The sequence below is a fragment of the Rhipicephalus sanguineus genome, chromosome 1, assembly GCF_013339695.2.
Source record: "Rhipicephalus sanguineus isolate Rsan-2018 chromosome 1, BIME_Rsan_1.4, whole genome shotgun sequence".
In the NCBI taxonomy this organism is placed as follows: Eukaryota; Metazoa; Arthropoda; class Arachnida; order Ixodida; family Ixodidae; genus Rhipicephalus; species Rhipicephalus sanguineus.
The window spans coordinates 8,014,484-8,158,662 of NC_051176.1; the positions used below are offsets into that span (position 1 = coordinate 8,014,484).

Here is a 144,179-nt window from a genome sequence, read left to right on the forward strand (position 1 = left end):
TAAGATTTAAGCACCTGTTTTAATAAGTTTGGAGACGCAACAAGGGCTTTAGAATTTAGATCATGGCTGCGTGGACACACATGTGCAGCACAGAGAGTGCATAAAGTGAGGACGCTTGAGGTTAATTCACCTTCAAGAGTGGGGCGCGACAGTGTAATCGCGGGGCCCCGAGTGCATCATCATCTCAAGTGCTAGCCTAGCTTCAGTTCTCGGTGGATACCTCAACCGTGCCGCAAGGAAACGAACGTCTGTGCGCGTAACATGGGCCATTTCAAACTATCCTAGAATGTCTTACTGCAAGTACAGTTGTGTAATACCGACTACGTTGTAGCTCGTCCTTTTGGAAAGATTGAATTTTCAAACAATCAACATTGTACACTTTCTATCTTTTTACTTTGTGCCCCTAATTTTTTGTTTAGCTTGGTCACTTTTTGCAGTCCTTATTTTTCAATATTGTTAAGTGGATAATGCCAAAAAAGAGAAAGATATCCGGTGTGCAAGCACACAGTGCCACACACATATTCTAATATAATGTTTTCTGTGGTATTTTGAAGTTTCAGCACTCAACACGCTAACAGAAATAGCAGCTACATCAATGTAAATGAAAAAAGAGAAAAAAAAGGCATTAACTGACTAGGACTGGAACCCACGTAAACAAGTCGTGATCTCTACGCACGAGCCTGCTACTCCAGCCTGCTACGCCGCCCGCACACTGGTCGTGACTTTTCCCTAATGTAATAGATGAAAGTGCTTACGCGCTATCTGAGAGTGCGTAGTAGGTACAATATGAGTTCATACTTATTATTGCGCGCATATATTTTGGGACCTTATCTACGCCTCACACCTTTCTCGTATCTTTTTACTATAGGTTGCCGATCGCTCGCGTATGAAAACACGGATGCTTACACACAAGCAATGTAATGTACACAAGCAGTTGAAGCTTGTTTCCCGAGGCTCTCTTGCGATTAATAGTCGGCCATAGCGCGAAGCTGGAGTGATACGCCGTTAACCCTTGCGTCTAGTTCCACTCCGTGGCTGTCTCGCTCAATCACGAATTCAGCGCGGGAAATGAAGCACACGGCAGTGCCGCGCGTAGCGGCGACATCAGCTGATCACGCCGGCTTGTTTCCCTTTGCTTCAACGCAACGAAACATCAGGCCTTGCAAGATGACGTACTGCATTACGTAAAAGTGTTACTGCTTTGTAGTCATCCTGCGATTCACTGAGGACGTACACACAACTATTGTAGAGTTTTGCTTCGGCGGCAAGCATCGACCGTAAAGCCGCACTATGTCCGTGGTAGAGCAGTAGAAACCTGTCGTCTGCTAGAACAAAAAGAAAAAAAGATCTACTGAAAAAGCATTTAACTTGTCTCGTATAAATTTTTCTTTAAGATAAGTCGTTATTGTTAAACTATTTCGCCCAATAGCATGCATTCTCTAACAATTTCAAACGGCGACATTTTCTTTTTTTTTTCACGAACATCAATTCAAGCTAGATCCATTCATAGCCGAAGCCAGATGTTATTTGCCTTTGTTTGCGAGCGTCTCGCGTGTGTTGTCGTCCACAAGAAGATTCAGGGTAAAAGCATTAAATTTACGTAAGGAAGCTTCGTTGCTCGTTTGTGCGGTGTGCAAAGATTGCGCGCAATTCCCGCTGTTCTCGGAGTGCCGATGAAGTACGAGTCGTTCAAGGAATCAACGAAATGTGCGGGCGCTCGAATGACTCCATGGCTGACCGCCCGTGGCCACCTTCTACATGCCAGTGCGAAAGAAACTAAAGGTAAGTGGGACAGCTTATTATGTAAAGTATTCAACTCAGCGCAAGGCTCTGTTACCGCACTCGGACGTGGCGTCGTAAAGAGGCAGCCTTACGCACCTTTGCGAGCGACGGACACTGTGCGCGTTACCGATTCGCTTTGACTACGCTGATCTGAGCGGAGCCATGGCGCATCGGCACGGCCTTACGGGAGCGAATTCGCGACAGCTGCGAGAATATGCATGTGTGTGATGATCGATTTTTTCTTACGTGCATTGCAGTCTGCAGGACGCAAGTGGCGCTTGCTTCGTTCGATGTTGATAAATCAAAGCCTGCAGCGCCATTTGCTGCTGGGCAGCATTTTGCTCACGTTCTTGGGCTATATAATTTGTAACGTGGCTCAATTCACCTAGCCAACCACTTAAATGGGGATAATGAGCCTACATTCACGGTGAAGTGTTTATTATGCGCTTGAACGCTGGCTTGAGCTAGTTAAACGTAATCGTTTGTTTCCCTTGTGTAGGGAGAGGTGTCAAAACACTCTGTGTGTGTGTATGCACGTCGCCTTCACGTGTCAGTAATATTGCACCAGCCAGCATCCACGTTGGACATCTGACGGTTATGAAAACTTGCATGCACAATGTGAGACTTCATATTCTGTCAGAGTTTCGCTTTTTATACATTAATGTGCTGCCAGCATGTAGTAGAATACATTACGCTGCTGTGTGGCAGTGGTGTGATTATCATAGTGCTGTGAGGTTGCTGATGCAAGGATTTATAGGTACGATGCAGGAGAATTTCTTATCTGACTAGCTCATCAGGCATGTGCGTGTTTTAGCGCAAACAAGACAAGGACAGAAGGTTGACATGTAACGACAGGACCAGCACACAGTTATGTGTTACCCTTCTGTCCGCATCTTGTTTGCACTAGAACACCTATGTTTGCATACTTTTAGCAACAGATCTGTTATGCTTTTCTTGCCCAATTTGTGCAACAGTATAGTCGTCAGCAATACGAGTGTAAGCTCTGAAATTAGCATTTAAAGGTCAGTGACTAAATGCATAGTAATGAACAGCATAAAGTAAGAACGAGAGACATAAGTAAGAACAATGCGGGACAAGCACAGACTGTCAAATGAAAAATTTATTGTACGAGACCTTGCCTAAACAGCACTGGCCGCACACCTCGTGCACGTGAGGGTCCGATTAGAAAAAACAAGTTACAAAATCAACAGCTTCAGTGATTTCGTAACTTGTTTTTTCTAACCGGACCCTTATTTGCACGACGTGTGCAGCTAATGTTACTTAGGCAAGGTTGTGCGCAATAAAATTTTCAGTTGACAGTCTGTGCTCGTCCTGCATTGTTCTTCCTTCTGTCTCTCGTTCATACCTTGTGCTGCTCATTACTATGCATGCATACCAACTGGCTTACTTTATGACAATTTTGGACTATATGCAGTTGGCAAGTGCAATAGTGTTCATAACAATTGCTCAAGCGAAAGGTATCTCTTGCTATTCAGCAAGTCACATTTGTATTGGTAATCATTGATTAAACATGTATTCGGTGTTCTCTCTCGTAGTGCTCACAAGCGTACATATCAAAATAGATGAAGCATATATAAGCGTGCTTTTTAGCAAAACAAACTATGCTATTACATTGAACACCTCACAAAAGACCGCTGCATGTTTACTTTCCACTCATTCAGGTATGCTTCAAATACATTTCAATTCCTCAGCGCACTGGCAATAATTAACACTTCACACTGGGGGCAACATTAACCATTGTTTGAGTTTTATCTTTAAAAAATGTTGGCGTGCCTATAGGGAGCTTACACGTGGGGGGGGGGGGATATAGGTGGCTATTTTGTTGTCATAGCCAGTCGAGGTGGTAGTCGGGAAAGTGCGCGCGGCAGCAGCTCTCGCTTCAAAGGTTCTGCCGCGATGATGCACTCTGTGGTATATCTTCCCCTTGTAGTGTAGCGAGCATATATAGCTACTTCACTGTAGAAGTTGCACCCAAAGTAAGGCAAAGAAGTTGCAGTTGGAGAAAGATGGTTGCTGCGTCTACAACACACCGAAGGGCACACGGTAAACCCTATAAATACCATGCATTTTTGACCATGTCGAGCAACAGATATTCTCAAAACCTAATAGAGTTATCCGCATAATACAATAATAATTTTCTTCAAAATTTGGCACTCTTTCAGCTGTACCAGATTCATTAACATCTGATTATTATTACTTTTTTCAGTGAACTTTTTACCACTAGGATCTAAATTTTGGGTTAATTTGCATCTTTCAAAATTTATAACGCAAAAACAGTGAAGTGCCCAATTTCAATTCTGGTACAGTATTTGTATGCACTTACGCTGAATACAAAGAAAAATAATGAACTGGTTATCTTGAAATACATGGAAAATAATGGTAGCTAAGTAATAAAAAACATAGTTTTAGGTCAATCAAGGTTAAAGTAAGAAAACAGCTGAAAGAGGATCTCTTGCCACAAACAACGTTAAACTATTTAGTACCTACAAGCTTGGTAATCATTGCCAAAGTCATTTTTCTTCCCTTTGGAGCCTGTAGTCTTGCTTGCCTTGCTTCTTATGTGACATTAGGAAAATTAAATTTACCGCAAAATGGCACACGGTCCAAAAGGGAGGACACAACACGTGCGCTAACTTTCAACAATATGGTTTATTTCAACCGAAGCACGACTATATACAGTGGTGATGCTCAAACGCTACAGCCAGATGTCATGCGCAGAGAAGAACCTTTTTGTCATTTTGATTTTAACAGCAGACGTGCAGAGAAATGATATTTTCTTATCATAACCTTTTAACAACATATGCGCACCAACCACAAAACTAATGCAGTTCAAAAAATACAATTCTTTTTCTGACAGGGACAGGGACGGCGTGCTTACACAATCGCTACCCAACTGCGATTTTGGCGGCTTCTACTATTAGTCTCGTTACTTCATCACGGTTGGTCAATAACACCTTGGTGTTCTCAAAACCTGGGGCGCACCCACAAGCTCTGCAATGCATCGCGAGCCAGGCATCGTTACCCTTCTTCACAAGGCTGAAGTGCTCTCGTAACCTGTCATTTAGAAAGCGCCCCGTCTGTCCGACGCACTGCTTTCCGCAAGAGAGGGGAATCTGATACGCCACCGCCTCTTTACAGTCCACGAACTGAGTCCTACGTCTTATCTTGCAAGCAGAGACGTTTTGCGGTGCTGGACTACTCAGTCTGCAAATAGAATTAAGCTTAATTCGACTAATTCCATCTGTAGACTGAGTAGTCCAGCACTGCAAAATGCCTCTGCTTGCAAGATAAGACGCAGGACTCAGTTTGTGGACTGTAAAGAGGCGGTGGTGTATCAGATTCCCCTCTCTTGCGGAAAGCAGTATGTCGGACAGACGGGGTGCTTTCTAAATGACACGTTACGAGAGCACTTCAACCTTGTGGAGAAGGGTAACGATGGCTGGCTCGCGATGCATTGCAGAGCTTGTGGGTGCGCCCCAGGTTTTGAGAACACCAAGGTGTTAATGAACAACCGTGATGAACGAACGAGACTGAATAGTAGAAGCCGCCAAAATCGCAAAGTTGGGTAGCGATTGTGTAAGCACGCCGTCCCTGTCAGAAAAAGAATTGTATTTTTTGAGCACGCATTAGTTTTGTGGTTGGTGCGCTTAGCTTGTATAAAAGGTTATGATAAAAAATATCACTTCTCTGCACGTCTGCTGTTAAAATCAGAATGACAAAAAAGTTCTTCTCTGCGCATGACATCTGGCTGTAGCGTTTGAGCATCACCACTGTATATATTTGTGCTTTAGTTGGAATAAACCATTTTGTTGAAAGTTAGCGCACGTGTTGTGTCCTCCCTTCTCGTCCTTGTGTCATTTTGCGCTAAATTTAATTTTTCCTAATGTCTTACCAACAAGGCCGAATTTCTCCCCTTGTGCAGTTCTTATGTGAGCTGTCATGCAGCTCTATTCACAATGTATCGTCGATTGTGGTCAACTTCTTCTTTCAGCAAATTTACTGTGCTTTGGCCAGGCTTCAGTCCTAATGATTTCAGAATTTCGGCACGTGCGATACTGCCATCATTAGATGAAAAACAAGCATCCATCGTCGCAATCTTAAGACTCCGAAGTCTAAACAAACAGCAAGGACCTTGTGACACAATTTTGATTTGCTCAACACTTACACCACACAGTTTGCATGCGCAGTACTAACTGCATCACAAATAATATTGATGCCCATTAGAGCGTACCCGTTGTCACCCGTGTGCGAGTTGCCTTGAAGGACGCTGAAAAGGCTCGGATTCAATGACGAAGAGTGTGATGGTTCAGTGTTCGGCACATCAGTACGTCGCTAGCATTTATTCGCATTTACAAGACAACTGAATCAGTTGCCACAAAATATACTGTCGCTGAAGGCTTTCTGTACCCTCAGCATCTCAACTTATCGATTGGCACGACAGACACAAGGTGTAATGAAGCTAGGAGCTAAAATTGTTTGAATAGAGGCGCTCTGAACCACGAATGTGAATAAAGACGCACGCAGCATCTTCGGATTGTCTTAGCTGAAAAATCAGGCATGCAGAAAGTTAGCCGACAATTTCAGAAAATGGACCCTCAGCACGGTGTGCATACAGGGGCTTGTCTTGGGTGCGTGTTCACTCACTGCTTGCTTTCAAAAAATGAGGTTCTCAGCTACAAAGAAAACTTTCAAAGAAAAGCACGAATATGCAAAATATGGAGAAAAAGATACGCTTCCCAAATTGCAAACAACAAAAAAGTGATTTTTTTTTATTTTGGCTTACCCTGTGCCCTTAAAGGAGTACTGACACGAATTTTAAAAATTTTCGTATCGTTGCTCTAAATAAAAATACTGGTGTCGAGAAACCTAAAACGAGTATTGTGGTTCCTGCGAATGCATCGTATATATTTTAAATACCGCTACCTTAAAAAGACACATTCGGTTTCAATGTCGAGGGGGCGGCTTCTCAGTGACGTTTTACAGCAGTTTGACATCACGGGGATACAGAAACTCGCGACGTACTAGCGGCAAATCCGTCATCTGCTCGTGGTGCACATAAGCAACGATGAGTAAATTGTCCTCCAGTAACCCTGACGGTGATATCTATGATTTAGGCTGCATGCAGGACGCAGAACTCGCTATCTCGGGGGAACTGTCTTGACTTGTCGGGATAATGTCCATTGCAGTGGCGCTGGCTTGCAGATGCTCAGCGACGAAAACTTGAAAGTCATATTAAAATATTTTATACGTATTCTCCAACTCTGGTGTGTGGACAGCGTTGGTGCTGCATACCGATGAAGCGAAAAATGTCCCTTTTTCGATGTCTCAAAATCGTGTCAGTACTCCTTTAACGAGCACGACAAGACGAAGAAGCTATTTTGAGCAGTGTCGTGGTAAATGGCTCACACACAAGGACAGTCCCAACAAGCATCATGTCTGTCCTCAGCACTTTCTCTCTGGTAGGTAAACCATGCTTGGCTTTCAGAGTTTCTCTGTTTCATGCGTGAGTGGACTAAACAGAGCTACCGAAACGTTTCGGTCTCTTTAGGGACTTTGCAAAGCTTTTCTGGGAGCGCGTGCGGTAGCTTCATGGAAAGAAGCGCAAGTACAGTACGTACTGGTGGGATCTCCTTGACGACACTGAGATTGCAATCTTTGACAGTAGTTCCGAGCAGGGAGCACGAGGTCAGCAAATATGTACTCAGCACACTCTTCTGGAAGGATCCTTACAATACAACTAAAAAAGCCCTCTATGCTCACCCGTTCGCACTTGTACGTAAACTTGTGGCCACGCGTCGACGCCTCGGACATTTGCGAATTACTTGTCTTATGTTTTGTCGAGCTTTGTCATGCAGCAGCAGTGAAGTCATAAACGGCTCTAGGCCACAGCATTGTGAGAAGTGGCTAGTTACACGAGCCTACGAGAAAAGTTGGGGCTGATAGCGTCGTGGTCATGACATGAGCAAGTTGTAAGGACGCTCTAACTCCGGGTAAATATTAATTTTATCATTATTTTATTTCCTCTCTACAGTGACCCAGTTGCAGAAAAAGTGAAGGCCTCGTTAAAAAGGGACATTACACATGAAGCCACAACGGTCCTGCGTCGTCGCAGCAGAACCTGATACGTTTCGTGTGTAAGTGGACAAAACAGAGCTAACGAAAGCCAAGCATGATTTGCCTACCTAAAAGGAAGCAATGAGGACATACGTGATGCTTGTCAGGGTTGCCTATGCGCTAGAGCCATCCACGCTGGCACTGTTTTGATAGCTCCTTCGTCTTGTTCTCGCTGAGGCGCACCTTCGGCATCTTGAAGACGTTGCAACCATCTTTCTGTGACTGTAACTTTGCCGTACTTCGCATGCAACTACTCCAACCCACAATTGCACGCGCTTCCCCGATTGCCAGCTCAGCTGGCTGTGACAATGAAATGGGTGCTACCTCATTACCACCATTGGTGCAAGCTCCCTATAGAATGCTTCTGTGTTTTGCATGTATATCTGTGACTGAAAAACATTATGTAAACTATGCTCATCTCACAAATTGGTTGCAGCACTGTGTAGGCTGCAGGGCGGCTTTGCCAGTAGGAAGGGTCGAAATTCCTGAAGATGTGTTCGTCCATGCTGCATCGGCTGCTTGGTGTTTTCATAGTCTCTCTGCACACGTCTTGGGTGAGTAAAGTAAGCTGGTAGCAGAACAGGGAAAACGAAAACATGGCAGCACCACTTGAATCGCGTGCCTTCCAACTTGAATTTATCAAGTTGTCATCGTGCACTGTATGGCCTATAATTTTTAAAATGGCATTTCTATTTGCTGTATACTTGCATCCTCATGCTTCGACAGCAATGTACTTGTGACTGTTTTACATTGTTTCCACAATGTACTCTCAAGTTCTTGGTGACAAGGCTTAACAAGTGGGACTAAACAAACAACTGATCTCAATAATGACAAAACACACCTGATGCTTTGTTCTCAGCGTAACGTGGTTCATAGCTATAACTGACAACCATTTATTTGTGGCTGATGGTTGTGAACACATAACCGTGAGAATTTTTTGAAACTGTGCTGTAATAGTGGAGTTACACGAGTTTGATGACACAAAAGAGGCCCTCTCTGGTCTAGCTTTTTCCTTCTCTATGCTTCGTTCGTCAGCTCGTCTCTCTTCCTGGCCGAGTGCTCCTCTTCACCATGCCAGGAGGAAGAGCGGCGAGCGGACAAACAGGCATTGTGGGTGCTGAGCAGATGAAAATGTTGACATCGCAGTAACACTGAGGAGCTGAACACTGCCGAAAGGCCCGGAGAGGAGAAGAGATGGTTTCTAGGAACTTGTAAGGCGCCCGCGGCTCATAGTGCTGCCACATTTGACATTGTTGATCGTGATGACATTCGGAACTCGATGCATGCATTTACTTGAAATGTTAAAAAATATCAGAGGGGATTTAGAAGTCTAATGCAACTACCTATGGAGTTATGTTTTGCTGCGAAAACACATGGCTTGCTTACACCTCATAGCTTCCACCCTGCTGCAACCAGTTTGTAGGATGGACTCAACAATAAAAAAAAGATGAAAAATAACTCGGTATCACTAGTCCAATTCCAGCGATCCCAAACCTGTAAGTAATAACTGAACTGCTACTACTGCTATAACGAAACCCGTTCACAATGAATCAATGATAATGAAAGTGTCATATTAGGAAAAGTTTCGCAGGAAAGCTTGCTCCTTGAATGCAAAGCAGATACCCTGCTACTGAGACGTGGATAGATATCTAGTGGTCGCATTACAAGCAGGATAAAATATTCCGTTAAGGTGCTTTGCTTGCATGCTATAATGAGAGGGGTTTTTGAACAAATAAACCGTTGTCACTTTGCTCTGTATTACTAAAAATTGCTTTGATATGCCTTTTCCTTGTAGGCAAATGGTTTACCTACCCGGCAGATGTATGTTTTTTTGGATAACATTATAAATGCTCTTAAAACTTTGTTGACTGTACAGCTAACCTATTTTTAAAATATGTCGTGGTAGGCATGAATGCAGTAGGCAATGTGCTTGGTTAATGCGTAATGTGACAAAAATAATAGTACTTCATATTACAGGCCGCATTCTTTTACATGTCTCGCAATGTATGTGATATATTGAAAGCATGGTAAAAGTATGTGTACAAGTTTTTGTTTCACTCGAACAAAACATCCGGGCCATACTCACTATGTGGGAACAAACAGCTTCTGCCCTTTTAACTCATCTCATCTCTTAGTGGTCAAAAAAAGCATCGATATCACATATCTTTCCTTTGTCAGGCTACCTATCTGAAACACTGAATCCCGTTCATCTTAACTGTGTGCGAGTTGGTCCCTTTTTAATAAGTTTCTGTGTGGGTGTGTGCATGTGGACGGAGCGGGGGGGGCACACCACCTGTCACCCCGTGTGACTTGTAGATTTTCGGTTGTTTGTTCCACAGATACCTCGTAATCTGAAGAAACCAGCATAATGCATCAGTGTCAGAGTTGGCTCTTGTAGCGCATGCAAGTAAAATACGGTTTGCAGAATCAGTCATTCTGCCTTTTGCACGAGAAAGGGCTACAAGAAGCAGTGCTGAACGCACTTGGTTAGCTTTGAATTGAGCAATCTTGAATTTCATTTTCGTACAGCATTACATAAGCTAGACATTACAGGTCTTATAGCGTTACGAAAAATATGCAACGAGCAAGGCTGGAAATACAAAAATTGCACAAGGAGATTCAACACAAAACTTGGTTCACTTGAAATATTTGGCGTGAGCTCTGCGTGTTTTCTAGCATAGCTCCCCCATTTCACAATTCAGCTCATGCAGACCAGATTGTTTTAAGCAGGACACTCATTTTAACATATCAACATGGCTCAAAGCATGAAACAATTAAAGGGACTGACAACCAATTCTTGTGGTACTTGTTTTCTTTAGTTCACTGGAAAGCTAACTAGTCACTGTGTTAATCATGGAATAGTAACGCTGAAAGTGCTGTGAAAGATCCTCAGAATTTTTGGATCTGTGGCTACTATGAAGTTGTCTACACACAACACAGGCGGCAAACAGTGGGAGGTCAACACGACAGCGGTACGAGTTTATGCACTGCAGTTTGGTGCACGTGCGTGCATTCCGCATGCGTGTGTAACGGCTCGATATGTCCCACTTGTCGCCACGAAGCCAACGCTGCTTCTCAGCCTCACCTCCTTTGCCTAGTAAGCAGCAGAGAATAGGACGGGGACAGGTAATAATATAATACAGTGTAATTTTGAGCACTATTCATGGTGCACTATAAAGCATCATACTATGTACAGCAAACAGAACGACTCGATAACACATCATCAGGCATCTTCTGCTAGGATGCATGGTATACTGTTTTTTTAACTTTAAACGCAATTTAAAAATGTAATCTTACTCAAATTGCGAAAAGCATGCCCTGCAATTCACGGTCTTCTTATTTCCGCCAGGATCTAATCCCACGTTCTGGCCAGTTGTCGGTCCCTTTAATGATTAATAAATCTATGCATATTTTTCAGTGTAGTACCACCATCAGTGTCAACGTAAGCCATTTCATTAAAGAAGCCGTGCAGAGCATCCAGCTAACGTTGCTTGCCTGTCCAGTAGGGTTATGGTTGTGCTGTATGAGCTTTTTTTACATACAGTGCATAGTGAACTAACAACTTCAAAGTCAAGTGCAGCTTCAAAAAAAAAGAACTAAAATAGAGGTTGCAAATGCAGGGCCTTAACTTTAAGAACGGATGCCTCAATGTGCCTTCTGGAAAATGGAGTGTTTTCTTTTGCTGTAGAAATTCGGATATTATAATTTACAATTCTAAAGACCTCATATACGACCTTGTGCAGGTTGATCTTAACCAGAAAACCAGATGCGGCGATGGTCTCCAGAAGAGACCAAGGACCCCAAGCTCTCTGGGACACAAACAGGAAGGGCACTGTGGTGCATTGAAAACCTGCGCCAGTAGTGCATTACCAGTGTACTATGCTGTTGTTTCATCAAGGAGAAAGAAGGCGACCACCCACAGAGGAACTTCATGCTCTACAGTGTGAGTGCCTGGATGGTTTTGTTTTTGTCCTGTCACACGTGCTGAATGGTGGGTGAGATTCAGCCGGGGTGGCTAGAAGAAATGGGGTTGACAAGTATGGTAATTTCTCTAGCGAGGTAATGTTGACTTTTGCACCAGTGCTCTTAGTGGCCCCAAGTGGTGCAGCTGTTCAGAAGTTTCAAAATGGTTGTGGCTGCCGCCACGGAATACTGTAGCTTTGTCACCTCTGTAAATGTTCAGATGCATCAGGAAAAATTCGCTGTGTTACTTTCTTCTAGTGCTGCCAACATTTTGCATTATACTTGAGTTTTGTTCCGGGCGTGAGAGCACAAATGAGCCTAGCACAGATTAAATGCTGAAATTTTACTCACGGGAGGCCCTGCATGTATGCTTGGCCTTGTTATCACAAGCACCTTGGTTGGGTCAGCACGTATAGTGAAAAATTGGGTATTCGTTGCATCATGGATGCTACATAATCCATTGATCACATCCAGTGAATCAGATGCAGTGGCATACTGGTCAACCGGTCTCGTCACAGATACATGATGCGTAAATGGGCATTATTTGTAAAAAAACCATATCAGCACATTCATTGAATAAACCAGGTACAGCATGGACCGCTTACAACAAGTTGCCAGAGTCGCAAATTTCTGCACTATAAGCGGTACTGCCCTGTAAACAAAACGACATTTGTGAAAGGCTGTACACCTGAAAAACATGACCAACAGGCACCCGCATGATTCCGACTATCTAGACATGCAACTTGGGCGTAAATTTGGCAATGTTGAAAGGTTAACGTCTGCGGACCTGCAGAGTCGACACAGTGAACGCGGAAACAAGAAAACAAAAAGAAAGAGTGCCGTAGCGGAAAGCCGCTGACTGACTTTTCAGACCTCCTCATTTATGCGGACTTCGCTGTGGTACCACACTGGCCAGAAATTATACGTCGAAAGGCTATTGAAATTCCGGGGGCGATGTCCAAAAAACAGTGGCAACCATGAACCACCAATCTAGTGTTGCACATGCACTCACTAGTTTTCGGTGAAGATTTAAGTCACTCCTGAATGCAACAACTGCAAAACGTTTCATTGACTCAGCACCAAACCGCAACCTTGATTGTCCGCAGACACTAACGACTAGGTAGCTAGTGCTCATTAGGCCTAGCGTGGGTGAGTTTGCCCCAGAAAACACGGATATCGGGCGTAGAAGATGTTGCACTCCTGACCTAAACAGTGGGCAGCAGGTGTGAAACGAAGTTCCGGTCCGCGATCAGGAAAGTCACGCCAACTCTCCTGAAAGAGTCTTCCAAGCTTGTAAGTCCACCTGCTGGTGGCAAAGGCAAAAGCTCTGTCGTGTCTCAAAACATTATCACTTGCTGGGAAATAGAGGTCGCACGCACAATACCTCGCCCTACGATGAGACTGTTTTCCCGACAGAAAACCGAAGAGCCAAACAGCAGTTACGTGCACTTCATGCAGACACGGGTGGCCCTTCAGAGCGCAGCACACACACAACAAGCAGCCAGAGCAAAGGGAGCAAAGGCTTTTCTGTTGCCTAGGCAATCACTCCCCCTCCTCACACCATGATTCCCCCTTGTTTTTCTTTTTTTCTTCCACTGTTTCCCGTTCATTCGCTCTGCATCTCATCCTCCACAACGCTGTGGTTCTTCTCTCCCAGGCTGATCCGAAGCACACTCGCTCCGTGTCTCTGAGAATTTTGCGGCAGCCGCCTTATAGCCGGTGTTTCATGTGGGGGGACTGCACAGTAAGCGACATGCGTGTATACGTGGTGCTTTATGGGAGGGTATGCTGGATTCAGAAATACTGCATTATAACCGGTCCTGCACTGTAAACGATTGCGTTATAAATGGTGCGAACTGTAGGAAATTTTTATACACCTTAGACTGGGGCACATGTTTACATTGAAAAGTTGGAGATACTGGCAAAAAGGAAATATAACTAAGCATATGTTTTTATTGTAGCCATTTGAAATGTTTCTTCTCGTTCCACAGACTGTCGTTACTGCATTTCGTGGCCTTGGATCACGGGATTCAGTGTTATAATTTTTCTTCCTATGCTGGTTAGGGTTAACCAGATGTTGCACTTACTTGCATTATGACTGCAGCACTAATTCTGTCAACCAAATTTTATTATCGTTCTTCCCATGCAATGCGTACTCTGAACTTCCCGTCCTGCGATGGCAGTTAGGTTGCCAGATGTCCGTTGCTTAGCTTTGCCTCGTGCTTTGTTTTTTCTGCGTAACTGAGTTTGAAAATTAGTCTCTCATTGTGCTCGAGCGGGGTGCTATTCCATGTCGTTTCTCTAACAATGACATTACACTGCTGTGTCATAAGCGCGGATTAGGTATTTTCTAGGGGTGTGTTAGAAATTTGTGGATAGGTGGTTAAATATTTCTCTAGTCGATCTTTTTATTGGATATATCATCAGTGTTCATAAACGCAAGTACTTTTTAGTTTTGCAAGTCTCCAACAGTGTGATAATTTTGATTTCTAATTGCCAGAGTTCACATAATAAATTTGATTTTGTGTAGGGAAAATCACCTATGCTACCATACTCTTCCAGCTCAATTGCAATTCTTTCTATATGTCTTGAGTATGCCAATAAATTACCTTTGTTTATAATGGTGCTATTATGCTTTTTATAGAGAATGCTCCACATTGTGCAGTTGTATTCAATTGTGTACAGTTGTATTCAATTTTTTATAACACGAATTGTTTAATTATAAAGCTTGCCGTTCGCTTATGCGTATTTCTGTTTGGTGGGCTGTTTTGGTCTGGCTGGCACAGACCTGCCTACTTGTGTGCTGCTTTTTCAGCTTCATAACTCGCAGAATTTCATGGTACAAAGCTGTTCAAGATGGTATTATTGCAGACAAACTAAAGTTTAGGGGAAGTAAATGCACATGTACACATCACTAAATGCTCATTTAGGGCTTTTACTGGCAATACGTAAAGTTTTAGTTGGTATAGAGGAGACATTTAATTCAAGGTTTTACTTAATGAGATTTCACCAGATTTACTACACATAAATATGTTCAAAATAGTAAGAAGCACCTACTTATTTTCCATGCAATAAGCATGCCATTACATTTTTTGCATGCGGTGGAGCTCACTCGTGCACTTTCCTTTGCTATTCACACAAATACATAAAAAAGCAGTATGTGCATTTCTTTTTCAGCATCATTCTATGTGTTATTTCTTCTGAATGCGAACTAAGCTACTTACATGTGCGTCTGACATCATGTGTTTGACACATGATGTCTGACATCATGTATGCATGCAGATGCCTACGGAGAACACCTCAAGGCGCATCCAAGCAACGTCCTGGAGGCACAGCGGCACCGGAATCTCAATCGCCGTTTGGCGGACCTGCTTAAAGCCTTAAGAAATGATTCCAGTGTGAGGCTTTCAAAACGGCATGAATATTAATTTATTCATTAAAGTTTTCATTTTTAAATTCCTGTTGTTGCACATTGTTTTGCACCATCTTTCCATGGGTGAGATACAACTCGTGAAGTGATGGTGTAAGGTCACCTCATTTGAACAGTCAATTGAGGTATGTAAATTGACACAGCTAGAACGTGCTATATAAAACAAGTATTAGTCCTTGCAGCCGGGCTGGTTTTGAACAGCATGTAAATTCTTTCCTCATGCAAAGACTAATTTTATCGAATTTTACCATAGGCTAAATTTTATGCCGTCCTAAGCAGTGAGAGCTTTAGCTGGTGTTTTTTCTATTACATAAAACCCTGCATTATTTCGTTGCAGTATGACTGCAGCTTATGATGGATGACTGCAAGTTGGGCGTTTTGGTATAGGTTCATCATGAAACAAGCGCGAGAAGTACGAAGGCTCAGAAAGGACACAGGACGGAGCGCTTACTAGCACCTGAAAATTTTATTTTGGAAAGAACAATCTTATATATGCATAACATGCATCCCCGTCACCACACACCACCCTTGTTATCACAGAGTGAATCAACAAAACACCACTACGATAACCCATCGCATACATCAAGTAAACACGTGTAAAGCCCTCCCCCCCCCCACCCTCAAAACAAGAACAAAATGCACTGGTTCATGTTATATCTAGAAAAGCAAACTCAGAATCGGTTAGCATAACAGACGCCTGGCTAACACACTTCTCACCTCCTTTCTTAATTCGAAATGCTTCGATTATCTCTCTTGTCGTTCTCTTTCTGTGCATATCGATTATCTGTGTGTCACAAAATTTTGGCTGGCAGGTGCACTCTTTACAGTGCATCGCTAAGTGCGAGTACGGGGCCCCCTTTAGTGAACTCTCATGTTCGCGAAGGCGTACATTCAGGCAACGTCCTGTTTGACCCACGTATTCCTTTCCACATGTGAAAGGAATATCGTACACTACATCTTTTTTGCACTCAACAAACCTCCTGCCATGTTTTATTTGACATCCATCTGTTTTTTCCCTGCTTTTCTTTGTGGCCAACCTTTCCACTGCCGGGCAAATCTTTGACAATCTGTTTTTGGCTGAAAAAACAACCCGCACCCCATACCTTGATGCAACTTTTTTCAACCGATGTGAGACGAAACTAAAAACGGGTCTAAAAAGCGGAGCGAATCCAAATGCTTTTGTAAGTAACCAGACACTAGGTGTAGCCAAGTACCCCTTTCTGATACAATGGTACGGAACGGAAGGTCTGGCTTGTGTGTTTTTACCGTAAAAAATGCTTCTAGCAACAGACCCTTTTCATTTTTCACGGCTGAAGATAACCTGCTCAGGTTCAAGTCCGCTAGCTTCCTAACGGCCCGACGTTTTACAAGACTGGCCTTCTCTTCAACTCTCCGGAAATTCTTATCTATAGCAACTTGGGCCTTTTCCAAATAAACCTTCCCCGGCAAAATCACAAAGAAGCCCTCCTTATCCGAAACAGCGATACGACTACCGCTATTGGACAGAAACTTAATCACCGGTCCAAGTTTCTTTCCTATGTTTGATTTTTTGAGCAAACTTGACACAGCTATGGAGAAAGAGCTAGAGGGCATGGGTCTGGAGCTATTCAGATTCGTGGACGACTACCTTGTTTTGGTAAAGGACAATCCGCGCACGAGTACGCTAGTGAATGTGTTGAAATCTTTCAAGAAAATTGGGTGCGGCTTACAGTATACATTTGAAGTGCCAAAACAACGAAGTATTCAGTTTCTAGACCTTGAAATTAAGTTTAGTTCCTTTCACACGTGTTGGATGTATCGGCCCAGATCAGTAAAACCTTTGCTCAGCTATCATTCAGCTCATTCAAAGATAGTTAAGAACGGGATCGCCACTTCATGCATAAAATCCACCCTCACAAAATCATGTGTACATTTGATAAATGAAAGTGTTTCCGAGCAGATTAAGCGCTTAAGGGGAGCTGGGTATCCAGACCAGTGTCTCCTCTTGGCTTGTGAAAAGAATCGCTGAGAAGTTAAGAAGACAATAAGCAGCGCTAGTGAAGAAGACAAACAAGTCGAGGGCGGCAAAGAGCGAATAGTGGTCATCCCGTATCTGCATAACGTCTCACATCGGTTGAAAAAAGTTGCATCAAGGTATGGGGGGCGGGTTGTTTTTTCAGCCAAAAACAGATTGTCAAAGATTTGCCCGGCAGTGGAAAGGTCGGCCACAAAGAAAAGCAGGGAAAAAACAGATGGCTGTCAAATAAAACATGGCAGGAGGTTTGTTGAGTGCAAAAAAGATGTAGTGTACGATATTCCTTTCACATGTGGAAAGGAATACGTGGGTCAAACAGGACGTTGCCTGAATGTACGCCTTCGCGAACATGAGAGTTCACTAAAGGGGGCCCCGTACTCGCACTTAGCGATGCACTGTAAAGAGTGCACCTGCCAGCCAAAATTTTGTGACACACAGATAATCGATATGCACAGAAAGAGAAAGACAAGAGAGATAATCGAAGCATTTCGAATTAAGAAAGGAGGTGAGAAGTGTGTTAGCCAGGCGTCTGTTATGCTAACCGATTCTGAGTTTGCTTTTCTAGATATAACATGAACCAGTGCATTTTGTTCTTGTTTTGAGGGTGGGGGGGGAGGGCTTTACACGTGTTTACTTGATGTATGCGATGGGTTATCGTAGTGGTGTTTTGTTGATTCACTCTGTGATAACAAGGGTGGTGTGTGGTGACGGGGATGCATGTTATGCATATATAAGATTGTTCTTTCCAAAATAAAATTTTCAGGTGCTAGTAAGCGCTACGTCCTGTGCCCTTTCTGAGTCTTCGTACTTCTCGCGCTTGTTTCATCATGAGCTTATGATGTCTAGCATATTAATTCAGTGGCTTCTTAACACATTTGTTTCTTCGAAAAGCCTTTGTTTGCTCATCAAGGCTGTGTCTAGATAATCATACTTCACCTTCATGCAACATTAAGAAAGAAATATTTACACGATTTCTACACAGTACAGCTTTACAAACAACGTGAATGGCCAATTGCCTCTTATGTTGCTTTCCACGAGATCTAGGACGTTCATCTGATTTTCGCATAATGCGATAGCTGCATGATTTCCGCATTATGCGGTTTTCTGTAAGCCGCTGTTGTCCGCATATTTCCGCACGATATGGCACTTTCCATAAGCTGGGGATGTCCGCATATTTCCGCACGATACGGCTTGCCGTAGGATGCGGATTCCGCATCATGCGGCTTTCCGTAGTCCGATAATTCCGTATGTACGGATCGTTTCAGTAAGGGTGTTCAACTTAAGTGACTACCGCGTACGTGCTGGAAGCATCGTACTATATCTGCGCCTCAAACTATCCTCTTTAAGCCAACCTAAATCATTACATATGGTGCGTTTAAGTGTTCTGTACACAGGCTTTTTTTTCTCACGTTCCCACGCGCAGAAGCACGCTGCACACTCAATGTCGATGGAAATGTTATTATGAAGCAGATTAACGCGCATTTCAAAACGACATCTTGCAATTTCAGCAATGCAGACACAGTGTGCGATGAGCAGACAGTGAACTTTGATAATTGTTTCTATCGCTCACTTTATGGGACCTTCATTGCACAGCGACCCGCATAACGGTATCAACTCGTTAAGTTACAGTTTTAGTTGAGCATCCGCAATAGCCCCGCGGACGCAGGCTGCTGTTTGAAATGCCTGGGAGCCTACTTCCGCGGAGCTCCTGCAGACGCCCAGCTAAAGCTGTATTAATAGTACCTACGAAAGCAGTACACTCACCATTAACAGGCGCACGTTGTCCGTGTCCACAGCTCCGTGAATATTCCGCCCTCAATACGTCACTTCGAGCACGGAGCCTGGCGTCCCCGCCACCGAAGATGCGCATGTTCGCCCGAACACCAAACTACAAGACACGCAAAGCGCGCAACTAATGCAACGCATTTGAAAAGACCGAGGACACTGAGAGCGGAGGCGGAGGCGACGCGCCAGCCTGGCTGCGTCGGCGAGCTAGCCACGGTCCATGGCGCCACAACGACGCCGAACGGCAAACGCGCGATATGTACGGCGTATACGGCGGCGCCTTCATCACGGAAGGCAATTGAAACGCGCTTCATTACAGTGTAGCGACTCCTACAGAGATGCTCTCTTTTTCTGCTTCTACCTTCCAAAAGGCGCCAAATGGTTACCCGTAAAGAGTCACCGTGCCGTGACCCTCTTCCGACTCTATTTTAAAGGCCAACTCCGGCGATTTTTTGGCCATGTCAAAGTAATGGTGCTTTTATGTTCCTGAGACGCTCCTGTTACGGGCCCGATAGCAGAAATACTCGGTAAATTGGAGAATAATTTTAAATAAGCAAAAAACCGCAACACCGAAACCGAAACCCAACCGAGTGTGCTGTCTACGTATGACGTAGATGTTGTTACGAACGAACCGGAAGTCGTGCAAGGCATGCCGGTCACGCTGGCGCCGAGTACGAAAACTGTGACAGCCGGGACGACCAGCGAAGCGCCGGCCAAACCAACGCTGTCTGTCGCCTTGTGCACAGCAGACGCTCGCTGTAGCGGCCGAAGCGCCGAAGTTAGCGGTGCCCTCGGCTGCGTCACTTCCGCCGCCTTTCCAATACTGACGTCAAAGACGCAATGTTGCCAATAATTGTGGGAAGCCAGGAGGGCGTTTGCAGACAATCTTTAAAATTCATTTGCAAACAGTCTGCGCATGTCTCAAGCCTCTAATTTGGCATAAACGACGGTAACGTGCAAATGAACGTACCCAGCGAATTTCATTGAGATCCATCGACCTCGAAAAATCGCCGGAGTTGGCCTTTAAAAGACGGTAGTCTTTCTTGGGATACTTGAACGCAGAAATTTTGGTCTGTTTGTCTTTTTGTCTGTCTGCCTGTCACGCAATTCAGCCACGTGGCCAAATTTTAAGCACTTGCTGAACGCCCAGCCATCTTGAACTGGTAGCTGCGTTCATACTTGTGAACATCGTCCATCAAAAATCAAATATTACGCATATCTGAGGCGAAGCATCAATACGTAAGAATTAGGTGGTCTGTTCCTTTACTAGACAATACATAGATACATTATTTTAAAGACCCTACTGTTTCTTAGGCTGCGCTGAAATTGCGACGTTATGCACGAAAAAGCCCTGTGCCGATGATATGGCGCTGCCACCTGGCAGTGGCCCTGGGAACAGCATCACCGGTGGCTGCGAATAAGACCATGACTCATGTAGCACAGCCGGCAGAAGACTATAGTCTTTTGACATTTCCAGCTAAGCATGCAGATACATACTTATTGTAACTGCGCAAAAAACGGACGGAAACACGAAGGGCAAGAAAAGAAAAAACTGCGCTTGTTTGTTCTTTTCTTGCCCTTCGTGTTTCCGTCCGTTTTTTGTGCAGTTACAATAAGTATGGATCATTACCAACTCGCCCAACTTACCACTCTTCTGAACATGCAGATACGCCGCCAATTGTTTCTTAGAGTGTGCTCAGATCTCAATAAATGCCAGGGAAGCATTTGTGCATTTGAGAATCCAACGTGCTAAACACTGGGCCCCTTTTCACTCCTTGGTCTCGAACAGCAGTTCTGGGGTATTAGCTAGGCTTGAAAGAGCGTATGCTTGGGTATGTTGGTAATTCATGTTTCACTTTTTTGAGTGCACAAATGAACAAGGACGAAAAGCGACGCGGACACTAGGCTGTATGGTTTGCCGATCCACAGACTCTGATAGCAGCGCGTATGCTCGGGGGCTATGTAGAGAGAAGTACTGAAGTGGACAAAAATTTCCCTTACGAGTATAAGCATCGCATAAAAACTGCAATTGACAAGATGTTTTTTTTATGCGCTGTTTCTTTCTTGACAACTGTTGAAACCAGTGGCGGCTGCACAACGATAGGTGTGCATGACAATAATGACCTCAAAAGTGGCGTGTACGCGCAGTAGAGGGTACAGTACTCAGGGATTGAAACGGGACAAATTGGGGCTAAGTAAGGTACATACTTCCGTTTCCACCGTTTCCCGTTTGGGTGATAGCGACGTAATCTCGACTTGAACGCGTATATCAAGGCCAACATTATCTTTAGACACCAGGTTCGTCGTGACATGACATGGCTGTTTCAAGCAATTGCGCGTACCAGTCCTTATACTGATAAATATCGATGTCGCGTTTGAATCCATCTGCACGGTACGTCGAGAATAAAGTCGGGGGGAAGGCAACCTGTAAAGCACCAGTACCGGTCCGTCAGTGCCAACAGCCATAGGCATGCACACGGGGGGTCCTAATCATGGACCGGGAGGCGCCAATTCTGTCCCATACCTTACTCGGTTGGACCTTTGACGTCCTTTTTCAATGCGTAGGGCTACGCATCTTTCTTCACGGTAATGGCAACCAAGTTGGTGGTGAAAACCATTTATTTACAAAGAGGGGTGTAGGACCTCTTTAGCTGTCACTACAGGCTAGGGCGAGTCTCTATTCCGGGACCCCATTGGATGAAGTCGCCGCCCTGGCTCTCTGTACCAATGCCTGTTGGGCCCGAAGGTCTGAGCAGCCGAGCAGTGCCGCCTCCCAGTCATCTCGTGTAGGGTTTGGGTGAGAAGTAAGGGCTGTGTTGTTTTGACAGGCGCACACCATGTGGTAGGTGTCCCCCCCTCCACAGCGCTGGCACTGTCCTGTGACCGTAGGGTCAAATTCTTTTATGATTGCAGGACATAACATCGTCTTGGTCTGGAGTCTTAATAGGATGCGCTCGTCTGTGTTCTTTAACCCCTTCGCGGAAGGAGGGTAGCGGCGATGACGAGGGTAACCCTTCCCGACTGTCTCCATTTGGATTGACGAAGGAAGCCCGGAAATGAGCGCTCGGGCAGCCGCATCAACATTCTCATTTCCCCGCAATCCTTGATGGCCCGGTGTCCAAATAATAGGTTTCGGGTGACGGTCCGCGTCCCTTATGCAGTTGCGCAGTATGTTATAGGCTAACGGTGAGATTTACTCTGCTACGTAGTTGGGACACGCAACCCGCGAATCCGTAATGATGGATCTGGAATGACTATGACAGGCCGCAAGGACAATGGCGACTTCTGCAGCCTGTGTTTCAGTATACGCCCTAAACGTTAGCCCATCCACCGGTGTTCCTTCGTGAATAGCAGCGGCCATGCACTACGCCTCGGGGTTTGCGCCAGCAACGTCCACGTAGTAGACACCTGTCTTCTGTCCATATTGTAGCTCCAGCGCACGAGCGTGCGCTTCACGTCGTGCGGAGTGTTCATCTCTGTCCATTTCAGTGGGTATAGGTCGGACCAGAAGGGCTGTGCGCCACAGTTCTGGACACCACAAACGCCGACTAACAACTGAATAGATGCACAACGGCGGAAAAGAAAGAAGGCACGAAAACTTAACAGTTATCGTTCGCGCAGGCCCCCACGCGTGCCGGATTGATAGGCTCGCCTATTGCATGGGCATGCGCAGATTAGTTTTCGTGCCTTCTTTCTTTTCCGCCGTTGGGCATACATTCAGTTGTTAGTCGGCGATTGTGCTGTCCTGACTTTTTTTGTGCCCGTTTTTGCACGCCCTGTCTTTTTAGAATCAATACTTACCAACTAGCTCAGCTCTCTGTTATTCTAAGCGTCACAGTTCTGGCACCTTGACCCGCTCGTGTTGGTGGAAGTCATGTTATATATGCAATCACGCTAGCAGACTTTGGCCGGAGTTTGTTTGGGCCAACCGTGTGCACTGGATGACGTTTCCCTGAGCTCCTGATATTGCCACGTGCGTTTCTTATTATCACTTTTGCTGTATTCGGTTTTCGCCCACAAAGACTCTCAGCAACGATCAGCGCAAACCGCGCCTCATTGCTCGAGAAGCTTCTCGATTATTGTAGATCGTTTTGTTAAGAGTGCGCGCAAGACGCGAACACACGAGCTTATTCTAGAGCTTTCGCGACAATCAGCGATAATGATGGCATATTCGACGGCACATGTATAAATGCCGACGCGCTTCGCCGCTTGTCAGTTAATCGACGGTCGACGCTCTGTTCGCCGCTATCAGTGTATTGCTGTAGTTTGACTTTGAGTTTCCCGGCCACAAGCTCGGCCAAATAAAGAGTTTCATCATTGACGTGCTGACTGCTGCCTTCAACGACGTCACGACGACGTGACATCTGGTGGAGGTGCTGCTTCCTTGATGTTCCGGACACCTACGAAGAGCCGGGAAAAAAGCCCAAAGCGTGAAAAAGACGTGAGAGACCTCGTGCAACGGCGAGCTAGCCGCAGGCTACAAGGCTTGCAGCCAGAATATGGTCTCCTACCGGACAAGCCAAGAGCCACGGCGACGAAGACAACGGGCATGATGACAGCCGAAGCGTCCGCTGCTGCTGTCATGATGCAGCCGCCCAGTGAGCCGCCGACCTTCCATGGATCACCGAGCGATGACCCGGAAACCTGGCTCGAGACGTTCGAAAGGGTCTCAGCATTCAACAACTGGGAATCTGGGGACAAGCTGCGCCACGTCTACTTTTACCTTGAAAGCGCAGAAAGGACCTAGTTCGAGAATCGGGAGTCCACTCTTCGAACCTAGGAAGTCTTTCGCAGCGCTTTTCTGGAGGCGTTCGCAAGCGTCGTCCGAAAGGAAAGGGCCGCAGCCTTGCTGGAGACACGGGTCCAACTTCCATATGAAAGCATGGCCCTCTTAGCAGAGGAAATGACCCGGCTGTTTCGCCACGCTGACCCTACTATGCCCGAGGACAAGAAAGTTTGATTCCTCATGCGAGAGGTAGAGCAAGAGCTCTTCGCTGGTCTGATGCGGAACCCACCTTCGACAGTCCAAGAATTCGTCTCAGAAGCGACGACGATTGAGAAGGCGCCGGAAATGCGAACCCGCCAGTACAATCGCCGTTAGATTGAAGGCAGCCCAGTTAGTGATGCCCTCGCCTCCTACGACCTGCGCGAAACGATCCGAGCGATCGTTCGGGAGGAACTGCGCAAGCTGTTACCCTCACCACAGCCTCAAGTGGACTCGATCGCAGAGGTCGTTCGATCAGAAATCCAACAGTCGCTGGGCAACCTTGAACCGCCACTGCCTCAGCTGCAAGCCATGAGCTACGCTGCTGCAGCCCGACGCAACGCCCCCCTCCTCGCCCACGTCAAGACGCCGCCCCCGCAACCACCACAGACGCCCTACCGTCGTCCTATGCACGGAGATTCACAACAATACAAGCAGCGTAGGACTCGGCGCCGTCCTTGTGGAGCCGACGAACGGACTGGAAAGGGTTATCAGTTATGCTAGCCGGTCGCTGTCTAAGGCAGAGGCCAACTATTCCACAACAGAAAAGGAGTGCCTCGCCATCATCTGGGCTACGTCAAAGTTTCGCCCCTACCTCTACGGCACGCCCTTCAAAGTTGTGACCGACATCACGCCTTGTGTTGGCTAGCTAACTCGAAGGACCGTTCAGGTCGACTCGCACGGTGGAGCCTAAGACTTCAAGAATTTGATATTACCGCCGTGTACAAGTCCAGAAGGAAACACTCCGACGCCGACTGCTTGTCTAGTGCCCCCCCCCCCCCCCGTCAGCCCACCACCGCCCGACGACCAGATGATGACAGCTTCTTGGGAGCCATAAGTGCGGACGACTTCGCCGAATGACAGCGAGCCGACCCGGAACTGAAGGGTCCAGTAGAATACCTGAAGGGCAGGACCATCGTTGTCCTAAAAGTATTCAGGCGAGGATTAGCATCATTTTCCTTGAAAAACAACGTCCTCGTAAAGAAGAACTTCTCTCCGGCCCGAGCCAGCTACCTTGTCGTTGTACCTTCGGGACTGCGACCAGAAATTCTGCATGCCCTACACGACGACCCGACGGCTGGACACCTCGGACTTTTCCGCACGCTCGCACGAGTACAGTAAAAGTACTACTGCTGCCGACGTCACTCGCTACGTAAGGACGTGCCGAGACTGTCAGCGACGGAAGACACCGCCCACAAGACCAGCAAGCTTCCTTCAGCCGATCGAGCCTCCTCGGCGACCATTCCAGCAGATCGGGATGGATCTCGTGGGGCCGTTGCCAACGTCGACTTGCGGAAATAAACGGATCGTCGTGGCTACCGACTACCTCACCCGCTGCGCCGAAACAAAAGCCCTCTCCAAAGGCAATGCCGCTGAGGTAGCCAAGTTCTTCGTTGAGAGCATCGTCCTTCGACACGGCGCCCCAAAGGTTCTCATCACCGACAAAGGTACGGTGTGTACGGCTGACCTAACTCAGGTGATCTTGGAATACACCCACACAAGCCACCGCCGGACGACCGCGTACCAACCACAGACCAACGGCCTCACCAAGCGTCTAAATAAAACCATCGCCGTCATGCTGGCCCTGTACGTCGACGTCGAACACAAGACGTGCGACGCCATCCTTCCGTACGGGACCTTCGCGTACAACACGGCCGTACAGGAAACGACGCAATGACGCCATACAAGTTGGTCTACGGACGGAGCTCGGCAACGATGCTCGACGCCATGTTACCAGACGTGACCGACGAGGAAAACATCGACGTGACCACCTACCCACAGCTAGCCGGAGAAACACGACAGCTCGCCCGTTTGGATTAAGAACAAACAGACGAATGACAGCCGCCGCTACAACCTTCGACGACACCACATGCAATACCAACCCGGTGACCGTGTATGGCAGGGTTGCCACTGACTTTCGAGTAAATGTCGCCAAACGACGACCAAAAAGTCGCCAAAAGTCGCCATTTTTTTACAAATTTCGCCAAAAAAGTCGCCATTCTAGATATGTGCGGCATACCTAGTAACAAAAATTTCCACTCACGTATAGCCCCGTAGATTACAGTACCATCCAAGACCCTCAAATTATATTGACGTTTCTCAATGCCAGTCGTACTGCCCGCTTCACCATGGGAGTACACGGTGCTGCTTCTCCGACTAGCCGCAAGATGCGCGGGGTGACGCAAGGGTGAATGAACGAAACGCTCATGATATCCTTCCGTCCCTGTTCGCTCGTTTCAAAGGTAAAAGTGTGCTAAAGCTTGGGCGAAAACCGTGAAAGCGTTGTTTGTAGGCAGCCTTACATACCCTTATATGAATTAAAAGACTAAAAGGTTTATTGAAGGTAACACGACAGACTTCTTACAGCAACCGATCATTAGTGAGTCTTACACCTTTTCAGTGGGAACTAATATGACACCGCACGCCACCGCGACCCTTTCTTACAGTCACTTATATCTACACGCATCAATCCGATGCGTTATTAGTGAACAGGTAGACAATGTAAAATGTTATATAGCAATTGTTTTCATTGCACACGCTCACCGCGGGCAGTGGAAAATGCCTCAATAAATTTTTTTTTTATTTCACAAATAGCCGCGCATCCGCCCCTCTTCGCTGTTCCAAAACAGTGTTTACGAGCTGAATTTGGGGTACTGCAACAGTGAATAAGTCGCCAAGCTATTCAGAACAGTTGGTGCTTTGGCGGAACAAATGGTCGGAGCACGCGGCCAACCCGTCGTCTAGCCATTTCAGAAGCGAAACTTTAGAGAAGCTTAAAGCACCGAAAGCCATAAACTTATAAACACTGCCCCCTCGCGGTTTGCAAGGCAGTCCGCTGACTTACATTTTGCTAGGACGTCGCTGTGGGACGTTCTAGTACCTCCTGCATCTAGATGCATTGATGAGATACACACGAGTTACAGGACGGACATACCGAACGACGCGTAATGTGCACATTCTACTCGTGGCTCTAAAACCAAGAAAAAATACAGAGAATGTTGCCTCTCATTCGTTTGGAATACACTGAGCTTAGGATGCATAACTCCGTGGAGACCTAAGCCGAAAATCGCCAAAAATTCGCCATGTCGCCATTCATAATTTTAGGTAGCCACGGGCATCTCAAATTCGCCAATTTGGCGAAAAGTAGCCACCATTGGCAACCCTGGTGTATGGGTATGGACGCCAATACGCCGACGGGGACTTATTGAGAAGCTTCTTCGACGTTACTTCTGACCGTGCAGGGTACTTCGACGCCTCGGCGCACTAGACTACGCGGTTGTCCCTGACGGCATTACGAACTCTCAGCGGTGCCGTTCGTGACCTGAAGTCGTCCATATCGTGCGCCTCAAGCCATATGACGCTCGTTAGTGAACCTGAGGACTGTACTTTTACTTTATAATTGTACTTTCTTGCTTGTGCTTGTTTATTGTACTTTCTTGCTTTATTGTTGTTATTTATTGTTGCATACATTGCCCCCCCCCCCCCCCCGTGTTGTGTTTTAAGCATCGGGACGATGCTTTTTTCAGAGGGGTGCATTGCCACTTGCGTTTCTTATGATCACTTTTGCTGTATTCAGTTTTTGCCCACAAAGACTGTCAGCAACGCTCAGCGCAAACCGCGCCTCATTGTTCGAGAAGCTTCTCGATTATTGTAGATCGTTTTGTTAAGATTCCGCGCAAGACGCGCACACTCGAGCTTATTCTAGAATTTGCACGACAGCCAGCGATAACACTGGAATATTCGACGGCACATGTTTAAATGCCGACGCGCTTCACCGCTTGTCAGTTGATCGACGGTCGACGCTCTGTTCGCCGCTATCAGTGTATTGCTGCAGTTTGACTTTTAGTTTCCCGGCCACAAGTTCGGCCAAATAAAGACTTCCATCTCTGACGTGCTGACTGCTGCCTTCGTCGACGTCACGACCACGTGACAATATGAGTTCATCACACTCAAAGCCTTCAGAGTGGCAACCAAGGGGCCTTGATGTTGCATTTACTGCTTACTTCCCACCGTTACCCTTCAAAGCCGGGGACCAATGGCAGGCATTTGTGACACGCACGTCATTTTCATTTTGGCATCCACTGCTAAGCTAGTTTTTTTTCAGACACGTTTCAGCGAGAACGCTACGCAGTTTCCGCTGTGACAAACATGGACCCGTATGCAGTGAACGTAAAAAACTCCACAGTGCAGAGGCAGAGACAGCTTCGCTCTGAGAATAAAGCTGCGCCATGCGACGAATTGGCAATGATATAAACACACGTCATTGCCTCTGCGCTGCTCGTTTTAAAAAGCCCTACATTCGAGTTTCCTCCTATAATGTTAAGTTTATCTTTGCACTACTTATTCGCAATCTTGAGTTGCATAGTATTTGTATGTTATTTTAGTGCTTTATGTTTCCTTTCACTTCGTTTGCGTTCATAATTGCTTGTTCGTGTTGTTTTGCATTGTCGCCATTGTCACGCGCTTTCATATGCTTCTTATCGCTGAAATTTTTATGATTGGACCCGCTACAGTCCTGACAATATGAGTTCCTAGTTCGCCAAAAGATTTTTGCACACGTAATACCGTTGTACGCTTATGTAAATAATAATGAACTCCTGAAGCCACTGAAGCCCACCTCCCGTTCAGCTGGCAAGTTCAGGTTGCCGGTTTCAGTTTCGAGCGATACCACGCTGCGCGAACGTCTGCGTCATAGGCGACATGAGTAGCTCTTTCTGGCTAAGTACAAACGAAGGGCATGATCTCCGAGATTCTAAGGCACACGGAATGGGGTCGCTTTCTCTGACCACCCCAAAATAAGAAGGGTGGCTAGGCATGCGGCGCGCAGATCGCGGCACATAGGAGGGAAGAAATTTCCAATAGCTGCCATTTCTTGCTCACGTGGTTTGCGGCGTTCCTCAAGCGCCCTGGTTCAGTTTTCTAACGTAAAAGAAGGACGCTTCCCATAACTGCAGGGCTCTAGAAAAGGACCGTTTGCCGCACTTAGAAATTGGCATGAGTTTACGGTGTCAGTGCATGCGTACAAACTTTACATCGCCAGCAGCTTCTTAACTGCGCTAATTGAGTAGATTATTTTGTATAGCTCATTTTTGAGAAAACAACAAAACATGAACTAGGCCCTTATGTATACCATTCCATATTACGTGGCTTCTGTTGAAATCGCATTTTCATCTGGACCGCTCTATTGCCACTACTTTCATGAATGTTCACCGGTCTTTAGAACACTGGGTATCATACTTCAATTAGGAGACCATTGGACTTGGAAATGGGATATATAATTGTGCGCTTTTCCACAAGTGCACAAGAGCATTTCCACAAGTGTCAGATCATTCGGATAACACAATTATCAGACGGCCCTGTAAAGTAAACAGGAGCTTCCATGAAATCGTTGAGCAGTTTAATTTCCCTGATTGAAAACCAACGCTTGCGATACATCAGGGAAGCGATATCGGTTTTTATATTAAGGGTGCGTAGGGACCATTTGGCCCATAATACAGGTGTATAGTGCATAAGATATGTGGAACAGTTATGTCGTTTCATTGTGACATAATTTAACGCGTATGAATGGTAGCGTTGAGGCCGTGGCAAATTAACAAAAAACAAATAAGAACAAACTTGCACCAACGAACAATGGTGTGCTTCAATGCCGTTATTCTACAACGATAATAATAAGGAGTTCTAAACACACAGTTTTCTATCAGAAACGTTTTATTGCACGCGAGTTGGGTGTGTGTCTTCACTGCTGCACGTATCAGTTCATGTCCCTGTTAAGTGTGTAAAATCTGCTACGGTAGCACTAAGTCAAACCACACAGGACAGATAATTATTGCCAAATGGCGTCAAGACTCGGGTGTAAATATGTTCACATTTTCAGTCCACCAGTGATTTCAAGCGCGGCTCCCGTTATGTAAGAGCTGGCCGTGGGTGAACATAGGAACTTGATGGCCTCAGCAATCTCGCGAGGATGGGCGGCTCTCTTGAGCGCTGACATGGCGCAGACAGCGGCCTTTTGTTCATCGGGCAGAGGCGCTGCCATAGGTGTATCAGTCCATCCAGGAAGCACAGCGTTGCAGCGGATACCATGCGCGGCTAGTTCCTGCGCCGACGACTTGGTGAGCCCAATAACGCCGGCCTTGGAAGCGGCATGAGCCGAGGCCTCACTCCAGCCGCCCTTGGCTGCAATGCTGGATACATTGACGATCGATGCACCTCCCTCGGGTAACTCCTTTCCTGTGCGAATCATCTCGCGGCCGGCACCCCTGGTCACCAGAAATGCACCCTGCAAAAACGGTGGATAATGCTGTACTTTGTTCGGCATGTTCCACTGCAGCGATGTTAAAAGGCTCCTACTATGGTGATGCAGTGTGACGTCGCGAAGACTGCCGCCCCGTAGTGAAACGCGCGATTTTTGACACACTTCAAGCTCGTCCCCCTTGAAGGAACAAATTATTCTGACGAGGTTCTTGTGCCAGCCAGCACATTTTCAATATTTTTTTTTGAAAAATTGTCACACTAAAACGGAAATATTTGATTCATTTTGAAAGGCGAGAAACAAAGCCGAAATGATTTTAGGATAACATCGCTCATAGCTTTCGTTAGAGCTATAGCACTGCGTCGTAATTGATATCAACGCACGAAGCAGAATGAAGCTTTTCAATGATAAAAATCGGATGCTTCCAATAATCCATATTTTTCTCCCCCCCTCACCTCTCTCTCTCTCTCCCTAGATTATCATTGATTCATAATTGAAAGAAATTTTAAGTACGCCAATACACTATCAAAGAGGCGAGCTGGGCTAGTTCGTTCGAGTTGACTTCAGGCTTCGCTAATTAGAGCAAAAAGAACAGCAAAAGAACAGGATGATGGACAAGGCGAAGAAAACAGACAGGACGCGGCAAAGATAAGCGCCGCGTCCTGTCTGTTTTCTTCCCCTTGTCCTTTCTCTTATTTTGGCGCAAATTTTTTATGTCTAACGCAAATACAGCTTTATTTAGTGTGCCTGTATACCACCTTGCAACGAATTTCATAGTCCATGAAGTCCGACCTCTATCGGTGTATAGAAAGCATGAAATGAAGCTTTGTATTAGATACTTCTGTTTTTCCTAATTTTTCCAGTCATACGACATGAACCATATCATCGTTTTTGCCTTTTTTTTTACATGCATAAAAGTATCTCCAAAATGGGGCAGTCGTAGTATACTTCCAACCAAACCAGGTTGTAAAAGTCTGTTGTTAGTGTCTACGTACAGTCGCGGTACAGGCTCGACAAAACGGAAAAGAAAATAAAATACATTTTTAAAGGGGTGGTGCCACCAAATTTGTGGCTTGCGCGTGCTTTGCTGTAAGCGTTTCCTATATCTCCAGGAAGCGTGATGCGCACACCAAGATTAATGTATTCTCGCTAAATAATTTAATATTGCCTTTTGATGGGAACAACTTTCGGTTTCGGTTTCTGGGAGCCGACGTTGGGCAGTGACGTAGAAGTGTAGGGGGCTTGATCACGTGACCACACATGGCTGTGACGCACTTAGCCAGAAAGCGATCGAAACTCGGCGAGTATGTTGCAACCGATGCTTTGCCGGTACTATAGTGAACTAGAATATATTCTAGTTCACTACAGCCGGTACGTACGTTGCGCAGGAGGCGGAAGTCCGGAGGAAACTCACGTCACTACAGCAGGTCTTGTGTGACGTCACTACAACTTCAGTTGTCCGTCCTACAGATTTACGTCAGTGTTGGCGCGCTAGCGATGGGTTTTGATCGGGAGAACGGGAGAACGGGGAAGTGAATTTATTCTAAACGTTTGCTGTGTCCGACCCTTCGTGTGGAGTGTCCTTGCATACAGAGGAAACCCACAACAGGCTTGTTACAGCCTCGAAATTTGATGGCACTACCCCTTTATGATGACTGCCAGTTGGGCGTGTTGGTATAGGTTCATGGTGAAACAAGCGCGATGAGTTCGAAGACTCAGAAAGGACAGAGGACGGAGGGCTTTATGTTGACTGCCACCCTTTATGTTCGCCTAATGCCATGTCTGCTTCGATTAATTTGATTTTAGCACAGAAAAAAAACAAATTCACAGCTCAGGTATCTGCCTTTAACGGCAGAATGATCTTATTTTTCCAACATATATTGTCATTTCTCTCTACTTTTCTGCCACCAATACTCTAACTGTATCTCACTTATTTCTATCGCGGACGTGCTCAGCTTTCCATTACTGTCCTTAAAACCTAAGGCTTCATGCAGTCTCGTGCCCAAACGTACACCTGTGTGAATACCTCCACATTCAATCAGAACATGATCTGTCATTTCGTTAGCTTCGCTACAACATGTATGTGCAATTTTCTTTTCTGAATCTCGCTTTATAACTTCGCGTTCTAAGGCAACCCGACCTCGCTTCAAAAAGTAAAGTGCTTCCCGCTGAATTATGATAAAAGGCATCCCTACTTTTACAGCGAAAGCTGTTATGAGATCATTTCTCCGGCCGTTTTTGGCGCCGTAGTTGTCCGCCGCCGCCGCCGCCGCCGCCGCTGCCGCCGCCGCCGCCGGTGTCCGTAACCAGTATCGCTCGAAATAAGAAAAAAAACTAAATAAGAAAAAATTCCAGGATGGAACGAGGTTCGAACCTGGGCCCTCGGCGTGGGAGCCCAGTATTCAACCTCTGAGCCATGCCGGTGCTTGAAACTGCCTTGCAAAAAGGTCCTATACAGGCTTCATGTCGGGAAGGAACCACATTAGCATATGCAATATAGCGTGGTAGAAATTAAAATAAGCACCAAGCGTCGTACAACGCGAATTCTGTAACCAGGCGTCAAACAATTGCGAATTGCGCAACGAGTAGGTTGTTGAATGCTTCCAACCCATTACAAAAGGGCTCTGCCATAATTCTTCATCGTCATTAGGCGCGGAATCAACAAAGTGCGCATAATCCCTTACATGCGTTTAGCAGGTACCAACGCTCTCTGCAGAATGACGAAAAATGGCACAGTGCCTGCTGCCCTATTTCTAAAAAATTACAATTATTTATAGTGTAGTGGGTTCCTCGCAAGTGCACTTGCATTGGTTGCCAGGGAAGCCCATAAGCGCATGATCCACTTACTCGGGGTCTCAGTAAATTACAATGATTTATAGCGTAGTGGGTTCCTCGCAAGTGCACTTGTATTGGTTGCCAAGGAAGCCCATAAGCGCATGATCCATTACCTCGGGGTCTCAATAAAGTTCTTCGCCCCCCCCCCCCCGTCTCTCTTCCACGTCAACGTATACAGCATGACGGGAGAGGGAAATAGCGACTGGGCGTCACCCAATGGAAATTACATAACTGGTGGGCCGTTTAAAGATTCCAACCCATTACAAAGGGCTGAGCCATAATTCTTCATCGTCATCAGTCGTCACGTCAACAAAGTGCACATAATGCCTTACAGACGTGTAGCTGGTGCCTCGCTTCTCCATAGAATGACGAATAATGGCTTAGTGGGTGCTTCCGAACTTCAGAAAAATTTTGATTTGTGGCGTAGTGGGTACCTTTCTAGTGTACTTGTATTGTAGCCCCAAGAGAGCTTAACGGGCTCTAGAAACGCCGCTCTTCCAGCTTTCGCTGTGTCTGTGCTGCGGTTTCAGCGCAGGCCTGGCGTTTTTTTCATTCTTGCGCTTTCGGCGGGTACTCAGAGCCGTACTTTTTTTCATCGCTGCTATCCAATAAATCCTCTCTACCTTTCTGATTTTTCACTTAACGCCCTTTGTTGCCATAGAGTGTAGACTGCCACCGGTATAGTTGCTGGTGCGTCTCCTAGCTGTTTTTCTCGACTGTGAGTCGAAGGGAGAAATTCGGGCTTGATTGTAAGACACTAGGAAAAAAATTACCGGAAAATGACACAAGCACGAGAAGAGAGGACACAACGCGTGCGCTACGCTCTTCCTATACAAGTATTCACCTATTCTGATCATCATAATCTTTAGCCTCCTTGAGAACCTCGTTTTGCTCTGAGCTTCTGTCACCTCAAAACTTGTGTATCCCACATCGCTATTTGCAGCCTCATTTGTCGTCTTCCCATGAGCGCCCCACGCGAGGCGTACCACACTCCTTTGATTCACATCCAGTCCTGATTGCACCTCTGACTTCATGGATATCACTGAGTTCCCGAATGTAAGCCCCGGAGCCATTGCACCTTTCCACAGACCTCAAAGCGCCTCGTACCTGTTGTATCCACATAACGCTCTGTGCTTCATTAATGCAGCATTCGTCTTTCCCTTTGCTGCCGAGGCTTGTTCCTGGACCTTTCTGTATCTATCACCCTCATTTATCCATACTCCAAGGTACTTCTATTCGCTTACCTTTGGTATTTCTTGGCCCTGCATTGACACCGCCTGATCACTGGGATCATTGAATACAATCCATGCCCATGCTGTTACACTAAACCCTAGTCCTAGAGCTTCACCTTTCCTTCCGCATGTATCCGACAGCCGCTGTATATCACCTCGACTCTCCACAAATAAGATAAAAATCACAGCATATCCACGGAGTGAATGATGATGAGTGGGCGAAGCTGCGGAGGTTCATCGGTAAACCGTGAATCTTCTGTGAATTCTGCCCAGTACATCGTCACCGACGTGAGATCGGGCGCGTTTATACTAAAGGTTCGATGAGTTATGACGACTTGCAGCTCACTTTAATTTTACATGTACGCTGTGAATTTTCATTGTTTAGAAAACCATTGCTTTAGAAAACACCTTGCGTCTTTCGTTAAGCAGCTGGCGTCTTTTTCGTTTTGCTTTAGAAACATCTGGCGTTCTTTCGTTTTGTTTTTACAAAACATCTGGCGTCTTTCGTTGGTTTATTTCATCAATCAACGGCGTTTTGAACAAAATTTTTATTGTTTAATCACGCACAGGAGAAATCTCACCAGGCACTACCTTGGAGGTAAACAATGGCTGCTAATGGGAATGAGAGACAGAAGAAGTCGGCTTTTAGCTAACACTTACACTTCTACAGAGACAGAAGAATTCGGCTTTTAGTTAACGCGCACGCTGCGAATTTTTTATTGTTCAACAACGCACAGGAGAAATCTCCCACCGGCACCACCTTGGAGGTCAAAGGGTAAGACTTGTTACTCACTACTACGAGCACGACGAGGGACGAACGGGTGCCGCCTTAAGGAGCTTCGCCCTAATATCGTCAGCATAAAATAAACGGGGAAGCTCTTTCTCAATCAGCACACCGCCCTGTTTGTGTGAGATTAAAACCAATGTTGCTACCTCCTAGCGCTTTTTCCATTCTCACCACGTACAGCGAGAATAACAGCGTTGAATAATAGCATGAATAAGAGCTGTATACAGTCGCCGACTATGCCCACTTTCTACAATATATCCCACAGAATTCCCTGATTAACGTTGTTATACGACCCAGTGATGCCTAGAAAATCTACATGCAAGGGTATGTTTCCCATTTTCGATATTTATATACACTGAGTAAGAACAAATAGGTTATCGTCTAATCGCCTGCCGATCCGAAATCCATTCTGGAGCTCTCCCAAAGTATTGTTATGTTCTCCCTACGTTTCTATTTTTATTTTTACTGCCTGAATCGCAAACCTGTATAGTACCGATGTAATGGTTAGCAGTCTATACGAGCGAATGTTATCCTTTTCTGCCTTGCCTTTATAGATTAAAATCATTCTACTATTTTGCCAGCCATCCCGTATTTACCTGTCCTGTAAGCATGTTTCTAGGGCTTTCGACAGTTTTTCCTCATTGTTTTGTCCTAGTTCGTAATGAGGCCGACGGGAACTCCATCTAAACCCGGGCCAGCCTTCGACCTTTTTCCAGATGAAATTCTCAAGTACCAACTCTTCCTCGCCTACGCTCTCCTTCATAGTTTTACTCACGGGGTAAATCTCTTGGACGACCTTTTTAAAAGAGTCGGTTGTTACCTTTCCGATGTAACATTGTGCTTCATACCTTCCAATTGATTTCCTCCTTCATGTACAATATGTTGTTGCATTCTGACAGCCTTCCTACCTAGCGGTTTTATGTGGCTCCAAAATACCCTAGACGCGGTGTTTTTTCTTTTGTGAATTTCTCTCACCCAGCAACCACTTTCACCTTTAATTTCTGCTTCTACCAGTATTTGTACATTGGATTTTTTCTCTAAATATATTTCCCATACTTTGTTGACTTCGTCCAGCGGCCGCTTCTTTGTTGCCAGTTGATGGCCTCGTGATGATTCACGTCGCTTCTCGATCGTTTCCAGGGTTTCTTTATTTCCACCAACTTTTTTACTTTTTCGTTCCAGCAAATAGCTTTCTTCGCTTTGCTTATTTCTTTCGTCATTAGCTGTAACAGCTTATTACAGCCCCTGTCCTTGCCTGGTATTTTGCCTGCTTCATCCTCGACTCTTGCGGCTATATATGGTACTATTTGGTCATTTAAATACGAGCTGTAAAACTTTGATTATATGCTCCTATTTCCCGTTTTACATCTAATTTGTAATGTTATGAGTTTATGATCACTACCCAAGCAGATAATCCATTTCTCGTGCATTATCATTTCTCTCAGTTTCGCGTAAATTCCTTCAATCATGAGGTGATAATCAATGTTGTATTGCCTGCTTCCGACTTCCCACTTAATCTGCCCATCACACTTAGGCTCCGTGTTAACTATCTCAAAACTACACTGCTCGCAGGGATCTAGCAATAACTTCCCATTGGTGTCTGAATATCCCTCAAGGTCATGTATGTGGGCATTCATGTCCCCTAGCAGGATGACTTCGGCCCCATTACCAAATTCCTTAATACCCGTGCTTATGCAATTCACTGTCCCCTGATTCTTTTCTCTGCAGTTATTCGCCGTCCTGAAGTGAGCTGTCCCAAGCGACCATTTCTTTCCGCCTACTGTGCCCGAAACACAGAGCTGCTCTCTACACGTTTGCTTCACTCTATCCCATTTGGCTCCGCGATGAAGTAGCATTCCAAGGCCCCGCTCCTTTCCTTTCTGACATTATCCTCAAGGAGCGTGTGTTGGGGGGCTAGTTGGTAAGACATTATTATGTGAACTTAAACTGCGCTTGGGACGAGACAGCACAGTATAAGTTGACAGAACGAGCGCAGACTAAGAGCTGATTTATTCAAATGACAGAAACTCCCCTCCTGCATGACAGTTCACGACCACGTGACCTCCAGTTCATTACCACGTGACGAAAGTGCACTGCCCCACGAAGTACACTGCCCCATTTGTATGTCTCCAAGAAAGATCTTGATTTCCTTGCGTAGATAGGGGTCTTGTGGGGCACTAATTCCATCCCCCGGTCATGAACTGCTATCGCGCACGCGCATTGTTCCAGGAGGCAACTGTGTGTGATTTCAATAAATCAATTGTTAATCTGCGCTCGTCCTGCCTACTTCTGTTGCGGAACGCCGGTCTTCTATATGTAGCTCCGCCAGAAAGACGGAGCCGCGAGACGCCCAATAAATTCAGGGAAAATCGAACGCACAAAAGTAGATGATGATGATAGTGGTGCTTAGCGCTAGCTGTGGAGACACTTCCTCGTCGTCTGCTGACCTTCGGCATGCTCCTTGCCTCAAATATGGTGACATCTAGCTCTAAACAACGTAGCATCTGTATTAGCCTCTTGAAGCTCACCATAATTGGAGCAAACATGAGCACACGGCTTCCTGGGTACACCTCTTGGGCCCGAGCTAGTGGCTACAATAACTTGGGCATGTTAGGAATTTCGCGGACTTTTAAATTTCTTGAGTGATCCGTGGGTGAGCGATGAGCAGATGGTAGTTGGAGCAGATATTCATGTGTCCATCGCTTCCAGAAGTCATTCATAATTTTTTCCGATGATGAAAACGCCGCTGGTAGTCGTTGGCACCGTGGCTTGTTACTTGGCTTGTCAGTGTCTGCCTTCCGGTAACATCGTCAGTTGCTGACCGACTAGGAAATGCGCTGGCATGAGGGCTGCTGGCAGTACGTTAGTGGCCGTAAATTGAGCCCCGCTTCGATTTGTCAAGATAGTTGACAGTTCTTCGCACAAACAGCTACGGCCTAAAACTTTTCGGAGTGCCGTTTTCACAGTACCAGCCTTCCCACCATCATGTCGCTTCGACTATGAACTTTCACTGAATTGTTGGGACTGCGATATAAGTCTGGAAGTCGTGCTGTCGAAGTACCTTCCATATTTTTTGGAGCTTCCGAGATGTTCTCTTGAAGGTAAGGACATTGTCGGCATAAATCGTACTTTGCAGTACGCTTCTTCAATAAAGCGCCGGAATGCCAAGAATAAAGCAGGTGAACACATATCCGAGACGTGCTCTAAGTGCAATGCTCTTGTTACAGCGGACGTGAATAGTGTGATGTACATTTTTCTATCAGAGCTCTCGGTTGACTTCGCGTCCGGCGAAATCAAGTCCTGTAGTGTCGAAAGGTCTCGTCTTTTCGATGTGGCAAGCTGGAAGCGGCGGGTACGGTGCCACAATGGGTCTCGAGCGAAGACGGACGCATAGCAGGCATGGGTTGATTGTTTTCGTTGCCTCTTCTTGTCGACCTCTTGGAAACCACGTGGTGCACTCTCTCCGTTACTCCTACGTGCATGAGTCGACGATGAGCATCGGTAAATACCAGCTGAAACGGTGCCTGCTTCGAGGTATGATTGGATATTTCACGTCGCGGCTGTCTTTGATGTTTTACAGCCTTCTGCGGACACGTAGAAGCCCGTTCTCATCGATAAATGGGTGTTTTTCTGCTAACCGGCGAGCCTTGTCTTTCTAATAGCCAGCTTCTTTCGTCGCGAAACGATTCTGTTTGAACTTGCTGGATCATGTATCTCTCCGCTGTCAATATTTCTTCTGCAGAGATGGCTCCATCTTTTTTAACCTTACACTTAACGTTGTCGACAAAACCCTGCACTCATGCTGTGATATGGAGCAGCTTGTCCAGTGAGCTGAAACTCGTGGCATCCAGCAGTGGGGCTAACTGCATTGCGCTCCCTGAAGTGTACAGCGTCGTTGGCATCGTCACTGTTACGCCTAGAACGTCGTTTATCTTGGCATTATAAAGGTAGCGCAAAAAAAACGGACACAGTAAACGAGCAAAATACACAGCGCTGCTATCCACTGAAATTTATTGAAACACATTCACGCATATATACACAACAAACTAGACACGTATGAAAAAGGTGTTTTAGTGACTAGCACTGAGGTAGCACTTTAGTGATAAAAAAGGTGTTTTAGTGAAAAAGGTGTTTTAGTGAAAGAGGCGTTTTAGTGACTAACACCCAGCTATTTAGATTGGGTGCAACACTATAGATGGCCTCGCGACACATGCATCACCACCTCTGTGGTGATACAGAACGCTTCCTCAATTTCTCGCTCCGTTTTTCCGTTAAATTTTGCTAGCACACTTGCTTCCATCAATGAAGGCGCGTAGCCGCAGTCCCTGCAATGCAGCGAAGCGTTCGAACATGGTCGTCCATTCAAAGAGGCTTTGTGGTCAAATAATCTATTACTTAAGCAGCACTCTGTCTGCCCGACATAGCTTTTCCCGCGGGACAAAGGTATGTTGTAGACCACTCTCTTACCACAGTCAACTAACTTTTCTCGATGCATGATGTCACACCTGTGGTTCTACCCACCTTTCCTCTGTAACTCCTTATGCACCGTCGGACAAAGCTGGCCAAGGTTTATTCCGCCTGAAAAAACCACACTACATCCATGTCTGGCCCGTGCCTTTTTCAAACGATGAGACACCCGGTGAAGGTACGGAATATAAACAAAAGGACCGCTGTCGGTTGCACCCTATCGAAATAGATTACCTCAGTGCTAGTCACTAAAACACATTTTCGGTTCTCTCATCACGTGTCTACTTCCTTATCTATATATGTGTGAATGTTCTTCAATAAATTTCATTCGATAGTCAGCGCCGTGTATCTTGCTCCTTTACTGTGTCCGTGTTTTTTGCGCTACGTTCATAATGGCATATTACCAACTCGCCCAGCAAGACGTCCTTCTGCAGTTTATTTCGGGAGGTTACTGCTTCACAATGGCCATTTGCTAAGCCAAGCTGGTCCTTGCCACCAGACTACGTCGGTAGCCAGTGCGTCTAAGGATACACCTCGGGTCATTATATCCGCAGGATTTCTTTCTCCTGAGCAACGACGCCAGGTGCATTCCGACGTATTATCCAGAATTTCCTTGACTCGGTTCTTCACGAATACGTCTAAATTCCAAGGCTCTCGCTGTAACCACCCAAGCACCATGGTTGCGTCAGTATAAAGAAAATATCGCGGTCTTGGCATGAGATCACCGCATGTTTCCACTATATATTAGAACAGTCTGCTTCCTGTTGACGCACCCATTGTCTCTTGTCGCGGCAATGATATAGCTTTCAGTGGCGCTATTCTTGATTTGGCGCCAATTGGAGCGCTAGTCGCATTCCCACTCACATCTACACGAACATATGCACAAGCTCTGTACGATTTTGTGCTTGTGTCGACGAATACCTGTATCTGAGTGTCACGTGGTGCTGTAGCTCCGCTCATGAGGTGACGGGCAACGTTGACTTTTCGCAGATGAATCAGTTGGTGCCATATTGCCGCAACGTGATGAGAAAGATCATCATCCCAGTCGACTTTTCAATGCCATAACTGCTTAAACAGTAGCTTTAGTATCATCGTTACCGGCAGCAGTAGTTTTGTTCAGCCCCATAAGAACAGATCTCCAGTTCATTACATACAGGTAGAAATAGAGAATTCGTACAAGAGGAAGCTATGCATCTTTCAACGCTCAATTGATTGGTGGAAGACGAATATGTACCTCAAGATAAAAAGAAATATGAAATAAATTTATTTGACAAAGCCTCTTTACTGTATGAGACACCATCAGTCACCAGCGTACTTAGAATGTTATTGTGTTATTGACCAATTACAGAACGTAATATGTTCAGAACTTTTTTGGGGTCATCAGAAATAACAATGAATCTGTTTTTATAATATTCAGCCCGATAGTACATGCTATCTCGGGCTTTAATTCTTAGATGTAACTCTTTTGTTCCCGTGGTTTTTTACTTTTTCTGTGTATTTTTGCATAACACTTAAGGAAAGCTTCCTCATAGAAACGCTTGGCCTCTTGCAGAAATATGTCGCATGAGATGCTTGGGTTTTCATCCTTAAGAACACTCGACCAGTCGACAAGCTCGATCATCGAGAGAAAGGCAGACAGGGACGTTTCATTGAAGCTACGATGAGGAACAGTAGTAGTGCGGTGCATTTTGATTTTTGTGACAGGAAAGATGGGTAAGTGGTCACTCAAATCGCTCGCCAAAATGCCCGAAATAACATCAGTTTTATCAAAACTAGCCACACACAAATCAATCAGAGTTTCACTTAATCCTGTTATTCTTGCTGGTGAATATATAACCTTAGCGCTGGAGAATGATTCGACTAAGTTTAATAACTGATGAGATCGTGGAGTGTTTCTTAATATATCAATGTTAAAATCATCCAACAAGAACTATAGGTAGCATTTCCGAGGGCACATATTCAAACAGGCAAGTAATCTCTTCCAAAAATGGTTTAGTTTCATATAAAGATGAGCGGTAAACCGAAGCAGTAACTGTTCCGACGCTGTTCCCAACAACTGATTCATAATGTGCGGTAACACCGGAAAATTCAGACAAGACTTCATAAACAATAGCATCCTTAATATATAACGAGGTTCCTCAACCTCTACGACCGGATCTGTAAACACCTTCCGATCTATAACCTGAGGAGTGTACATTATCCTGATCATTCTGAAACCAACTTTCCGTAAATGCTATGAAGTTAAAATTGTAGTCAAGCGATTCACAAAATGAATCAATTTCTTGTTGTTTGTTCTTCAAGCTTCTTAGGTTTGCGTGCAGAATAGACATGCTATCATTTCTACAGCGCACGGTATGTACTAAAGATTTGAACAATTAAACATCGTGATACGCAGTCTTAGTGCAGTCAGCCATCGAAAGCAGTACTGTAATCACAGAAAAGCATAAACGTGGCGAAGGAATCGGCGCTCAAATAATTTTGTGAAGATTAGCTTCGCATTTGGTGCCACTGGGCGCTGGCCAGAAGCTTTGCGCACAAAGAGTTTGCCATCCTTCGGCGAAGCAAAATCCTAGTGCATTTCCCAGGCTTTTCCCTTCATCATCCAGAGAAGTTTTTTTTTTTCTGCGGCGTCAAATTGCCTCTGAATTGAACCGCCAGTTTAGCATCTCTAAGCTCGTTTTTCTTTGACATCCACTCATCAAGTATGACCCGTGAAGTGAAACGATCTAGTATTGCGGGATCGTTTCCAGGCTTAGCTGGCAGTCTGTGTAGCGCCTGAAGGTCAGTGCAGGTCAGGCGAAGTTTGTTGGCTTAACCCTTCCAACATAGGCGTGCCAACCGGGGGGCAAGGGGGGCGCTAGCGCCCCCACTGAGAAATGTGAGGGGGCGGAGCCCCCCCCCCCCCCACTTTCGACAGTGGTCATTGTCGTCTGCAGACTGGGAAACTAACAAGTCAGGCAAACTAACGCAGCAATAACGTAAATATGTTAGGAAATTTGTCCGCCGATTCAGCTGTGACGACTGTCCTCCGTGTGTCATGACCACGCACTGTAGGCTCTCTGCGGTGCGGGCTGTCGTCCGTGTCTATTCCACGCTCCGTGTCTATTCCACGCTCCGTGTCTATTCCACGCTCCGTGTCTATTCCATGCCTCCGTGTCTATTCCACGCTCCGTGGCTATTCCACACCTATTGCACGCTTTCGCGTCTTGCGTTCGAGCAATGCAGAGGAGGCTATCGCTCAGTTGGGGCTCTATAACATTACAGCAACATGTCATGATTTTAGTTTGTTCTGCCTGGCCTGAAATTACAGCAATCGGTGACGCAAATATGGGCGGGAACCAGTGAACGTTTTATAGCCTGATGAAACGCTCTCTTTTTTGGGGGAAATTCAGTTTCTTTAAAAATGATTAGCATCGCCACTACTCCATATCCAAGCTGCTGCGAGTTGATGAGTGTGCAGAAGTGTCGAGTATTTTAGTTGTGCCTAGCCAGGAGAGCTAAAAAAGATTCCCACTTTAGTCTTTGACTACCCTGATTCACCTTGCTTATCATATGGTATCCTGCAGCGGTGGCGGCGGCTTTTGACAAGGCTGTGGATTCGAGCACATTGAGAAGCCAAGCTTTGAAGTTTGCCCCGTAACTTGATCCACCTCACCAGGGAGATGATCAGCGTCCATGTTTTTCTGGACTAAGAAGGCTGCCCACCTGCAATGGATGATGTCTGTTCCTAGTAATGTTTATTTCTCTCTCTATCTCTCTGTGAGCAACGATGAGTTCGCAGAAAGTTTTATACGCGCATGAGCAGCTCAACATCGTTATAATACTACTGAAAGTATCTATTATACACATATGAATCCATCTCGCCCGCTAGCGGGCGAGATGGATGTAGCGGGCGATGTAGCGGAAGTAGCGGGCGATATGTGTGGCGGGCAGCCTTCTTGAATTACGCTCAGAAAGAGACACTGTGTGGCTATTCCGAAAAAAAATAGTGTTGAGCACAGTCAGGCACGTAGCCAGAATTTTTTTTCGGGGGGGGGGGGGGGGGGGGGCAGGCCTAATTGTTCGAAAGACAGTCTTTCCATGGCAAAAACAAAGTTGCCTGGAAATATAGAGGGCTGGAAAAATTTCGGGGGGGGGCCCGGGCCCCCCACCCTTGCCTACGTGCCTGAGCACAGTAATGCGCTGCCTATTGTGCAGACTTATTTTAATGCCGCGAATTTTCGCATACTCGTGACGTCGCCTAAGAAGGAGGCGATTTCATGGCACACCGAAAATGTTTGACGAGTAGCAAAGAACCAATTACCAATAATACACCGCATTGAAAATAGTTTATTATTATTTTTTCTTTACGCGGTCATGCGTAAATGATAATTACGCGGTGGATCACTTGCGCGTCATTTGTTGCGTCGTGTTGCGAGCAGGTGCTGTGAGCGTGACCCAGAAACTTTCGACCAATCATTAACAGCTAACGACCTCTACGGAAAGAGACAATGCGGGGTAGTTTAACGTTATAATAATACTAATAATATCTGGGGTTCAACGTCCCCAAACTGCGATATGATTATGAGAGACCCTGTAGTAGATGGCTCCGAAAATTTCGACCACCAGGGGTTTTAACGTTATAATCACGCACATATTTTCAAAGAAAATTTGAGCTTACACAGTTTGCGTACGCTATCTACTTTGAGGGGCCGGAGGGGAGGAGTAAAGGGCCACTTCACCGCTTTCCCGCCCACCCCCCACACAACCTGGGAAAATAGGAGGGCAAGGAACGACACGTAGTATATAAATTTGTAGTCATTTATAATCTTATAACTATGCTCAAACAGCTCAATGTGGTTTCCATAAATATTATTCGACTGAACTTTGTCTTCTTCTTTAGAAACACTTTATATTAGAGGGCTCTAAGAGTAAAGAAATTGGCACTCGGATTATCCTTAAGACTTCTGCGAAGTACCTTGCTTCGGCAGCCACATGTTGTCTTTAATAAGTCAGAATTTAAAGTACTGCAGTCACAGCAGATTCTTCATACTCATCGTATTTAGAACGCCAAACTGAGATTGTGAAATTTGCAGATGGAATGCTCAGATGAAGCACAGGTTAAATGTGGCTGTACTTCTTAAACTTCACGGTAATATTTCCAAAATGTTATTAAACACTGCTGTGTTGTCGCAGTATAGGACGGCCCAACGTGCACAATCTGTTTGTGCAGATTCTTCCTTGATTGAAAACAAACGGTTTTGAAAAGGAAATCATCAAATTATCCCTATGAATATAAAAAAATCACGTCAAATTCAGCGAAAATGTAGTTCCCTCTCTCTCTCCTCTCTCTCTTTATATATATATATATATACGGCGGACAGAGTGAGAGACGCCAGCCCCCCCCCCCCCCCCCTCGCGAACGAGTTGGTACGCCACTGCCTTCCAAGCAACTCCTCTTTATCGACAACTGGCATACCCTGGATTCTGTCGTCTACTGTATTGTTCCAAGGCGTTTTCTTGATTTTTTTTTAAACTTCATGCACACTGTAAGCAAAAGTTAGCCGAGATTTGGGTTTTTGAGGCTCATTACCTCTGAAAACTCCCTCGCTCCTAAAATTACTCGCTCATGTTGATGTAAAAGTGGCACATGACATAGTTTTACCGCCACCTTTGAGGAACGTAGTAAAAGGATGTCATAATCCAATTTTACTAAATGGGGAGTTTTCTGTCACGTGATTTTTAACCACCGTTTGAGAGTTCATTACCATGTTACCTCAAGCTCGCCCTGCGCCCCCCGCTTTGGCGGGTTTTGTCCGCCGATGAGCGCCGCTCAAGTTCCAGTGAACGTATGCGAGCACCACAAAACTTATTTTTTCATTTTTTTTTCAAAGCTGGTATTGCATTGTCGCGCCCCATGGCTGACCCTCAGGGTACGCACATTCACGGGAAGTGCAGCTGCAGAAGCTCAACGAGCGAGAAAAGCAGTCTGTGAACGAAAGGACTTGCTCGACGAAAAAAAATCACACCATCTCCCGCTAAAGGGGACCATGAGGTGATGCGAAGCCGGAGCACTTGCACGATCGCGTCCCGTTGGCGTTCGTTGGGCAAGCTACCGACCTCGCGTCGTGGAACGCGAAGAGGAACACTACTCGCGTCGTGTCCTCCCTCTAGCCTGGCCGGTAATTCTCACAGGGCGAGCGGGGAACGCGGCCTACAGGCGCGCGAGAGGGGAGCAGCGTAGGAGAGGAGAGAGAGGGTGAGTGGACGCGCATGCGCTGGCGCTCATTGCGGCGATGTGCAGGAGAGAATTTCGTCATGTCGAGCCCGCATTTCAGAGGAGTCAACCGAATTAAAGTGTACTTTCTAGTACACTGTAACCAAAGCAAGCGCTGGACTGAACGCGCGCAGCGCTCTACCACTTCAAGGAGTGGAGACTACAGGAGGAGAGCAGCCCATGCGCCGCGAGAGCAGGAGCGACAACGCAGGAGAAGCGCAAGCAGGTGCTGTAGAGAAGTGGAGAGAGTAACGCGCAGCTGTTGGAGAGAGGGAAGGAGGATAGTTGCGCATGCGTAATGTGAGTGCGGACTAGCACGCTGCGGGACATACCCCCGAGCAAGAGATGCCTTCGCATCTAAAAAAAATCAGAGCATATCCACGGGGTGAATGATGATAAGTGGGGCGAAGCTCCGGAGGGAATTATCGCTAAACCATGAAACTCATCCGTGAAATTCGCCCATTACATCATATAAAGAGTGTGAAACACCATGTTAAACAATAAATATCAAATATTAACATCAAACTTTAAACATTAAACATCAAACTTTTATTGTACTGTTGGTTTACGTGGTCCCTTCATTATCACCGCTTTGTGATCGGTGAAAGGCAGGGAAAGTGTCCGCTACTGAGCGAAAGAGAAAGCGCGCCGAGAGCGACCGCGTCAGGGGGAGGTTGGGTCGACCGCGCCGTCGACCCATAGGACGCCTTAATTCATGACGTCAGCGCTGGCAGCGCCAAACGTCCCTTCATTTACTATCCTGGCGGCTGGGATTCAGAAACTCAAACTGCAGACTGGCGGCGCACACGGTATGCGTCGTCATGGCAACACCAGCCGCGCCTCGCACCTCCTCTCCTAGCTCTCTCGCAAGCGCCGTTTTTTTTATTCTTTTTTTTGTTTGCGTGCGCGTGCTGCGCAGCCTCCTCCCCCACTTTTTTTTCATGAACCCGCTCGCCCACCCGCTCGCGCGTGCTGCGCGAGCGGGAGGGTGAGCGGGCGCTTTTTTGTTCTTTTTTTTTGCATCCGCTTGCACGTGCTGTGCCGCGCTTTTGTTGCGCGTTCGAATGTACGCAATTTGCAATCACGCATTCTGAACACACTGCAGTCGTGCAGCATGTGTCAGAACGCAAATGAATGAATTGCACTCACAACACAAAATATCTTTGGTCTCGTTTTATTGTTCTCGTTTCCGAAAACCAACATTTTCATCAAATGTGGTGCGATAGAGGTTCAGGAGATTAACAGAAGTGATGAACAGCAGATTAACAGACACGTGTTCATTACCACTAAACAACACAAAAGGTCTCGGCAAAGTTAAGAACTTAAAGAACAGTGGAATAAAAAAACAGAACATAACATTAGGGCCCAAAATAAAACACAATTTTTATACTGACAAAAGTGCAGAAGAGCTTCTGATATATGCGCACGATATTGCACAAAATTATCATAACTAACAAAATTGAACATTCACTGCAATGCAAAAAAATGAAAGCAGTTGAATATCTAAAAATAGAACAATAATGTAAAGATCATTTTAAAGATGTCAAAATGAACTCCACATATAACACAACTAATATTGGCGGCACTTTATTGACTACATTTTCAAAAACGTTGATTTTCATATAGCTAGTGATGATAAACGCGGAGAAAATGAACGGATGATATCGGAGGATTCATGGCATCTCATCTTGAAATGCGCCGATTCTGCAATTCTTCAGCTTTTCTCTGGGCGCACCGATCAGCTGTGTGGCGTTCCGGAGTATTTTAAAAACGCTTCCGCCCCGAAGAAAATGGACAAGTTCCAATCAGATAAAGAGCGCCGTCGACTCGTGCAAAAGTGAATTCGTTTGTTCGTCTCAGTGCAGCACCAGTTTTCATACATTTACCTACAGCCTTAGAAACGCGGTTATATGCGATGGCGAGTAATTAACCGGAGACAAATGCAAAGCACATATTCAAGCACGCGGTTCTGTGATAGTTGTAAACCTGGAACTATAGTTACGTCGCATGGGCTTCATGTCCGCTGCTTGTTCGTATATAACGATTTAAACGCAGCATCGTGCCCTTTTCGAATCAGTCATTTTTGAAAACAATAACTGTAGCCCCACTGCAGAGAACAGCTACTCGGTATGGACGTGAATTCAAATTGACACAATGAAAACCGCGACTCAAAGGGCACGCTCACCTGTTGTTCTTTTGGGGGCCGGCACATATATTCCAGGACTTGTTCTGGAAGTATTCGGGCAACAAAGCACTATGCACGGACAGCCCCAGTCTTAAAACATCGCGTCGCACAAGCACACAGCGAGCGCGCACCATGAAACGGACGAGCGACGACGGCTAACGCACACCTTACCAACGACAGACACGAAACTTTCCAACGGATTTCAAAGTCGGCGGCGCCAGCAAGGCGGCGGAAAGCGCGCCTCCCGGATGAGAGGGAGTTGATCCCGCCAGAGAGGGGGTTGAAGAGAGTCGGGAGAAAAGAGACGGAACGCAGATTTTAACTCTGATTCCAGTTCATGGATGGCGCCCCAATTTGCCATACCAGTCACGTGGGTTTCTTTCACTAGCCTGATCGCGTTCCCCGCTCGCCCTGTGAGAATTAACGGCAAGGCTAGAGAGATGACACGACGCGCGTAGCGTTCCTCTTCCCGTTCCACGATGCGAGGGCGGTAGCATGCCCAGCGAAGGCCGACGGAACGCTATCGTGCAGGTGCTCCGCCTTCGCATCGCCTGCACATAAAGCGTCCCAAAACCAAACATCTTGCTCAAGGTGAGCTTTGCGTTTTTCGTAGAAATAATTTGTGTATCATGTACATTACGACGAAAAGTTGAAAGCTCACTAGAGTATATCGCACGCAAAGTATGTCTTTTAGTGTGATTAAATCAAGGAACACTAAGGGATTGTCTTGTATATTATGATATCTAGTTAATTGCTCATCTAGTGAGCAATTCATTAAACTAGAGCTGGCTACATACATACTACCACTACTACTACAGAGGAGGGAACGACGCACACCCTAAGGAGCTTCGCCCCTAAAAATCTGCTTGAAAGCCGTACTACAGATTTTCGCATATCGTTGGCACATGTCGAGTAGTGGCTCTGGAGACAGGCGTGTTGAAGAAGCTTGCGCTGTATATGTCTGGTGGCGGGGATGGCAAGTTCAACTCGCGCCAGCGTCCGGCTGCGCACAGCGGGCTGGATCTGAGGTGCTTCTTCTACACTCTTAAAAAAATGGAGTGACTCTCTCTCCTTAAAGGGAGAAACGGCGATGCCCCCAATGTTCGTCTTCAAATGGAGGAACTTTCCTCTCTTTTCACTGGAGAAACCGTTCCTCCCCCGTCAAAATCAAGATGGCTGACGCCAAGCCAGTGAACCGAGCAATATACTTAGGCCTAGCGAGTGCATCGATTCTCGACTGATAAAGGGTATGCGGCACTGGTAATCACAAAAAACGGTCGCCCTGAGCTTAATAACGAACGATATGACAATGAAATCAAGCAGACAAACCTGTGGTGGTCAGAACCTCGCGAAACGGAACGACGGAACTAGTACGTTTCGCTCGGCCAGCGAGGTGACGTTTACATTAAAAGAGACGGATACTGCGAAGGAGCTCTCACCCGGTGACTGGACGTTAGGAGAACTTGCGTTTGGCCTAGTTGGTGCTTACCGCCCGTGTCGTCGTACCTCCCTCTGTCCTCGTCTTTTTTGTGCGGTCAAAATGTCAAACAGACTGGACGTTAGGCTTGCTGTCTTTATTTCTCGAAGCATCACGTGGTGTAGCGACGTTATCCACGCGTTTACGGGGCAATAGGCCCCGACATGTGCCTCCAAAATGTACATTCTGTAGCATCAAAACAATCCCGGCGCAGCAGAGCATAGTTTCGATAGATAGATGTTCAACCACATATAAGTAGGTGGAGCTGTGAAAGCGCCATAGCTGTGAAATAGGTGGTAGCTGGTGCCATCTAGCGGGATTAAACGTTACTAAAAAAAAGGTGTTTCTGACTGCGGCGGCGTGCCTTGATACTACGCTATACATTTCGGCGAGCTGGGCCCACTCATAGATTACTCAAGGGCACCTGAATGTTGATACACATTTTATTGATACGTACACATTCAGTAGGCAGACACATAGTACACATACTCACTGATTTCGATACGCAATTCATTCATATGTATACAACCTATAACATGAACAATTCACTACAGACGCGTACGTACAGACGTGTTTACACATACCCCTCCATGAAGCGCAGGCCCTTATATAATGACTGAATTACGGCGGACCATGGTGGCACAAGCAATGCGTCATTTTTCTTGAATTCTTTACCATTTCATGGCTGCAACCCAATATACGCAGACGTTATTAAATTGTAGCTATGGCTTAGATAAGCGCACCAGTTAATCTAAAGCCGCATTATAATGAACGATACAATTACAGAGTTGACTAAGTTAATGCGAAAACGACCATATCGAGAACCATTCATACCATTCCGACGCCATTTTCAAGTAGCGCCATCTTTCGACAGCGGCCACAGATAAAATTTCCCTATCTGATTACTTTATTTTTTATACTTACTGTGGGAGGGCGCAACACTCAGTTAAGATTCTGTCGCCTTCGTTGAGTGGTTTGCGTCGACTTTGTTGAGTAGTTTGGCGTTGACATCTGTTCACATTCTATTTAAGCGTTGGCCGCAAGTATGACGACGAGCCATGGATTCGTTCAACTGCTAGCCCTTCAACGACAGTGCTTCTGATGCGGTAACGGTCGTCTCAGTTTTGTATACGTACGTTACAACGCGGGTCGTGCGAAGAAACAAGACAAGATGGCCTCGCACCGGACCGTGTTCTTTCGAGAGCGATGTCAGTGTCTCTCGGCGTCGCGGCAGCTCGATTACTTGAGTAGAGAAACTAGCGCTACACCGCGCGAATTCGGAATTATGGAAGATAACGCCACCCACACTACGTGACGTGTTCTGTAATAATATAGAGTTTGAGAATTGGGGACCGAAGACGCTGGGCCCCCAAGCTGCGTTGGGCAACCTGCTCTTGCGTTCGGATGATCAGCAGAGTTTGAGAATTGGGCCAACGCAAGCTGCGTTGGGTCAAGCGCACGGAGCGCCATGCGTGACGAAATTTAAAATCATGCGAGACGCGGGCCATACTGCGCCGTGGCCCGCGCTGCGTCTGTGTGTTTGCGCTGCAGTGACCCAAGAGGCCTTGGGGCCCCACGCTAGTTTTCGATTTTTGCGTCTCGGGTCAACGCGAGCGCAAGAGCCCAAGAGTAGCTTGGGTTCTGCGCATGCGCCCTGGCGGCTCGCAAGCTTCTTGGGTCCCCAAGCCCCTTGGGGCCCCAATCCTCAAACTCTGTATCTTGGTACACTGTACCTACATACTACTCTGCTACAGTTGCGTCACGGTATTCGCGTGGCGTGTCAAAATGCGCTCATTGTGAGACAACTGTGTAGTTGTCGTTGTGGCGGTGGTTAGTCTTGCGTTGGACTTGGAATACTCTTTTCACAAAGGTGAGTCTGAGTGTTAGTGATTACCTACTATGCACATTAGAAGCGCAGTTTGTGTTCATTTTCGCACGCCAAAGGAAAATTCTGAGAACCAGAGATACATATTGCACACGTGCATAAGCCCGTCCTAATTCTCAGTGATGGCATGCGTTAAAGAAAACGCATGCCATCACTGAGAATTAGGACGGGCTTATGCACGTGTGCAATATGTATCTCTGGTTCTCAGAAAGAAAACGCATGTGATTGTGCACTTTGGCTTAACTGACAGAAGTTATTGAATTATTTTTCAGATATGTGCAATTATGATGCAGTTTAACGTTAAAATGCTGCCACGGCGGCCGCATTCCGATCGGGGCGAAAGGCAAAGAACACCCATGTTGATCGAAATGACTCCGTAGTGCCACACTACGGCGGCCTCATAATCATGTGGTGGTTTCGACCCGTAAAACTCCAGCAATTATATATCATCGTACTTTCACGCGTGCACTGTCCAGCGGTATCACGTTTGCTAAAATGTTGTTGAAAAATATTAACTTCCATGCTTCTTTATATTGCTTCTTCTATTGATAAATGCTATAAGTGCTGCGCAAAAATAAAAACGCGTGCCCTTGCCAAGTATGTTAACGCCGAAAAAAATCAAATTATTGGTGTACAGTCTAAGGTGTTGATGAAAACAAGACTGTTTTGTGAAGCGGGACATGCTGTATTTATGACAAGCAGATCGTGCGCAAACGTATACAAACAACACCAGACAGACGAAAGTATGCGGCGCATCGCGCACACGCCGAGCGATTAACAAAAACAGAAAAATAACAAGCTCCACAGACGTTACGCAACACATTGAACAAAAACAATGAACGTCAGTCGTATAGGCCTCGACAGCTGGTATGGTGGCGCTGCGGCGCTAGGACAGTCAGCGCCGCGAGTAGCGGCCGCGCGCGTGATCCCGTCGCGGCATGCTGCGAACGCCGCTCTGTGGGAGCAGAGCAATGGTATTGCGGAACGAGCAGCGCTTGTGATTGTGTCGATTCCGCGGAACTGAATACGTAGAAAGTTATTTAAAATAAAAGCAGCCTTCTTCACGGCAGTGACCTTTACGCCGCTAACCATGTTTGCGGCGTGAGGGAGCAAACTGTGTCAGCAAAGGGGCCCTTCGAAGTTAGTTGCAAGTGTGTGAAGAGCGTCGACTAGGACGTCCGCCTTCAGGTTATCAAAGTTTTATCAAGGTCTTCTAATATGTACATTAAATTAAAGGCATTGTGACGAAGATGCGCCTCCATCCGGCAACATCGCCAACGCTCGGCACGTGCTTTTTCTTCCCTCATCCATTACGCGAAGAGCGACCTTTGACTTTTCCATCCATTCTCGCTATTCAGCAGGGCTTCTCGCTATTAATCAGTCTGCGTGTGTTAGTTGGTGTTCGGCAAGAGAAAAAAACGTTCGTTCCTCTCACTTTTTTTTACGCTGGCTCGTTCCCTTCGGACTTTTCGATGATTTCTGCACATTTTCCCAGCCGTCTATAGACCCAATTGCACATTGTGGGAGCAAGGTGCAGATGCAAGGGTGGACGCTTGTATATGTTTGTCAACAAGTGCGAGCACACATCCTGCAGAGACCTGTCATGCGCGTGGCTCTGGCCATCGCCGCGTCCCCTTCTAGATACGAGGATGTTTAACGCTTCGTCGCAGGGTCACGCTGTCACCTTTCCCATAGCACGCAGGAAAACGTGTCGGAACACACAGGCAGAATGCAGGGCTTTCGAGCTTCTCTCATCATTGCGCAAGAAGTGGGCACTGCATATGCGGTTTCGGTGCTTCACGAGCTGCCTAAGACCTCCATCGGGGCTAAAAAGAAGGCAGACTTTATGACCACAACGAGCAAATATGCGCAGTAATAGCAAGGAAAGCATTAAACAATTAAGAGCGTCTGTTTATCTCGCACGTCGCACCGCCCTTATCCGACGCTGTCATCGCTCGCTCTCGTAGCCTTCCATAGAAATCCATATATAATCTTATTTCTGGCAGCTTAACGACAGCGTTTCTGTAGCTGTTGCGACAGCGATAGACTCCACAATACATAGTTACACACCTGTTTCACCGCGAATTAGCTTCGTCCTTTCGAGTTGCTATGGTTCCGCCCGTAGGCACACGCTCTCAGCCGCGACTGACTAGAAACGCACCGCGCCGCGGGCGGCGCCACTTTTTCAGTCAAAACTGCAGCGCACTAGGCCCATACTGCTCGCATCAATCCTAGGTACAATTAATCGCACGCGACTGGCCGAGGTCCGGTAGTGCTGGATAGTCTGAGGCTGCCGAGTGAGCGTTAAAGGGCGGCCGCTCTCCGCAGCACGGAATCCCGACGTAACTCGGCGTGCGCATGCGCGCGCGCGCGATTTCACGTGGTTGAGGAGAAAAGTTTATCCTCTGGCGCGTTTGCGCGTGCCGCCGCCGACGCGATTGCCTTACTCGCGTCACGTGAGCTCTCGCCGCCATATCCCTTCCAAGCGCTTTGGCTGCAGGCGCGTTGAATGCAGAGCGTGGCCGGACGTTTAGCAGTACCACGGTCCCTTGAAGTACTTCGTCGCTTTTTTAAACGCGTCATGCAGATGCCAGAGAGTAGCTCACCAACAGCCGAACGTTGCTGGTGAGCTACTCCGGGAATCTCGTACATTTTTGCATTCCGTGTGGGAAACATTAACGTCAAAGAGCGTCGTTCTACGTGGCTGCATACTTGGCTGCCGAATGAATTCGACCCCCCTAGAAAAACACTCCTTTCTGCAGTGAACTACACAAATTCTTCTGGAAAAGCTCTCATACTTCACCTTTCGGTTTGCTATGTTCAGCGATATTGAAAACTACACACTACATACCTTTCTATTTGCTCGGCTGTTTATATGTAGATGTCTTGAACAGATTGTGCGTGCAGTACGAGTTATAAGCGTGCCACGCACGAGAGCGAAATCCAAGATTTATTAAAATAATAACTGTTCACTGGTATACCTTGAAGGCAGGAGCGTAGCCAAGAGGGGAATTGGGGATTGGGTGTTCAAACCCCCCCGAAATTTTCAATTTTGCTTGCGTATATTTCAAAATTTCGGGGGGGGGGGAGTTTGAACCCACCCACTTGCCCAGAAACGTTATATAGGCAATAAATGTTTTTTACTACTACTACTACTTGCGTATATATACACGCACATACAAACGCACGTACGAACATACATAAAATATGGTTGAAGCCCCCATCACCCGAAAAAATTTCTGGCTACGCCCCTGCTTGAAGGTAATTGTGGCATGATCATTTGCCATTGCGCAAAACAGAAGCGTGGAACCCTGTTGATAAACTTGGTATAAGGCAATGTTATTAGGCGATTTTTTTTATTTTTTTGCAAAAAGATTTTGCTAATGCTGCATTGCGCCGAGTGTACTCTTACAATTCTCTTTAGTGGGTGAGAAATGGTCACAGGGAAAAAAAATCGGCTTATTTCACGCATTGAAGGAATCGATTTCACGCGAGCCCTAGGTCTGTATACATACAGTGTTGTAGTAGCATGCGCGTTAAAATTTTCGGGATGTGCTACTTCTGATCAAAATAACATAAAGCACTGTGCCGAGGAAGCGCTGTGCTGAGGAACGAAAAAAAAATGCTGAAATTAAAAGCAGTGCAGAAACCGAACCCCAGCTGTTTACGCGCTGGCAATGCTAAAAAAAAAAGAACTGTTTGTCGGAACACAGCAAAATATTTGCAAATGCACTGCAACGTTGGGAATATTAGGGAGACAAAAAAATAGGAAATGAAACAATTAAGTAACGATGCCAATCATTTTTGATGGCCTATTTTCTACGTATCTCTTAGGATATGACAACTTATTCGCAAAATAAGATGCACCTTACCTACCGCACGGCGATTCGCCCGTACGTTCGGCTGCTGGCGTCCGGAACCGAGACATTAATACTTCACGCACAACTTCCACTTACCGTACGCACACCACTTCCATTACACATAACACCCAGCTGAACAGCAAGCACGGTGCGCAAGCAAGGTATGCGTAAGCGATAAGTCGAAGGACGCAATGTTGAATGTTCTCGACGTTGTTCGATAATGTTCTCGAGAGCGCTAAGAACTGAACCTGAACACCGACTGCAAAGCTAGCGCAAACAGTCAAGATTCACCAAGTGTCGAAGTAAATGGCATCTCGCACGAAGTCATTACGCTAATGCAAGTATGTTTACACAAAGGGGGCATTGGTTTACAGCTCCGGACCTAGCGAACACACCCGGCCGTGACACAAAAAGAGACCGATGACGCCACGGAGAGAGTTCGCGAGCACATGGCAACATCGCCGCACGTTTCATTAGTTACGCCGCTTACCGCGCAGTCGATTCATAACTGTCGATGTCTCGAAATCAATTCTGATATCCTGTTGAAGAAACTGTAGCGAAGAGAAATGCCCAGCGCTGCAGCCACATCGCCAGCTCTGCTCGAGGCACGAGCTGGAGCTGCCCAGCCTGTGTCTGCTGAAACGCTGCCTGCGCCTGTACAGCTCTTGCCGTCCCTGCTCGGACGCTCCTGGCCCAGTGTTTTTATTATATTTTTGGTGGAGGTTGCTGCAGTTTTCCCCCGGCCCTGGAATTACGCAGTCGAAAGTTGCCGCCCGTCATGCCTGACAACGCCAACTCGACACCCCCCACGGTATCGCCGCCAATGGTGTGTCCCGGTGCCCAACTTCTGCGCGAACCCGAGATCTTCAGCGGCACCAATGAGAAAGACGTGGAGGATTGGCTTGAATCTTACGAAAGAGCCAGCGCTACCAACAAATAGGACGATCCTATGAAGCTCGGCACCGTCATGTTTTATTTAACGGATGTCGCCAAGCTGTGGTATAAAAACCACGAGGCTGATATCCCCACTTGGACGACCTTCAAAACCAACATCGTAGCAGTTTTTGGCCGCCCTGGTGTGCGCAAACTTCGGGCAGAACAACGCCTACGAAGCCGGTCCCAGGAAGCTGGTGAAACGTTCACCAGCTACATCGAGGACATCCTCGACCTCTGCCGCCGGGTCAACCCGACGATGGCAGAAGCGGGCAAGGTGCGCCACATCATGAAGGGCATTTCCGATGACGCCTTTCAAATGCTGCTCTCTAAGAATACTGGCACTATCTCTGAACTCATTGAGCTTTCCCAGAGTTTCGACGAGCTCCGAAGACAGCGTCTTCTCACGCGCCGCCAACACGTATCTGACGAAGACATCTCGAGCGTGGCTAGCGCTCCTCACTTCGAGTCACTATTCTCCGAGATAAAGGAGTTCGTCCGTGCTGAGGTCGCTCGTCAGCTTTCGCTGCTATCAAGGGCCGGCCAACCACCATCGCCTTTGCCAGCAAACATACGCCAGGTGATACAGGAGCAAGTTTGCGCGGCTCTGCCTTCTGCCCGCGACACTCCACCGGCGCCGACCCCTGTTGCCTGTGCCGAGGTAAATGCTCCCCTGAGCTACGCCGAAGTTGCCGCACGGTCGCGGCCTCAGTCCTTCCCGCCATTACCATCTGCCGTGCCACTGCGACCAACACGCCGCCTCGATCAGGGCATGTACCTGCAGGGTAGAGGACAATGGCGCACTTTCGACAACCGGCCAATATGCTTTGCGTGTGGGCTACCTGGCCACGTCGCTCGATATTGCCGTCGTCGAGTACGTCCCTACCACCAGAACTTCGAACCTGACCCGTATGTGTCACCGCGGCCATCGTTCTCGGCGTCTCGGAACCCCGGCCAGATGTCTTCATATACCGACCACCATCCTCCTGCCAACCGCCGCTCGCCATCGCCTCGACGCCGCTCGCTATCGCCAATGCGCCGTCGTCCCTCTACGCCGGAGCGGGAAAACTAATTGCCGCAGTTCCAGAGGCAGGAAGTCCGTCACCCGCGAGAAGACCAAGGCCTCTCCCTTCACCGACGAACGTTATTGACGTGTATGTGGACGGCGTCGCTGCACTCGCCCTTGTCGATACAGGTGCAGCAGTTTCAGTTATCAGTGCCAAACTCTGCCGCTCGCTCAAAAAAGTTACGACGCCGCTGTCCAACATATCGCTTCGCACCGCCAGCGCAGACCGCGTCACGCCGGCCGCTGCATGTTCTGCTCGCGTCGTAATTAACGATCTCCTCTACGTCGTAGAATTTTTAGTCCTGCATTCTTGTTCACATGACGTCATTTTGGGCTGGGGCTTTCTATCCGCTAATAAAGCCATCATCGACTGTTCTCGCGCTGAAGTGGCATTTGAAGCGCTTTGCGATGCCCCGTAATTTGACGCTCGTGAAGCCGAGGACAAGCTCTTTGTTGCGGAAGACGTTACTATACCGCTGCACTCCTTTGCCCTTGCCACGGTGTCCTGCAACAGTATCGCCAAGTCAAGCGCACTTTTTACGCCATCTTCTATCTTCGTCCGCCGCAATTGTTCACCGCTGCGTTTTGCCCTTTTGGAAATCCGTGACGGCGTCAGCACACTGCTTGTCTCCAACCTTTTGTCATGGCCTCTTACACTGCTTCGCGGAGAGTGCGTCGGACGTGTCCACGGTGTCGACCCTTCGACCATCACTGACATGCAAACTGCTTTCACCGCCGAATACGAAGTCGTCGGAGTGACCTGTGACTCCTCGCAGCAGGCGCCTACGCCTGATGTCCTGAGCAGCTCCGTTGCCGACACGTTGACTGTTCCTCAACGCGCCCAGCTCCTACGTCTCCTTGACAGATTCCGTTCGTCCTTTGACTGCCAGCATGCTTCCCTCGGTCATACGTCAGCTGTGAGTCACCGCATCGACACGCGTACCAGCGCGCCACTACGACAAAGACCGTATCGTGTGTCTACGACAGAGCGCCAGGTAATCGACGACCAAGTAGCTGACATGCTGAAGCGTGGCGTCATCCAGCCTTCGAATAGCTCATGGGCATCTCCAGTTGTCCTCGTTAAGAAGAAGGATGGGTCAATTAGCTTCTGCGTTGATTACCACCGTCTCAACAAAATCACTCGAAAAGACGTTTATCCCTTACCGAGAATTGACGATGCCCTCGACTGCCTTCAAGGCGCAGAGTTCTTTTCTTCTATTGACTTGCGGAGCGGCTATTGGCAAGTCCCCGTGGCGCCTGACGACCAACCTAAAACGGCCTTCATCACACCCGATGGCCTTTATGAAATCCGTGTCATGCCGTTCGGTCTTTGCAACGCGCCCGCAACATTCGAGCGCATGATGGACAACATTTTGCGAGGTCTTAAGTGGAAAAGATCCCTCTGCTACCTAGACGACGTGGTTGTATTTTCAACAGATTTTCCTACGCACCTCCGCAGGCTAGAGGAAGTGCTTCAGTGCCTAACTGACGCTGGCCTTCAGCTCAACCTGAAGAAATGCCGTTTTGGCGCAAGGCAGCTCACCATCCTTGGCCATGTTGTATCCAAAGACGGTATTCTTCCCGACACCGCCAAGCTTCGGGAAGTTGCTGACTTTCCTAAGCCTGCAACTCTCAAAGAACTTCGTAGCTTCCTTGGCCTCTGTTCCTATTTTCGCCGCTTCATCAGGAATTTTGCGACCATCACCGCTCCCTTGAATCAGCTCCTACGGAGCGACTCAAAAAGTTACGCTTGGACGCCTGCTTGTGACGATGCCTTTCAAGAGTTGCGCCGTCTGCTCACCTCACCGCCAATCCTGCGTCATTTCGACCCTACTGCTCCGACTGAGGTCCACACCGACGCCAGCGGTGTTGGACTGGGCGCCGCGCTCGCGCAGCGCAAATCTGGATTCCAAGAGTACGTCGTCGCATACGCAAGCCGCACCCTCACTAAAGCAGAGACCAATTGTTCTGTTACAGAGAAGGAATGTTTGGCGATAATTTGGGCTCTTGGTAAATTTCGACCTTATCTGTATGGCCGCCCCTTCGACGTAGTCACAGATCATCATGCGCTTTGTTGGTTATCCACGTTGAAGGATCCCTCCGGCCGATTAGCTCGCTGGGCTTTGCGGTTGCAGGATTTCGACATGCGCGTTGTCTACAGGTCCGGCCGCCGCCACACCGATGCCGACGCCCTATCACGCTCGCCTGTATCAACCGACAGCACTTCCTGCCTATCTGCCGTGGACGAAGTACTTTCGTTCCCAGCTGACTGCGACATGGCGTCGGAGCAACGCAAGGATGCCTGGATCAGCGCTCTGCTCCGATTCCTTTCCAACCCGTCGACTTTTCCTTCAGCTCCTAGAGCCTTGCGACGTCAAGCTACTCACTTTGAGATCTGTGATGGCCTCCTCTATCGCAGGAAATTACATGTCCGACGGCCGCAAGTGGTTGCTGGTGATACCTCGACATCTTCGGGCTAAAATATGTTCAGCCTTTCACGCTGACCCACAGTGTGCACATGCGGGCGTCTTCAAAACATACACCCGTCTTTCCTCGAGGTTCTATTGGCGAGGCATGTACACCTTTGTGCACAAGTACATTCGGTCATGCCCACAGTGACAACGACGCAAAGCTCCTACTCCGCACGCCTCTGGTACGCTCCAGCCAATACCGTGCCCGGCCAGGCCCTTCGACCGCATTGGCATTGACTTGTACGGACCTCTTCCCTTCACGGCTTCCGGAAACTGCTGGGTAGTCGTCGCCGTCGACCACTTGACGCGATACGCAGAAACAGCCGCTCTGCCTGCTGCCACAGCCCGTGACGTAGCATCTTTCCTCCTGCGGAACTTCATTCTCCGTCACGGCGCACCCCACGAACTCCTGAGCGATAGAGGACGTGTATTCCTTTCCGAGGTTGTAAACGCACTCCTTGCCGAATGCCATATCGTTCATCGTACTACTACCGCTTACCATCCTCAAACCAACGGCATGACAGAAAGATTCAACCGCACCCCAGGAGACATGATCTCTAAATACGTCGCCTGTGATCACTCTGACTGGGACGTAATTTTGCCCTTCGTGACGTACGCTTACAAGACGGCTCCACAGGCGACTACAGGCTTTTCCCCATTTTTCCTCTTATATGGCCGCGAACCTTCGACCACCCTCGACACCATTCTGCCATACCGACCCGATTCATCCGAATCTACGCCCATCTCAAGTTGCTCGCCGCGCCGAGGAGTGCCGTCAGCTCGCCCGCTCGTTTACAACCGTAGACCAATGGAAACAAAAATCTCGTCGTGCCGATGACCACCCGTACCCTGATCCTCACTTTCTTCCAGGATCCCTTGTGTGGCTCTGGGTTCCAGCTGTACCTACTGGCCTCTCCTCCAAGCTTGCTTCGAAATACCAGGGACCCTACCGTGTCGTTGCGCAGACGTCACCTGTAAATTACGTCGTCGAACCGGTTACACCGGCTACAGACGAACGCTTTCGTGGTCGTGAAACCGTCCACGTACAGCGCCTGAAGCCCTACTGCGATCCGCTTTTACTGTGTTCACCGTGAGTCGCCAGGATGGCTCCTTTTTCGACAGGGGACGATTGTAGCGAAGAGTAATGCCCAGCGCTGCAGCCACATCGCCAGCTCTGCTCGAGGAACGAGCTGGAGCTGCCCAGCCTGTGTCTGCTGAAACGTTGCCTGCGCCTGTACAGGTCTTGCCGTCCCTGCTCGGACGCTCCCGGCCCAGTGTTTTTATTATAAAACACACGCACATATTGCAGTTACGCCGAGCGTAACACGGCATCGAGGCGAAAAGATCGGTCACTTCTCAACACACACTACCGACGCGCCGGACGGTCTGGAAGGGAACTGGCTGCTGCCGTCCAATGTTGCCCGCGTGCAGCCTACCTTTGCGGTACTCAGAAATTTTCCAGTGACTCTAAGCGTCCGCAAAGGGGAAACTCGCTGCTCCATTATCGCTCCCTTTTTTTAGAGTGTATCATCGAGCGGGCGTGCGCGTACGAGCGCAAGGCTCCGAGCCTGGACGCCGCGGATACTTCGCTTCCGTGCCGAATCGCGAAGAGCTAGGAAGAACACTCCCAGCGGCAACAAAGTCAACCTGGTGTGATCGTCCGTGATTGCTTCCTGGAGAGTGACCGGCTACAACTTCGAAGCCACAAGAAAAAGGCTTCGCTACGTCGTCGGCACCGAGCCGACCAGCGGCCGGTGTGAGTGCGTCACCGGAGCAGGTGAAACAAGCGTCGCATAGATATTGTTTCACAGAACAGTCCGAACTGTGTACATTCCAAACTGTGTATTTCGCTCCATGCGGCCACCGCTGTGAAGCATTTAGCGTGAAGGCGAGCCCCGATATGAGGCAGACGGAACCAACGTGCGGCCGCCGGTGCACTGCGAGTACGAGCATGGTGAAAACCAGGCCTGCGAGCCATCTCGTTCGTTTTAAGTGCATCGCTCTGTAAGACGCCACGAATAGCTGACACCCATTTCCAATTTGTGTCTAACATAACAACGACTAAAATTGCACAGGAGATCGCCAGCTGTCGTTCATCCTATAGCCGTGCTCCCCGAAAAGGCCTAGCGACGCCGTCGGTAAGAAGCCGGTACAGGCGCGGCGCCGCTGTACTTCGCCGGCGTTCCTAGATATGTGCTGCTACTGTGTTTGTGCACCGCTGCGCAATGAAAAAATCGTTGAGTGGCCGTGGTTTGTGTGTGCTTAGGTATATTTTGCCGGTTTGTGCATCAGCATTGCTAACGCTGGCGCGGCCAACACGGATCACCAGCGAATAATTGGATAATCAAAAAGGTGAGATTAGGCGGCTTTATACTAGATGGTCGGTGTGACTAATGGCGACTTGCCGCCAACCTTAAAAGTTTACGCGTGCGCTGTGAATCTTTATTGTTCAAGCAAGCAAAAAATAAGTGTCTTACCGGCACTACACGACAGGTCAATATGTGGTGCCTTTATATACCGGGTGGCCGGTGTACGGTTGTGCAGCGCGAGCAGTCGGCTGATGTGGTGTTTTATTCTGCATTGGTTGTGTGGGTGTGTGTTTGTGTGTGCGTTTATCTCTGTATATGTCATGCATACTGTGTTTTCTACGTTGATTAAATTGGAATTTCGATGCATCATGGTGCAGTCGCACCCCTTAATTTTTTTTAACCACCAGTAGCCGCGAGAACCGAGTTAGGGGAGTAAATAAGTACTACTACATCAGCCACAAGAAACTATCGACCGAAAAAGAACTCTCAGAAATCACCGGAAAAACATTGTAAATGCAGTGAAAAACTGCTCTTACTATACTCGCTGAAAACCTCGGCGGGGTAAATAATTACTACCGTTTCTGCGTTCAAAAACTCAGCTAGCAAGTGAGTAAGTTTTTCACTCGACTGGCACGTAGTAAAAAAAAAACCAGAAAAGGTAGTGCGCTAGAGGACAAGCAGTTTACTCCCTTTTCTGGTTATTTTTGTTTAGTGTGCATGCTGTTAGTGGTTTCCACATTGGCAATTTTCTTCTTGAGGCTTGCAATTTCAGTAGATTGCTTTTTCAATTCTGCAAGCACCGTGTCGTACACTCTGACAAGTGCTCAATCGAGTGCTTCAATTTGTCCACAGTGTCCTTGACAGTAAAAAAGGGCATCCACCTTGCTCTGGATTACTGGTAATTGAGCCAATTTTATTGCGATAGCAATTATATGGATAGCCTCGGATGGCTTTTGCCGTCGCCGTCACCGCCGTCATGCACCGTATATGTATATATATCATCATCATCAGCCTGTCTACGCCCACTGCAGGGCAAGGGCCTCTCCAATGTTCCGCCAATCAACCCGGTCCTGTGCTTTCTGCTACCACGTTATACCTACAAACTTCTTAATCTCATCTACCCACCTAATTTTTTGTCTCCCCCTCACGCGTTTGCCATCTTCCAGTCAGTCACCCTTAATGACCACCGGTTATCCTGCCGTCGTGCTACGTGCCCGGCCCATATCCATTTCTTCTTCTTGATTTCAACTGTGATGTCCTTAACCCCCGTTTGTTTCCTGACCCACTCTGCTCTCTTCCTGTCTCTTAAGGTTACACCTATCATTTTCCTTTCTGTCGCTCGCTGCGTCGTTCTCAATTTAAGTTGAACCATCTTTGTAAGTCTCCAGGTTTCCATATATATATATATATAAGTCCCAAAGAAAAGTAATACAGAAAAATGCTTCAGAAGCGCGGAATCGAACCAGTGACCTCTCGCTCCAGAGCGCGTTGCGCTATCCACTACGCCACGAAACGCAGATCCTTCACGTAGCTAACGGCGAGCGTTACATACACGCCCTTTACCGCAGTACTCAGAGACGGCAGGCGCTTAAAAGCGTTTCTTCATTACCAGCGAGATGGTGCCAGGAGCGCAACGGGAGTACTTAAAGGCGTCGGCCAGCTCGCTCGCTTCTTCTAATATTTGCGCAGGGAGAACCTTGTCCTTCCGCTGTCTGCTCGCGCGGTAGTTACTGCCGGGTAGTGATGGACGCGAGGTAGTTGCAGCGCATCCATCACGGGCCGCTTTTCTTGCTATCGCATTCATTGCTTCGCCCTTGCGGCGAAACTGTGACTTTTTTTTTATTAATTTCAATGAGCACTTTGTCGAGCGTTTTTTCAGTCGCCCACCGCAGACTGAGTGCTACGAGCAGCTGAGACGACGCATGTTTGACATTTCCATGCTCTTTTCGACGCGCCATCCTTAGCCTTGAAGGCGGCTTGAGTTAATTCCGAGCATGTACCCAAATGGTAACCGTAGTTGCATTCGGAGCACGTTGGATACGAGCTAAAATCTGGGAGAGCCTCACTACAAACCAAACACAATTCAGTCATTTCTGTTCACAGCAAAAGAATACTACAGCTCAGAAAGTACAATATATGCAGCAGTGGTGGTGGCAGTACGTTATAGGTAGTCAGTAAATACTAGAGAGAGCAAACAACAAAAAAGTCACAGTTTCGCCGCAACGGCGAAGCAATGAATGCGATAGCAACAAATTGGAATATAACGAGAAGAACGGAAAGCAGCTCGAAATTGCCAGCGCGTCGCTCGAGCCCAAAGGACGCACGAAAAGAACGCACACAGGACGAGCGCGAACTATCATGCGTCACAGCTCGATACTTGAAGCGCACTGCTCAAACATAAAGCAGGACGCACAAAACGAACGAACAGGTAGACACAGGACGAGCGCGAACTAAACGTCGCAGCTGTTAGTTATTTCTGTTTGAACAGTGCGCTCCTTTCGCAAACGCGGCCGCTGGAGCGAGGGAAGTGACAGCCGTACGCTCTGTGACTTCAGCGCGGACATCGTGGGGAAAGCAGAAGACATACAACCCCCCGCTCTACCCCACGCCCGCCCCCCTTCTTTCTTTGAGATAAGCGCACGAAGGCGACCACGCCCTGTCGGGCAAAGAGCATCGGCGTGCTCCTCGCGCCATCTCGCTGGTAAGGTAGAAACGCTTATAAGCGCCTGCCGTCTCATAAACCGGCAAGCGGTAAAGGGTGTGATATAACGCTCGCCGTTAGCTACGTGGACGATCTGCGTTCCGTGGCGTAGTGGCTAGCGCTACGCGCTGTTGAGCGAGAGGTCACTGGTTGGATTCCGCGCTTCGGAAGCATTTTTCTGAATTATTTTTCTTTGAGGCGTTTATATATATATATAAATACTTATACATATACGGTGCATGACGGCGGCGACGGGGACGGACAAAAACCAGCCGAGACTGTCCATATAATTGCTATCGCAATAAAAACAACCTGCAAAAGCACAGGACAACGATCACTGAAGAGCCAGATGACGTTTAGTTGCCACCACCAACGTTACTAGAACAAACTCAGTTTCAAAGCTCCGTATCTCCGCCAGCGGAGGAGGGTGGTCCGAACGGCGGTCGCGAGAACTAGCGGCGCTGCAGTTCCGTCTTGCGCCACTATCGGCGCGTCGTCTGCTGCCACGGCATAACGCTGCGGTCCGCCGCGCATTTGCTCGCGGCAACTGCGCGGTAACTTTCTTATTGTACCAGTTAGGTGGATACTTAGGTGGATATGCATCAGGTCGTCTGTATGCATTGGGCCGCGTGCGTTGTTCATTGATTGGCTAAGACTCGATGTTCGGTCTATATTGCCACGCCGACTTCTTGTTTTATTTCAAGTGTATTCGGGTTTGACCAGCGAGGACGGTTATCAACGCTCAACGCTGTCCGCGAAGCAGTGTTCGAGAAGCTTCGCGATTGTAGTAGATCGTTTTGGTAAGATTGCACGCCGCACGCGAATGTTCCAGCTTTGTCGAGAGATAACGCCGCCATCAGCGATATCGCTGGAAAGTTCGATAGCGCCTGTTTAAAAGCCGACGCGTGCTTGTCAGTTGATCGACGCTCTGTTCGCCGCTATCGGTGTATTGCTGTAGTTTGACTTTCAGTTTCCCGGCCACAAGTTCGACCAAATAAAGAGTTTTATCTCGGACCTGCTGACTGCTGCCTTCGTCGACGTCACGACCCTGTGACAATATTTGAGCTGTCTACATTGCGCTTAACTTCCAAGCATAGGAGTTTCTAAGCGAATGAGGGTTTTCAGCGTAATTTTTATAACTACCACCACAATTTTAGCCGCTGCCGTCTTATCTAGACCAAGAACAACCCAACACGTTTGTAAAAGCCTTTACAGTGTACAAAGAAGCGTACTTACTCGAGATACAAAAACGTTCTAGAAAAACAGTACTCGTGTTGTCTACAATTTATTGGAAAAAGCTTTCTCGAAAAACATCAATGCTTTGCAATGTTTACAAGACACGTTTTCGCGACGGTTAAAGGAATACTGACCCAAAATCGGAAAATTTTTCGAGAACTCGGTAAATGAAATCTCGGTGTGCGATTATATCGAATAGATGTCGTCTCTGAGCAATTTTTTCAGCGGATAGTTGTATTTTCGGTGTTTCATCTTTCTACGTCGCATCCTTCTACGGTACCTTAAACAAATCGAACAGATCGGCCGTGATGTGAGCACCGAGCAGTTATTCGCGCGTACTCTGTCGCTAGAAGAGTCGTCAGTATTCAACTTCGGTTTTTCAACTTCACCGAGCAGATGTTTCATGCCCGCAGCACTTCTTACACTGTACGACAGCCGTTTGCGTTTCGTGCTGTAGCCGTTCACAACGCAGTTAAACTGCTCGTCAACTACAATATTTCTTTTGCACAAGTAAGTCTCCGTTACCGAAGCAAAGTGTGGGATTGGGCTAGTTGGTATTCCATTATTAAACTGCTCAGCGCAAAAAATTTGACGCGGTACACATAGAAAAGACGAGGACCAGTGCTGGTCCTAGACTTTTTTATGTGTACCGTGTCAAATTTTTGCGCTGAGCAGCCCGTTCCCGAGCCGGCGAGTGTAAAATATTCCGCACATCTTGTTCGATAGCTCGTCGTAAAATGTCTCGAAAATCCACTGCTTTGAAGGCATAGCGACAGCTGACAACTGATCGAATGTCAGTGTGATGCAACTCTCAGTCTCGGTAGCGTACGTAATCGCCTGCCTTTCGTTTTGCTGTTCTATTTCTGGCGGCTCCTCCAAACTTGGCACTGGGCTTTCGCGGGACGCCGTGCGTTTTGGGGGGCATATGCGCCTAAACCACGAACATTTTGGCTTTGAAATGTGGGGTGGAAGTGCTGAAAACAAGCGCGGCACGGCACCGGGCGCGAGTTCCCACTTTCCACGTGGGATCAAAACTTCTTGTCCCGCAACGACACGACGATATTGCTTTACAATGTCGTCACTCTCAAAATGAACGTCACAGACCTTGCCTTTCGCAGTAAGCTTTCTATCTTTGCCATGCAAAGCTTGAATGGCGTGGGGTCTTTTGGAGGTCCGAAGAAGTGTCGTGAAGCGGAGTCGTCGTTGCGGTAGCCGTTCTTGCAGCCCGGCGCAAAACAAGTCGGCATACCGCACCGTGAATCTGTTCGTCCTCGTTACGCTCCGTACATCATGCACGTGTCTTCGTACAAGACGCTAAGCCTGGTCAAGAACAGTCGCAAAAATGACGAGCTAACAAAGCGCAGACGACGCTGTAACCCACGTGCGCTCGTACATAGGCGGCGCCGATCACAACAAGCGCCAGCCGCGGGAGCTAGACGTGACTGCAGCGCCACTAGTTCTCACGACCGCCACGCGGACCGCCTCTCAGGCGGAGCTTTTAAACTGAGTTTGTTCTAGTAACGTTGGCCACCACCGCTAAGCAAGTCATGGCAGATTGCTGTAATGTTATAGAGCGCCTGTTGAGCGATAGCCTCCTCATAAATGCTCGAGGGCAAGGCGCGCACGGCGCGCAAGCGTGGAATAGGCAGCTAACACCGCAGGTAGCCTACAGTGCGTGGCCATGACACACGGAGGACAGTCGTCAAAGCAGAATCGTAGGACAAATTTTATTACATAATTACGTTACTGCTGCGTTCAACCGAACCTTTGCCGCACTTGTTAGTTTGCAGTCTGCAGCTCACAATAACCACTGTCAAAATGGGGGGGGGGTCTCCGCCCCCTAACATTTCTCAGTGGAAGGGGGGGTAGCGCCTTCCTTGCCCCCCCCCCCCCCGTTAGATACGAGTCTGGAATTCTTTCAAAGTGGCCACTTGTAACCAAGCCTTGTAACCAACTTCAACAATCAGCGCAGAACGGACAAGGGACAACGAAGGAACATAGACGAGCGCTGTCTTCCAACTGAGGGTTTATTGAACAAAGATAGTTGATCCGTCCGTCATAGGAATCGGAATAACACGAAAGTAAAGCGTGCCCTTACAGGAGTAATTGAATGTTTACTGTGCATTGATATAAGAGAGTTTGCACAATGTGTATTGACGTTTGGCAGCTATAGCACCGTTTAACGTGGATGCACCCACTTTGACGATTGGTGGTACATCTCCATCCCGACGACTAACGTCTATGTTAAATGATTAAACAAAACCTTGTGGTAGCGTAGTAATTAACGGTGAAAGCCTAATGAGAGAACCAGGTGTGACAGCCAGAAGAGCGTCGCATATTGGACGCAGAACTTGGTCGCGATCCCGCGGCATGTTAAAACGTGATTCAACACCACGGCCGGACTGCAGGGAAATGCAAAGCGCGTCGTGCCGCCTCCCTGCCGCGATTTGCTCGGGGTGAGCGCGTGAGCGGAGAACGCGGTGTTACAGCCACGTGAGGCAGGCGCGCGTCGCAGAGCTATATTTGGTTTGGATTAGCGTGATGCTATGAGCGAGGGCGACGCTTTTACGACGCTTGGGCTAAGATCGCCACCTCGCGGTGTATTAAGGCATTGACAAAATTGAACTTCTATTGAAAACGCGCCGAATGGGACGGACGTGTAACGCGTTGCAGGTGCTAAGCGCAGAGGCCACAGTAATGCCGAATTACTTTACTTTACCGCTCCCAGAGGGCAACACCACCCCGCCGACCGGGAGAGTGGTAGATATAAAAGGCGCGTTTGTAAAGCCTCTAGAGTCTGTGACCATGGCGCAGTGGATAGCGTACCAGGCATCTGTTGTTGCGGTCGTGGGTTCGATGCCCGTTGACGGAACTTTTTTCTTTGCCATCTGATCGTGTAAATTTTTTCCACGTCAATTCCGTGACGGAAATATTGGTGGACCCCGGCATAAAACACTTTCGTGTTAAAACGCACATGTATACAAGCCATCACACCACGTCACATGAGCGATCACAAAAGATCTCGTACACTCTTATTCAAGTCCCGTATAACGTCCGGCACATAAACGGCCCATTTTTATTCCACCACAAGGTACTCCATATAAGCGGCCCTTCAACAGCCATTAAGCGCGACAAATTCTGCGGTGACGGGCTGGGCCCGCTATATGCGGCCGCGAGCAACGTTACTAGAACAAACTCAGTGTCAAAGCTCCATATCTCCGCCAGCGGAGAAGGGTGGTCCGAACGGCGGTCGCGAGAACTAGCGGCGCTGCAGTTCCATCTTGCGCCACTATCGGCGCGTCGTCTGCTGCCACGGCATAACGCTGCGGTCCGCCGCGCAGTTGCTCGCGGCAACTGCGCGGCAACTTTCTTATTGTACTACTTAGGTGGATACTTATGTGGTTATGCATAAGGTCGTCTGTATTCATTGGTCCGCTTGCGTTCTTCATTAATTGGCTAAGAATCGATGTTCGGTCTATATTGCCACGGCCACTTCTTGTTTATTTTGATGTATTCGGGTTTGACCAGCAAGGACGGTTATCAACGCTCGACGCTGTCCGCGAAGCAGTGTTCGAGAAGCTTCGCGATTGTAGTCGATCGTTTTGGTAAGATTGCGCGCCGCACGCGAATGTTCCAGCTTTGTCGAGAGATAACGCCGCCATCAGCGATATCGCTGGAAAGTTCGATAGCGCCTGTTTAAAAGCCGACGCGTGCTTGTCAGTTGATCGACGCTCTGTTCGCCGCTATCGGTGCATTGCTGTAGTTTGACTTTCAGTTTCCCGCCCACTAGTTCGGCCAAATAAAGTTTCATCTCGGACCTGCTGACTGCTGCCTTCGTCGACGTCACGACCCTGTGACAATATTTGAGCTGTCTACATTGCGCTTAACTTCCAAGCAAAGGAGTTTCTAAGCGAATGAGGGTTTTCAGCGCAATTTTTATAACTACCACTACAATTTTAGCCGCTGCCGTCTTATCTAGACTAAGAACAACACAACATGCTTGTAAAAGCTTTAAAGTGTACAAAGAAGCGTACTTACTCGAGATAGAAAAACGTTCTAGAAAAACTGTACTCATGTTGTCTACAATTTATTGAAAAACACTTTCTGGAAAAACATCACCAATGCTTTACAATGTTTACAAGACACGTTTTCGCGACGGTTAAAGGGATACTGACCCAAAAGGGGAAAATTTTACGAGAAATCGGTAAATGAAATCTCAGTGTGCGATTACATCGAATAGATGTCGTCTCTGAGCAATTTTTTCAGCGGATAGTTGTATTTTCGGTGTCTCATCTTTCTGCGTCGCATTCTTATACGGTGCCTTAAACAATTCGAAAAGATCGGCCGTGATGTGAGCACCGAGCAGTTATTCGCGCATACTCTGTCGCTAGAACAGTCGTCAGTATTCAACTTCAGTTTTTCAACTTCACCGAGCAGATGTTCCATGCCCGCAGCACTTCTTACACTGTAAGACAGCCGTTTGCGTTTCGTGCTGTAGCCGTTCATTACGCAAACTGCTCGTCAACTACAGTTATCTTTTGCACAAGTAAGTCCCCGTTCCCGAAGCAAAGTGTGGGATTGGGCTAGTTGGTATTCCATTATTAAACTGCTCAGCGCAAAAATTTGACACGGTACACATAGAAAAGCAGAGGACCAGCGCTGGTCCTCATCTTTTCTATGTGTACCTTGTCAAATTTTTGCCTTGAGCAGCCCGTTCCCGAGCCGGCGAGTGTAAAATGTTCCGCACATCTTGTTCGATACTTCGTCGTAAAATCTCTCGAAAATCCACTGCTTTGAAGGCATAGCGAGAGCTGCCAACTGATCGAATGTCAGTGTGATGCAACTCTAAGTCTCGGTAGCGTATACAGGTAATCGCCTGCCTTTCGTTTTGCTGTTCTATTTCTGGCGGCTCCTCCAAACTGGGCACTGGGCTTTCGCGGGACGCCGTGCGGTTTGGGGGGATTTGCGCCTAAACCCCGAATATTTTGGCTTTGAAATGTGGGGTGGAAGTGCTGGGAACAAGCGCGGCCCGGCAACGGGCGCGAGTTAACCACTTTCCACGTGGGATCAAAACTTCTTGTCCCGCAACGACACGATGATAGTGCTCTACGATGTCGTCACTCTCAAAATGAACGCCACAGACCTTGCATTTCGCAGTAACCTTCCTATCTTTGCGATGCAAAGCTTGAATGGCGTAGGGTCTTTTGGAGGTCCGAAGAAGTGTCGTGAAGCAGAGTCGTCGTTGCGGTAGCCGATCTTGCAGCCCGGCGCAAAGCAAGTCGGCATACCGCACCGTGATTCTGTTCGCCCTCGTTACGCTTCGTACATCATGCACGTGTCTTTGTACCAGACGCTAAGCCTGGTCAAGAACAGTCGCAAAATTGACGAGCGAACAAAACGCAGACGTCGCTGTAACCCACGTGCGCTCGCACATAAAGTTTTGATCATCATCATCATCGCACATCGGCGGCGCCGATCACAACAAGCGCCAGCCGCGGGAGCTAGGCGTGACTGCAGCGCCACTAGTTCTCACGACCGCCACGCGGACCGCCTCTCCGGCGGAGCTTTTAAACTGAGTTTGTTCTAGTAACGTTGGCCGCGAGCGGACGCAACGCTTGTATGGGGCCCGGTGCTTATTGACGCGAAAATGTCTCGAGCGGACGCAACGCTTATACAAGGCCGTAGTTTTATGCGGGAAATTGAGATCGGCGCCGCGGCGAGAAGCGAGAGAGAAACTTATATATCAACAGCGCCGAGCGAGCGTGCTCAAACCTCGAAGTCCACATTGACGTCGTGTAGTGTTTCCTGTGTGGGCGCCGAATGCGGCCGGTGAACTCGAGATAAAGCCATCGCCTCCCTTACCTTCGCTGATCGTATCTGATTTCGCGCGAAGCACGTGCGTTGGAAAGACAGCGCCCAGCCGAGTTACGTCACTCGCCTCGTTCGCCTCGCAACGTTTTTGTTTAAAGTATACAAGTTCGTATTGTAGACGTGCCTTTGTTTCTGTTTACTCGTGAATACGCAAAATTATCACGCAAACAACGCCCGCGACGTCTACAAACTCAACGTGCGAAGGAAGTTTTAACCTGTGATCGCGTTCTCTCCTCTGCTCACGCTGCTGACTTATTCCCCCTACAGTTCTCTCTCCCATGCGCATCGAGCGATGTCTGTCTCTTTTGCGCCCGCTCCTTGCGTGGTCTCTGTTTTCGTGGAGAATTTGGTCCCGCGATCGTCTTGGCGTGCTTCAACGTTTCTGCAGTGCCGATCAGGCCCTGCTGCGTGGGATGTACACCTCGACCGACGTCAAAGGCATTCAGAGAAGAGCGTGCAGTTATGATGGCACGTGTGAGTGCGATGTGTGTGTGAGTGCATTAGATTGGATTGCTCGCCTACAGCCGCCAGCCAGGGGAACCAGGCGTGCCACATCACGTTGCCTGGTGCTCCTACTGCGGGCACTGCCCCGTGAACCATGCACGACTGGGTGAGTTTATTTCGATGCTCCCAATTTTGTGTTGTGCTGTTAGAAACAAAGCACCGCTCCTAACGAGTCTCTATAGATCTGTGAAAGGCGCATCGGTAGAGCCTCTTGCTCGGACCTTTTCTTCGAAATGCATGAAGGTCGCAAATTGTCAGAAAGCGAAACACTGTTGCTCAGTATTATGTGGTTCGCGAATCAAGAACAATATCAAGCACCATCTACAATTGTGCACCTAAAGAGGATATATCTCTCATATATTGCTCAAAAACGGAATCAGTATTGTACGTGCATGACTATCGTAAAACGTTCGTAAACAATGTAACTATTTATCTGCGTCTAGATACTGCAACAGATATAACTTAGATATTTGTTTCTGGTGGAGAGTTGATAAATTACAATTAGGTCTATAGCTAGCTCATTCCATTGAAGAATTTTCTTTCGCACGACAATTTTGTCACAATTATGCAGCAATTTTCGGCGCAGCATATGAAATTAAAAAAAAAGCAATTCTATGTCTGACCAGACGACAAATACATGTTTGTCAAGACCAGGTTGAAAGGAGATATTCAGGGTAATTTTATGCCCAATCATGCTATATGCAAACACAAAATACTTTTGAATACAAGAATGTTTTTCTGCAAAAGAGCTTTAATTTCAATGAAAGAAAGACAATATTCAATAAGCAGGTGGTGGCACCACTCTCAGACGTGTGCATTGACAGCCGAAAGGACCTGCAAAGTTGTGATATTAGTCTATATACAACAGCACCATTCACTGCATGCATCTCTGTACACAAAGTGGGCCCTTTGAGTCTGCTAAAGTACTGTGACATTGACTTTGAATGTAATTTGTATCATTCACTCAACGAAAGATTATATGTCAAGTTTCAGTATTAGAACATCCATGTAGATTGAAGTTTGTTTCCTTGGTGCTGCAAAGAATATTGATATTAGCCTATGTGTAGCCACCTTACATGCGTAGCCACCTTACGTGATGACTGGGAACTGCTGTGTATCCTAGTGTGTACATGGCCTTTAGTTTTTTCCATGTGGACTCTGTCGCTACGTCCACCTTGTTTGTAGCAGAGTTCCTTTTCTGCCATTGAATAGGGCCCAGTCAATTCCTTTGTTTAAAATAGTTTAAGATAGTTCAAGTACATCTGTATGCACAAAGGCGTACACACATAAGCAATCATGTAAGTCAATGTGGGCAATCCATTCGGGCCTTTTTGATTGTCCTGTGGTACTTCCATTTCCCAACAGAAACAGAAACCAGGTATTTCCAGGTTTGCCCTGTGAGCGTGACACTACAGCATTCAAGTTTAGTGCTAAAGGACATGCCCAACACACATGCCATCTGTCACCACTTGTGATATGTCATCATTGAGGCGTGGCTTCAGGCCTCCATTTCAGCCTACTATTGAAGCAAGCCAAGGCTCTGCTTTCCGTAACTTATGGTCTCAGTACACTCATTTGGCTGCTGTTTTTACCCATTTTCATGGAACAGATATATGATATGAACATTGCGTGCGAAACACAAAGAAACGCTTGCTTATACACTTGTGAGATCTGACATTGTACTTGTGGCTGCTTTGAATGCATTAGCACAATTTCAAGCAGTGGCACCTATAGCTGCGTATCGGGGTGGCTGAAACTGATTTATTTACTGTGGCATAAACCACGACCATAACAACCTCAATTTATGCACGGTTTTGCATCTAAAGCTTGCGATATTTTAGTGCTGGCATTCATCCATTCACTACCTCTGAATTGTTAGCTTTTTGTATGAAGATGTGCTGTGCAGAACATAAAACATATATTAGTTATTACTTTTTTTCAGTATCTTGCAGATGTCCATGGGTTGCCAGGGCCCATGATTGTTTGGAGCTCGGCAAGAAAGCTTACTTTTTGTGCTGAGGACGAGCGTGTTACCCTGAAAGATGACTGCACGCTTGAAAAGATACTTTTCTTTTGTTTGACCGTACATTACATAAAGGATGTTACCTGCCCCTCTGCTTTTGCCTAAACATTGGGACTAATTCAAAGTTTGCTGCACAAGGAAGAGAGTTTTCTATGTTGCTGGGCAAGCAGTAAACTGCTGAAGATTCTCGACAAGCTCAAGGACAACGCCTAACTTATATTCTTTTTTGTGCAGTTTTATTTCGTTTGTGTGTTTTTTTGTTACATTTTTAGGCTGGGCAGATAAGGCTGCTGGCTAGCTGAATTTTCACAAACTTTAGAGACATTTAAGTTTGTTTTATGTTCATGCACTTTTCAATGCTCTTTCTTTTGAGGATACCTGAGTAGCAGGTACACTAGCATTGGAATCTGTGGCAGACATCATGTGCAATAATAACTGTATGTGTGTGTGTATGTGTTCATATATACATATTCATTGTTCACTTTGTAGGTTTCCTCGGAGTATAACATACACAGTCATCGTATTATTTCTGATGCATGTACTATGAAAAGTCCTATTTATTAGGGCATTATATTAGCATATCACTTGTCGTTCATGCACAGCTGATACCCATGTTTTGAAATTTTATTAGCCACTACCTACAGAAAAGCTGCGTCCTCAAACTTCAGGCCTACTACTATAGAGGGCATCTAGTTTAGTCATACATTTGTGATAAATCATAGTACCTACGTGCACTACACAGCTCATGATATAGAACAGAATTTTTTTCACATGTGTATTCTACTCATATATTGCAAATTAAGTGCCAGAAACAGGCAGGAAGCACACCTCAAGCCCTTTGTCTGTTTCCAAGGCTACATATATGGCGTCAATCAAGGCCCACTTACTTGCAATACTTCTTTGTTACTCTAGTCAATTCTGTGTTATCTTATTGTGTTTAAGTAAAGTAATTATAATTGAAGGCATTTAGGTAGCTCCTGAAAATTTATGTGGTGCAATTTTCCATGTGTGTATTGACCTGCACTCTGCAAGAAAGTAGAGTTTTTTCTACGTATAGGCGTGCTGAAACTCAAGCTAGGTCATTATCAATTAATTCTCGTCTAATGAGAAGGCTGAAACCCCTAAAGCATAGAAAAACAACAATCGTTCTGTTCAATTATTTGATCACCTTTTTCGCAGTTGTTTTTTTTACCTGGTTTCTGTGAAATTGTAAGATTCACTTATTAGTTTACAAACGCTGTATTGGTGTATACATTGTTGCACAGTTTTGTTTGTAATTGAAAATAAAATATGTCAAACTACATAAGTGTGCACTGTGTGTTCAGGCTTACTGATTGTGCAAATAGAGGTAAGTCATGCTGTTTGGAAAAAAAACTAGTTAAGTTATGCAAAATATTTATAGCTGTTACTGTCTAGAGGACACAGGTGACTTGTGAGATCACCAGGCCAGTGATAAGATGCATGATTAAAGCATTGCAGAATGCATCAATCCATGCATGCAGATCATGGTACCGAGAGTTGCATAGTAATTGTCGTCATTACTGATAGAGAAACTGGTTAGGAATTTCAACTGAAGAGTTTTGAATGCATAAACTGTATGCCAGAATGATACATCCATTACAGTGCTGCATTACTGAACTTGTAAGACTGTTCATAAAGAAAAATTTTACTGATAACCGATAGGCCACTGACTGCTGTTTGGGACACAACTGCAAGGAAAGTGCACACGTTCAAGGCCAAATTGCTAAGGTAGCTTGCTAGAAAATAACAAGTGGACTGCCCGCTTATTTGTTTTGAAAGGATACATTCATGAGATCCAGTTAGCTTAATCTGATCCAATAGCAGCTTTCAAAACCATTTCAGGGAAACTACTGCCCAGATCCTTTAGGGGGGCATTATGTGCACAGGTGCTGAAGTGGAACACGTGGAGGTCATTATTTTGTTCACACAATGCCCTATTACTCCAACAACAGAGCATATAGATGAAAAACCCTTACGATGCATCCTATTGTATATGTATTGACGTGTGTGCTCTGCAGGTGAGAAAGACAATGGCGACATCAATGAACATCAATGCCTAGTGGGTCTTTGCGATTTCGCCGAAGACATCATGTTTGTCCTTCATGATGAACCGGCAGTGCAACCACACAAGGACATAGGAAAGAAGCCACACAACAGAGTGCTGTGTTTCGTGTACCTTTCCTCTGTCCGTGTGTGGTTGTGCTGCTGGTTCATCATGAAGGACAGCCAACTAGCCCAAGTTTCAGTCTTGTTAGACATGTTTGTGCCTGCCATTTTTTGTGTCAACAAGCTGTCCTACTCTTGTAGAACTTTTCACTGTGTTGTGTTTGCGTTGTACCGCGACAATGTTCTCTATATTTTCTCTCATGGCCTGCATCTCGTTGTTCTGCTCAGTGTGCAGCTGTGCAGCAGCATAACATGTTCCTTCATTCACTTAATGCACTAAATAATGGCATGGGTACTTGAAGAAATGGCACAAAATGTAACAACAATTAGCGTTGCCAGATGAAACACCTAAATGCTACAGTTCTACAGTAATGGGTGAAGGGAAGGGCTTGGAGCACAGAATGGAAATAAGGGACCCATGCATACATAAATAAGTGCCAGTCTGGTACAGTGATGGATTTGGACACAGTGCCTTACTTACTGCAAGGATATGTCTCAACACTGCAAGGGAAAGGTCATGTTTTGAAATAATGCCAGAAAAAGAACAAATACATTTCAGGTCTCAACTTTTAGTGCAGGACAAATCTAGTACTTATGCGAATACCCTTTATGTGGCACGATGTCGGACAGATGGTGTGCCATGGTAACTGCCGTGAAAGTGGGCTGCATGTAAAGGATAATATCGAAGAATATTCTTCGCTGGGCAAGTTGGTAATTCATGACTACAAAGAACTGCGCGAAATAAACTGGCGCAAGGAAGACGCTTGTCTGTGCGTCTCTCCTTGTGCCAGTTTATTTCGCGCAGTTCTTCGTAAAAAAGAATAATAGCTGCACATTTAGACGTGCATGTCTGCATGCTTATGTTAGCGCTATATGAGCTGCTAATTCTGAAAAAAAGCTGCAACACTTGTGCTTGAACTACTACAGAATGTTTTTGTGTATAGCTAGTGTTGGTAATAAGTCTTGAATTCTCAAGCTCAGTTTGTATTAGCTGCTGTACTAGCCAAAGCTAAGGATGTTGCATGACAGCTGATATTTAAATAAAGGTGCACATAATTGTACATGGTATGGAATAGGGGCGTAGCCAAGGGGGTTGGGGGGGGAGTCAACCCAAAGTTTTCGATTTTGCTTGCGTATATATACACACAGACAAGCAAATGCATGCACAAACATACATAAAGCATGGTTGACACCCCCCCCCCCACCCCGAAAAAAATTTCTGGCTATGCCCCTGGTATCGAACATGAGGGAGGTTGACTGGGACACGTAAAGCTCAACATTTATGGGTGTGCTATTAGTGTGAACGCATGCTTTTTATTTGCAGCTGTTATTTGCAATAATGACACTTATTGAGTATAAGAATTGTTCCTCTATATCTACTATTTAGTATTATACGTTTACATGTCGTGTCCCACGATCCGAATCAAGCAGGATGCTACTGACAGCACATTTTTAAGACAGGTAAATATTTATTCCTAGAAGTCAAGATTACTGCCCGAGTTCAGCCACTTTCAGCATTTTGCTGGTTTATACATTAAAGCGTCGTTAAGCTCAAAGTATACTCGACTGGATGACGTGGAGTGAAGTAATACTGGCCCTTCTCGCTCCGGTCACATCTCTAGCCAAGGAAAGAATCACTTTCACTCGTCGACAACGGGTGGAATACGAAAACAACCTTAAACCTGCCATGTTCCCCAACACAGGGCCTCCACCAGATCGCTATTCGGCGCTGATATGCGGTCAACTGTGGCATGTTGTATAGCTTAACGTTCATGAACCTTCAAGGTGCAAAACAAGTGCATATTTAATTTGGGGTTGTTATTTAGATTTAACAGCACCCATTAAATATTAGAATGTTTCAAGTTAGTCTTTGCATTATTCAGTATAATTGTTCACATGATCCTTCTGAATCCTTCAGGCCACTTCTGACTTTTGAAGAAATAGCATGGTTTTATCCTTGAAAGCTGGATCATATTGTGACTTCATTCGATTTCAAGCATTGCTAGCTTCTTTTGATGCGACGCTTGGCAGGAAAGATATGTTCTAACGGGTGATGCAAGCGATTTCATGCGTGCTCTTTCCGCGCCAGTCATGCACTATACGTTTCATCGTTTGTGGAAGCCAAGGGGGAGCATCACTTCCAACTGTCAACAACGAACGAACCACGTGAACGAACAACCTCAGACCCGCCGTCCTCCCCAGCATGATAATTCCACGGCGTCGCTCGTCGGCGCCGTCGGCCTCGAGCTCGGGAGACTGTATTCTTTTTCTGCGAAGGCTCGTTGTTCTTTCGACTCAACAACAACGTTTCTTCATCATCTATGCTATACTCGGGAGAGAAATGAGCGCGCCCGTTCTGAAAGCTGGTCCGTCGCCTCGTACGCGCTGCACTACACCAAACCCATCTGTTCGCGAATAAGCGATTATGTGTTTTAATCCGATTCCCTGAGATGAACCTCTACACAATACTGTCCATATAAACGCACCGACATCAACGCGATGCTCGCGAAGGACGTGGGAGACTGTACTTCGCCAAGTATAGATGAGATCAGCTGACTTCCACCGCCTGTACTGCGTCAAACATCGCAGAAAACTTTTCTTTGGCGGCTGGTTGCACATCAGGGCACGTTTGGCTGCTGTATGATGCCGGCAAATGGAAATGCACTCGGAAATGCGTCGTTCATTGTTCACATCTGTCTCCGTGAGGGATGCGCAAGCCGTCGGACGAGAAACATAATTCCGCACACAAACTGACTGTGACTGCCCGCGATCGATCGAGGGTTCGCTTAAGGTCGTGCACACGCATACACGCGCATTATACGCGAACGATGCCTCTCATTTATGCAAAATTATAGCGTTGTAGCCGATCGTAAAATCGTCCAAGATAACGTGAAGTGCATATATAAAGCCGCGGAAGTCCCCCCAGATCGTGTGGTGCGGTGGCGTAGTGATTACAGTGTCTGCTTGCCGCGCGGTTGGCCTGGGTTCAAATCCCCGTGGAGTGTGTGTGTGTGTGTGTTGATATGGTTTGTGACTCTCTGTGCAGTGTTCTTGTGATGTCTAAGTGCATATTCATGAGTTGGAAGGCTGAAAAGAAGAAAAGAAATGAGGAACACTGCATGATCAACTGCAATGTAGATTTTCTATTTTTTTCTAGAAATTTGCGAAAAGTACCACATATACTTCGACCGCATATTGAGCCGTATATAAGCCGGACAGATTAGACCTGAAATACCGCTTAACCAAATCAACGGTATGCGTTACTTGAAGCGGTCACTTTTAAACGGCCTTCTGGCAACGAGATGGCCTCGCATATGGAAGAGCCGCATAAACTTAGCCCGCATAAGAAAGAGCCGCTTAGCCAGGGGCCGCATAAAAGAGCCGTATAAGTAGGCCGCTTAAAGAGCCATTTATAAGCGTCGAAAATTTGACCTACTTTCCGCCTTATATGCGTTGTTTTAAGCGGTCGTTTGCTAAGAGTGTAGTTATCGTGAACAGGTTAAGCAGAAAACACTTATCGGACATGAAGAAATACATAATGAAAAATGCTCAGAAAAGCCATCGAAAGGCGTATCAGTGGTGTGGATCGTTGTTTACGCTGTCAAGAAAAGGCAGCTCTTTTGGGGTCAAGGCAACCGAGGGCTCGCTGACGCAGTTACCCTTGGCAATAATCGTGGCCTCTGTGATTCCTCCGGTTTGGTCATCTGCATGTTTGGCCAGGACCCCGGTCTGTTCGAACGCTGGAGTACAGTTGCACTGAGAACAGTGCTGGGCAAGGAAACCGTCATTTCTCGTTTGTACCTTCAAATTGTGTTCTTCTAACCTGATGTTCAAGCATCGCCCGGTCTGTCCAAAGTATTTTAGACCACAGGAAAGGGGAACACTGTACAGAATTTTGTCGCCAACGGAAATGTGTTCCTGCAAAAAACCGGTGTGTGCACTGGCTTTTCCCTAGCCCCAGCTTTGCGCGATCTGTTTCTTGGACACACAGAGAGGAAGGTCTGCGTCCGGCTACCAGGATCACAGGTTCAAAAATGCTTTCGGTATGTAGATGACTACCTTATTTTAATCGATTTTGAGGACGCTGCTTTTGATTCTTCTGTTGGCGACACGTTGGCTATGTTCAAAGAGTGCCTAAGTCCGTTGTTGCTTACCCATAAAGTCCAGGAAAATGGTTGGTTGCGTTTTTTAGACCTGAAGTGGACCCTTTCAGGCAATCACCTGTGTTGGAAATACGAACCGCGGGCGAATAAGCCACTTCTGCTGTTTGGGTCAGCATACAGCAAGCTCGTGAAAAGGGCTATCGTGCACACATGTCTTTGGAATGCACTTACCAGATCCTGCCCTCACGCTGTTGACGGCAGCTCCAGAGCGCAAATAGCTCGTTTTGAGGAAGCGGGTTACCCGGCGCATCTTCTGATTTCAGTGGTGGAGGCGTTACGAAGAAAACCCTGAATAGCCAACAGAGTTGGCGAAGAACAGCCAGCACCAAAGCAGAAGGTGGCAGTCATTCCGTACTTGCATCATGTGTCTTCGGGTGTTTGTGTCGTTTTTGCCCGCGCCGCACAAACTGCATCATTTGTGTGCTAGGACATGCCCTGTGAAGCAGGTGCCGCGCATGTGTAAGGACAAACATAAAAACCATTTTGTTGAATGCGCCGACAAAGTTGTGTACAGTGTTCCCCTTTCCTGTGGTCTAAAATACGTTGAACAGACCGGGCGATGTTTGAACGTCAGGTTGCAAGAACACAATTTGATGGTACAAAAGAGAAACGACGGTTTCCTTGCCCAGCACTGTTCTCAGTGCGGCTTTACTCCAGCAAAACTGAAGCAAAACTGCTAGCCGGCCTAGTTGGAACGAATTCATTGTAGTACTTTGCGCGAAAACAAACGGGGACGAAGAAAGGGGACACACGGACAAGCGCACGGATTGCGCTTATCCGTGTGTCTCTTCGTCCCCGTTTGTTTTCGCGCAAAGTAATACAATGAATTTACTCCAGCGTTCAAACAGACCGGGTCCTGGCCAAACATGCAAAGGATCAAACCAGAGGGACTACTGAGGTCTCGATTATTGCCAAGGGTAACTGCGTCAGCGAGCCCTCGGTCGCCTTGACCCCAAAAGAGCTGCCTTTTCTTGACAGTGCAAACTACGATCCACACCACTGATGCGCTTTTCGGTGGCTTTTCTGCGCATTTATTCATTATGTATTTCTTCATGTCCGATAAGTGTTTTCTGCTTAACCTGTTCATAATAATTACGCGATGTTTTTTGTGAGCGCTCACGTGACGTGGTATGATGACATATATATATATATAGTGCGTTTTTTCAACAAACCCTCAGTTGGAAGACAGCGCTCGTCTATGTTCCATTTCTTGTCCCTTGTCCGCTCTGCACAGATTGTTGAAGATGGATTACAAACAGTGGCGTACCAACTCGTTCGCAAGGGCGGGGGGCTGGCGTCTCTCACTCTGGCCGCCGTATACATTGCCACGTGCGTTTCTTTGTCACTTTTGCTGTATTCGGTTTTCGGCCACAAAGACTGTAGGCAACGCTCAAGATCGTGCGCACACACGAGCTTATTCTAAAATTTGCACGACAGCCAGCGATAACGCTGGAATATTCGACGGCACATGTTTAAATGCCGACGCGCTTCACCGCTTGTCAGTTGATCGACGGTCGACGCTCTGTTTGCTGCTATCAGTGTATAGCTGTAGTTTGAGTTTCAGTTTCCCGGCCACAAGTTCGGCCAAATAAAGAGTTTCATCTCTGACGTGCTGACTGCTGGCTTCGTTGATGTCACGACCACGTGACATCTGGTCGAGGTGCTGGGTACGTTCATGTTCCGGACGCCCCCGTCAAGCCGTGAACCCAGCCCCGCTCGTGAAGAAGACAACGACACCATCAGGGACAGTCGAGCAAGCCGGAGACTCAAAGGACTACCCCCTCAATTTGGACTCCTACCGGACAAGCCAAGAATCACGGCGACGAAGACAACGGGCACGATGACAGCCGCAGTGTCCCCTGCAGCTGTCGCGATGCAGCCGCCCAGAGAGCCGCCTACCTTCCATGGATCGTCAAGTGATGACCCCGAAACCTGGCTGGAGAGGTTCGAAAGGGTCTCAGCATTCAACAACTGGAACACCGAGGACAAGCTGCGCCACGTGTACTTTTACCTGGAAGACGCGGCAAGGACTTGGTTCGAGAATCGGGAATCCAATCTTCGAACCTGGGACATCTTTCGCAGCGCTTTCCTGGAAGCGTTCACAAGCGTCGTGCGAAATGAACGGGCCGCCGCATTACTGGAAACTCGGGTGCAGCTCCCGAATGAAAAGGTGACAATCTTCGCGGAAGAGATGAGCCGACTGTTCCGCCATGCTGACCCTGACATGCCCGAAGAGAAGAGGGTTCGTTTCCTCATGCGAGGAGTAAAGGAACAGCTCTTCGCTAGACTTATGAGGAATCCACCGAATACCGTCCAGGAATTCGTCTCAGAAGCCACGACCATCGAGAAGACGCTGGAGATGCGCACCCGGCAGTACAATCGCCGCGCATTTCAAGACAGCACAGCTGTTCATGCCCTCGGGTCCGACGACTTGCGCGAAACGATCCGAGCCATCGTGCAAGAGGAGCTGCGACAACTCGCACCTTTGGCACCGCCCGAAGTGACGTCGATTGCTTTCGTTGTACGCGAGGAGATCCAATAGTCACTGGGTGTTCCTCAGCCGGCACCGCCGCCGCACCAAGCAGTGGGCTATGCTGCTGCAGCCCGACGCAACGCCCCCCCCCCTCCTCGCCCACGTCAACACGCCGCACCGCCACAGCAGTTCCGCCACCAGGCACCACCGCCGCCAGCTCCGGCGTCATACCGCCCGCCAGCCGGCCAGCGACACACGCCAAGGAAGACCGACATTTAGCGCGCCCCTGAAAACTGCCCGCTCTGCTACCACTGCGTGGAGGCCGGCCACACGTACCGCCGCTGTCAGTACCGACAGATGGGGCTTCGAGGATTCGCCGTGAACGCGCCGCACCCGCAGCCAGGCGAACGGCCTGGCGACATCGACGACTACGTCACCGGAACACAGTGGCAAGAACGACGACCTTCCCGCTCGCCTTCGCCCGGCCGCTACATGTCACCGCACGGCCGGCAGTACACTGGCCTAAATCGGGGCCGGTCGCCTAGCCCGTATCCGGGAAACTAAGCGCAGCAACCGATGGAGGTGCGGTTGCTGTACGACGAAATGCCGAAGATCTTCCGCGGCCGCCGCCGACGACAACGCGACGAGACCTGCAGAACACGACGCGAAGCAGACGAAGCCCGGCCGACGAAACCTCGCGGACCGAAGAACCGACGACGCAACATGGAAGCAGCGGAACATACCGACGCAGCCGTGACCCGACGCCGCGACCCAACCGCAACGCAAGACGACGAGCTAGCGACCTCGACGTTCTCATCGACGGCCACAATCCCCGCTCTCGTGGACACTGGGGCCGACTATTCCGTCGTCAGTGGGCCATTCGCCACCAAGCTGAAGAAAGTAAAGACCGTTTGGAGAGGACCCGAAATCCGGACAGCTGGAGGCCACCTGATAACGCCGATTGGTGTCTGCACGGCGAGAGTCACCATCGATAACCGGACAAATCCTGCGAGCTTTTTAATCCTACAGAACTGCTCCAGGGATGTAATACTTGGAATGGACTTCCTAAGTGAACGCGGCGCCGTCATTGACCTGAGGTCTGAGTCGATAACACTAACCTCATATAAAGCGCTCCCGCCCCGCGCGACGCCAGGAAACCATGCATTGAATGTGATAGAAGAGCAGGTGACCATTCCGCCGCGTTCCAGCCTGATTATTTCCGTCGGCACCGAAAAACCTGCGTATCATGAAGGCGTCATCGAGGGTGATAAGCACCTACTCCTCAACCGTCAAATTTGCGTCGCACGAGGTATAGCCGAGCTGCGTGACGGTAAAGCAAAGGTAGTGCTGACAAAATTCAGCCACGAATATAGGCGCCTAAACATTGGTACGACGGTCGCCTACATCGAAGAATGTGTAGCCGCCAGGGATGCTTTCGCCCTCTTCGATGCTGCCGAACCTGCTTGGACGAGTCGAGGTCCCGAACCAGATTTCGACGTCAACCCGAGCCTTCCGAAGGTCAAGCAAGACCAGCTCAAAACTCTGCTCCTGCAATACAAGGACTGCTTTTCATCGTCGTCCAGACTTCGGCAGACACCGATCGCAAGACATCCCATCATAACAGAAGAAAGTACCAGGCCACTTCATCAGAGCCCGTACAGAGTTTCGACGCGAGAACGTGAGGCCGTAAAGAAACAAGTCGAAGAAATGCTACGCGACGACATCATCCAGCCTTCAAAGAGTCCGTGGGCGTCAGCGGTGGTGTTAGTGAAGAAGAAGGATGGGGCCCTACGTTTCTGCGTCGATTATCGTCGCCTGAACAAAATCACGAAAAAGGACGTGTACCCTCTCCCTCGTATAGACAACGCCCTAGATCGACTCCACAACGCGAAGTACTTTTCGTCGATGGACTTGGAGACCGGCTACTGGCAAATCGAAGTCGATGAGAGACACCGAGAAAAGAGTGCCTTCATAACACCGGACGGCCTGTTCGACTTCAAGGTCATGCCTTTTGGTCTTTGCTAGGCATCTGCAACTTTCCAACGAGTCATGAATAGTGTATTAGCTGGATTGAAGTGGCAGAATTGCATGATTTACTTGGACAACGTCGTTGTGTTTTCCTCGATCTTCGACGAACACCTCCAGAGACTTCAATCCGTACTTCAAGCAATCAAGAGCTCCGTGCTCGCCCTGAAACCAGAAAAGTGCCGCTTCGCGTACCAGGAGCTCTTGTTCTTGGGTCACGTGATCAGCAAGACTGGAGTGCTCCCAGACCCGCAGAAGACAGCTGTCATCGCCGCTTTCCCGCCACCCACCGACAAGAAGGCCGTGCGCCGATTTCTTGGCTTGTGCGCCTATTACAGACGCTTTGTCAAAGACTTTTCACGGATAGCCGAGCGACTAACGCAGCTGACGAAGACCGACGTCGAATTCAGGTGGCAAACAGCGCAAGTCGAAGCATTTCATGAACTCAAACGACGCCTGCAGATACCTCCGATACTTGCGCATTTCGACGAATACGCCGATACGGACATTCACACTGATGCAAGCGGCGTAGGACTCGGCGCCGTCCTTGTGCAGCGGACGGGTGGACTGGCAAGGGTTATCAGTTATGCTAGCTGGTCGCTGTCTAAGGCAGAGGCCAACTATTCCACAACAGAAAAGGAGTGCCTCGCCATCACCTGGGCTACGTCAAAGTTTCGCCCCTACCTCTACGGCAGGCCCTTCAAAGTTGTGAGCGACCATCACGCCTTGTATTGGCTAGCTAACTTGAAGGACCCTTCAGGTCACCTCGCACGGTGGAGCCTAAGACTTCAAGAGTTTGACATTACCGTCGTGTACAAGTCCGGAAGGAAACACTCCGACGCCGACTGCCTGTCTCGTGTCCCCGTCGACCCACCACCACCTGACGACCCGGATGACGACAGCTTCTTGGGCGCCATAAGTGCCGACGACTTCGCCGAAGGACAGCGAGCCGACCCGGAACTGAAGGGCCTTGTGGATTACTTGGAGGGCAGGACCACCGTTGTTCCGAAGGTATTCACGCGGGGACTGACGTTGTTTTTCTTGCGCAACGGTGTTCTCATAAAGAACTTCTCACCGCTTCGAGCCGATTGCCTTCTGGTGGTATCCTCAACATTGCGGCCAGAGGTCCTCCAAGCTCTCCACGACGACCCGACTTCTGGACACCTGGGTGTTTCTCGCACGCTAGCAAGAATACAGGAGAAGTACTACTGGCCGCGCCTTTCCGCCGACGTCACCCGTTACGTAAAGACCTGCCGGGACTGTCAGCGACGCAAGACACCGCCCACTAGGCCAGCCGGACTACTGCAGCCTATCGAGCCACCTCGACGGCCGTTCCGGCAAATCGGGATGGACCTCTGGGGCCGTTCCCGACGTCCAATACCGGAAACAAGTGGATCATTGTGGCAACTGCCTACCTCACCCGCTACGCCGAGACAAGGGCCCTACCCAGAGGCAGTGCCGCCGAGGTAGCGAAGTTCTTCGTGGAGAACACCGTCTTGCGCCATGGCGCCACAGAGGTCCTCATCACAGACAGAGGTACCGCCTTTACTGCGGACCTAACTCAGGCGATCTTCAAATACAGCGAGACGAGCCACCGCCGCACCACCGCCTACCACCCGCAGACCAATGGCCTCACCGAGCGTCTAATTAAGACCATCGCCGACATGCTGGCCATGTACGTCGACGTCGAACACAAGACATGGGACGCCATCCTTCCGTACGTGACCTTCGCGTACAACACGGCCGTACAAGAAACGACACAGATGACGCCATACAAGTTGGTCAACGGACGGAGCCCGGCAACGACGCTCGACGCCATGTTACCAAACGTGGCCGACGAGGAAAACATCGACGTGACCACCTACCTACAGCGCGCCGAAGAAGCACGACAGCTCGCCCGCCTGCGGATCAAGAACCAGCAGACGACTGACAGCCGCGCTACAACCTTCGACGACGCCACATGGAATACCAACCCGGTGACCGTGTATGGGTATGGACGCTGTCAAGACGTTTATTAACGGGCACTCAGCGACGGCGCACTCTGTCGGGGTGTATGGATGATGTCGGCGTACGCAGCCGGCACACTCGCTTCGAAGGCCTGAGGCCTGGCGACGGCTCCAGCGTATGTTAGCGGGGGCGCCACAGGGAGCGCTGGGGGCGGCCTGGCTCCAACTTGTGCGTAACTGAGCGGCGCAGACGCCGGAGGGGGCTGGTGGTATTCCGGCATGACCTCCGCGATTTCTTGCTCAATAGCCCGATGTAGGGGAGGCAGCAGTGTGGTTGACGACTGTACACCATCCTGCGGGTGAGAGAAGGCCAATAGGGAGAACTGGCGGGCAATTTCCTCCCGCACGAATGACTTGATTTCGGCGAGTAAGACGGAGTGGTCCGACACGGCCGACAAGCCAGCGAGATCGGCGTCGCGTGATGGAGGTCGACGCGTCATCAGCCGCTGCCGGCGTAGCTCCTCGTAGTTTTGGCACAGCGTGATGACCTCTGCCACAGTGCGAGGGTTTTTGGCGAGTAGCATGGTGAAGGCATCGTCGTCGATGCCTTACATGACGTTCCGGATCTTGTCGGCTTCAGACATGGTTGCGTTGGTTTTCTTGCACAAGTCGAGCACGTCTTAAATGTAGCTCGTGAAAGACTCGCCGGACTGCTGGGCTCGTTCACGTAAACGCTGTTCGGCTTGCAGCTTGCGAAGGGCAGGGCGGCCAAACACGTCAACGATGGCGGTCTTGAAAGCGGACCACGTAGCGAAATCGGATGCGTGGTTGTTGTACCATAGACTTGCCACACCCCCGAGGTAGAAAACGAGGTTGCTCAGTTTGCCTGCCTCGTCCCATTTATTGGGGACGCTCACACGCTCGTAGATCGCGAGCCAGTCCTCGACGTCGGTGCCATCCGCGCCGGTGAAGATAGGAGGGTCGCGGATGCGGGGGACACCCGGACATGGCGTCGGTGCAAGAGGAGGTGTTTGCTGGGCGGTGTCTTGAGTCATGGTAGCAGGCACGGTACGGGATCGAAGCTCCAAGGGCATCGAATGCGGACCGTAGTTATTTAAAGGGCACAGCACTCTCCACCAAATTATCAAGACGTTTATTAACGGGCACCCAGCGACGGCGCACGGCAGCGACAGTCAAAGCGGGGCCGACTCTCTGCACGAGGAGCGTGCTCTCAGAGAAGAGAACGACCCACTGGAAGGCACTCGAGAGGACGACCCATTACTGAGTAGGAACGCTTTGCTACAACGCCAATACGACGACGGGGACTTAGTGAGAAGCTTCTTCGACGATATTTCGGACCGTACAGGGCACTTCGACGCCTCGGCGCACTCGACTACGAGGTTGTCCCTGACGGCATTACGAACTCTCGGCGGCGCCCTGCACGACCTGAAGTCGTCCATGTCGTGCGCCTCAAACCATATTACGCGCGTTAGCGAATCTGAGGACTGTCATTTTGCTTTATTATTGTACTTTCTTGCTTGTGCTTATTGTTTAATGTACTTTGCTGCTTTTACTTGTTATTTATTGTTGCATGTATTGGCCACCCCCCCCCGCCCCGTGTACTGTTTTGAGCATCGGGACGATGCTTTTTCAGAGGGGGGCATTGCCACGTGCGTTTCTTTATCACTTTTGCTGTATTCGGTTGTCGGCCACAAAGACTGTCAGCAACGCTCAACGCGAACCGTGGCTCATCGTTCGAGAAGCTTCGCGATCACTGTAGATCGTTTTGTTAAGGTTGCGCGCAAGACGCGCACACTGGAGCTTATTCTAGAATTTGCACGACAGCCAGCGATAACGCTGGAATATTCGACGGCACATGTTTAAATGCCGACGCGCTTCATCGCTTGTCAGTTGATCGACGGTCGACGCTCTGTTCGCCGCTATTAGTGTATAGCTGTAGTTTGAGTTTCAGTTTCCCGGCCACAAGTTCGGCCAAATAAAGAGTTTCACCTCTGACATGCTGACCGTACATTCAAGCATATAAATTACATTTTTAGTGTCGCAGTCGAAGTCACCTTTAATTTTTAAACGAAAATTTGAAGACGTACTGGTGACTTGTTGGGAAGTGCACATATGAAGACATACCTTACATCGCGGTTTGTGGCACGGATGGCATCCGATGGCATTGGGGCGGTCAGTCTTGGGTAATGATGAAGATGATAGAATGTCGCGAAGGTTTCTAGCTCTGCGGTACACTGCTCTCGGTGGTTCGGTGAAGAGGTGGTTCGCTCGTTCCATTAAGCCCCGTCGCCGGTCGTTTTTACCTACTACCGAAAATACACAAGAAAGACAATCCCGGTCGTCCTATTATATCCGGTATAGGTACTGTTACGGAAAACTTATCTAGCTATGTAGATTCACTCATTAGTAATATTCCAGCTACATTCCCGTCTTTCGTGAAAGACACTACTCATTTCCTGTCCGACATACTTGACATCACTATTCCAAAGGGCTCTCTACTGGTTACACTTGATGTAGCGTCCCTGTATACTAACATTCCGCACACTGACGGCATTGGTGCTGTCGTTGAATACTACGAAGAAATGTCGGCTGAGAAACCGATTGACAGCAGCACATTAGCGACGTTACTGAAGCTTATTTTAGATCTCAACAATTTTGAATTTGATGGGACACACTACATTCAAATTAGTGGAACGTCTATGGGTACACGCATCGGTCCAAATTACGCAAACATTTTTATGGGCCACCTAGAAAACAAGTTTTTGCTAAACCGGACACTCAAACCATTCTATTACAAACGCTTCATTGATGACGTTTTTCTTATTTGGCCACATGGTGAACAGGAGCTTCTTTCATTCATAAATGACTTTAACAATGCCCACCCTTCAATATCATTTTCTCATGCGTATTCTGCATCCACCATTAACTTTCTCGATGTAACCATTTCAGTTTTAAACGACAAATTGTCTACTGCACTGTACCGAAAGCCGACGGACCGACAGCAATATTTGCATTTCAACAGCAGCCATGTTAAACACTGTAAGACCAGCATTCCGTATAGCCAAGCATTGCGCTTCAAAAGAATCTGCTCGAACCCATCCGACTTCCAAAAAAATTGTGCAACGCTTAGAAATGCCTTGTCGAAACAAAAGTATCCACCGCAATTAGTTAACGACGCGATCAAGCGCGCAGATACACGTGACCGCAGAACCCTTCTTTGTACCGCGAAGCCACCTGCTCAGTCATCCCAGACAAACCTAGTGCTAACCCACTGTGCATCAGTCCCACGTGTATCGGCTGTACTAAACAAGCACCACAACATTCTCATGCAAAGTGAGCGCCTGAAAAACATCTTCACCGAACCACCGAGAGCAGTGTACCGCAGAGCTAGAAACCTTCGCGACATTCTATCATCTTCATCATTACCCAAGACTGACCGCCCCAATGCCATCGGATGCCATCCGTGCCACAAACCGCGATGTAAGGTATGTCTTCATATGTGCACTTCCCAACAAGTCACCAGTACGTCTTCAAATTTTCGTTTAAAAATTAAAGGTGACTTCGACTGCGACACTAAAAATGTAATTTATATGCTTGAATGTACGGTATGCAACAAGCAGTATATCGGACAAACAGAGGGCCCTTTCCGATTACGATTTAACAATCATAAATCCCACGCTAACACGTTGCCGAACCTGCCCATTTCAAAACACGTGCATCTCCCCGGTCACTCTTTTAATAACCTTAAGGTGACGCTACTTGAATCTGGATTTCGCTCAAATTATGACCGGGAAGCCCGGGAATCCTTTCTGATTCACAAATTCGACACCATTGCGTCTGGTTTAAACGAATGCGCTGGCAAATTGAGTTGCTTCTCTCTTTAAACCATCTAACCTACGTAGGCATAAAAGTGTAGTGCACTAGCACATCAGATTGACCTGTGAATATTTTGAGTTCTTTTTTCTTATTGCGTATACCTGATCTCTTTATCGTTTTTTTTCGTTTTTTTCCCCCTTTTTTCTTACTTGTGCATTCCATATGTATATATTTTTCAGCGTCGCCAGCCTATCACATGTATCAACGATTGTCTTGTGCGGCTCATGTAGCATTTTTTCCGATCACTATACGTTTGTACATCATTTTGTGTTAACATATCTTCACTCCGCTTGATATGGGCATGTATATTAGCAGCACTGTCGCTACACATTTCATTCTGATGAAGCTCGGACCCCGAGCGAAACGTTAATAAAGTTGCTTCGCACGCGCGTCTGTTTGATGTTTCTGTGAATATTTCATCGGACCTAGAAACCCTTTGTTGTTTTGATATATATATATATATATATATATATATATATATATATATATATATATATATATATATATATATATATATATATATATATATATATATAATATATATATATATATATATATATATATAAAGAGAGAGAGGAGAGAGGGAACTACATTTTCGCTGAATTTGACGTGATTTTTTAAATTCATAGGAATGATTTGATGATTTTCTTTTCGAGACTGTTTGTTTTCAATCAAGGAAGAATGTGCACGAACAAATTGTACAGGTTGGGCCGTCCTATACTGCGACAACACAGCAGTGTTTAATAACATTTTGGAAATATTACCGTGAAGTTTAAGAACTACAGCCAGATTTAAATACGATGCGTTACGATACGTTCTAAATACGATGAGTATGAAGAATCTGCTATAACTGTAGTACTTTAAATTCTCACTTATTAAACAAAACATGTGGCTCACGAAGCAAGGTACTTCGCAGAAGTCTTAACGATAATCCGAGTGCCTATTTCTTTACTCTTAGAGCCCTCTAATATAAAGTGTTTCTAAAGAAGAAGACAAAGTTCAGTGGAATAATATTTATGGAAACCACATTGAGCTGGTTGAGCATAGTTATAGGATTATAAATGACTACGAATTTATATACTAGGTGTCGTTCCTTGCCCTCCTATTTTCCCAGCTTGGGTGGGGGGTGGACGGGAAAGCGGTGATGTGGCCCTTTACTCCTCCCCTCCGGCCCCTTAAAGTGGATAGCCTACGCAAACTGTGTAAGCTCAAATTTTCTTTTAACATATGTGCGTGATTATAACGTTAAAACCCCAGGAGGTGGAAATTTTCGGAGCCATGTACTACAGGGTCTCTCATAATCATATCCCAGTTTTGGGACGTTGAACCCCAGATATTATTAGTATTATTATAACGTTAAAATACCCCGCATTGTCTCCTTCCGTAGAGGTCGTTAGCTGTTAATGATTGGTCGAAAGTTTCTGGGTCACGCTCACAGCACCTGCTCATAACACGACGCAACAAATGACGCGCAAGTGATCCACCGCGTAATTATCATTTACGCATGACCGCGTAAAGAAAAATCAATAATAAACCATTTTAAATGCGGTGTATTATTGGTCATTGGTTCTTTGCTACTCGTCAAACATTTTCGGTGTGCCATGAAATCGCCTCCATCTTAGGCGACGTCACGAGTATGCGAAAACTCGCGGCATTAAAATGAAATCTGCACAATAGGTAGCGCATTACTGTGCTCAACAATATTTCTTTTCGGAATAGCCACACAGTGTCTCTTTCTGAGCGTAATTCAAGAAGGCTGCCCGCCACACACATCGCCCGCTACTTCCGCTACATCGCCCGCTACATCCATCTCGCCCGCTAGCGGGCGAGATTGATTCATATGTGTATAATAGATACTTTCAGTAGTAGTATAACGATGTTGAGCTGCTCATGCGCGTATAAAACTTTCCGCGAAATCATCGTTGCTGACAGAGAGGTAGAGAGAGAAGTAAGCATTACTAGGAACAGACATCATCCATTGCAGGTGGGCAGCCTTCTTAGTCCGGAAAAACATGGACGCTGATCATCTCCCTTGTGAGGTGGATCAAATTACGGGGCAAACTTGAAAGCTTGGCTTCTCAATGTGCTCGATTCCACATCTTTGTCAAAAGCCGCCGCCACCGCTGCAGGATACTATATGATAAGCAAGGTGAAGCAGGCTAATCGGAGACTAAAGTGGGAATCTTTTTTAGCTCTCCTGGCTAGGCACAAGTAAATACTCGACACTTCTGCACACTCATCAACTCGCAGCAGCTTGGATATGGAGCAGTGGCGATGCTAATCGTTTTCAAAGAAACTAAATTTTCCGAAAAAAAGAGAGCGTTTCATCGGGCTATAAAACGTTCACTGGTTCCCGCCCATATTTGCGTCATCGATTGCTGTAATTTCAGGCCAGGCAGAAGAAACTAAAATCATGACAGATTCCTGTAATGTTATAGAGCCCCAACTGAGCGATAGCCTCCTCTGCAATGCTCGAACGCAAGACGCGAAAGCGTGGAGTAGGCGTGGAATAGCCACGGAGCGTGGAATAGACACGGAGCGTGGAATAGACACGGACGACAGCCCGCGCCGCAGAGAGCCCACAGTGCGTGGTCATGACACACGGAGGACAGTCGTCACAGCTGAATAGGCGGACAAATTTTCTAACATATTTACGTTATTGCTGCGTTAGTTTGCCTGACTTGCTAGTTTCCCAGTCTGCAGACGACAATGACCGCTGTCGAAAGTGGGGGGGGGGGGCGCCCCCTCACATTTCTCAGTGGGGGGGGGGGCTGGCGCCCCCCTTGCCCCCCCCCCCGGTTGGTACGCCTATGATTACCAACTGGCCCAATCTCAAACTTTGCTTGTAACCACACCACGGCATTGTAGCGGAAATCTTGTGGTGCCATTCGGCAACGATCCAGGAGACGTAGGAATTTTAGTGATTAGAAACTCTCGGTAACTTGTTTATCAGTCTTCTCTGTGGAGATCGATGGTACTACTGCAGTATCAAGGTGCAAGAAATACTTTAGGTGAGCGAAGGATGCGGAGCGCTTGTTGGGGAGAGGCAGATTATGTTCTCGTTTTCCGCGTGCCGAGAAATGCCGCGCCGGGCTCAGGACCACGGCGGGCTGCTGGCAAATTCCGCAAAGCACCCCCTGCACGTGGGCGACGGTTAATAAATCCGAAAAAGTGAGTTGTCGCGCGATATCGACCACGTGACACGTCGCTCGACCGGCCCGTTTCTTCGCTCATAGCGTCGCTCGTCGCTGTGCAGTGTATTTTCGCCCATATGGGGTTTGGCCTTCACAGTCCACGTGCTACGTTAGCCGTGCAGTGCAGGCGCTTTTTCGTGTTGCTGCTCGTTCTTGAAAATGTCATAGTGGCGATGTGCTTTTGCGCTAGCGGAAGAATGGTTCTTTGTGGCCTTTTGCAACCGCGACTGCAAATCTCGCAAAGAGAGGTACGCACACCGCCAGCCAACGAAGAAAGCCATCAGGCTTGGAGGCGTACGATACCAGGAACAGACCGCGTGCTGCAAAGGGCAGATCGTGTGTGCGAAAGAGATTTCGCTCGCCATTTTGTCCCGAATACGTGGTCTGAGATCGACGGTCATGTTTCAATGTAAAGAAGAGAGATGGGCTCGCTAAGGATGCTGTGCCCTCCCGGCTACTTATCGAAAAAGGTGAACATTTATTGTAGACGGAAAAGAGGAGAACGACACAAGAAAGACAGGCTGTTATGATCGGACGCCGATCGATCGTCGGGATGGTATAGCGGCATCAGCTCTGCTTTCTTCGACCTCAACGTTTGCCGAAACGTACCAGATGCGGCGACAACACTGCAATTGTGTCTTGAACCCTTCAAGGCTGTCAACGCACCTGCCGTCACGGCCAATTTAATGTGTGCCGCAGTAATCCGTTCACTGTTTGTATGGTTCCTTTGTGGCATGGTGACCCGACTAGGAGCTGACCGTCCTGCGCCGACGGCGCTACCGAGGCAAGGAACAACTGCACCTGAGAGCACACCTGACAACGCAGCCTCTTTCCCGGCATAGTCCGTCGTCCAGGTGCACCGCCTCTCTCTTTCCTGGAGTGCGAAGGAGGCGGCGCTTACTTTTTGTTTAGTGGGCGGGCATGAAGACAACGTGTTTGATTGGACTGTCCTGGACTTGATTGTTTCCTCCAGCAGTGAATCCTGGGAAGGCCCAGGCTTTATAACGCGAGCGTTGAGATGCTACAGCAGGCGTCCACGAGCTACCACGAGGCTTCGACAGGCCACGTCGAGGCTACGTCGACGCGACGCAGCGTCGCTAGACGACGCTACGACACGCTACCAACTCATCATGTAAATAAACATTCCTGTTATCAGCTCCGGCTCCTGATCTCGACTTCTCCCTGAGGCCTGGCTGCTCCCCGGTCCTATGGGCAGACCCCCGACTGCATCAAGGCTCATTCTCCCCTTTTCCGTCTACGTTTCTTGCGCTTCGGCCACAATTGTTCTAGCATAATTTGCAGTTCTGTTAAGATGAAGATCCCTCGCAAGAAGGCAGACATATGGGGAGCTGCCCTACGCATCTACATTCGGAAAACGCCGGGAAGACGTTTCTTCAAACGCAATACCCATAGTACCGGGACGCTCCTTTAATAAAGTAAAAGCGACATTGAGATTGTGTTTGTTTTATTCTACTTACGAAGTTTAATGCCAAAGAACTTCAAAGTTCGAGATCCGGTGCGGCATTTTGAGTTTCTGAAATAATTTTGCGTACTTGGGATTTTTAGGTGCGCGGAAAAGAAAAAAGAACAGGATATTTCTGCATTCCGTGCGTTTCGAAATGCAATCGCCGCGGTAGGGAACATTTGAGAAATGAATGTGGTTCGCCTCAGCGACCGTATCAGTTGAGTGAACATGATAGGAGGGTGCTACTTCTTGTTCTAAATGCTTCAGACATCGTTTCATTCGTCATATTCGCTATATGCACACTGGTTAATTGGAAGAGCTGCAACAGTAGGCGCTGGCTCCGGCCGCTGTGCACACGGTGACGTTGCGTCCGCTTCAATGGGTCGTCAAGACAGCCTACCGGGTGGTAAAGCCCCTGAAACTTCGTAAAGTAGCGACACCCGCCTCCTCCGCTCTCGTTCCTCCTCGGTCTTCTCTCCTTCGCACTCTCTTTTCGAACGTGGCGCCACCTACCTTGCTTCTTCGTAGCAGATTCCCTTTCGCGGAGCTAGCGCTTGCTTGCGAGGCAGCGAGCTGTAAGCATTCGCACCAGCCGTCGAGCTCTTCACTTTTCTTTTGTTTTAAATAATTTTTGTTTAGGAGATGTTAGCGCTTTTATATAGCACCGGCTACTCCTTTTCGCAAATAAATTTCGGGAAAATTACAACAATGAAAAAAAAAATCACAGCATATCCACGGAGTGAATGATGATGAGTGGGCGAAGCTGCGGAGGTTCATCGGTAAACCGTGAATCTTCCGTGAATTCTGCCCAGTACATCATCACCGACGTGAGATCGGGCGCGTTTATACTAAAGGTTCGATGAGTTATGACGACTTGCAGCTCACTTTAATTTTATATGTACGCTGTAAATTTTTATTGTTTAGAAAACCATTGCTTTAGAAAACATCTGGCGTCTTTCGTTAAGCAGCTGGCGTCTTTTCGTTTTGCTTTAGAAACATCTGGCGTTCTTTCGTTTTGCTTTTACAAAACATCTGGCGTCTTTCGTTGGTTTATTTCATCAATCAACGGCGTTTTGAACAAAATTTTTATTGTTTAATCACGCACTGGAGAAATCTCACCAGGCACTACCTTGGAGGTAAACAATGGCTGCTAATGGGAATGAGAGACAGAAGAAGTCGGCTTTTAGCTAACACTTACACTTCTACTTCTACTAACGTTTCCTACTGGAACATGCCAATGGCTGCTAATGGGGAATGAGAGACAGAAGAATTTGGCTTTTAGTTAACGTGCACGCTGCGAATTTTTTATTGTTCAACAACGCACAGGAAAAATCTCCCACCGGCACCACCTTGGAGGTCAAAGCGTAAGACTGGTTATGCACTACGACTACTACGACTACGAGGGACGAACGGGTGCCGCCTTAAGGAGCTTCGCCCCTAAAAATGCATAAGAGAGAACCAAGGGAGAGTTCGTGCATCTTCTTCTAGAGCAGAAAATTTCTCTCCGGTGGCGTATGCACATTTACCAACTGCACATTTTGCTGTTTGATAACTTATTCTAAAAGTATCTAAACGAGCGTAACGGTGGCCCATGACAGCTCTGTGTATTGTCGCATAGGGTATACAATATGTGCAGAGATCCTGTGCTTGCCTTTTATTGGTAAATTTAGTAGCTTTTTGCATTAGTAAAGTAGTTTTTTCATTGGTAAATTTCAACTCACGACGCGCACGTAGAGTCACTGAAGTCACCGCAAGCGCAAGATCAATTAGTCCTGGACATCGGGCGCTTAGGCAAAACTCACAGGGTCGATCCTTTATGTATTCGCCTAAGACGACTCGAAGGCGAAAGCTACCTTCTTTTTTTCTTCAGCTGACGTACTGTTCCTACTCCGCACCCCTCCGAAAGCTTTCTGCACTCACCTGGTTTTGCATTGCCTCCGTGATCGGCTCAACGATCACGGAGGCAATGCAAAGCGACGATGTCATAGTGTGACGTCATTTTATGTGACGCCACGATGATGTCACAGTGACGTCCCTAGCTTTGGCGATCTGTGACGTTATTTGGTGACGTATTTGCAGGATACTTGGATCACTCATGTTGACGCCACCGAGGCGGGACGCCGACGGTCAGTTTTAGCGTTTGATGAGGCATCTAAAGCTTCCGCAATAATATTGCGCCAGCAGGCGTACCGCAATTATCATTGATATATCTGGACGGCGTTGGTTCTTTCGTTAAGTGATTAAACGCAGCAACCGTATTGTGCAAGTGCGCCTTGTAGATGTATCTGACATACGAACCATATCGCTCAATGAACGAGAAAGCGAATGTAAAAACTAGCGTGTTACCGTAAACGCTCCCTTCGCGCCACCTTCACTGGCGGATATAAACCTTCACACGAAATAGCAGGTAAACCTTGGCGTGAAATGGCACGTATACGTAAGTTTCCTAAACGATGAACGCACCCTACGACTCGGTTGGGAACGCACGCTTTGCATTGCTACCTTCGCATCGCAAGCGCACCGGCTGATCGGTCAACGTAAAAGAGCCAGTGAAAGCTATTTGCTTCGAAATAAACGAGCATGCACCAAAAACAAACGGAGAGTATGTATCCTAATGCGAGTTTTCGCACTCCGGCTTTGTTTATTCAAAAGAGCTCCGCCCAATCTCTGAAGTTTCGCAATCACATTGTTGATCGTCAGTCCACGTGCACGATGCTAGCTGCGCACAAACCAATACCATGAACTCGAAGCAGTCGGCGCATCACGTTAAGCAGAAAACGCAACCACTTATTGTTGACAAAGAAACAAAAACAAAGTAAAGACCCCGCAGAAGCAGTAATAAAAACGTGCGTGAGAGATGGCGACGTACTGCAGTGCGATGCCCGCTCTACTAAACGGCGTTAGAGCGGGCATCGAACTTTGCGAGCCTCGACGCGTACTTACAGTATGTGAGACGCGCAACAGTCAAGTCGAAAATGTCGGCCTGGAGCTCTCCCTTCCGATTGTGTGCAACCAAGTCTTTCGTCGCAACTCGTTGCGCTTACCGGACTGTCATGATGAGCTTTTAGGGGCGAAGCTCCTTAAGGCGGCACCCGTTCGTCCCTCGTAGTCGTAGTCGTAGTAGTCGTAGTGCGTAACCAGTCTTACGCTTTGACCTCCAAGGTGGTGCCGGTGGGAGATTTTTCCTGTGCGTTGTTGAACAATAAAAAATTCGCAGCGTGCGCGTTAACTAAATGCCGAATTCTTCTGTCTCTCATTCCCCATTAGCAGGCATTGGCATGTTCCAGTAGAAAACGTTAGTAGAAGTAGAAGTGTAAGTGTTAGCTAAAAGCCGACTTCTTCTGTCTCTCATTCCCATTAGCAGCCATTGTTTACCTCCAAGGTAGTGCCTGGTGAGATTTCTCCTGTGCGTGATTAAACAATAAAAATTTTGTTCAAAACGCCGTTGATTGATGAAATAAGCCAACGAAAGACGCCAGATGTTTTGTAAAAGCAAAACGAAAGAACGCCAGATGTTTCTAAAGCAAAACGAAAAGACGCCAGCTGCTTAACGAAAGACGCCAGATGTTTTCTAAAGCAATGGTTTTCTAAACAATGAAAATTCACAGCGTACATGTAAAATTAAAGTGAGGCTGCAAGTCGTCATAACTCATCGAACCTTTAGTATAAACGCGCCCGATCTCACGTCGGTGATGATGTGCTGGGCAGAATTCACGGAAGATTCACGGTTTACCGATGAACCTCCGCAGCTTCGCCCACTCATCATCATTCACTCCGTGGATATGCTGTGCTTTTTCGCCTTGGCTTGACGTGTTCTGACATCAGAAAGCGCAGCAGCCGCCCATGGCAGCCAACAGCGACGTCGGTCTTGTGCGAACAGTATTTCACGGCACAACGCGCGCGTATCCATAAAACAGATATGCTGTGCACCAGCGAGTCCACGCTTCACGAGCAAAGATAGCATCGAGAGCGACTGTAAGCAAACCAATGCTGCGCGCGGTCCCACGTGAAGGCAGCCGGCCAATACCGACGCGGCGTCAGCCTCGGATAGGGCAGAGAGCCGGCGAGCCATTAAGCACGTGTGTCGCTACTTTACGAAGTTTCAGGGTCTTTACCGGGTCGAAGTTGGTAGCGCCATCTCTCGGGGTGCTTGCGATGCAGCATCTGGTCGCACAGCGAGTAGTCCTGGCGTTGGCTCACCTCAAGTATTTCTTACACCGTGGGCAGTATTAACAATTTCTCGATATACTTCGACAGGTTGATAGAATTGGCTATTTTACTAGCGTTTCATAGTATTACGGTGCTTTGAAATTTCGAGAGTGCTACATAACTGTATTAACATATGCTATTGATAACGTTAGGAATAGCATCGTATTTTAGGGATAGCTAATGCTGCGAGAGACTTGCGACTAAATGCAGATGTTTATCATCGCTCTTTAACATTTCATATAGATTCACTGCTTATTCCAAGTCGAATATAAGAATGTCAAACTAGACCAACAAACCTGCTTTCTGCTTTGCCTTACTGAACTGACTTAACCACGCAATTGAAATTACTTGCAACGCTGCCTCATATACATTTTATAATGCTCTATTGTTGTTGTTTAAGCAAGCTGTTCGATGTTCACCTTAACGCCAACTTTCTTCCCTTTCCGTTCCTCTTCCTTTGAAACTGCGGATGTTATGAATGTAGTGCAGAAGAATCGATATTTGGAAAAGTTGAAGTTATTATACAGGTTGAAAAGGGCAGCACATTTTCTCGCGCCACCCATTTCAATACATTATGAATGCCTAGAAAATAAGCCTTGTGCTAGTAGCCAATGGGCGTTCCTTCCTGTTTCTTTAGAAAAAGAAAGTTTACTAGACAAGCCTTTGTGTTTAAATTTCATACTTCGCTGAGCATGTTGCTGTTCCGATAATTCCTATTGACTGCACCGCCACAGAGTTCGTATGTTGCTAAGCAGTTGCTCAGCATTACATTACCTTAAGATTGACCCTGATGATGTCGTCAAACAGTTCGTCCGTGCAGTCGACGAGAGGCATTGCAGCATGAATTCCGGCGCTGTTGACAACGATAGTGAGAGGCAGTGAGGATGCGCAGCGAATGTTGTTGAAGAGCGTCTCAACAGATGAACAGTCGCCGATATCCACTCCTAGCGCCAAGTGCTTTGCTTCTCCTGCGCAGAAGTGTTCAGACGGAGTCACTTCACGCTACCTATCCACTGATAACTGGTTTTTACTTAAAATTAAATATCCGCCACGTTTGCCACGGCGATAAATTAGAGCTAATCCAAAGCGCCCTTTTTACGGTGCACCACTTCAATCTAAAATTTGGCGCTGAACACCGCACACAAATGCATCTTACGTAAACTTCGATAATTTTACCATAATTCGCTTTTACCAGTAACAATATTTGAAAGGTATGCACTCCTAAGGCTGTTGCAAACAGCATACCAAATGTGTAGAAACCATCCAAAGATTTTTTGAAAACGTAGAAAATTCATGCCACTTCTGTTCTTTCACGCATTGAAAACAGCAATTTGGGTCCTACAAAAACAAAAACAAAAAAGCGAAGTACAACTTTTATAAGTCATAATACCCAAAATCATTTATCTGAGATTGTCGTATCGTCACAGCATCTTTAAATATCAAGTATTGCTTGAAAATTCGTAGTGTTCAAGCAGATGAATCCTATTTTGTCTCAAAATTTCTTCAAGGGGCTCATTCCTTTGCAAATGTCCAGAATTGTGTGAACCAAACTCGGAAATTATTGCTTCCTCGGCTTGCACGTTTAAAATTGGGGTCGAATATTAAAAGTACGTGAAGTTTTCAATATTTTCTTCGAATATATTGAGAAGCATGCTGATTCAGGAAAGCGACCCACGATTGCGCATACAATGGGAACATGAACACCCGGTACATGATGGCGACGCAGACGGTCGCGTCTAAAACCAAGTGAGTGTACCTATGCAATTGCTACCTGCAATAAAAAGGGCCGCGCCAGATCTGCGCGAGGGCGAAATGTTCCAAGTGAATGTGGCCTTTGAGATCGGCAGTTCTTGTGCTGGGGCACCAGGTTTCGGAAAAAATGTAAGGAGATAATAAGCTTTACGTAATAATCTTCTGTCCTTAAACAAAGATGCTCTTTGTGCACTTCTCCCTACTTTCCCTCGTTCCCTCGACTGAGGCAAATGAATTCCTTTCTACATATTACCACGTCACAAACCAATTAAAATGACGTCTGGTATTGCGCTATCACGTTTGAGTTGTGGACACCGCCTCCAGCGAACCGCGGAGTCGGCGGTAGCCGAAAAGATAGGCGTGGTGCGTGTGCCTTGCACGTGCGCCAGGAGGATGCGAAACGGCGGCTCGAGTCCGAAAGCAGCTCGGCGAAGAAGGTCCGCCGGTATCGAATGTCTCCGTTCGAAGGCAGATAACGGTGGCAAAGCGTCAAAAGAGGGAGAATGATTTTCGAAGTTGCGCAGGGAGGATAATAATTACAAATGATGGATTTTGACGTCCCAAAACTACGATATGGTTATGAGGGACGCCGTAGTGGATGGGTCCGAAAATTTTGGCCGCTTGGGTTGTTTGACGTGCACCTAAATCTAAGTACACGGGCCTCAAGCATTCTCGCCTCCACCAAAAATGCAGACGGCGTGGCCGGGATTCGATCCCGCGACCTTCGGGTTGCAGCCTAGTTCCGTGAACACTACACCACCGTCGCGGGTATGTGCACGGAGGACCCAACGAGGTTAGGGTCAACTAGAACTATCGACTGTCGTGACCGCGCCTCGCTACCTGATGCCTTCCGCGTCGACCGTAGCGGCGCCACTGCAGTCGCTCACTACTGAAGGCGCGGTGCGCAAGAACTGCTCTATTTTTAGATGCGAAGCATCTTTTGCTCGGGGCTGTGTCCGTCCTCCCCTCACGCGCCCGCTCCCCCTACTGCGCATGCGGCAACTCCCCCCTCTCCTGGCGTGAGCGCGAGGAGGTGGGGTAAGCGCTGCCTCCACTTCGTTTCTCCTCTCCCGTTTCTCTCTCTCCGCCACCGCTTTGTATATAACGCGGCGCGCGCTCGCTTTCCGTTGCACTCTCCTTCGCAACGGCGCTATGGACGCTCGCGAAGCTGAACTAAACGGCAACGCCGGCAAGCGAATCTCGCAGCTGCGAGGCAACGCGAAGCCGAAGAGCAACGGAAACATCGAGCTGGGGGGGGGGGGGGGCAACATAAGCGGTACACAACATATACACAACTCCCCACACTAATGAAATATACACGGAAACATACAAATGGAACAACAATGGAAACACAAGTGAACACCCAGCGCTGCTTCGCATCCCTGCATGGTTCCCTTTAGTGGGAGATGGTGTATTTCGATTCGGCTTTCGTTGTGTGTCTGGTTAAGTCAAGCAATTGTCATCGTAAGTCTTGATGGACGAAACTTCAAAGCTTTTAATGGATACTTGCTTCATACATGCTTTTGAGAGATTCTGCAAATTTGTTCTTGTAGGCGAAACAAATTCCGGAAGGTACGCAAAATAGAAACTTGAAAACGAGCTGACTGCCACAGTGACGATTCGGTGTAATTTAGCCGAACGTGTTGCTGAGCAAGTCAGTAGTTACTCTGGAATAACTAGACGCCGAACCACCGCCAGAAGAAAAAAAGAGAGAACAGAAAGAGCATCGCTTATTTTCATTTCTTCTGCCTTAATTCTTTGTTCTGCTGGTGGTTCGGCGCTTAGTTTATTCAGATTAACTGAGCCGCTTTATTGGAAGTTAGCTGTGCTCATAAAGCTGCGTGCTGACAATGTTAACCTGTCGAATGCACGCCGAAAGTTTACCGTTGGCAAAGTGGTGTATGTGGTGTGTCTACATATGCGCTGTGTAAATGTGACATTTCCGACATTAGTAGGGCTCAGAGATATCAGAAGTATAAAGGAATTGGACCGCGTACAAATAAAGGACGTCCTCAGGGCCGTTGCACGGATATTGTTAATGGGGCGGGGTGGGGAGGTGCGACTTTACTGTCCGTATATGCGCTTCCATGTATGTGCACATATGCAAACTAAACATCCCAAAGCGTAGAGCGCCACCGCCCCTCTTGGCTCCACTTGTGCACTTTATAGATAAATCAATTGAATTTGTAATACAAAATATTGTCTTAAGCCAGCGTTAACTTGCCTACAATGGCATCAGTAGAATCTCTGGGAAACAGCGCAATGTAAGCTCTCGATAGAAAAGAACAGGTTATAGTGAATTTTGCCAGGATAGCAGACGGGCTGTATATACATCTGCGCTTTTTAATGTGCTTGAGATAACCCCTGATGCATGAAGTTCGTGCCTCGGAGGTGAACGCGAGATATCGGCTCGGCTTTCAGGAATTTCTCCGAGGTAGCATAACCGATGCAAAGTAACCGTGGTAGCACACCGTTGAATCAAGATAGCCAACCATCCTTTTGCAGCACGAAGCCACAAGGAAATCCATACGGATTTCTCAGAAATAAAGCCTCTTAGTTGCCGAAAAATTCGTCCTGGTCCGGGGATCGAACCCGGGACCAACGCCTTTCCGGGGCGGTCGCTCTACCAATTGAGCTAACCAGGAAGCTAGCAATTGGCAGCGCGAGGGCGAATTCATCGACAACTCGAAGCAACTGGACACGTATTGCAAATCAGTTCTGCGGAATCCCGCAAGGTGGCGGAAGGGTTAAGAAAGGGAAAATAGACAACCACCCTTTTGTAGCACGAAGCCACAAGGAAATCCATACGGATTTCTCAGAAATAAAGCCTCTTAGTTGCCGAAAAATTCGTCCTGCTCCGGGGATCGAACCCGGCACCAACGCCTTTCCGGGGCAGTCGCTCTACCAATTGAGCTAACCAGGAAGCTAGCAATTGGCAGCGCGAGGGCGAATTCATCCACAACTCCAAGCAACTGGACACGTATTGCAAATCAGTTCTGCGGAATCCCGCAAGGTGGCGGAAGGTTTAAGAAAGAGAAAATAGACAACCACCCTTTTGTAGCACGAAGCCACAAGGAAACCCATACGGAGTTCTCAGAAATAAAGCCTCTTAGCTGCCGAAAAATTCGTCCTGGTCCGGGGATCGAACCCGGAACCAACGCCTTTCCGGGGCAGTCCCTCTACCAATTGAGCTAACCAGGAAACTAGCAATTGGCACCGCGAGGGCGAATTCATCGACAACTCGAAGCAACTGGGCACATATTGCAAATCAGTTCTGCGGAATCCCGCAAGGTGGCGGAAGGGTTAAGAAAGGAAAAATAGACAACCACCCTTTTGTAGCACGAAGCCACAAGGAAATCCATACGGAGTTCTCAGAAATAAAGTCTCTTAGTTGCCGAAAAATTCGTCCTGGTCCGGGGATCGAACCCGGGACCAACGCCTTTCCGGGGCAGTCCCTCTACCAATTGAGCTAACCAGGAAACTAGCAATTGGCACCGCGAGGGCGAATTAATCGACAACTCGAAGCAACTGGACACGATTTCCAAATCAGTTCTGCGGAATCCCGCAAGGTGGCGGAAGGGTTAAGAAAGGAAAAATAGACAACCACCCTTTTGTAGCACGAAGCCACAAGGAAATCCATGCGGATTTCTCAGAAATAAAGCCTCTTAGTTGCCGAAAAATTCGTCCTGGTCCGGGGATCGAACCCGGGACCAACGCCTTTCCGGGGCAGTCGCTCTACCAATTGAGCTAACCAGGAAACTAGCAATTGGCAGCGCGAGGGCGAATTCATTTGCAACTCGAAGCAACTGGGCACATATTGCAAATCAGTTCTGCGGAATCCCGCAGGGGGCGGAATGTTTAAGAAAGAGAAAATAGACAACCACCCTTTTGTAGCACGAAGCCACAAGGAAATCCATACGGATTTCTCAGAAATAAAGCCTCTTAGTTGCCGAAACATTCGTCCTGGCCGGGGATCGAACCCGGGACCAACGCCTTTCCGGGGCAGTCGCTCTACCAATTGAGCTAACCAGGAAGCTAGCAAATGGCAGCGCGAGGGCGAATTAATCGACAACTCGAAGCAACTGGACACGTATTGCAAATCAGTTCTGCGGAATGCCGCAAGGTGGCGGAAGGGTTAAGAAAGGGAAAATAGACAACCACCCTTTTGTAGCACGAAGCCACAAGGAAATCCATGCGGATTTCTCAGAAATAAAGCCTCTTAGTTGCCGAAAAATTCGTCCTGGTCCGGGGATCGAACCCGGGAACAACGCCTTTCCGGGGCAGTCGCTCTACCAATTGAGCTAACCAGGAAACTAGCAATTGGCAGCGCGAGGGCGAATTCATTTGCAACTCGAAGCAACTGGGCACATATTGCAAATCAGTTCTGCGGAATCCCGCAAGGTGGCGGAAGGGTTAAGAAAGGGAAAATAGACAACCACCCTTTTGTAGCACGAAGCCACAAGGAAATCCATGCGGATTTCTCAGAAATAAAGCCTCTTAGTTGCCGAAACATTCGTCCTGGCCCGGGGATCGAACCCGGGACCAACGCCTTTCCGGGGCAGTCGCTCTACCAATCGAGCTAACCAGGAAGCTAGCAATTGGCAGCGCGAAGGCGAATTCATCGACAACTCGAAGCAACTGGACACGTATTGCAAATCAGTTCTGCGGAATCCCGCAAGGTGGCGGAAGGGTTAAGAAAGGGAAAATAGACAACCACCCTTTTGTAACACGAAGCCACAAGGAAATCCATACGGATTTCTCAGAAATGAAGCCTCTTAGTTGCCGAAAAATTCGTCCTGGTCCGGGGATCGAACCCGGGACCAACGCCTTTCCGGGGCAGTCGCTCTACCAATTGAGCTAACCAGGAAGCTAGCAAATGGCAGCGCGAGGGCGAATTAATCGACAACTCGAAGCAACTGGACACGTATTGCAAATCAGTTCTGCGGAATCCCGCAAGGCGGCGGAAGGGTTAAGAAAGAGAAAATAGACAACCACCCTGTTGTAGCACGAAGCCACAAGGAAATCCATACGGATTTCTCAGAAATAAAGCCTCTTAGTTGCCGAAACATTCGTCCTGGCCCGGGGATCGAACCCGGGACCAACGCCTTTCCGGGGCAGTCGCTCTACCAATCGAGCAACCAGGAAGCTAGCAATTGGCAGCGCGAAGGCGAATTCATCGACAACTCGAAGCAACTGGACACGTATTGCAAATCAGTTCTGCGGAATCCCGCAAGGTGGCGGAAGGGTTAAGAAAGGGAAAATAGACAACCACCCTTTTGTAGCACGAAGCCACAAGGAAATCCATGCGGATTTCTCAGAAATGAAGCCTCTTAGTTGCCGAAAAATTCGTCCTGGTCGGGGGATCGAACCCGGGACCAACGCCTTTCCGGGGCAGTCGCTCTACCAATTGAGCTAACCAGGAAGCTAGCAAATGGCAGCGCGAGGGCGAATTAATCGACAACTCGAAGCAACTGGACACGTATTGCAAATCAGTTCTGCGGAATCCCGCAAGGTGGCGGAAGGGTTAAGAAACAGAAAATAGACAACCACCCTTTTGTAGCACGAAGCCACAAGGAAATCCATACGGATTTCTCAGAAATGAAGCCTCTTAGTTGCCGAAAAATTCGTCCTGGTCCGGGGATCGAACCCGAGACCAACGCCTTTCCGGGCGGTCGCTCTACCAATTGAGCTAACCAGGAAGCTAGCAATTGGCAGCGCGAGGGCGAATTCATCGACAACTCGAAGCAACTGGGCACATATTGCAAATCAGTTCTGCGGAATCCCGCAAGGTGGCGGAAGGGTTAAGAAAGGGAAAATAGACAACCACCCTTTTGTAGCACGAAGCCACAAGGAAATCCATGCGGATTTCTCAGAAATAAAGCCTCTTAGTTGCCGAAAAATTCGTCCTGGTCCGGGGATCGAACCCGGGACCAACGCCTATCCGGGGCAGTCGCTCTACCAATTGAGCTAACCAGGAAGCTAGCAATTGGCAGCGCGAGGGCGAATTCATCGACAACTCGAAGCAACTGGACACGTATTGCAAATCAGTTCTGCGGAATCCCGCAAGGTGGCGGAAGGGTTAAGAAAGAGAAAATAGACAACCACCCTTTTGTAGCACGAAGCCACAAGGAAATCCATGCGGATTTCTCAGAAATAAAGCCTCTTAGTTGCCGAAACATTCGTCCTGGCCCGGGGATCGAACCCGGGACCAACGCCTTTCCGGGGCAGTCGCTCTACCAATCGAGCTAACCAGGAAGCTAGCAATTGGCAGCGCGAAGGCGAATTCATCGACAACTCGAAGCAACTGGACACGTATTGCAAATCAGTTCTGCGGAATCCCGCAAGGTGGCGGAAGGGTTAAGAAAGGGAAAATAGACAACCACCCTTTTGTAACACGAAGCCACAAGGAAATCCATACGGATTTCTCAGAAATAAAACCTCTTAGTTGCCGAAAAATTCGTCCTGGGGTGCTGTTCTGGATATTGTCAAATTCCGCCATGTTGTCAAATTCCGCCATGTTGATGATTTGATTGGTCACGCGAGGTCGTTCGCATTGTGGCGCTGCAATGGCGTTACGACACAGGAATCCGCGATGGACGTAACGTGCCAAAAAATAGTTAATTTTTTTCGAAGTAACGCTTCGCCGTACTCTGTCATGTAGAAATAAAGGTTTGGGTGGAACAACGAAACCGAAATATGGTACTGAGCTGTGCCTACTTTCAACTTGCGGTTTATCGACACTACTGCTCGCTTGTCGAAGAGCCGCCATGTCTGCAACACGATTGGACATTGCACTGATGGCGCCCATTGCGTCACAGGACCTCACTTTTTGTAGCGTCAATTTGACGTTGCCTGACGTTGCATCCTGCCAAATTTGCAGCTTAAAATGTGAGAACGATGTAGTGCCCAAAATTGGCCGCCATATTGATGTAAATTGAGTTGCTTGTTCGATTGCAGCCTCACATACGTATGTGTAAATGTCATTCCGTGAGTTACTTTACAAGCACGTTTTCGGTTAGTAATATTATAAACTGTTGTACATGAAGCTTGCTTGTTAAAATAAAAGGTTATTGTTCAATTTGGCTTGTTCGAAGTTGCGGTTCTCGCCGCAAGAGAACGCTAGATAAGCGAAGAAAAATGGCGCTGCCCTTTGTTGTGTAGTGGCTGGAGCTGCGGGAAGAAAGAATTCCGCGAGTACCGCGATGATGTTGTGATGACCGATCAATTGTTTCAACTGCGGTGCAGGCTGACGAAGGACACTGTGCGATGGCTGTGCGGGGAGCTTCGCCAGGACCTGGAGAGGCGGCGTACGGACACGAGAACAGCCCCGACCGTTGTTGTTGTTTTTGTTGAGCTACAAGTACTTTGCGCCCTTCGCTTGTTCGCCACTGGCAGTTACCACGACGCGATCGCGAACAACGAGGACGTGGCGACGAGCTAGACCAGTGTGGGTCTCACGATTCATGCTGTCATGGAAGCGATCGTCGAGCGCCTCGGCAATGAGTGGATCGCCCTCCCTGCCAAAAGGAAGGCTTTGTCCACATAGATGCAAGATTTGAAGGCTGCGTTGAGGTGCTCGATGGCACGTTCGTGTGCATAAGTGCGCCGTATGAAAAGGACGATGGCAACGAGGCTGCTTACTTTTGCCGCAAGAACTTTTACGCCCTCAGCGTCACGGTGGTGACAACAAATTTCATCTTATTCAGTCTCGCGCATGCTGTTAGTAGAATGCAAAGGACGAACGTGAAAGACAGCTTTTCGCCACTCTCCAGTATTTTAACGACATTTGCCGTGGCTCCAACTGCAGTGATAGAAAAGAACGCAGTAGTCGCGGTAAACGGAGTTTCCGTCACTATTTAGTTTTGGCAGGGGTGACCTTGACACCATAAAAAGTTCATCGAGCTTCATATTTGATCGTGGCAGCTTTTAGAAAAATAATGCATGAAAGGAAATCAAACGTGCTGATTGCGCTCTAATTTCATAAACAGTGATATGCAGACATGCAGTAACTGCCACATATGAAATTAAAGATAGAGCTGTCGAAGCTGCGCTCCGAAAGCAACTCGAGAGAAATAAGTGCGTTGGACCACACAGTTACAGTTGTTCTGCATGTAGCTGGTTGTATTGCTGTTGCCGACTTCCTTCCAACGCAAACAACACTCTGCAGGTATGTGACCAACCCTGCCGGTGACTGCCCTCGCACTCGGGGCCCGTGCACAACGCCTTTATGTGGAAAGGAAAAAGGTTAAGAAGGGTTAAGAAAGGAAAAATAGACAACCACCCTTTTGTAGCACGAAGCCACAAGGAAATCCATACGGAGTTCTCAGAAATAAAGTCTCTTAGTTGCCGAAAAATTCGTCCTGGTCCGGGGATCGAACCCGGGACCAACGCCTTTCCGGGGAAGTCGCTCTACCAATTGAGCTAACCAGGAAGCTAGCAATTGGCAACGGAGAGGGCGAATTCATCGACAACTCGAAGCAACTGGTCACGTATTGCAAATCAGTTCTGCGGAATCCCACAAGGTGGCGGAAGGGTTAAGGAAGGGAAAATAGACAACCACCCTTTTGTAGCACGAAGCCACAAGGAAATCCATGCGGATTTCTCAGAAATGAAGCCTCTTAGTTGCCGAAAAATTCGTCCTGGTCCGGGGATCGAACCCGGGACCAACGCCTTTCCGGGGCGGTCGCTCTCAGAGTTTATTTTGCGTATATCCAATTCTCCGAAATAAAGAGTTTATTTTTGAATTATCCTGAATACCGTAAAACCTCAGATGAAATGATAGTCGCATTACGAAAACATCGGAACACACGGAGCGTATTTTAGTTGTTGGAAGGTTTCAACGCGCAAGCACATACACATTGTGGGAAACACGCCCACCGGCTATCGCGACATAGCGCCACGTACCGCGGAGAGGCGCTGCGCGCGGCCCAGATGCACGGCTTAAAAGGGGCCGCCTACGCGATGCCCTGAGAGAGGTGCCTTGGCAGCCAGGACGGACGGATGCTGCCACCCGCGCTGGCCGATTGCGGCTTTCGGAGATCATGGTCGCCGCCTCGCCGCCTCGTGTCCCTGGACCGACCCCGCCGTATGCAGCGTAGCGTGAAATAAATTGTTGTTGTTTGTTGTGAGTTGAAGCCTCCGTCGTCCTTGCTTTAACTACGGACGGGACGCAGCAAGCCCAGTGCCCACAGTTGGCGCTCTACGTGGTTTTTGCTCCCGCCTGTAGAAATAGCGCGGTTGACGGAGGTCCGGTCCCTTGTCTTGTTCGTTGAGTCTCCGTGTAGCGCATTCTCGTGTGTGTTCTTTTGTGACGCGGTTTTTTTTGTCCTTCATGGCGCAGGCAGACGTAATGCATCTCCGGTCCGTGACGATCTTGCCTACCGGCGGCGAGAAGGATTCTTTCACGTGCAGGCTGAACAGCTGCTGGCACAACAGCTGAACACATTTCAGCGTGTCGCTGAGTTGTACAACACGGTCATAGACCGTATGGGCACTCGGGGCGGCGAACCACAGCTCCTACCTCCGGCCACGCTACCCACGTACACGGCTTACGATGACCCGAAATGAGTGGCTGCCTTCCTAGAGGAAATAGACAGGTATGTCTATTTGGGCGTAATTAAGTATGGGGTTCCCCAGGGATTGATGCGTGGCCCTTCACGTTTTGCACTTTAAATCAACGACATAGTAAGTATTCCTTTCACACCAAACAAAGTCATGTACGCCGACGATACCAATGCATTCTTTTCTGGTTTAGATCTCCGCGATATTGAGATGACCGCAAATTTCTGGTTGGATGAACTAAAATTATGGCTTACAGTCAATCAGCTAGAACTAAACATAAAAAAACTAAATTTATGCTCTTTACGCAAAAAAATAGGTCTGTACATCTTGCTATCTCTTTGATTTTCAATGGGGAAAATATTGCGCAGGTAAATAAAACTCAATTTCTTGGCGTATGTTTTCAAAGCGACCTTAGTTAGTCTGATCATGTGGACAACCTTCGAATAAAGATATCAAGGTCCATCGGTCTAATCGATGCTGCAGCATCTCCTTCCAGGGAGAGTTAAACGGCAGGTTTACTTTTCTTTTATCTACTCGCAAATCATGTATTGCATTTTATACTGGGGTACGTGCAACAAAATAGAGAAAGTATATTTCTTCTCCAAAAACGCGCACTAGGTTTACTAACTACCTTGGTCCCCCCAAACATGTCTCTTTTTCGTGTGTATAATGTACTGCCTTTCCCAGAGCGCTATAGCATGCAACTAGCCATGTTAATCTTTGAAAAACTTAACGATAATTTTCAGATTTTTTCTGATACATATTTATGCGGAGATCTCACATATAATCTGCGTACTGTTGCGTTGGTCGGGCCAACGTGCCGGACTAACTATGGTGTACAGTCACTTGATCACCAAATTGTTCTATTGTGCAACAAGATTCCCGAAATAATTGAATACGTTAGGGAGGCTACAAGCATTAGACAATTTAGGAAGCGAATTATGAATGTAATAAATTGTATGAATACATGAAAGTGTTGAAAGTATTTAATGTATGTAATATATTTATTGCATTCATTGTTTTTCACATTACACTTCAATTTTTATGTATTTTAATGTACGAAAAATGGTGCTGATCATAGTGCATTTTGTATTTATGACTGAGGAACAGCTTTGTTTGCATATTTTTCTTTTCGCCAATTGCTTCAGTATTCCTCGTTCGTATATTCTTTGTATATATATTGCATATTCTATACGTTGTCTTGCTGTACCTGCCTGAGGTGCCTCACGAAGAGTGGGCCAAGTCAGAAGACACACTCTCCTTTTGCCCCCTTCATGGGAATTTTGTGAAAATGCCCAAATAAAATGAAAAAAAACGAAAAAAAAAATAAAATGGAAAATGTCAGAGCTACCGATGCCTCGGAAGCGCATGTGATGGCTCGAATCCTGCCGTTGGCTTTACGGGATGCCGTAGGACGGTGGTGGAGGCTACAAACGCCTTTCACCACATGGGCAGAATTTGAACAGCGCTTTCGAGAGGAATTTCTGCCCCCTGGGTGCGAGCTGCAAGTCCAGCGTGAGCTCGAACTGAGAGCCCAGCATCCGGACGAAAGTTTGCTCGAGTACGTCCGGACGATGCATCGCGGAGCAGCACCGACTGCCTCGGAAAGGGACTAAGTAGCTCGGGTCATTCGACAGTCATCCCAGATTCAGGCCGTTTCTTTATGGGCGCACCTTCGAAACCCTTGAGCATCTCGCACGGAAGGCCCGCGGTATACAAGACGCCGTTAGCTGAGAGCGCTTACGTGCCACCGCCAGCGCCGCTATCTCCTCTTGAGCCGTCACTGGCTTGGCGCGCCCCAGTAGCCAGTTGCTCATGCGACCTGACGAGCCAAGGTGCATTCACGGCTGTCTCCTCCCGCGCCCTGGACCCCTTCGCGCATGAGCAAGGGTGGCGCGGGGCCCCATTGAATACCGTATCAGGGGTAAGCTGTTCCTGGGAGCAAGTGTCCGCGGAGCTGCGTCATAGTGCAGAGCACTCGCTACTTACTCGAGCCGTACAAGAGCATAGTCGGTCGGAACCGCAGTCCCGATATGCCGGGTTCACAAGTCCTGCGCGAGCCGAGTGCGACATGCGCGCCTGTGATGGGTACTCCGAGGGGTACTCCGCCGAAAGGCGTGATTTCAGAGATAGGCTAACTGGCCAACGCAGACATGATCAAGTCGTATGCTACCAGTGCGGTCGAACTAGTCTTGTGAGGCGGCAGTGCTTTGAGCGCGATTGCACGAATGCAGAACGTTCGGGAAACTTCTTCGGCTGGCGACACTAAACACTAGCGGTGTGTCGCAGCCCACGGCCGTCAATGCCAGGAGCGTGGAACGCAGTCCGGGGCGTGTAATGGAGGAACATCAAGCTGGGGAGTCAGTCATCGTTCCCTCTGTTTGGCGTATAACGCAGGTACAGTCTCCAGAACCGACGATGAAAGTTAAAGCGTGGACATTACCGTACCTGCTCTTCTTGAAATCCGTTCAGGAATCTCGCTAATCGGTGACGTGTTGGTGGAGAAGTGTAAAGCTAAGTTTCGTAACACAAGTGTTCAATTGCGGATGGCATCAAACCACGTATCAAGTGCTGAAGGTTGTGTTCGTTTATGGATAAGCTTTAATGGGAAAATGAAGCGCCAGGGATTTGTTTGTTTGCCTGGTTTATCAGTGCCAATGCTTCTCGGCCGTGATTTTCTTGCAGACGAGGGGTTCACACTCGACTTTCTTCTAAGGGGCTACCGCCTTCATGGACAGTCCGGTACAACACCCTTTGCGGAGAAGATAGACTTCGTGCCTGTACCAAGACACGCGGATCGCGTGGCAGCCATGCACACCACTCTGCCGTCAGCAGTCATGCAGTCCCTTAGCGACTTCACGGGAACGAAGCACCAACGGAAGCAGCTGGAGGCCGTGCTGGCACCGGTGTCAGGAATGTTTACGGAACGTCCTGGGAAGACCGACGTCCTAGTGCATAGCGTCAACACCGGCAACGCCCGGCCATGGCGTTGGAACCCGACACCGCTGAGCCAGCACAAGCGAGCTGTTCTTGATAAAGCCCTGGACGAAATTATCGACACAGGAGCCGTACGGCCTTCGGACAGTCCGTGGGCCTTCCCTGTGGTATTGGCCCCAAAGAAAGATGGTACGCCACGTCTTTGTGTGGACTACCGCAGGCTCAACGCAGTCACGGTGAGAGATTCCTACCCTTTGCCAGCAATATCGAGCATAACTTATGCACTGCGAAACGCAAAGTTCTTCACCACTATCGACTGCTCTCGTGGGTATCTGCAAATCTAGGTTCACCATGACGATATCCCGAATGCGGCATTCACATCTCATAGAGGCTTGTTTGAGTTTGTGCGCATGCCCTTTGGGCTTTCCAATAGTCCAAGTTCCCATCAGCGCATGATGGATATGGTATTGGGTGATGCAAACTTTAATTATGCACTTTGGTATCTTGATGATGTGACGGTGTTTTCGCGCACGTTTGAGGAGCATATTGAACACTTGCATACGGTCCTACAGCGCATGTCAGCAGCCGGTCTAACTGTTCATCCTGGAAAGCTGCAGCTCGCTACTAACAAAATCAACCCTCTTGGGTTTGTTGTCGACAACGGCGTACTAAAACCAAACCCAGATAAACTGAATGCTATTACAGTTTACCCCCCAATCCAGAATACTAAGAGCTTGCAAAGGTTTCTCGGAATGATTGCTTTTTATCGTGACTTCATTTCGCAGTGCGCTGACATCTCCAGACCACTAATTCAGTTGATGAAGAAATGCGCGAAATGGCTATGGAGCGATGAGCAGCACGCAGCTGTCGACACGGTTCTGAAAGCGATCACCAGTAACGCCTCCCTTCAGCGGCCAGATCTTAACAAACCTTTTGTGTTACAGACAGACGCCAGCGATTACGGACTTGACGCAGCACTTTTACAGGAATGCGCAGGCGCTCTGAGGCCAGTTGCTTTCGCAAGCCACTCTCTGACCCGGGCAGAACGCAACTACTCGGTAACAGAAAAAGAGTGCCTGGCTATCATTTTCGCGTTGAAGAAGTTTGACATGTTTTTGGACGGGGCTCAGTTTGTCATTCAGACTGATCACCAATCGCTCTCTTAGCTGAAACGATTGCCCAATCCCTCAGGACAACTGGCCCGATGGGCGCTTGCCTTGCAGCGCTACTACTATGTCATTGAGTACAAGAAGGGTTGCACTAACACAGTGGCTGGTGCACTTTCACGTGCACCGTTGTCTATTGAACCCCAGGTCGAGCCGGAAACAGTGTATGCGGTTACAACACCAGCTGTGACAATTCAGTCACGTTGGGGTACTTTGGTCACTAAACAAACGATCCTTGCAGCACAGCAGGGCCATGGCCATTGTCGTAAGGTGTCAGAAAAGCTACCGGCTCGTGATCCAACTCACACCGGAAGCGACGAGGAGACCGACTGCAACCTGCTCGGAGAAGGAGCCCTCTTGTTCCGGTTCTTTCGTCAGGTTCATGATAGTGGGGAGTCACCGTTTTGAGTTGTTGTTCCTTGCAAACTTCGCAAATTGTTCATAAAGTACTACCATGACAGTGCTTTAGCTGGTCACTCTTCAGGGCAGAAGACTTACCAGAAGTTGTGTCGTACCGTAACCGGGCCAGGGTTGAAACAGGATGTATTCCGCTACGCGCGTTCCTGTTCAGTTAGTAAAAAGGCGAAACCACGTGGGGGTTTACCGTTAGAAACAATGCAGTCAGTTGAGAGTACATCGCCATGGCAGATTGTTGCATGTGACGTAATGGGCCCGTTTACCATGAGTCCGCGGCGAAACCAGTGTCTGCTTGTTGTGACTGACCATTCCACGAAATGGGTTGAATTGTTTCCTTTTCGCAAGCTCACTTCGCAGAAAGTATGGGACTGCCTTCTTGAAACCTTCACGAGGTTCAGATTCCCTGCACAGCTGATCACGGACAACGCGACGTACTTAACAGCAAGGTGTTCACGGATTCCTGTGACGCCCTGGGAATTCTTCACAAGCGCACGTCTCTGTATCACCCGCAAGCCAACATCACGGAAAGGGTAAACCGACATCTGAAATCTATGCTTGACGCGCATACTGAGCGTCATAAAGACTGAAATTTGAAACTGGCAGAAATAGCGTTCGCAACTAGGACGACAGTGAATCGCTCAACAGGTTTCACTCCTGCTAACCTTAACCTGTGCAAAGAATTGAGCTTTCCGCAGTACAGTGCTTTGACATGTGCAACCGCTTCTCCGAAGCCTTATTCAACGTTTGCAGGGGACCTGAGACAGAGGCTGACCGACGCGGCACAACAAGCCAGACAGCAGCTCGACGTGTTCCGAATGGAACAGGCAGGACAGTATGACAAGCGTCGGCAAAACATTAGCTTTGAGGTTGGGGACTTGGTGTTGAAGCGGACACACCCGCTCAGCGACGCCTCGAAAGGTTTTGCCGCGTTCTTAGCTAACAGGTGGGACGGACCGTATAGAATCACCCAGAAATCCAGGCTCTCGTACATGCTGAAAGATTGCTTAACTAATCAAGCGTGTGGCCCTATTCATGTCTCGGATATGAAACCATTTTATGGACGACACGACGCAGCAGCTGGGGATCCAGATTTGCCTCACCAGCGCTTGGCCACCCAGTCACCCACACCACCAAGCAATTGGTACAACCGGCGTCCTGGTGACTGACAAGGGGGGTTTGCGAAAATGACTCATTCCCTGTACCTGTACTTGTATTTTTTTCCAGTTCCGTTTTCCTACGAATTTTGGAGGGAGGAGGGAGCATTCGTATGCCTTCCCAAAGTACTCTGATGTCCCGTTCGCCTTGTTCTGCGTTGAATGCACATGCTTTTGTTAGTCGCGAGAAGAAAATGTTTACTGGTTTTTGTTGTCCTCGCTGTGCTTTAGGGTCCCAGCAGCCGGACCTTCCGGACCATCATCCGGTCCCCACCACGTCATTCTGAGGGGGGGGGGGACGTGTGGGAACCACAACCACCGGCTATCGTGAGATAGCGCCACCGCGCAGTGGCGGTGCGCGTGGCCCAGCTGCGCGGCTTAAAAGGGGCAGCCTGCGCGATGCCCAGAGAGAGGTGCTTTGGCAGCCAGGACGGACGGATGCTGCCACCCACGCTGGCCGATTGCTGCTGCCGGAGATCATGGTCGCCGCCTCGCCGTCTCGTGTCCCTGGACCTACCCCGCCGTATCCAGCGTAGAGTTAAATAAATTATTGTTGTTTGTTGTGAGTTGAAGCCTCCGTCGTCCTTGCTTTAACAGCGCACGAGACGCAGCAAGCCCAGTACCCACAACATATACCAAATAAATGAATACAGAACACCTACTTTTGTGCACATTACAACCTTAAAGTTTGTAATAGACGCAAGCATACTTTACGAGGTCCGCTATATTCGATGTGGTATGGTGCGCCCAAATGCCGTGTATCAAGATGTCGTCGATCGTCAAGTACGATGTAAGGGCCTTACATACGTACTTTGGAAGTCTCGATCTGTGCGAAACAAGCCCTTTGTTAAATGTGCGATGGGTGCGGTCTACGAGACATCGATGACGTGAGGTAAAGTTTATATCAACCAAACCAGGCGGCCTATGATTAACCGCTTAGAACATGTTCTTTCGATAAAGAATGGAGCAGGGTCACATTGGCGGATAAAATCGGAGTTTCTCGGATAAATCCGAATGGCCAAAAACTATACCGGCGAGTGTTTACCGACACGGAGCCTTACAGTAGTCCTGATCAAAGTGTTGCTTGCGGACTGCAGAGCAATCAGTGAGCAGCTAGGCGGGTCTGTGCAAATTCCAATTGTCGCCTCCTTTGATAGTCAGCAGGCTACTCAAAACGGTAATATATCGGCCCAGTTTTCGCACGCCAGCATGTGAACTCGTGCACCATGACGCGTAGCAGGCGTTGAGACACCAATTAAAGCCCAGTAATGCATTTTACGTGCTAAAAACGTGCAATCACACGCTTTCGTAGGCTACCATGCGCGCGCTCGCTAAATGCAGACACTCTCGACAGCTTCAGTATAAAGTGACTACAGCGCCACCGCACGGTCGCCCGTTGGAGCGTCATCCGAGATGCTGCGCAGCTGCTTCGTTCATTGCGCTCCCCCTTCTTGTAGACTGTAACGAGGTTTCCCTCCTTGCAGTACACCACCTCGGCTAAGCTCCGGACACGGTCGTCAGGACGCTCCTTCGGCTGCGCTCCGAAGGCTGCCATCGGAAGCCTCAGCGATACTCCTGCTGCGATCAAGTAGTGTACCATACGTGGACTTCATCTCGTTTGAACACGGTTGTAATTCCCTATTTGATAGATTGGACTTTTCTGACAAATTTAGGTAACCGACTTTAATAGTACATACCTTCTATGCCTGTTGGCTTATGTCGAGGGTATTTTGCATAGTAAAAATTTTCAGCGCGCTACTAGGAAACGAAAGACGGCGTACATCGAACCAGAGAGGACAAAACCTACGTCGTCTTTCGTTTCGTAGTAGTGCGCTGAAAATGTTCACTGTGTAGCAGGCCCGTAGCCATGGGGGGGGGGGCGAACTTTTCGTGAAGTAGGTGTTTTTATCAAAAATAAATGCTGAAAATACGTGCTTTTCTCACATAGTCAAGGTTTTCTGCAAGTGGGCCCCGCCCCCGAAAAGAATTCCTGGCTACGGGCCTGCTGTGTACAACCAGCTGGTCCCTACCCAAGCTCTTCTACGAGTATTTTGCAGTTTGTGCATGTCCTTGTATACTGTCGTAAACCACTAGTAAAAGTGTTTGTGTGTGCGAAACAGTTGTGCATGAACATCCCCAAAAAGGTGACATACGCTTGGCAAGCATGAAAAACAAAGTGTTGCGTACCAGGTACCTCATGTTTTAAATGCCCTTGAAGGTCAATTGAACTTTAGGGCTAGTAGAGCGGCCTTTAAGAAACAAATGAAGAGCTTATTAATGACCACCGGTATATATCATTAAAATTACTTAGTGGAGTTTCAATGCCTCGACTAATGCTTAAATTGTTCGTAATTTCTATTTTGATTACACTAATGTACAGTGTAATTCGGTGCATCTACATGCATTTTGCGTCTCTCAGTTTTGAAGTTTTGTTAGATTTCGTTAGGTTGTGTATTTCTACGCGAGCGACCTCTAATTTTTGAAATGTGTTATGTAAACTTCTTTTGTTTGTGTCTGAATTTTATGTGTGCACTTGCAAGGTTGCTTCTGTCCATTTTTCTGAAAGCAGTGTATTGAATATATATATATATATATATATATATATATATATATATATATATATATATATATATATATATATATATATATATATATATATATATATATATGTATATATATATATTGCTGTGCTTATGTCGACGTTTATGCACTGTCACGAACTGCGGAGGGACAGGGGCCTTTGTCAGGCCGCTCGCCTTTAGCCCTTGCCCCTGCGGGGAGCTCTGTATTCTGCTTACTGTGAATAAAGTACTGCTGCTACTATTCAACGTGTATATGACGATATGCTGTTCCGTTTTTCAACTTCCATCTCTGACAGGCCAGCCTCTTAACATTTATCTCGCCCTCTCTGTCTCGCAGTGACACAGACGCTCTAAGCGCAATTCAGTTCTATACATATGTGCCGTCGTGCTGTCCTGCTATCGACATAGCCCTCGCCGGCCACCGCGCTTGGGGAAAATAGACAGTATTCAGAAACGCGCACTATGCTTAAGGCGAAAGTGTTTTATGCCGGGATCCACCAAGACTTCACTGACGGATTTCCATCACGGATATCACGTTGGTAAAATGTACACCAACGGAAGACCAAGAAAAAAAAAGCTTTCAGAAAAAGTTCAGAACGGCGCGCCAGAAACGCCACTTATATATCTCACACATTCTCTCTCGCACGGTGCTGTTGGTTGGCGAGGCCGAGTGGTGACGCCGTCTATAAGCGGTGAAGTGTAGTACTGCGTCGTAGCACTAACGAGCGCCGATAGGGAGCGATTCGGCGGCGACGCTTAGGGCATCTCGATGCGAGCGAGGAACGCTGGCGGCGCTAGCATCTAGTGGTCGCAGAAATGTTCCAAAAGCCGGGAGAGTTCATGATTAAAATAGATACTCCGACTTAACAAAACAAAATATAACAAAAAACTACACAGACGTTTCGCCACCAATGCGGGTGGCATCTTCAGTATGAACTGCACCGAATGAGCGAAGGTGAGCGAACGTCGCCCCAGATGCAGTAACGTTCTACGCCTATCTATGCCTTTTTGCTTCATGTCAGCGTTGTCGGGGTAATGCAGCTTCAACGTGCACCAACCGTGTTTCTGTGCCGCCTACTGCTTCGAGTGCGATAGCACCGACTAATAAAACTGCTGTAATAAACACCGCAGAAAGGCAACGATGTCGACGGGCATTGATGCACCTTGGTGAAGCGAGAGAGACGCCAGCGGGAGGTCTGCCTTCGCGCATTCACGGCTCAAGCTAAACCTTTGCCTCCTGTGTTGCTGAAGCGCAGGGTACTGTTCCATGCATGAGCACAGGCGCAGGTTGCCCGATTACTCGGGAGCGCCGTTTCTCTCCGCAAGTGACGACGCTTTGAAGGACTGCATATCTAGTATCGTGTTTATTATACGCTTGTTGATGCATCTTTGCGCGGGATTCACGGTATGCTGTGTCCAGGTATATGTTAACAACTTGAGCTACCACAACGGTTAAATCACCGTCGTTGGCGTTAGTCGTCAGGATGGAGATGTGCCATTATTGACGTCAACGTGGGTGCATCCAGGTCTAACGGTGGTACAGCTACCGAACAACAATAAACATTGTAAGAGCTCTCATATATCAATATAAACAATCAACTACTTCTAGAAAGACACGGTGGACTTTCGTGTTATACCGATTCCTATGACGGAGCGATCACCCACGTAATTTTCTTTAAACGTGTCAGTATTTGCACGTCTCTTCAACGAGAAAACTGTGTGCCCGTCCGTCACGTGAGACGCTCATCGCAAGAATCATATAAATGTGTGAAACAAACTGAATTCACGATTACATAATTTCCTACGTAAAACTCTACGCTTATGCATCACTTAGCTCCCAAAGGATATGTTGCGCGGACGTTCATGCTGTCCGCTTAAATGGTGCCGTAAGAGAACGGTTCTATGGTGCCACATGCGTTGACGCCGCAATAATTAGCTTCTACTGCGATACCCTGTGAACATTCGCTGTCGCTGCGTGCGGAGCACAGGTGCGATAGATCGTATTGCACCCGGCGTGGCTTGCGCTGCAGAGTTGAGAGAAGACATGCGAGATGGAGCCCCTTTTTGCGCGTCTGTAGCAGAGATCGCAAAATGATTCTGACAATGCAATTAAATTACAATGCCTACTACGTTTCTGAAATTTTGAAATGTAAATACATTACGTCACCAACGCGTAAGTAATGACATCACACTAGTATTGCTTGTAAAAAGCGACGACATTACTTTGTATCGCTTGAATGAATTTGTTCATTCGTGAGCTAACTCATGTACATTTACTTACAGGTCATGCTAGAAGGATTCTCCGCGCGCCTACCCACGCTTCAGGTTTCGCACTAAGGTTAACCTGTCGGTTATTTTTATTTCCTTTCCTTGGCCAATTTTGTATACTATATGAGAGTGGACATGCCATATTTCGTCAGAAGTTATTGGTAAATTAATTCTTAATTTCCCTGAAATTACTCGTTTGGAGTAAGTTACCACATTACTAATCATGTGGTGACGAATCAGCGCAAAGGGTAATTTCATCACTAACTTAATTACTGACAAATCTGGTGTGTGGGAAGGGCAATGAGGAAGGTCAAAGCACGTAAAGTGTGCGTCTCTCGTGTGGCACTCGGTGGTCAGGTCATTGCTTCGGGCTGAGATGGTCGTAATAAGCGGAATGCACACCCTATCTTGAGAGTAATCTAGATTATGAAGGGTAAGAGCACACTGAAGTCGAAGACACAATCAACAGTTTATTTTTGTGGTCTCGACACTCCTTATAGGGCAAACCATGAGCACATCTGCTGCACAGAAGTAACAGCAACATTACTAAGCATCATAACGGACACCAAGGAAATCAAATTCCTTTTTCGTCAGCGCGATAGAAGGCATACAACACACCTGTCACCCAACATTTAATCTCTCCTGCTTCGATAATCTCGCGTGTAAGCGGATTTCTATTTCTTGACACAACCCAGCACGTGTCGAACAGAGGCATACAACCACACTTCTTACACTGTATTTCTAAGAACCCACCTGCCACGTTTGTAACATTGCAATGGCGTTCACGCAGCCGGTCATTCAAGCAACGACCGGATTGTCCGACATAGCTGCGACCACAAGGAAGCGGCAGGCAGTACACCAGACACTCGGCGCAATCAACCAATTATTTTTGTGATTAGTTTTGTATCCACGATTTTCGTTTGTATTCCTCGTCGTAATCTTGCACAGCCTTTCCAACTTGTTTGGCGTCGAAAAGAGCACACGCACTTCGGCCCGCTGAGCCGTCTTTTTTAGATTATGGGAAACCGCGTGTACGTAAGGTTTAAAATCGACAAAAGCCACTCAAACGTCGAAAAAGAAAGAAAACTGAGATGCAGGAGTATGTAAGGTAACCCCCTTGTGCGATTACCTTGCTCAAATGTTCTCGCCGCATTTCTGGTTTTCTTTTTGCTGTCCCTCAAGATACATTCAGCTACGGAGACAAGCAAAGCCTGGGGAAACTCGGCATCCAACAACTTATTTCTTTGCTGGTCGGAACAGAATTGGACCATATGGTTACACGACTTCGACTTCGTTAGGGCACTCTTGAAGCAAAGCTTCGTAATCGCCCTCTTAACTAGTTTGGAATGCGCTGAGTGGTAGGGGAGTAGCGGTTTACTTGCACGAGGTTCATAATGCCTACAGGAATGATCACAGCCGAGCGACAGGCGAAGGTTCAGAAACCTCATAGTGCCATTGTGCGGAAGCTGATGCGTCACCTCCAAGGGCTCAAGACAATCGTTGATTACTGGTACAAGACAGTTAAACTCAGCAACTAGCCGCTCGGTAGGACAATTCACAAAAAATAAATTCGGCAGATCCTACGTACCGTTGGAATCGATGTTATGCGAAGCATGCGGAGGAAGATGACTGTGTCGCAAATTTTCACACTGAGCGAAACGTTAAGGACTGACGCTAGAGAAATGCGCCAATGGTATACGCACACACATATTTTGAAGAGTCGCACATGTGTTATGCAACCAGTTGTTTACAGTTGCTTAACGATGCCAACAGCAACATAGGTGTTACCAACACCAGACGCCAGTAAGCTGATATGTAGTGCTTATATTCTTCAATACTGGATAGCGCAAATTCGAATAGGACAATGAAGGAACACAGATGCTCAGGACAAGCGTTACTCGCAACTAAGCTTTATTCAGAAAAGTTTCCCTAGATATTACATAGCCCAGTGGCACGCGCAGGCGCACTGCACGTACGTTACAGTCACAGTTGCAGTTGTTAGAGTTGCATTACAGTTGTTATGCTTATACGTATCCGGTATCACGGAGCACGCACGCACGTTCCACGAACTCGTGTGCATGTATGGAAGGGATTCTTGGCAGTTCTTGAATAAGGTCATGATAACCGTGATCAGTGAGCACCAGCAGCTGGACAGGACTTGTTATGGGATCCGTTCGTGATCCCCGCTACGAACGGTCTAAGTGTAGTGAAGTGCGAGGTATAGTAGAGCTGGTGGGAACCGCGGATGGCTTTTACGACGAAATGATCTATGATGCCTGCTGTCCTGGACATGGGACAGAGGTTTTGTGATGCCCTGTCCACATCCAAGCCGTCTTTCATGCCGTCTAAGAACCAGGCATTGTTGGGTTTTGATAAATCAATGCTGAAGTCACCGGTAATGATGAGGGACAGGGTGCTCTCGGCAGAGTTATTGTAGGATGCATTGAGCCCGGTTTTTGCGTAATCCACGTGGTAGATGTTGCAGACCACGTGGACGAGTGGATGGTAGCTCAGCGTCTTCCAGGGGTGCTGTGTCTTCAGCTCCCTAACTTTCCTTGCGTCGGCCGCTGTGGTGTAGTGGTTACGGCGCTCGGCTTCTGTCCCGAATGTCGCGGGTTCGATCCCAGCCGCGGTGGTCGCATTTTGATGGAGGCGAAATGCTAGAGTACCGCGTACTGCGATGTCAGTGCAAGTTAAAGTATACCAGATGGTCCTAATTTCCGGAGCCCTTCACTACGGCGTCTCTCATAATCATAATATGGTTGTGGGACGTAAAACCCCAGCAGTTACTATTATTACCACTCTCCTTCCCTGTCAGTGTGTATGTTCGCGATTACTGCGTTCATTGAGACTGTTGTCACCTGTGGCACATACCCGCACAACATGAACTCTGGTATGCGGGTATGTGCCACACGTGACTGAGAGAAAGTGTTTCATGACGGACGCAACCGAAATTTTGCGTTATTCATGTCATTACCAGTGAATCGTGTTCAGCAAGGTGCATGTTTGGGCTAGTTGGTACTCCATTTGAATATCTAAATAGCGCGAACTTCAGGGACGAAAGGCAGGAGAATGCGACACACACAAGCGCTAACTTCCAACTGAATTTTATTGAAGAAAACACATGAATATATAGGGTAACACCACGCCTGCGCAGCTTCACACCCACGTAACCACATTCACTCCTAAGTGATAAGATTTATCTCGCTAAAGGGACACCACCAGTTACATAGAGCAAAATAAAAGTTAATAAATCACATACCACTATCTTGCAATATGCCCAAAAAACATAGTTCCTTTGCTGACAGAGCAATGGAAGGCATGCTTATACAATGCCTAACATCCTTGGCCATCTCTGCTGCTACTATCTCTCGCGTTTTTCGGTCATCATCAGCGAACAGTACTGCACATTTTTCAAATTCCGGCGTACACCCACAGCTTCGGCGATGCGTCGCCACGTGACCTTGCAGACCTTGCAGAATTTGAAAAATGTGCAGTACTGTTCGCTCATGATGACCAAAAAACGCGAGAGATAGTAGAAGCAGCAGAGATGGCCAAGGATATTAGGCATTGTATAAGCATGCCTTCCATTGCTCTCTCAGCAAAGGAACTATGTTTTTTGGGCATAATGCAAGATAGTGGTATGTGATTTATTAACTTTTATTTTGTTCTATGTAACTGGTGGTGTGCCTTTAGAGAGATAAATCTTATCACTTAGGAGTGAATGTGGTTACGTGGATGTGAAGCTGCGCAGGCGTGGTGTTACCCTATATATTCATGTGTTTTCTTCAATAAAATTCAGTTGGAAGGTAGCGCTTGTGTGTGTCGCATTCTCGTGTCTTTCGTCCCTGAAGTTCGCGCTATTTAGATGCTCGAATCGTGTTCGTCATACACTCATTCTGTGCTATGCAAATTTTGGTATATTACAACCAATGGAGACGACCGGGAGAGCGGCCAGACGTAGGCGGCTAGATAGATAGATAGATAGATAGATAGATAGATAGATAGATAGATAGATAGATAGATAGATAGATAGATAGATAGATAGATAGATAGATAGATAGATAGATAGATAGATAGATAGATAGAAACGCCCAAAGTGCCTGAGGTCCGCTAAGAAATGCTTCGCATTTAACAGGAAATCATCTACATATCTAAAAGTTCTAACTACCTTTGTACCCTTCAACCTTTCCGACAGCTTCACACAATGCTGCGCTAAAAACAGGTCACTCAGTCGGGGAGGCAGGCAAGAGCCAATACAGATGCCTCTTTTCTGCAACTGTGCACAATCCTCCCATAAAATAAAGGTAGACTTAAGGTAGCACGTCAGATGTTCTAAGAAATGCCCACATGAAAGACCAACCTCGTTTTGAAATCTAATGACACCAAATTCATCAATGGCGTTTTCAACAGAACGTAACAAATCTTCATTAGGAATGGAATAAAACAAATCTTTTACGCCAATAGAAAAGGCCTGGAGGCATTCGTCATGGTTGACGTTGATAAAATAATAACCTTTTCCGAATTACTGACAAGGAAAGGGTCACAAATAGGTAAAGAATTCAGCAGATCCCACGTACCGTGGGAATCGGTGTTATGCGAAGCATGCGCGGGATGGTGACTGTGGCGTAATTTTTCACATTGAGCGAAACGTTACGGAATGTGGAAGAGGTATACGCACACTCATATGTTGAAGAGTTGCATATGTATTACGTAACTAGTTGTTTACAGTTGCGTAACGATGCCAACAGCAACACAGTTGTTACCAACGCCAGATGCGGTAAGCTGATATGTAGTGCTTATATTCTTCAATACTGGATAGCGCGATTGCAAACGAGACAATGAAGGAACACAGATGCGCAGGACAGGCGTTGCTCGCAACTAAGCTTCATTTAGGAAAGTTTCCCTAGATATATACACAGCCGAGTGGCACGCGCAGGCGCACTGCACGTGCGTTACAGTCACAGTTGGAGTTGTTACAGTTGTTATGCTTATACTTGTCCGTTATGACGGCGAACGCACGCACGCACGAACCTGTGTGTATGTGTGGAAGAGGTTCTTGATAGTTCTTGAACAAGGTCATCATCACCGTGATGAGTGAGCGCCAGCAGCTGGACCGGACTTGTTATTCGGATCCGTTCCTGATTGCGGCTAGGAGAGGCCTAAGTGCAGTGAAGTGCAAGGTATAGTACAGCTCGTGGAAATCCTGAATGTCTCTTACGATGAAATGATCTATGATGCCTTTCGTCCTGGACGTGGCGGTGAGGTATTTTGATGCCCTGTCCACATCCAAGTCCTATTTCAAGCATTATAAGGACTATGCGTTCTTGGGTCTTGATAAATCAAAGTTGATGTCACCGGTAATGATGAGAGGCCTGGTTCTACCGGCAGATTTATTGTAGGCAGCATTGATCCCGCTTTTTGCGTAATCCACGTGGTGCACGTTGCGGACCACGTGGACGAGTGGATGGCAGTTGAGCGTCTTCCAGGGCTGTTCTGTCTTCAGCTTCCTCACTTTCGTTGCAGCCGCCGCGGTGGTGTAGCAGTTAGGGTTCTCGGTTGCTCACCCGAAGATCGCAGGTTCCATCCCAGCCACGGCGGTCGAATTTTGATGGAGGCAAAATGCTAGATGCCCGTGTACTGTGCGACCTCGGTACACGTGAAACAATACCAGATGGTCAAAATTTCCGGAGCCCTTCGCTACGGCGTCTCTCATAATCATATCGTGGGTTAGGGACATAATACCCCAATAATAATTATTATTATTACTTTCCTTGCGTGTCAGTGTTCGCGGTTACTGTGTTGGTTGAGACTATGCCTCACCTGTGGCACATACCCGCAAAACATGAACTCTGGTATGCGGGTATGTGCCACAAGTGACTAAGAGAAAGGGTTTCATGACGTACGCGCCAGGTATTTCCGCGTTACTCATGTCATGACGAGTGGATCGTGTTCGTCATACACTGATCCCCTGCTATGCCAATATTGGTATATTGCAAGTTATGGAGACGACTTGGAGAGTGCCAAGACGTACGCGGCTAGATAGATTGATAGACAGATAGATACGTAGATAGAAACGGCCAAACTGCCGGAGATTCGGTAAGAAATTATTGGCATTAAATATCAAGCTTTGCTTGCCGAAACAACGCATCTTGTTTTTGCCAAGTGTCATGCTAAAAGATTATAACTCTGAATGGCACATCTACGTTATGTGTCTTTGCCGTGAAAAACACTGCTAGACAATCGCGCGTTTCCTTCTCAATACTTCTGACCAATTTATCTAGCTTCAACCGCTTACAAAGCTTCTAGGCCTCAGTCGTTGTTTATTGAAGACACACCTTACTGCGACTGTCAAAGACCGCAGAAATGGCTTCACCAGCCTTTTCATGGTACTGAACACAGGAGAATACGGCGAATCCGCCCTCTTTGTCTGCTTTTGAAACTAGATAAATTGGTCAGAAGTATTGAGAAGGAAACGCGCGATTGTTTAGCAGTGTTTTTCACGGCAAAGACACACAAAGTAGATGTGCCATTCAGAGTTATAATCTCTGAGCATCCAAAAAAAACGGCAGGAGGTGGATGGTGGAAGCTGCCATGAAAAAAATCTGTAAACAGGGCGTGGCTGCTCGAGCCACCTTGAGCATGACATTTGGAAAAAAGAAGTTGCGGTGTTTCTGCAAGCAAAGCTTGATATTTGACCTATCTGTGACCCTTTCCTTGTCAGGAATTCGGAAGCGGTTATTAATTTTATGACCATCAACCATGACGAATGCCTCGAGGCCTTTTCTATTGACGTAAAAGATTTGTTTTATTCCATTCCTCGTGAAGATTTGTTACGTTCGGTTGAAAAAGCCATTGATGAATTTGGTGTCATTAGATTTCAAAACGAGGTTGGTCTTTCATGTTGGCATTTCTTAGAACTTCTGACGTGCTACCTTAAGTGTACCTTTAATAATTGCGAAGCATTTCTTAGCGAACTTCTGCGACTTTAAGCGCATCTGTCTGTCTATCTATCTATCAAGCCGCCTACGACTTTGTGCTCTCCTGGCCGTTTCGTTAATCGGATGTATACCAAAATTGGTATGGCATAACATGACCGTAGAACAAACATAAATGACAGGTTATAACATGAAAATCATCATATGCATGTCATGAACAACATGATTTACATTCTACGGCCTTGGGGCTCTTGCGGCCCTTCCGTTAATTTCACATATACCAAAATTCGCATGGCGTGACAAGAGTTCATGACGAACATAATGACCGGTCATAACGTGTAAATCATGACACGCATGTCATGTGCAGCATGATTTACATGATATGATCTCGTGCCGCTCGCGGCCGTTTATTTGAATGGATATATACGAAAACTGGTATGACGAGACATTTCTGCATGACGAACATAACTGTCAGGTAATAACATGAAAATTATGACATGCATGTCATGTACGAAATGATTTACATGCCACGCTCATGACGCACTCGCGGCCGGTTTGCTAGGTTGATACACGCCAAAATTGGTATTGCGCGATGTGACTGTATGAAGGACATGAGTAACAGGTGGTAACATGAAAACCATGACATGCATGTCACGTATGTCATAATTTAGATGCCACGCTCATGGTGAATTCGCGGCCGTTTCGCTAGCTTGATATACACCAGAACTGATATTGCGTGACGCGACTGTATGAAGAACGTGAATGAGAGGTGGTAACATGAAAATCATGACACCAATTTATGTATGACATGATTTGCTCATGGTGCGCTCGCGGCCGTTTCGCTAGATTGATATACACAAAAATTGGTACTGTGCGATGTTACTGCACGAAGAACGTGAATAACTGCTGGTTACATGACAACCATGACATGCATGTCATGTATGTCATGATTTACATGCCACGCTCATGGTGCATTCGCGGCCGTTTCGCTAGCTTGATATACACTAAAATTGGTATTGTGCGACGCGACTGTATGAAGGGCATGAATGAGATGTGGTAACATGAAAATCAAGACATGCAAGTCATGTGAGACATGAACTGCTCATGGTGCGTTCGCGGCAGTTTCGCTAGATTGATATGCGCCAAAATTGATATTGCGCGATGTTACTGTATGAAGAACATGAATAAAAGTTTGTAACATGAAAACCATGACATCCATGTCGTGTATGTCATGATTTACATGGCACGCTCATGGTGCATTCGCGGCCGGTTCGCTAGCTTGATTTACACCAAAATCGATTTGCGCGGCGTGACTGTATGCCGAACATAAATGAGAGTTGGTAACATGAAAACCGTGACATGCATGTCATATATGTCATGATATACATGCCACGCTCACGGTGCATTCGCGGCCGTTTCGCTAGCTTGATATACACTAAAATTGGTATTGTGCGACGCGACTGTATGAAGGGCGTAAATGAGATGTGGTAACATGAAAATCAAGACATGCAAGTCATGTGAGACATGAACTGCTCATGGTGCGTTCGCGGCAGTTTCGCTAGATTGATATGCGCCAAAATTGGTATTGTGCGATGTTACTGTATGAAGAACATGAATAAAAGTTTGTAACATGAGAACCATGACATCCATGTCGTGTATGTCATGATTTACATGGCACGCTCATGGTGCATTCGCGGGCGGTTCGCTAGCTTGATATACACCAACACTGATATTGCGCGGCGTGACTGTATGCCGAACGTAAATGAGAGTTGGTAACATGAAAACCGTGACATGCATGTCATGTATGTCATGATATACATGCCACGCTCACGGTGCGTTCACGGCCGTTTCACTCACTTGATATTGTTACGGAGATGAAGTGAAGGAAGACGAAGGGCTGGACAGCCTGAGTGGCGCTCGAGTGTGCTTGTCAGCCAGCTTGACTCGTCTACCAATTCTTCTTTGTATATATACATTGTATATACCAAAACAACCCCGTATCATATTGGTGGAAGTGCGGGGTACTGCAGCAGGCAACGGAGCTCCGCAGCGGACGTCGCATCGCCCTCCCAACCATGGCTAACGCTCAGGCTTCCACATCAACGTCGCTGTCTCTATCAACGTCACCGTCCCCACCACTTATTTTCATACCACCTAAGGATACCGGTACGTTCTGTGGGACCGATGGCGTCGACGTTGAAGACTGGTTGGCCATGTTTGAACGCGTGAGTGTACCGAACAGATGGGACCCGACACTTCAGCTGGCCAATGTGTTATTTTACTTGAGGGGCACCGCAAAGGTGTGGTTCGAAAACAACGAAGAAGAACTTACTAGCTAGGACCGATGCAAAGAAAAGTTGCGAAAGGTCTTTGGCAAACCCGCCGGCCGTAAGATCGCCGCCAAAAAGGCACCTCCCCTGTATTCAGGACGTGCTGGCTCTCTGCCGAAAGGCCGACAACGACATGAGGGAAGGTGAGAAGGTCGGGCATGTGCTGAAGGGGATCGCCGACGACGCATTCAACCTCCTGATGTGCAAGGGCTGTTCTACCGTGGATTCGATCATCAAGGAGTGTCGTCAGTTCGAACAAGCAAAAAGCCGCCGCATTCTCCAACCGTTCGCCAGACTTCCAAACACCGCTGCCACGTCGGCGTGTGAAGACCAGTCGACACCGCAACATTCTTCGCCGCGGGAAGACCTTACACGAATTGTTCGTCGTGAACTGGAAGCGATGGCGCCCTCAGCATTCTATTCACGCAGCACCGATGCCCCTGCTGCCGTTCCTCTCGTTCAAGCCATCGTTCGTCAGGAGCTGGAAACTATCGGAGTGCATTCCGTGTGTTCTGTTGCCACGTCCAGAGTCAGCGAACGCCCTTCTGCTATGTCCTTCTCAAACCGACGATTCTCTGCACGTTCTCGCAACCCGGCTGAGTGGCGAACTGCAGATGACCGCCCAATATGTTTCACCTGCCACCGCGTTGGACATATTGCTCGTTACTGCCGCAACACATGGTCCTCGGCACCTCGTGCAACGACCAATATGACCCGTTTTGACGGTAATGCTCACCATTTTTCTTCCGCTCCCGAGTCCAACGCCGCTGAAAATGCCGCTAGGAACACTTGGTACAGCCGCTCGCCTTCGCCACGTGGACACCAATCTCGTTCGCCGCACACACGTCGCCCATCGTCCCGTTCGCCACAGCCACGACGTCTATCGACCCCGTGGCTTTCGGCCGCACCATGTCGGAAAACTAAGAAGTGCAGCCCCCGGAGGTGGTGCTGCATTGACGACTACGGCAGCAAATCCTCTCTCTGTACCCACTAGGCGAAGTGTCATTGACGTTAAAGTACACGGCGTACCTGTCCAAGCACTTGTCGACACTGGAGCGAACATATCGGTAATGAGTTCAAGCCTACGCAAAGTTTGAAGAAAGTACTCACACCAGCCGCTACGCAGGTGCTCCGTGTGGCCGATGGCGGCACGCCGTTGGTTCTTTGTCTGTGTACTACCCGCTTAAGTATCGTCGACCAACCTACTACATTCATCTTCGCCGTGATTGACCGCTGCCCTTATGACGTTATCCTTGGACTGCGCTTTTTATCGGATCATTCTGCTCTTATCGATTGCGCTACCGGCGTCCTTCAGCTAGAACTGACTCAGATCGTCGCTGCTCCTAACACTACACCACCGCGACTGTGCTCTCTTTAAGATGTGCGTCTATCACCTCAGGCAGTCACCTACGTCGTTTTGACCGCAGAGCCGCAGGTTCCCGGCGGTGAATACGTCCTCTATCCCCTCGTTGACGTTCTTTTGAGCCGGAACGTCCCCGTTCCGCATACACTCGTGACTGTCACCGCCAACCGTACTTCGCTACCACTTCTAAACTTCAGCTTGTGCCCTCAAGTACTTCCCCGTGGCATGTTCTTGGCCAACATTTCTGATGCTGACGAATTTGAAATTGCAACTCTCAGCACCGAGACTGATTTACTTACGCCTACTGCGACTAACAGCTCATCTTCCTTCCCGGATGATTTCTCGAAGATGATCGCACCAGACCTCAACCCTGCACAGGCCAATGACATCCGTCGCCTTCTCGCGTCGTACAGCGATATTTTTTATCTTGACGACAGACCTCTAGGGCAAACGTCCGTCGTTCAGCACCGTATAAACACCGGTGATGTGAGTCCTATTCGTCGGCGCCCCTATCGTGTCTCCCACACTGAGCGCAGAGTGATCCAAACGGAAGTCGAAAAAATGCTCAGCAAAGGTGTCATCGAACCTTCCGACAGTCCTTGGGCCTCCCCTGTCCTCCCTGTAAAGAAAAAAGATGGTAGCTGGCGCTTCTGCGTTGACTATCGCCACTTGAACAAGATCACACGAAAAGACGTATACCCGCTACCACACATCGATGACGCGTTGGACTGTCTGCACGGAGCTACATACTTCTCGTCTATTGATCTTCGGTCCGGCTACTGGCAGATTTCTGTCGATGCAATGGACCGCAAGAAGACTACCTTCATAACACCTGATGGCCTATACCAGTTCAAGGTCATGTCCTTTGGCCTATGCAATGCCCCTGCGACATTCGAACGGATGATGGACTCTCTACTGCGCGGTTACAAGTGGTCTACTTGTCTTTGTTACCTTGACGATGTGATTGTCTTTTCTTTCACCTTCGACAGCCACCTCACGCGTCTCGCCGCAATTCTCGCAGTCTTCAGAACGGCCGGGCTTCAACTGAATTCCAAGAAATGCCAGTTTTGCTGCCGTCAGATTACCGTAGTGGGCCATCTTGTGAACGCTGCCGGCGTGCAACCAGATCCTGAAAAGATTCGCGCCGTTCGCAGCTTTCCTGTGCCTCGCTCTACTTCTGACGTGCGGAGCTTCATCGGCCTCTGCTCTTACTTTCGCCGTTTCGTGAACAACTTCGCCGATGTTGCTAGGCCACTAACAGATCTGCTGAAGAAGGATACCATATTCTCATGGGGCCCTGAGCAGGCTCAAGCGTTCACCGCTCTCAACGGCTTCTTGACTACTCCTCCCATACTTGCCCACTTTGATCCATCTGCTCCAACAGAAGTCCGAACCGACGCACGCGGGCATGGTATCGGCGCAGTTCTCGCGCAACGGCAGCACGGTAGACAGTGCGTGATAGCGTACGCCAGTCGCCTGCTCTCTCCCCCCGAGAGATATCATTCCACATCACCGAAAGAGAGTGCTTGGCTTTAGTCTGGGCTGTCGCCAAGTTCCGCCCATACTTATTCGGCCGCATGTTTACCGTCGTTACGGACCACCACGCTCTCTGCTGGCTCACTTCTCTGAAGGACCCGACCGGACGTCTTGGTCGCTTGGCTTTTCGGCTCCAGGATTTTTCGTTTACAGTGACGTACAAGTCTGGACGTTTGCACAAGGATGCAGACTGCCTTTCACGTCATCCGGTGGATCCTCCTGACCCCGCTGCACATGGTCCGGACAGCTGCGTAATGGCTTTTACTGACGTGAGCGATATGCGCACCGAACAACGTCGGGATGAGTCATTGCGCGCTATCATCGACGCCGTCCAGTCTGGCAGCACCAACGCCACATTCCGTATGTTCGTGCTGTATGACGGCATCCTCTACCGCCGCAACGTCAGCATTAAAGGCCCTGAGCTCCTGCTTGTCGTTCCTCGCCATCTACGGTCTGTCATCCTTGAACAACTTCACGACGCACCGACGGCGGGACATCTCGGAGTTACGCGCACATACGACCGCGTGCGACGTCGGTTCTTCTGGCCTGGACTATACCGCTCTGTGCGACGTTATGTTGCTACTTGCGACCTATGCCAACGCCGGAAAAGGCCTCCTCTGCCGCCTGCTGGATTTCTCCAACCAATTGAAGTTCCCTCTGAACATGCGTCGGCCTTGACCTGCTTGGCCCTTTTCCGACGACGACTCTGGGAAATAAGTGGATCGCCGTCGCTACAGATTATGCGACACGTTACGCCATCACGAAGGCCATGCCAACTAGTTGCGCCACTGACGTCGCGGATTTTCTTCTTCACGACGTCATCCTCCTCCATGGTGCACCCCGCCAGCTCCTGACGGACAGCGGCCGCTCTTTCTTGTCCAGAGTTGTCGACAACCTCCTTCGATCTTGCGCCACAGAGCACAAGCTGTCTACTGCCTACCACCCGCAAACTAATGGTCTTACTGAACGTCTTAACCGCACACTCACGGAGATGCTTTCGATGTAAGTCTCTCAAGATCATCGCGACTGGGACGCCACGTTGGCGTATGTGACTTTTGCATATAATTCCTCTCGGCATGACACCACGGGATTTTCCCCTTTTTATCTTTTGTATGGTCACCACCCCATATTGCCGTTTGACACCGCCTTGCCTTCCGCGCCATGTACTACCATGTACGCTCACGACGCCATTGACCGGGCTCACATGGCTCGTCAAGTCGCCCGATCTCGTCTCGCCACGTCGCAGGATATTCAAAAAGCCCGCTATGACCAACGTCATCGTCATATGAAGTTTGCCCCAGGTGACTGGGTGCTCCTTTGGTCACCATGTCGCCGTGTAGGGCTCTCCGAGAAACTCCTGTCCCGCTACTCAGGACCTTACCATTTAAATACATAATATAGCGGAACAAAACAAGGACAGAGAAAGAAGCACACAGGACGACCGCTAGACTTCAACTGAAAAATTTTACTCTGGACACGTGACATATAAAGTGTAAAAAACAACATCTAAACTGATAGAATCGTCACCATTCTGCCTTCACATCAAGCTGGTGAACTTGCCCGTGAACTGGTGGCCTCTGTCGCAGAAAGCCTTTTCAAAGAAGTAAGGAATGGAGCACGTTCTTCCACAAAGGAAGACCGAAGCCGACTTTGTATTCGGCGGGTAGGGGTGCCCTACATTCATCAGCTTACGCATCGCTTGAAAAAAGTGGGCAAGAAATGCGGTGTTGATGTGCTCTGCACTGCACCGGGTAAGCTGATGCGGCTGTGTCCTGCTGTGAATGAGAATAGAAGGCAAGGATGCACAAAAAAACACGCTACCAGTTTCGTTTCCTGTGTTGAAGGCGTCGTCTACAGTATCCCTTTGTCCTGCGGAAAATGTTACGTGGGACAACCGGGGCGCTGTTTGAATGACCGGCTAAGAGAGCATCGAACAGCAGTTTCATCGCTTGCCGCGGGGGGCCACTTGGCCGATCATTGTAAGCGGTGTGGGTGCGCCCCAGCATTCGGTGCAACTCGGGTGTTGGGAAGGGGTCATGACCAGATACGACGTGAGATCTGTGAGGCCATGTATATAAACAGGGAGGCAGATAGGTGTGTGAGTGTGCCCTCAATTGCCCTAACGAAAAAGGAGATAGGCTTCTTGGAAGGGCGCATGCGAAACGCGTAGCTTGGCACGTGCAGCTTGATGTGAAGGCAGAATGGTGACGATTCCATCAGTTTAGATGTTGTTTTTTACACTTTATATGTCACGTGTCCAGAGTAAAATTTTTCAGTTGAAGTCTAGCGGTCGTCCTGTGTGCTTCTTTCTCTGTCCTTGTTTTGTTCCGCTATATTATGTATTTAAGTCAAGACCAACTAGCCCAAATTTCAGCATTAACTGTGACCTTACCAAGTTCTGCGTCATGTAAGCGACGTGAATTACGAGCTTGCGCCGTTGCACTTCAATTCGTCAAGTCCGCTACCTGTTGACATTGTGCATGTTTCGCGGATAAAGCCCTACTTCTCTCGCACTTCATCGCCGGACTTGCGCCGAGACGGCGCTACAACGCCCGGGGGTCCTGTTACGGAGATGAAGTGAAGGAAGACGAAGGGCTGGACAGCCTGACTGGCGCGCGAGTGTGATGGTCAGCCAGCTTGACTCGTCTACCAATTCTTCTTTGTAAATATACATTGTATATACCAAAACAACCCCGTATCAATATACACCAAAACTGGTATTGCGCGACGCGACTGTATGACAAACATAAATGACAGGTGGCAACTTGAAAATCATGATATGCTTATCATTTACGGTATGATTTACATGCCACACATTTTGTCCGATCATGGCCGTTTCGCTAGATTGCTATACACCAAAATCTGTAGCTTGACGCGACTGTATGAGGAATATAAGTGACAGGTGGAAACATGAAAACCATGATATGCATGTCATGTATGGCATGGTTTACATGCCATACTCATGGTGCACTCGCGGCCATTTTGCTTGTTTGGTATACACCAAAATTGATATTGCGCGACGCGAGTGTATGACGAACGTAAATGAGAGGTGGTAACATGAAAACCATGACACTAAGTCATTAATGAGAACTAACAGACAATAATGCCAAGGAAAGCCAATAATGCCAATAATGCCATCTGTCTTTCCTTGGCAATATTGTATGTTAGTTCTCATTAATATTGTGTATGACAAAGAAAAACGAGCCCTTAAAAAATTTCCAGTGACACCAAGTCATGTACGACATGATTTCCTCATGGTGCGCTCGCGGCCGTTTCGCTAGATTGATATACACCAAAATTGGTACTGTGCGATGTTACTGCATGAAGAACGTGAATAACTGCTGGTTACATGGAAACCATGACATACATGTCATGTATGTCATGATTTACATGAATTTTTGTGTACATTTGCAAGTTCCTTGTTGTCCATTTTTCTGAAACCTGTGTATTGAATATATATATATATATATATATATATATATATATATATATATATATATATATATATATATATATATATATATCTATATTATATATATATACATATATATACATATATATATATATATATATATATATATATATATATATATATATATATATATATATATATATATATATATCTGGCTGTGCTTATGTCGAAGTTTATGCACGGTCACGAACTGCGGAGGGACAGGAGCCTTTGTCAGGCTGCTCGCATTTAGCCGTTGCCCCTGCAGTAAGTTCTGTCTTCTGCTTACTGTGAAGAAAGTACTACTACTACTATTCAACGTGTATATGACGATATGCTGTTCTCTTTTCAACTTCCATCTCTGACAGGCCAGCCTCTTAACATTTATCTCGCCCTCTCTGTCTCGCAGTGACACAGACGCTCTAAACGCAATTCAGTTCTATACATGTGTGCCGTCGTGCTGTCCTGCTATCGACATAGCCCTCGCCGGCCACCGCGCTTGGGGAAAATAGACAGTATTCAGAAACGCGCACTATGCTTAAGGCGAAAGTGTTTTATGCCGGGATCCACCAAGACTTCACTGACGGATTTCCATCACGGATATGACGTTGGTAATATGTACACTAACGGAAGACCAAGAAAAAAAAGCTTTCAGAAAAAGTTCAGCCGCCGGGAATCGAACCCACGCCCGCTCAGTCCAGGATGATAGGTGTCCGGCGCTCTAAATACTACGATACCGAGGCACAAGAACGGCGCGCCAGCAACGCGAGTTAAATATCTGACACATTCTCTTTTGCACGGTGCTGTTGGTTGGCGAGGCCGGCTTGTGCCGCCGTCTATAAGCGGTGAAGTGTAGTACTGCGTCGTAGCACAAACGAGCGCCGATAGGGAGCGATTCGGCGGCGACGCTTAGGGCATCTCGATGCGAGCGAGGAACGCTGGCGGCGCTAGCATCTAGTAGTTGTATATCAAGCTAGCGAAATGGCCGCCAGCGCACCATGTCATGCTGTACATAACACGGGTGTCATGATTTTCATGTTACCTCCTGTTATGTTCGTCACACAGTCATGTCGCTCAATACCAATTTTGTTGTATATCAAGCTGGCGAAACGGCCGCCAGCGCACCATGAGCGTGGCATGTAAGTCATGGTATACATGACATACGTGTCACGATTTTCGTAATAAATCCTGTTATTTATGTTCGGCACACAGTCCTGTCGCGCAATACCAATTTCGGTGTATATCAATCTAGCGAAACATCCGCCAGTGCAATATGTCATGCTGTACATGACACGGGTGTCATGATTTTTATGTTAACTCCTGTTATTTATGTTCGTCACACAGTCATGTCGCGCAATACCAATTTTGGTGTATATCAAGCTAGCGAAACGGCCGCCAGCGCACCATGAGCGTTGCACGTAGGTCATATTATACATGACATACCTGTCATGATTTTCAGATTAACTCCCTGTTATTTATGTTCGTCACACAGTCATGTCGCGCAATACCAATTTTTGTGTATATCAATCTAGCAAAACGGCCGCCAGCGCACCATGAGCGTGGCATATAAGTCATGTTATACACGACGTGCGTGTCATGATTTTAATGACGCCTGTTATTTATGTTCGATATACACTCTTGTCAAGCCGTACCAATTTTGGTATATATGAAATCAACGAAACGGCCGCCAGCGCACCATGAGCGTTGCACGTAAGTCATGCTGTACATGACATACCTCTCCTGATTTTCATATTAACTCCCGTTATTTATGTTCGTCACACAGCCATGTCGCACAATACCAATTTCGGTGTATATCAAGCTAGCGAAACGGCGGCCAGCGCACCATGAGCGTGGCATGTAAGTCATGTTATACATGACATACGTGTCATGATTTTGTCGTCGTTTCCTTATTCTTCTGTGTTCGTGTGTGTGCGCTGTGTTAAGATGATTTTCATAATAAATCCTGTTATTTATGTTCGGCACACAGTCCTGTCGCGCAATACCAGTTTTGGTGTATATCAATCTAGCGAAACATCCGCCAGTGCACTATGTCATGTGTCATGATTTTTATGTTAACTCCTGTTATTTATGCTCGTCACACAGTCATGTGGCGCAGTACCAATTTTGTTGTATATCAAGCTAGCGAAACGGCCGCCAGCGCACCAGGAGCGTTGCACGTAAGTCATGTTATACATGACATACCTCTCATGATTTTCAGATTAACTCCCCTTATTTATGTTCGTCACACAGTCATGTCGCGCAATACCAATTTTGGTGTATATCAATCTAGCGAAACATCCACCAGCGCACCATGTCCTGCTGTACATGACACGGGTGTCATGATTTTCATGTTAACTCCTGTTATTTATGTTCGTCACACAGTCATGTCGCTCAATACCAATTTTGGTGTATATCAAGCTAGCGAAAAGGCCGCCAGCGCGCCATGAGCGTTGCACGTAAGTCCTGTTATACATGACATACCTGTCATGATTTTCATATTAATTCCCGTTATTTATGTTCGTCACACAGTCATGTCGCGCAATACCAACTTTAGTGTATATAAAGCTGGCGAAACGGCCGCCAGCGCACCATGAGCGTGGCATATAAGTCATGTTATACATGACATGCGTGTCATGATTTTAATAATAACGCCTGTTATTTATGTTCGCCATACTCTCTTGTCAAGCCGTACCAATTTTGGTATATATGAAATTAACGAAACGGCCGCAGCGCACCATGAGCGTTGCACGTAAGTCATGCCGTACATGACATACCTGTCATGATTTTCATATTAACTCCCGTTATTTATGTTTGTCACACAGTCATGTCGCGCAATGCCAATTTTAGTGTATATAAAGCTAGCAAAACGGCCGCCAGCGCACCATGAGCGTGGCATATAAGTCATGTTATACATGACATGCGTGTCATGATTTTCATAATAACTCCTGTTATTTATGTTCGCCATACACTCTTGTCAAGCCATACCAATTTTAGTATATACCAAATTAACGAAACGGCCGCAAGAGCACCAAGACTGTGGCATGTAAATCATGCTTTACATGACATGCATGTCATGATTTTTACGTTATGACCAGTCATTTATGTTTGCCATACAGTCATGTTATGCCATACCAATTTTGGTATGCACCCCATGAACGAACCGGCCAGGAGAACACAAATTCGTAGGCGGCTAGATAGATAGATAGATAGATAGATAGATAGATAGATAGATAGATAGATAGATAGATAGATAGATAGATAGATAGATAGATAGATAGATAGATAGATAGATAGATAGATAGATAGATAGATAGATACGCTCAAAGTCGCAGAATTTCGCTAAGAAATGCTTCGCATTTAAAAAAAATCACAGCATATCCACGGAGTGAATGATGATGAGTGGGCGAATCTGAGGAGGTTCATCGGTCAACCGTGAATCTTCCGTGAATTCTGCCCAGTACATCATCACCGACGTGAGATCGGGCGCGTTTATACTAAAGGTTCGATGAGAGTTATGACGACTTGCAGCTCACTTTAATTTTACATGTACGCTGTGAATTTTCATTGTTTAGAAAACCATTGCTTTAGAAAACTTCTAGCGTCTTTCGTTAAGCAGCTGGCGTCTTTTCGTTTTGCTTTAGAAACATTTGGCGTTCTTTCGCTTTGCTTTTAGAAAACATCTGGCGTCTTTCGTTGGTTTATTTCATCAATCAACGGCGTTTTGAACAAAATTTTTATTCTTTAATCACGCACAGGAGAAATCTCACCAGGCACTACCTTGGAGGTAAACAATGGCTGCTAATGGGAATGAGAGACAGAAGAAGTCGGCTTTTAGCTAACACTTACACTTCTACATCTACTAACGTTTACTACTGGAACATGCCAATGGCTGCTAATGGGGAATGAGATACAGAAGAATTCGGTCAGGACGTCTTGAGGGGCTAGTTGGTTCATACTATGCAGGAAAATTTGCGCTAAACTAGAAAAGGACAACACAAGGAAGGAACACTTAAACAGATCGAGCGCACACTACCAACTGTTTTTATTGAACGTAGAGCATCAGTTAAAATAGGGAACCCCGAACTGCGCAGACACCCCGTGGCTGCGCATAGATGCACAGAAACATCGAGGAACATCACGTGTTAACGCACCTTATTCATCAAAAAAGACACTTCTGCGCCGTAGAGCGCTACCGAGGCCTCACTTACACAGCTATCTTTTTGTGTTGTCCTTTTCTAGTTTAGCGCAAATTTTCCTGCATAGAAGAATTCGGCTTTTAGTTAACGTGCACGCTGCGAATTTTTTATTGTTCAACAACGCACAGGAAAAATCTCTCACCGGCACCACCTTGGAGGTCAAGATCTGGTACTAGCGTTACGACTGGTTACGCACTACGACTACTACGACTACGAGGGACGAACGGGTGCCGCCTTAAGGAGCTTCGCCCCTAAAACAATTTTTCTATGATCAGTAAATTACCCCTGCGCGTCTGCTCTTCGCCGCTTTCGCAGCTTTCATACTACGCGCTGGCGGGACCGCCATGCCTTGCATGATTTCCGGCTTTTGCCTACTTAGACGTCACGCGAAGACAGTATGCTCGGTTGGGTTTCGGTTTCGGTGTTGCGCTTTCTTGCTTATTTAAAATTATTCTCCAATTTGCCGAGTATTTTTGCTATCGGGCCCGTGACAGGAGCGTCTCGGGAACTAAAAGCACCATTACTTTGACATGGCCCAAAAATCGCCGGAATTGACCTTCAAACCAGTTACATTCGTGTTCTTACTTTATCAGTCTTAACCGATTCATTGCATCTCTTTAGAGTCCCTTTAAGAACTGATCAAAGTCCAAGCCCGGCCCGACCCGAGCCCGCCACCTCAAACCCGGGCCCGCCGTGAAAACTACTTTACGTGGGCCGGGCCGGCTCGGGTTTTCGGGTAGGCCCGAGCCCGTGCAGTTCTCTAGCACCGACTAATAAAACTGCTTTGAATAATCACCGCAGAAAAGCAACGATTTCGATGGGCGATTGACGCACCTTGGTGGAGCGAGAGAGATGCCAGCGGGAGGTCTGCCTTCGCGTGTTTACGGCTCAAGCTTAACCTTTGCCTCCTGTGTTGCTGAAGCGCAGGGTACTGTTCCATGCATGAGCACAGGCGCAGGTTGCCCGATTACTCGGGAGCGCCGTTTCTCTCCTCAAGTGACGACGCTTTGAAGGACTGCATATCTAGTATCGGTGTTTATTATACGCTTGTTGATGCATCTTTGCGCGGGATTCACGGTATGCTGTGTCCAGGTATATGTTAACAACTTCAGCTACCACAACGGTTAAATCACCGTCGTTGGCGTTAGTCGTCAGGATGGAGATGTGTCATTGTTGACGTCAACGTGGGTGCATCCAGGTCTAACGGTGGTACAGCTACCGAGCACCAATATACATTGTACAAGCTCTCATATATCAATAAAAACAATCAACTACTTCTAGGAAGACGCGGTGGACCTTCTTGTTATACCGATTCCTATGACGGAGGGATCACCCACGTATTTTTCTTTAAACGTGTCAATTTTTGCACGTCTGTTCAACGAGAAAACTCTGTGCCCGTCCGTCATGTAAGGCGCTCGTCGCAAGAAACATATAAATGTATGAAACAAACTGAATTGCGTTGCCGGTACTGGTGGCTTGAGCCCAGGCCCCGAACAATCGAAGGCTAGTGTCTTAACCTCCGGGCTACGCACTCATGCTCGCATAACGCGAATATATCTGAACCATACAGTTGCGTTGAACCAGCAATAAAAAATGTAGAACGAGAAAAATTGAAGTGAAGGCGAACTATTTTGTGATGTTCGAATAAAAGCCTCGTCTCTTACAACGGCGAAAGTCGAGATCCAGCGTTGCACATATATAAGAAAATTTCTACTTCATTTGATATACTCCAAAATGGGTATTGCACGATGTGACTTTATGACGAACATAAATTACAGGTCCTAATATGCGAATCATGTTATGCATGTCATGCACGGTACGATTTACATGACAATGTCATGGTGCGGTTCTGGCCGTTTTGTTAACTGGTTATATACCAAAACTGGTATGGCATGACACAAATGCGTGATGAACATAAACGACAGGTCATGCATTGTATATGCCATTGATTGATTGAATAACTTTATTGAAAACATTCCAGAAGCTTGGTTTTCTAGGCCAAGGCGGGCCGCGTCCACGTCGGCACCACCAGTCCGAGACGGGTGGCGGCGTCGTGGGCCTTCTGGACAGCCCTTAATTGATGGTCGAGTTCGCCGCTCTTGATGAGCCGCATCTACTTCTCCCATTCGCAGTCGGGATCGGCGAGAGGCGGGGCATCATGCCATCACGTGTGTGATTTCCATGACTCCATTACATGCATCGCACGCTGTCCTTAATTCCAGCTCCGGATAAATTTTATTGACGTTGTACGGTGTCGGGTCTGTGGTCTATTTAATTTGAGGTGTGGCAACGGAAAATGCCTACGCTCCATGTAGTAGTGCTTTGTAATTTTGTTGTACGACAGCAGTGAATCTTTTGTGTCCCCCGAATGGTCATGGACGTCACCCCAAGTTTGACCGGCACGGCATGTCAGTCCTCGTGCCCGGTCGTTGGCGACCTCGTTGAGGTTCACTCGGGTTTCGTCCACTTGTCCCATATGCGCAGGAAACCATCTGATGGCTGTTTCTCGGATTTCTCCTTCTCCT

The 144,179-nt window shown here is 47.6% G+C and overlaps 1 protein-coding gene and 4 non-coding genes across 5 annotated transcripts; all 5 read right to left on the bottom strand.

The window, feature by feature from the left end:
* Nucleotides 1–29,950: 29,950 nt before the first annotated feature.
* Nucleotides 29,951–100,954, bottom strand: LOC119389377 (estradiol 17-beta-dehydrogenase 8). The gene is made up of 2 exons (XM_037656606.2): nt 100,778–100,954; nt 29,951–30,373 (listed from the first exon to the last, which is right to left on the bottom strand). The coding sequence occupies exons 1-2, from the start codon at nt 100,835–100,837 to the stop codon at nt 29,957–29,959; spliced, it is 477 nt and encodes a 158-aa protein (XP_037512534.1). The 5' UTR covers nt 100,838–100,954; the 3' UTR covers nt 29,951–29,956.
* Nucleotides 100,955–104,326: 3,372 nt separating this feature from the next.
* Trnas-gga (transfer RNA serine (anticodon GGA)) lies at nt 104,327–104,400 on the bottom strand. The gene has a single exon. It is a non-coding gene; the product is annotated as a tRNA-Ser (tRNA).
* A 1,038-nt stretch (nt 104,401–105,438) lies between these two features.
* On the bottom strand, nt 105,439–105,512 carry Trnas-gga (transfer RNA serine (anticodon GGA)). The gene has a single exon. It is a non-coding gene; the product is annotated as a tRNA-Ser (tRNA).
* Nucleotides 105,513–106,548: 1,036 nt separating this feature from the next.
* Nucleotides 106,549–106,622, bottom strand: Trnas-gga (transfer RNA serine (anticodon GGA)). The gene has a single exon. It is a non-coding gene; the product is annotated as a tRNA-Ser (tRNA).
* Nucleotides 106,623–110,112: 3,490 nt separating this feature from the next.
* On the bottom strand, nt 110,113–110,186 carry Trnap-cgg (transfer RNA proline (anticodon CGG)). The gene has a single exon. It is a non-coding gene; the product is annotated as a tRNA-Pro (tRNA).
* Between the last annotated feature and the right edge of the window lie 33,993 nt (nt 110,187–144,179).

What these genes read in the sequence shown, in the direction of transcription:
- LOC119389377 (XM_037656606.2), bottom strand. Translation starts at nt 100,837, where the DNA reads ATGCCTCTCGTCGACTGCACGGACGAACTGTTTGACGACATCATCAGG. An exon ending in TCATCAGGGTCAATCTTAAG is followed by an intron (nt 30,374 to 100,777) that starts GTAATGTAATGC and finishes CCGTTTTTGCAG; the next exon opens with GGTGCATTTCTGGTGACCAG.